Consider the following 144,179-nt stretch of genomic DNA (forward strand, 5'->3'; position numbering starts at 1 on the left):
ATCTTAAATTATAACTAAAGGCAAAACTTTTATTTTAGTTTTGGAAAGAGCGGAGATAGATTAGAACAGTGGTCATCAATCCTATCCTCAGGACCCACTAACAGGCCAGGTTTTAAGTATTACCTTGGGGAGATGCAGACTAGAATACTGCAATCACTGAGCAGAAAATGATATCACCTGTGATGTATTTCAGTTATCTTGCAAACCTGGCCTGTTAGTGGACCCTGAGGACAGGGTTGATGACCACTGGATTAGAACACCTGCCTGTACCCTCATTAGGGAGAGTCATCCTATCTATTTGTCCTGTTTACCGTTATTATTGAAAGTAAAAGTAATTTACAAATTTTGGGTTGCTCACAGGACAGAAATAGAAGGGGAAATCTTCCCTTGGAGACACTAGTTCTGGTGACCTGAGAAGCCCCAATGGGTTTCCTTAATTTGCAGGGATTTCCTCTCCTTTCCTGTTTTGGCTACAGGACAGAAAGTGAAGGTAAATCTCCCACAGATGGCAAAAAAAACTGACAGAGGTTATAAATGTTACTAAAGTGAAAAACAAAGTTTTTGCCTATATCTCTACTTTAAAGTAAACCTATGTTAACTTCCATAGGAGCACATAATTGTCTTCCTTTTGTTCCTTGACTGCTTTGTTCAGCCAGCAGAAGCAAAGAAAATCCTATGCTCTGGGGTCGTAGCTTACCCATGGCTATGGGCTCCCCATGTTGGCAGTGCTTGGTTCAGTGCTGTCACACGGAGTGGGTCACATGCTCCTTTATACCTGGAAGTACAGGCTATTTCCTTTGGCTCCCAGTGGTAATATAAGCTAAGTGTATATTGGGGTATTACATCAAACCTATTCCTTTGCCTTAAATGGGCAAAGGTTTGCTTTAAAGCTGAAGTTTAATGTGATCGTATTTTGCCTTCCCTGTTTACTCCTTTCCCTGCTCATCATCATGCAAATCAAATAAAAAAAATGTTTCTGGTTTTATTACATACTTAAGACCTAGTGACATCATCATTAGGTCTCTGTGCAATGCAGGCAGATCATGGCAAGTGGGAGGTGTTGGCAAGTTGTACATAGCTTCCTGAAAATATCACAGCTCTCTGTCTCAATAGTCAGGCAAATAATCCCAATAGGGACACACAAAGCAATAAAATCTAACTGGATCATTAAAAAATGAAATACAAAGCTTTGGCAGCAGTTAGTTCTTCAGGACAGACTCGGGAAAAATACTGTCACACCTAACTTTACCATAATTTGGATTTCTAGGTCTGCCATGGCAACGTGTATATAGGGAGGATGTAGGGCTTATATGCATAAGAGGCAATGATTACCATCACCTTTCTAAAGTGCACTAAAGCCAAAATAAATTAAAAAAGAAAGCACTTCCAATATGTTATACCCTTCTCATTTACAATTAAATAATGGGTGACCATTAAATATAGAATAAGTAAAAATTATTTTATCAGATGACCACAGAAAACATATCTTGTCTCTTTCGAGTAGGCCCATCATTTTTTTTTTTTTTTATATATATATATAAACTAATTAAAATCACAGACCTGACTTAAAATAGCCATGACCTTTTTGTAAAGTACATTTATAAAACTTAGATCTGTATATTGATCCTACATTAATTAAAGTCGGCACTTAAGCCTTACAACTCAATACTAAGTAGATACCCAAAAACAGTAAAAATTAGAAATGAAAATGTACTAATAGCACAATAAAAGAAGAACTGTGCCAATATAAAAATAACAATAAAATACACAATAAAAAGTGTTGTTCTTTGTAAATGATTGATATATTGTAAGCCATGTTAGTCGGTAAAGTACAAAACAAAATTAAATCATTAAAATAAATAGTTAAAAATTAAAAAAATATCAGTGCTGTTTGGTCTTTGTTTTTAGAAAACAAAAGTAAAATAAAATAATAAAAAAGTGATAAAACACAAAAAACTCTACAGTGTTACAATGCTTAATTCAAGTAATAAGCTACGTGTATGGGTAAACCCACTAATTAAAGTAGCAGTCCCTTTTTCCTTAGTTTCAATGTGATCCTGATAATAACAAGTGGTCCTTAAGTATTTGAGGATATGCAAACTGTAAACTCAACCTAAACTGAACAGCAGGGAAGAAATAAAAAAATAAATACATCAAAAATAAAATTAAAATAACTTAATTTGGTAAAGCTAAAGGTGAGTGTTAGAAAAAGGCATTCTTTGTTATTGTCCTGACCTGTAACGTACATCTTATATTACAAAAGTCTAAAATTACCTATGTTATGTTAAAGCTAAACTCCAGGCAGCTTTTAAAGACACAAGTGAATGTAGCTCTGTATTCATTAATAAATCATTACTTTTTTTTTTTAAATGCAATTAGTATCTATATTTGACCCAGTATCGTCTTCTTGCAGTCTTTGTTCGCCAGAGCTCACAATGGGAGAGGGAGGAACAGTACAAGGAGCCAATCGGTTGTGCTGCAGTGCTCATGTGCTAATAAGGAGCGTGTTGATTGGAGGTGATAGCAGGATGAGCAAGAGATGAGCGCATCAGTCTGCTGCTTCACCTTGTACTGTCCAGTCACAGTTTAAGAGGGAGGGACAAGACCTATAATGTTACTTAAATGCAGCTGCTTCAAAATAGGTCTCCTGTCCTGCCAAAAGAGATGTTCTGTGTGGTAAAGCCATGTAAATCTCAGGACTGGATGGTCAGAAATACAAATCTTTTATCATATAAAACAGCTCCCATATAGGTATTTCATCTGAGTATTTATCTGTTTGTCTGGAGTTCAGCTTTAAGTCATATTAGGTTAACAAATGAATTTTTGATCAGTAGTTTAACATTATTGGTCTTTAAAAAGGGACTGGTGCTTTAAACTGGTTTGTTAGGGAATGATCAGAGGAATAAAAAGTGCGTCCCTGGAAACCCCTGATGCACCAAAATATCAAAATATAAATAAATATCTATGTTTATAAAATTAATAAGCCATTTTACAAAGGCCGAGGGTTATGCGATTTATCAAAGCAGTTACAAAAAACATTAAAGGAAAATAACCTTTGCTTTTCATACGAAGGTATTATAACCCTGTGCTGTAATTGAGCCTTCATTCCTCAATACAAATCTTGAGCACAAATAAGACTCGAGTGTGACCACAAAAGATGCATGGCTCTATAATTAACATAAATGAATTACTATATAACCCCCTGAGAAGGAGATTACAAATGCTATTGTAGCAAACCTCCTTCAGCAATAGCTGAACAAAAGAAATAAATTTCACACCGCAAAAGGTGTATAGTTTTTTTTGTTTCTTATTATCTTCAATATCCACACTGGGATTTTTCCATCAAAATGGCTGCTGCGAGCTGCTGGGCGTCGGTGACGTGCGGATTCCTTTTCATCACCATGCGCACAAGTTCTGCTGGGAAGATGTTACACAAGTTCATAAAGATTTTTTCTCTGGTGTTTGAAAATCTTGGAAGTTCTTGGGGGATGCCACAGTATGGAACCCTCCAAGAAGGGTCTTGGTTCTCCAGTTGGCTCTGGAAAGCAAACTGCTCATAACATGGCTGTGATGGGTTACCTGAAACCGGGTAACCGGGGCGATAACCATAAGGATCCACAGGATAATTTCCCCGGTCGCCGTTTCTTGGGCTTTCTTGGCTAAGGTATATTTTGTGCTGTCGTTGAGGAGGGCTTTCATACAAGCGGGAATCAGAGATGCTCTCCATTCTTGTAGAAACCAGTGATCTACCCATAATTCCACTCTTTGACATAGGTGAATTTGGGGAAACATGGTAATCATTTGGGCAGCTTGAACGTGCAGCAACAGCATGATGCAAGGGTGGTAATGGCATGTACGGTGGTGGAGGCTTATGGTGGTGCTTTGGCTCTGGCTCATGACCATAACTTTGGACCCTCATCAAGGGGTCATGGTAGCCTTGGAATGCTTGAGAATTTGCCCGGCTGTGTGTGTGAATATGCTGACATTTCAGGTTGTCCTCCAGCTGAGGGTCAGGGGAGCTGACATAAGATCGGTCGTTATAACCTGAGTAGGAGTCACTGCTCCCACAACTCAAGCTACCTTCGCTGCTGCAGTCAGAAGCCACAAAACTTATCCGGTAATCTGTATCCAATGAGAAACGACGTTCCGGACTTCGGTTTCCAGAGAAGCTGAGGTTTGAATAAGCATTCATCATTGAATAATATCCAGTATCGATAGGGGATTCACATTTAGGGTATTGGTCACATGGGATTGTCCCATGATTCTTTGCTGCCAATATCATTGGAGAGTACAGTCCAGGTAGTACTTGGTCCTGAGATGGTAAATGCACATTGGCAAGAGCTCCATTTCTAGATGGAGTTGTACTTTGGGGTTTTATGCTTGATATACTAACTAAAGATGGCACAGACCTAGTTTCCAACTTGTTTTTGGTGGGGAGCTTTTCCTCCAAGTCATACGCATGAGTTCTTATACTAGGATCTGACTGCCTCTTTGGAGTTGAGCGTTTTCCGTCTGAGCTGGTGTCAATCTTTGTATTTGAAGGCACGCTGTTGCTCTTCACCAGTCCAATTTCACCAGCGGTTTTGGCTATGTTGTTCCGAGACATGGCACGAAGTTCATCAGCTACGGACCTTTGTGGCTGATTTCCCCTTTCTGGGTGATAATACTTGCATTTATGTCCATAGGTACATTTCTTCCCTAAGGGGGAAAAAGAAACAGAAAATGTGTTTAATCATTACTACTCTTATATATGATTATAGTACTAGAAAAAGTAGGCAAGCAGTTCAATCATGCTACAGTATATTCAAGGAAGGGCAGCAAGAACAAGCTCAGTTACTACAAATATAACAAGAAACTTATCCTCTGACACTAAAATGTAAGTAGTCAAAGAACTTCATTAAAACATTTTCCCTAACATTACTACACCCATAAATCTTAGTCTTTGCCTAAATATTTTTAAACAAACCATCCAACATTTTAATCTAGAAAAAGTCTAATGCTGCGCACACACAAACAAATGTTCAATGTGAGCTTTTTGTCAGAAATTCCGACCGTGTGTAAGCTCCATCTGACATTTGCTGTCGGAATTTCCGACAACAAAAATTTAAGAGCTGTTTCTCAAATTTTCCAACAACAAAAGTTCTTGTCGGAAATTCCCATCGTCTGTATGCAATTCCGACGCACAAAAACCCTACGCATGCTCGGAATCAATTCGACACATGCTCGGAATCATTGAACTTCATTTTTCTCGGCTTGTCGTAGTGTTGTACATGACCACGTTCTTGACGTTCGGAATTTCCGACAACATTTGTGTGACCGTGTGTATGCAACACAAGTTTGAGCCAACATTCTGTCTGAAAAAATCCACGGTTTTGTTGTCGGAATTTCCGATTGCGTGTACGTGGCATAAGCCTACATAACATAACTCTGTTGTAAGTTTGCTACTAAGGGCAGGACTCTCCAGATTTCAGACTTAAACCCCATCCTCAAAGATGAGCCCCCACCACCTGTCACCCATACTTAATGAGAGCACTTTATTATTCAATTGTCCAAGTAGTGGGCACTAGAGCCCTAGCACCTAGAGGAATTCATGAAAGGTCAGGCCAGAATACCAAAGTGAAATCAGAATCTGAAAGATACCTGGACAAGGCTTTTCTGGATAACAAACTTTGCAGAAGCCCTCCATTTACACAGGTTTACTTTAAAGGAGACATATTGCTTATTATTTCAGTGTGATTAAAATAATCTTATTATAATGTGTGTTTTTAAAACCTTGTTTCTAGGTATTTGTAAAAATTATATATGCATATGGGTCATAACCATATTTGTAAATTACATATACAGGCTTTGCTTCCTGCTTTGCACTGGTCCTGCCCCAGTGTTCCTCCCTCTTTTCACGGACGTTGAAAATAATGCACTACCTGTGTGGCTGCTCCCTTAACTCAACTAACAAAAATGAAATTAAATAATTACACTAAGCCACTGAGATCTCCCTCTATAGGCTAAAATGCAAATCACTATATTTAATACAATAGCAAAAGATATGGAAGCTTAAACTTGTAAAAATCTGAACGTCAAATTACATTTTTAAAATGTAAATTCTCCAATAACTCAAAATGTACTTTCACTGAAAATATACTACACAGATAGATAACCAACTAGTATATTTTAAATAAATAATCACTAACGTACCATATGGGCATGGCTGCTTCTTGTATTCTGGAAGAACAGGCTTCTTTCTTAAAAAATTATCCAGGCTTGGTCCATGCCTGCCTAGTGGATCGTCCGGAGGCATAAATCTACAAAAGTAAGGACATCAATAACACTCATTTCATCATACACAAAACACATCATACATCTAAACCCTGATGTCAGCACCGATTTACTAAATAACCTAACAATAGCAGTTAATGTGACATTACCAACGATGAATTGCTGGTGAGTTATTCCCTGTCATTTAAAATCCATGCACCAGAAAGATTCACCTGCAGTGAATCTTTTGTGAATGTTACATTTACTGCTTTATAAATATACCCAAAAATGTCAACATTATTTTTATTACCACTGATGCTGATCAATCCTTAGCTCTTGGAAATAATTTATCAAATAAAAAACACCACCAGAAATATGAAAATATAATTGAGGCTCAACAACGTATGAGTGATAAATACTCATTAAGAAACTGATGGGATTCAGGGTCCAGGAGCTTCAAAACAGAGGTAGCGTTATACCGAAGTATGACGAGCCCAGTATGTTAGGACATCTACTTATTCACTGCTTAGACAACATGTGCTTGAAAAAAATCAACTTGGGTTTCTTAAATTAGAGGGTATTTTTGGGGCATTTCCAGTAGTTTCATATATTTTATCACCTGTTTTTGTTCATATTATTGTGTATTTGATCAGTATTTGTGTTCTGTACTTTAATGTCCTAAAGACCCTTTAAAACAAAGTGCACTTTTTTGCCCCCTTTATTGATTATACCTCCCCCACTTATTAAACCTCGCCCACCTTCCCCCACCTCAAACTGGCATTTGCTGCTCTGAAAGTCTTGTGTGTTATCCTGGCCTGCACATTTGGCTCCCATTGGACTTCCATGAGGTTGTGTCCCGAGACCCTTTTTTTAAAGTACGCTTTTTCTTTATCCATGTACGTATACTGTAAATGTACTGTATATATATTTTTATTATATTATTTGAAGAATGATGTCTTTATAATTACAATGTATGATTTAATTGAGATTGTCGGTGACTCTTTTTGCTTTTTTTTTCATCCAAGTTGATGCGTTAATGTGCAATATAGGTTATATTAAATTAGAAACTCGTCAGGTCACCTCTTTTACTGACAAGTACTGCTACATTTGGAGAGAGAGAAAGCAATGGCATCACCAGAGTTATATTTAGGCAGCAGCTCTCGTACAGACAAGAAGACATTGACAACCTTCAATGTTCTATTCTATTTTCTATTCCTTATAAATGAAACTAGTCATTGGTGCTCATAAAAATGTCATTACTGATTTATAGACGACAATTAATATCATTACAATGTAGCCTTGGAGGTCCGGAGTTTCTTAACTTATTAATGCTCAGTAGGAGCTTAACATTTTCCAAAAGTGGATTATAGAAAGGAAGAAATTCAATTGTTATCTGAGATGAGATTTTATAGAGCTCGGTATTGGAAGACGCACACAGATAGAGTTAATTTTCTGCTCAGCTTGCGTCTGTCACCCTGCGTACACGTCATGCGAATTAATCATATTTCACATAGATCTGAAATAATATGTGAAGCATATAAGCCACATTAGTACGTCAGCACCTAACTAATAATTGTATGTGATGTATATTCGGTCAGTTCACCCACAGCTGTCATTTCAGTGTCTGCTGGATGCCAGCAAGTGGAATTCACATATCCGAGGACTTTATTTCGAGTAAGTTTTCAGGTCTGCCAACCTGCTGTGACCATAACAAGGAGTTCTCCCTGTTAAAGTTCTCAATTATTTTTCTTTGTGCCATAGGCCATAATCAAAACTCTGCCGAAAGAAAATAAGAGTGAGATTCTGTAACTATAAACTTCTCAGGTTATATCTGCCAATGGAGTCCTTTAGACATATGACAAACCAGTGAGTGATTGAGAACACCAGCAAATTCCCATTGCAAGGAAGAAGTCTTCAGTAACTGCAGTGGTCCTAGCTGTAGGCTATTGGTGGCAGACAGGCTGATTTACGAGAGATGGAGCTGCTTTAATAAACAAACTAACAGTAAGACTTTGAGCACCCTAAACGCCTTTATATAATTCTACATTCTATTTATTATTTATTAATTGAATGCATTATTTTTAATTGGGCTTAAGCTATTGCAAAACTGCAACCAACAGTCCTACTGTATTTTTACAACTCATAGAAAGACACAGGAATGTAGTTTTTTTTAAAACTCAGAGAAATTGCACGCTGCTTGTCTTTGCCTTAATACAGGGGCCTCCAAACTGTCTAAACAAAGGCCCATCGTTGGTGCCAGTGGGAGGAATAGTGTCCTGTCATTGGTGTCAGTGGGAGGAATAGTGTCCCGTCATTGATGTCAGTGGGAGGAATAAAACCCCATCATTGGTATCAGTGGGAGGAATAGTGTCCCATCATTGGTGTCAGTGGGAGGAATAGTGTCCCATCATTGGTGCCAGTGGAAGAAATAGTCTCCCATCATTGGTGTCAGTGGGAGGAATAAGACCCCATCATTGGTATCAGTGGGAGGAATAGTGTCCCATCATTGGTGTCAGTGGGAGGAATAGTGTCCCATCATTGGTGCCAGTGGAAGGAATAGTGTCCCATCATTGGTGCCAGTGGAAGGAATAGTGTCCCATCATTGGTGTCAGTGGGAGGAATAGTGTCCAGTGATTGGTGTCAGTGGGAGGAATAGTGTCCCGTCATTGGTGTCGGTGGGAGGAATAGTGTCCCATCATTGGTGTCAGTGGGGGAAATAAGTCCCCATCATTGGTATTAGAGGCACGAGTAGTGCCTCTTTATTGGTGACAATGTGGGAAATAGTACCCTTTTGTTGGTGTCAGTAACAGGAATTATATCACATTGTTGGTGTCTGTGGGAGTAATAGTGTCTTGCATCAGTAGAAGGTAAATTGCGCGAAGAGCTATATAAAGGCAAGCAAAAGGCTGCATTTGGCCCCTGGGCCGCAGTTTGGAGACCTCTGCTTTAATATATCTGTAATTGTTATCATTTTCTATAACACTTACTTGTCGTTGACAAATGAATACATTAGCAACCTCTCGTCAATGAATTTCTTCCATTCAGGCTTCTCGTTGGCCAGATCCCGATAGTTGTCATTAGACACAATAATGCCATCTGATTCAAATGCCAGCTTCAATATGAAGCGATCATCATAGCACACTACCCTTCTTCCCTGGACTCGACGGGATGGAGTAAACACCAAGATCTTGTCCTTCTCTAGCTTGCGCAGGATTTCTTGATCTGATATGAAAAAAAAAAAATTCAGCTTAATGCAGAACTTGTACAGTACAGTAGTCTACAATATAACTCATAAACTCTTGACAAGTTTTAGCCATAGACTGCTTAGCTGGCCCCTTCACAGACACAGCAGGTATGTGTCTACAGAAGCCCTATGGCAACTAGCTGAAGGTAAACAGCCCATCGAGTACAATCGGGGCTAAGTTTCGGCCTAGCCAACAAATACCTTAGCCTAAAGTGGCAAGGATGCCTCGGGCAGCATACAGCCAGCCACATATTATGTTGCTGACTGTCAGTAATATACTCATGTGTAGTTTCCAGGCTTCTGCCATGCTTGCTAATACAAGCCAGCAATGTCCCTGCACACTTTTTCAGTGGGGACGATGGGTTCTTGTTGGTAGAACACTGTACTCTGTACCTACAGCTTACCCACTCTGGGCCCATATACTTATATCTAAATTGGTATTAGAGTAGGACACCATTTTACCTAGTCTATTCTAGGTTTACTGACATATATTGGGAAGGCCCTGCACCTAGACATACTAAGACTAGCTGGTTCACTAAAAAAAGTGGGAATGACAACATAGTTGACGTGGGGGGCATAGTGAATCCAGCCCCTGGTATGACACTACAGACCCCAAAGCATGCAAACAATAATACATTGAATACTATTTATACTAATTTGTTAAAGATTCTATAAAAAGGTATTGGAAGTGAAACTCACCAGTTATGAGCGCATCTGGCCGGGACTGTTCTTTCCTCCAGGCTGGTACAAACACGGTGACATTCTTATGTCCTCTGTCCAAGAACCAGGAGACAGCTAGCTTGATCCCACGGCAAGAAAACACTTCTTTATTACCATGACTATAACAGGGAGAAAACTGCATTAGGGTTGTTCAAACAATTTTAAAGATTTAAACTGTATAGTTCTCTTACCACCCCTTCCAGGAGGAGCCTTGTGCTTCTTATAAAAGGAGGTTTAAGCCAAGGATGCCATAAGTACATGCTTCTGGTAGGAATACATAAACCTACTAATGTATAATACACGGCCTCCTATTAGCCTAATTGGCAATTTCTTGTTTAAAAGTTAAATATACAGAATGCTTTTGTTTCTCTAAAACTAGTACATTTATTATGTTATGTATTCTAAGGAGTACCAGGAGTTTTTGATGTCTGATGAAGCTCTCACAAAGATACAACTGACAGTTAACAATATATAATGTAGAGGTTGAACAACAATTTCAACAGATTAATTGATACACTCCATTCCAACATAAAAAAATGCATGCATAGTAAACCTGGAACTAAACTGGGCAATTTTTATGTAGATATTGAAGTTGATATTGGCCTCCACTGCCTCCCTACTGGTCAGCAAGGCCATCCATTGCATTACAGGGCCAACAGGGAGCTGCTTTGACTAAAAGTGCTGATTCAGAGCCAACCCAGCACAGTAAAACAGGCAAAGGGGTTTATTTACTGCAAAATCTGGTGCAGCTCCTTAGCTTCCAGTTTTTTTTTTATCAGTGCTTAAAGTGTTACTAAACCCACAACAGTAAAATCAGTCTGTATTTGCAGTAAAGCATGCTTGCTATACTCACTGTGGAACCTAAGGGGTTAATCCTCTGGATTGTGTAAAAAGGACATTTAATCCCTTCTTCTCTGATCCTCCCCTTCTTCCACTGTCCCCAAACAATCTCCTGATAGAACAGAGCATTGTGGGCACTCTGAACATGCTCAGTCTGGAGTGTATTGCTAGAGAGTTTTTTTCTAGGAAAAGTGCATGTGGTCGGCATAGGGCCAATCAGCACTATCCAGACAGAGGGTCAGGGGTCCTGCAGCCTCATAGGACAATCAGGGGAGAATGAAAACTCCTCCTACAAGCTTTGACCAGTGCTCTGCTGGACAGAGATAGAAGTCACAAGACTGCTCTAACTGCCGATTAGAAAAAGTATTTAGCAATTTATATTTACTAATATAATTGCATTACCATGTTCTGTGTACTCTGGGAGACCAGATATAGTGAATGCAGGCTCCTGGGTTTAGTAACACTTCAATTGAACAAGCTGAAGTTAGAAGCTGATTGGCTACCATGCACATCTGTGCCAGATTTTGCACTCTCCATTTTTAGTAAATCAACCCCATAGGGTAGCTTAACTATTGCTTGGATAACCAAGGTGACATCAACTAACTCCTGATACTCCTGTGTTTGCTCTGGTTAATACAGGCAGATACAGCTATACAGTACATACTCACCTTTTCTTGCTCATGCACTGCTCTATACAGCCACTAGAGCCAGGGAAAAAAGCCTTGTCTAAGTTTTTGTCAGAGCTCACACAGTGCTATAGACTTTTTTGATGGGCTCACAGGACTAGACTGGGTCAGTCTGGAGGTTCCTAGTGTTGTCATGGGGGGAAAGTGAGTCAAAAATTGAGCCATACCCGGAATGCTAAAAGTGAATTAGGAATCGGGGACAAATGGATAGGCCCCTTTTACCTATATGTTACGTAATATTAGGCTCAGTCCCAATACCGGCATATAAATGTGACCCTCACAAAAATGCATCTTCCAACCCATCTATACCAAAACCCATCTATACCATATCCAAGGAAATATTAGCTTCAAAACTTAAGGTGATCCAGTCATGGGATGTTGATCTTCAGAAAAGGGCCAACCAATAATTGGGCTATGCACCTCTAATAAACTTCACCCCAACACAAATGCTAAGTTTTTTTTTTATGTTGCAGCTAACGTTTTATTTCTAGTATGAATGTGGTCCTAATCTTTAAATGTAATGTATAATTGATTTCTACATGTTTTCCTCTCTGTCAGGAGATTGTATATGAAATATTGCTTATAACATTGTTATGTATTTATATACTGTTAGCCAGCAGGTGGTGCTTTAGCCTCTTCACGTTTCCCTTGGGTGAACAAAATCCTGTTGTATACAGAAGTTACAAATTACAAACAAAAGAAAGACCCATCAGAGTGATTCATTCCTTTTGGGATAATTTGAAGGCTCCCGTTTTCTTTTTTGATGAAAACAAACCTGTCTATTAGACAGAGTGTGCTATAAGCAAACAACTATTCTGTGCTGTCTCTTTAGTTAACCCACAGTGCTTTGGTAATCTTTTATCATGTAATAAATGGTTAGCAGTAAAACAAAGACTGTATACTAAGTTCACTTTTTTTTTTTTTTTCTAAATTCCAGCTCCCATATGTACCACCAATATAGCATTAATGTACTTCTTTTGCAAAAATAAAACATCTTTCCATTTATTCTACACACGCATACCTCACTGTCTTCATGGCTGTTTCAAAACACTTATCCACTACTTCTGCCTGTCTTCCTGGTCAGACTAGTGGTCAAGACACAGGAAGGAGTTTTGACCAGCTGACCTCATTAGCATACACCAGGGATATGCAATTAGCGGACCTCCAGCTGTTGCAAAACTACAAGTCCCATCATGCTTCTCCCTCTGAGTGTTATGCTTGTGGCTGTCGGAGTCTTGCTATGCCTCATGGGATTTGTAGTTCTGCAACATCTGGAGGTCCGCTAATTGCATATCCCCGGCATACACCATGCATCATCTACCCTCAGCTGGTCAACTCCTTCCTGTGTCATGACCTAAAGTCTGTCCAGGAAGTAAGGCAGAAGTAATGGATACGTGTTTTTAAACAGTCATGAAGAGAATAAGGTAAGCGTGTGTAGAATAAACGGAAAACTGTTTTATTTTTGCAAAATAAGTACATTAATGCTATATTGGTACACAGGGAGCTAGAATTTAGAAGAAAAATAAGGCGAACAAAGGTAAACTTAGCCTTTAACGTGGAAAAAACAGTTATAACACATCAGTTTCCAAATTAATAAAGTACCCGTAAACTTAAAAACAAAAACAAAAAAACAATTGATATAAAACTAAGCTTAAACATCATAGATTCTCTTCAATAAGAACCTTTGCCTTATTGTTATCTTGTGATTTTATGAATATTTGCTTAGTTCACAAAATAACTGTGTTCTTTATGCATACAAAAATTAGCACAATGCTGCCTCTTCGTCCTTGTAAATGTCTACCTCATTTCACACACATAAAACAGCATCTGACAAACGAAGCAGAAAACAAAGAACTCTTACTACCTCTTTTCTACATTATGCAGCTATTAGCAGGTTAATTCACAAATGAGGGCTTTTAAATGTATAGAAAGGCAAACTTGGCCAGGTGAGATCATTATCTACAGAAACCAAGTAGAAATAAGGTCCTCCTCATACTAATTCCCCATAACCCCAACCTTCTGAATTGTAAACCTAAAGTGGACCTTCAGTAATTTTTTTCAACTTTCCATCCATTAAATCTTCTGCCCTTGTTGTTTTAACTTTGGATAGTAAAACATTTTTTTTTCTGCCAGTAAATACCATATTTATCGGCGTATACCGCGCACTTTTTTGCACTGAAAATCAGGGCAAAATTGTGGGTGCGCGATATACGCCGATACCCACTTTCCCGCGCCAAGTTTGAATACTGCGCCGGCATATACCGAGCGCAGTACACTCGTGTATAGTCGGCCAGTCTCGGCTACTCCCGCGCTCACGTCCTGGACGTACAGGACGTGAGCGTGACAGTAGCCGAGCCTGCCCGAGTGTACTGCGCTCGGTATATGCCAGCGCAGTATTCAAACTCGGCGCGGGAAACGAGCGAGGAGGACGCCGCAGAAGGATGCCGGACCCGACGAAGAGGACACCCGAAGCCGCAGACGGACGCCGGACCCGACGAGGCCGCCGATGGACGCCGCGCAAGACACCAAAACAGTAAGTACAAAATCCTTTTTTCCACAGGAATTTCTGGCCAACTTTAGGGGTGCGCGATATACGCGGGAGCGCGCTATACCCCAATAAATACGGTACCTTCTACAGTCACTTCCTGTTTCTTGTCTGATAAAAAGCCTAGGCTTATGACATCATGCACAGCTCTCGCTCTCTCACTCTCGTGAGAGTTTGCCAGGAAGGGAGGGTTACCTTACAGCAGTAAGGTAAGGGGACATCTGCACTACTTTTAAGGAAATTGGAACCTTTCCCCGGCAAGCACTATATGTTTGGACACTTGGCACCAGCACTTTATTACATGCGTTCCAGTACCGCTCAGCCTGCTGCTCCTGCATGAACACTTATGTTGTTTTCACTGTATATGTGTTTTCTATCACCTATGTGTATAGTTTTGTAGCCTTCTGGCACTAGCAGCGTTAGCTGTCTTATTCACCTAGCACTTATTACATAGTTACATAGTTAGTCAGGTTGAAAAAAGACACAAGTCCATCCAGTTCAACCACAAAAAAAATAAACAAACAAAATAAAAAACACAGTACAATCCCATACACCCAACTCCATACCCACAGTTGATCCAGAGGAAGGCAAAAAAAAACCCCAGCAGAGCATGATCCAATTTGCTACAGCAGGGGAAAAAAATTCCTTCCTGATCCCCCGAGAGGCAATCGGATTTACCCCGGATTAACTTTACCTACAAATCTTAGTACTCAGTTATATTCTGTACATTTAGGAAAGAATCCAGGCCTTTCTTAAAGCAATCTACTGAGCTGGCCAGAACCACCTCTGGAGGGAGTCTGTTCCACATTTTCACAGCTCTTACTGTGAAAAAACCTTTCCGTATTTGGAGGTGAAATCTCTTTTCCTCTAGACGTAGAGAGTGCCCCCTTGTCCTCAGTGTTGACCGTAAAGTGAATAACTCAACACCAAGTTCACTGTATGGACCTCTTATATATTTGAACATGTTGATCATATCCCCCCTAATTCTCCTTCTCAAGAGTGAATAAATTCAGTTCTTCTAATCTTTCCTCATAGCTGAGCTCCTCCATGCCTCTTATCAGTTTGGTTGCCCTTCTCTGCACTTTCTCCAGTTCTCCAATATCCTTTTTGAGAACTGGGGCCCAAAACTGAACTGCATATTCCAGATGAGGTCTTTATTGTGTTCACCTTGGATTTGTTACTATGCATCACTGAAGTCGTGTACTGTTACACTGTTTAGATGCACTTATCTTTGATCTAGCACTGTATTTATGAGATTTATATCATTATTTCTTATCCCTACAGCGCAGCACTATTTTTTATTCATAGTTAGTGGAATCAAATTGATGTTCGCTTTCATCCTAAGTAAGGAGAGAATCTAAATGAACAGAAGGAAAAGTTTTTCCTTTAATGAGCAAATGTCTAACAGCGAATGTGGCTTTCATTCAGTAAAGTCGATTCATTCCAAAATCCAATGTTAAAAGTAAGAACATTTTTAAGTATTTTAAAGCAACATTTGTCAAGCCGTTGAATGTACTGTACTGAGAATTTTTCATGCATATAGAGTAGTGCCTTGTACATGTCTGGCAGATTTTTTTCTTCTGATATTTTGACCGTGTGCCCCATCGGAAATTCCAATGGACTTAGAAAGAGAACATGTTCTCTTTTTTTCAAATGAAGAAAATTTCTATCGGAAATTACGTTCGTCTGTATGGAACTCTGACGGAGAAAAAAACACACATGCTCTGAATCAAGTCAACGCATGCTCAGAAGCATTGAACTTCATTTCCCCCCTGCTCGTCGTGTTGTTGTACGTCACCGCATTATGGACGGTCGGAATTTGGTGTGACAGTGTGTATGCAAGACAGCTTGAATGGAATGTCGTCAGAAAAATCAGTCATAGTTTATCCCGACGGAAATTCGGATCGTGTGTACGGGGCATAAGGGAGGCATAAGGGAGATAAGGGAGAGTCAATATCCCTGACAGATTTTTTTATTTCCGACATATTTGTCCCATTGCGGAGATTTCCCTTTACTTCCTGGCCCATAGCCAAACAGGAAATGAGAGGAAATCCCTGCAAATTAAGGGAATTCCTTGGAGATTCCCCAGGTCACCAGAACTAGTGTCCCCATTGGAATACTTTCCCTCTATTACTTTTCTGGGGACAGCTCAAAATTTGGAATTTTCTTTCACTTTCACTGATAATGGTAAACAGGACAAATATAAAGAGTGAATCTCCCCAATTGGGACACAGACAGCAATAAAAACTGACAAGCGTTCTATTCCCTCACCACTCTATCCAAAGCTAAAAGAAAAGTTTTGCCTTTAGTTATACTTTAAGACATGGTTTTCCTCAACTTAGATAGATCTCCTTTTACGCCTCCCCTATCCATCGCCGCCACCCCCCCATTCATGCGTCCGATCCCTTTCAGGATGCCGGGCGCATGAATTCCAATGCAGAGTGGGTGGTTCTTGTAAGCACGATTAGAGCCAGGGGTTTTGAAGCCTATTAGAGCCAGAGGCTCTAATAGGCTTCAAAACAGGGTGGGCTTGGGGCGCTGAGAATGCGTGTGTAAGAATAGGGAATGAATATTCCCTATTCTCACACTGAATCAGGCGAATCAGGAAGTGCAAGTTTGAGACCCATTTGCCAATTGGCTGAAAGGAGAAGCATTCTGATTGGCCGCTGAGGAGGAGGTAGGGGACGGAAGCTACCAAGCAGGGGAAGGAGAAGTTGCTTGTGATGCACGTGGAGGCGAGCCGGGGAAGCCGCCAATGATTGCCCGCCATGGATGGGGTAAGTGCACCGACCGACCTGACTTGACCCAACGGAGAGATGGCGCATTGTTTGCTGCCTCCCCCACCAGCCGCCAATGTTTAACCTATTGCTTGCAAACACATCAGGATCCTCTGTGCTAAAGACTGACGATTGCTGCACCAAAAGGTAAAAGCTGTGTATTGTTTCACGCCAGTTTAGCAATAGACAGGATAAAAGGTATAGACCTTGAATGAAGAGGCAACCACATGAATGTGCCGAGACTTGTCCCCAATGTGAGAAGACCAGTGATAGGTCATTTAGAATCCTTCTCTCTTCATGTAAAACTCTCTGTTAGATTAAATTGCTTCTTGTGACTCAAAAGATGGAAGAGACGTTACAAGAGCAACTTCAGTGTAATGATTTCTTGTCTACAGTGGGATCTCTCATATGCAATTACAGCAATGACTACTTATCACATGAATTTCCATTCACAGCACTGACGCCAATCTGCGCAATGGAAAGATCATAATTGAACACTGTATGGGATTTAGTCACACATTCCTGCATATTCCAAGAAAAGAACATTGCAACAAGGTCTAAGGAAGGTTGGCCAACCTTGTATAGGGAGGACAATCCTAGGATACCTGAATTTAAGTAATTAGGTGTATGCAGCAACCCCATACATTTATATGAATCTTCTACTGCAGTCCATCCAATGTTGATATTTTATTTTTTGGTAGATGGGCAGCAGGTTCAATCAACCCCCCCCCCCCCCCCCCAGTTTCTCATATTTCTTTGAGACTATGAAGATCTGGGTTCAAACCTCTAACTGCTAGACGCGTTTAGGCGTGGTTGAGTGTTAATGTATTCCAATGGGCAAAATAAATTAATGCTCAAATGCTTGACACACCTAAACGCATCTAAACGCACGTAAAATACCAAGCTTTAGGCGCATTTTTAAGAAGCTTTTCAAGTTCTGACGTTCAAAGGAGAAAAGCAATGCATAAGGCCTTTGCCTCTGAAAAGTGTGATTTATGTAGATTTATCCAATCCCCCTTAAGGCTACGTTCACACCGGTGTTTAGGGCCAATGCAAATAGCAGTGGCAGGAATCAGAGATTCCTGCTGCGGCTCTCAGCAGGTAGGTGCAACTGCCGACCCTGTTCATTATAATGACAGATCGCAGTCAGCCGCAGCTACTTGCAGCTCTCTGCACAGCCAGCAATTACCTGCGGTGATCAGTGCTGGATGCAGGATCTGCTACTACAATTCGCACCGGCCTTAATCGCCAGTGTGCATGTAGCCTAAACCTACCTGTTGTGACAACTGTTGCTGGATACAGGTGTTCATGCTATCACTTACCATAACTGAGCACCACCCCACATTTTAAATTGCTGCATCATACTGGACGGCAAGGAGCTTGTAGTGACACTAAACTCTGGTTCTCTTTAGGTTTGTATAGGTAAAGGGGTTGTAAAGGTTCATTTTTTCACCTTAATGCATTCTATGCATTAAGGTGAAAAAACATCAGAGGATTAGAGCCCCCCCCCCCCCCCGAGCCCCCGTTTACTTACCTGACCCCTCGACACACTATTTCTAAATAAAACAGATCTGTCTGGATTTGGGCTTTAAAAACTCTAATGCCGGGTACAGACGAGAGGATTTCCCCGGATTTGGATCCGATGGTACTCACCATCGGATCGAAATCCGCGCCGAAATCCCTTTGCGATGACGTGTCACGCCATCGACGTGCGCGACGCTGTCATATAAGGATACCCACGCATGCGTCGAATCATTACGACGCATGCGAGGGAGGGAATCGGACGGATCGATCCGGTGAGTCTGTACAGACCACCGGATCGATCCGCTGAAGCCGATTCCAGCGGATAGATTTCTTAGCATGCTAAGAAATTTTTATCTGCTGGAAATCGGTCGGGCAGAAAAAAATCCGCGGAAAAAGATCCGCTGGGATGTACACACCAGCGGATCTATCCGCTGGAACTGATCCGCAGATCAATTCCAGCGGATAGATCCTCTCGTGTGTACGGGGCCTAACAGATCTGTAACTGCTGGGGGTGAGGATACCCCCAGCAGCTCTCTTGTGCCCATTAGATGCCTGGTGGATGGAGTGTGGGCAGGCTTTCCTTTCAGGATCAAATGTATAGGAAACGTTCCTTTTTTTCTGACAAACTGTAGACCCCAAGCAGACGCCTATAACACCTCACACAGCATATTAATTGCTTAGTATTTTATTTATTATAATGTTCTTTTTATTTCATCTAACTTTTTGTTAGGGGAAAACTAAATCGGTTTAATCAGAGTTTAATAAACATCTCATTAACAACTCATCTTTTCTAATGAGCAGCGTTCACAATGCCTGAACCTCATTAGCACATCAATGGCTTGGATTCAACGCTGGAAATGCAGAAAACTGACGCAAAGCTATTAGGGAAGATTGTGCGAAATATAAAAATACAAAGAAAGAAAACTGAAAAGCAGAATAGTATTTTGTCTATTTTTGCCTGTGACTCTAAACCTGAAAATCATTTTCATCATGAAAAAAAAGGCCTTTGTCTTTCTTATGGGGTCTTTCCGTGGCAATCACAATAGAACCCTCCGACCAGAAACCGCGGTGTCACCCGCCAGGTCACTGGAGTTTGTGGTATATAATATTATCAAAAGGGAAATCAAACAGTGACACTTCTATATAGGAAGGACAATGCTATTCTGCACCAGTGGTGGCAACCTGTGGCTCTCTATCTATTGTCATTCTCCAAACAAGACTTGTCACGTAGAGACTCTTATGGTTTGATGTTTTACAGCTGCCGAGACTCTAAAAGCTGTTTAAAGAGAACCATCCACCAACAGGCAGGCAAGGATTTCAATATCTATACTTAAATCATTATCATTAATAAGGTTTACTTGTGATCTTTTTGTCTTTCAGATCCTATATTTAGCTTTACTTTGTGTACAAAAGACAGAGCAGAGAACCTCCACTGGACTGCATGTGGTGAACTGGTCCTTAAACTCTGTACACAACCCAGAAGCTCTGTAGCAGTATAATGCTGTCAATGTGTCAGGACCTGGATCGCCTGTTGATGGCACTATGATTCCCTGGGTGGAGGGTTGTAGTTTAAGTGTCCACCAGTGGGTGACTCCCAGCAGATCCCAGTATCCAGTCTCTACCTGATGGTGGCTGCTGGGCAGGTATTTATTTCCTCTTATGCTCTCTCCTTAGTGTTTTGCCTGCCAGCCCGATGCATGCTTGCTGTTTAAAGTGGTTGTAAACCCACTTTTTCACTTTTACCTACAGGTAAGCCTATAACAAGGCTTTACCTGTAGGTATAAAGAATATCTCCTAAACCTGTACGGTTTAGGAGTTATTCCCCTTGCAATGCGGGCGGCGCATGCACAGGGGGGAATCCACGGCGAAAGGACAGGCATCCGCCGGACCCTGCCGATTTTAAATCTCCCGTGCACACGCGCGGGAGTGACGTCATCGCCGCTCCAGCCAATCACAGCGCTGGAGCGGCGATAACCGGAAGACACGCCGGAGCAAGATGACATCCTGCTCGGCGTGGACCAGGTAAGTGGTGTTCACCTCGTTCCGAGGTAAGTATTTCATAATCGGCTAGTATGCGGTGCATATTAGCCAATTATGCCTTTTGCCTTGCAGGTTTGAAAAAAAAAAAAAAAAGTTTATGCGGTTTACAACCACTTTAATTGCAAAACAAAAGAACGGATTCTTTTGGATAACCGCACTCCGAATAAAAATTGCCTTTATTGCTTGCTGTTTAATCCTGGGCCTAATTCGCACCTGATCCCGCTCCTGCCTTGCACCTATTGTATACTCCTTGTTCCTGTTCCTAGTCTTGGTTCCACTTTCCTGACTGTTCTTTGCACCTCCAGTTTTTCCTGGATTTTCTGTGTTCCCCATTTTGTATTTATTGTACATAGTTAGCAAAGTTAGTTGTTGGTTAGGCTTTCTGTTACTTAGGTAGCTTGTTAGATATTTTGTCTATGAAGTTTAAAAATGTATGGTTCAGTACACTGGCAGAGGTTGGAGGTGGATGAGTCTCAATCTCAGCACAGCAGATAAGTGCAGCGGGGACTAGAGGAGTGGGGAGGGTGTTGGGAATTCATCCTTATTTTTTAGCAGTAGAATTACCGTACCTTTAAAAAAAGCATTTGCACATTTATAAAACAGAAGTATACTGTATATATATATATATATAACGGTAAAATGGTTTACAAAAGCATTAAAATAATTACACAGTAAATGATTTCTAGTTTCCAGAGCACCATGGTAAACTAAGGAGAAACCACAACATAGTTTGAGACAATTTGTCTGTTTGAAACTGTAGACTAAGTCCTCTGATAATGTACAAGTTATTGAGATGAGTCACTAAGCTTTTTTTAAAAAAAAAAAAAAACAGGCTTCTTTCATCAAAGAAACAATTAAGATACTTTAAAGTGGCCCTGTCATTTCCTAAAAAAATGTAATACTTGTTTCCTGTAATACAAAGTCATTGGCGTTTTATACTTCTGGTAGTGCTGGGTGCTTCTCCAACCCTTACATCACTGAGGCGCTGTTCAGATCTCCTGCAGTGGGAATGAGCACTCCCGCTTGCGTTTTTATAAGCACGATATATATGCGGTCTCGCGTGTCGCGCATAGGCCAGCCCATTCGCTCCAATAGGCTGTCCTATGGGTGTTTGTGAGCCATAAGAAGCTCCTGCTCCTTTTATTGACTACAAGCTTCACGATTTCCGCAGGATTTTGTTGTGCAAAATCGCACCACATTTAGGGGTGCCATTAAAAATGAATAGCACCCAAAATCGCGTTACGCGGTTTACTGCAGTTTAGAATCGCTGGTGGATTCCAAAACCCAAATCACCAGGTGGAAATGGGGCCTGAGCCCTGTAGTGACAAAGCGGTTGATTATTAAACATCAATGTGTGGTGGGGGTCACAGGCTTTTGACATTCCCGGAAGTAAACAACACTAAAAACTTTTTCAGGGGCTTCAGCTCTTTAGCAGTAAGAGACTCATGCTGACGGAGCGGTGAGTATAACCGCTCTTCTATTATGGGGAACAGCTATTTCAGTATTTTTGGGCAACTGACAGGGTCTCTTTAAAATTGTGAACATGTATCTAAAGCTGCAACTGGCTCAAGAGGAGAAGGCATACTGTTAAATTTCATATTTATAAAAAATAAAATAAAAACTTTTTTTTAAACATTTATTTTTATATTAATTGGCCATTATTTATTAGTCCTGGCCACAATAAACAAAAAACATATCTACAAAACCACTATACATGCCCTTACAGAGGAAAACAATTTTCCCCTTTACACATCGCAACCATGCATACATATTGTTTTGCATTTACCTGGTTTTTGGATTATTTACCTAGAGAATGTCTTTGAGGACATCACATCTAATCCGAAAGCACAGCTATCCCCAAACCCCTGAAGGTGGTATCAGGAAAACACTGAAGTCACTTCTTGTTAGTGCATAGAGCTCCTTAAACAAGCTACAACTCTCATCATGCGATGGAAATTGTAGATGGTGATGGGTGTGAATATAGGAGGGATTGTAGATAGGCTTTTGAACAATCCTTAGGTCTAGTAGAGGATGTTCAATTTGCAAAGTGGAAGTGGGGAAGCTGTTCTAACTTTTAATCATTTAATCATGTTTTAGTAAAATTCATTATATATAAAAAAAATCACTCGTGGTCTAAAGCCTCGTACACACGATCGGATTTTCCGACAACAAATGTGTGATGGAAGGGTTTTGTCGTAAAATAAATTATACCTTTTATCGCTGCCTTGAGATTAGCTATAAATGATGTACAAAAATCTTAAGGGTATCTACATACCAGGCAAGATGAATTCCAAATAACCAAATATAATACTTAAAACTCAGAACCTGGGGGGTCCACTGAGTGCATATGAAGCATAAACGCAAAATTTGGTATTGACTTACCTCATGGCAACATTGCTCCCATCAATAACAATGGGCCTTAGGTTATCGCAATCATCTATTACTTCCTGTTGAAAAGGAGATTCTGATCTTTGAGACTCAAAGGACGATGGTTCCCGTACATTTGTACTAACACTTCCATTTTGTTCACATTCACTCTTGCTACCAAGCTTGACAAGCTCCCCCAAAATGTCATTGATTAAAGCATTGGTTCCCAACTTGTTGAGGACAAGAAGAACTTGCTCCTCCGAGTATCCTAGCTTAAGTGCAAAGTCCAGTTTTGTTTGGTAGTCCTTCGACGCGTCAGGTAGGTTCTTGATCTCCTTAGCTCCTATCAGAACATCCTCATTTTTTAGGTCCTGTAGGATCTCATTCCTTTTCAGAATGTATGGCTCAATGCAAGGAGAGCGACAGAGCTGTCTGTGTGGTTTGGTTACCTGACAAGGTTCGGCTACGAGTCTCCCCGACAACTCCAACTCGTTGTCAGAATTTGTGCTTTCTTCTGAGTCACCGCTGGTGCTGCAGGTCTCCTCGGAGGTATCTTTGTCCAAATCATCCTTTCTGGAATTGATTTTATCCATGGTGGGTTTCCGCAGGATAGTCCACGGTACAATTGCACCTAAAGTGGAATTACTGCTCTCTGCGTAAAGATGGCCGAAGCTGTGCCCGAAATCATCCTTTAAGCCCATGAAGCCGGTACATGTGTCCGATTCCACCTTTCTAAAGCCTTGATAGTACGACCTGAACTCCTGAAAAATAGAAAAAAGTCACAATAATGACCATGTTGATACCTGCAAAGTGTAGACAATAATAAAAAGATGTTTCCGTCATCATGATAGAAGGCTTTCTACAAGGCAACTATTTTGGCAACCACAAAGGCCCCAGGTAAAATGTATGTTTGTTTCTCTCCTCCTAGCAGTCTGCCCCCCTGTTCCTTAAAGAGTCATTATCACCTGTCCATTCAGGGCAGAGTAACAAGGACTACCAATAGCCCCTCCAAGAAAGGCATATTCACCCATTTATACTTCCTCACTACAAGTAAGCTCTGGTGTCAGATGGTTTTTAAGATGTACTCAGTGGATGACATCACTACCCCTATGTGATAGAGTTCAGACCTGATGAGTGAATGCTCAGACCTAAGTACCGATGCATGGGGGACGTCACATACTCCTTAATACCCCAAAGCAACACCCTGTTACAGCAACCGATCAAGGGCTGTGCTGGAGCAAAAGGCAGCATGGGAACCTGCATCAGTGAATTTGCTGAGGGTAGGCAACCAAAAAGCATGTTCACTCTGCCCTGAATCGGCAAAGTGATGCCCTGTACACACGATCAGTTTTTCCGTCGGAATAAACTCGGATGGTTTTTCCGACGGAATTCTGCTCAAGCTGTCTTTGTCACACCAAATTCCGACCGTCAAGAAGGCGGTGATGAACAACACTACGACGAGCCGAGAAAAATGAAGTTCAATGCTTCTGAGCATGCGTCGACTTGATTCTGAGCATGCATGGTTTTTAGTGAGTCGAATTCCATACAGAGGAACGGGATTTTTTTCCCGTCGGAAAAATAGAGAACATGTTCTCTAAGTCCGTCGGAATTTCGGACGAAAAAAGTCAGATTGGGCATACACAAGTTCGAAATATCCGATAAAAAGCTCCCATCTGACTTTTTCCATCGGAAATTCCGACCGTGTGTGCAGGGCATAACAGTGTCTATTTAAACAAAACCTACTCTATGAATATGAAGGCCACCATTGCTGACCTCTCCTCTGTTAAATGATAGCTGTCATGCTAAGCCAATGGCTTAAATGCTTGCATGATTTAGAGAAAGCACACATCAGGGGTATACTCTGACTTTCTAATCTGAATGCTTGTTTCAGGTCAGTAGTATTAAAGGATGAGTAGGGCCAGAGATTTTGTGGCCCTACTTCTCAGGAGTGCAGTTCATTCCGCACTCCTGTGACCTGTTTTCAGCCAACAGCGGGCTAAAGTCCTCTGCTGGCTGCTGTCACTCAGCCGGTCCAGGCTCTGGATCTATCCCAACTTTACAATCAGGATTCACCCAGAAGCCTGGACTGGCAGCGGGCTGAATCTCTCGGCGAGTTGCTGGAAGACTGAGCCAGATGCTCCCATACCCTCCACAGCCCAGCGCTCCAGTGAGCACTGGAGGGGCAAAGCAAAGAGCCGGTCACTAACAGTCTTTGCTCTCTGCTCAGAGCTGAGGGGGTGAACTAAGAAATCAGCTGTGTTTGGTGGCTCAGTTCTCAATGTAGAGGAGACAGGGGACAGATGAAGCATCGGATCCATGCTGCATCTACCTAGGTGAGTATGGATGCTTGTTTTTTTGAAACCCGAGCTTCTCTTTTAAAGCCAGATTCTGTCAGGAATTTTCAGGGGGAGGTTAGCAATGGTAGCTGCCATAATTCTTTCCGTACACCTTTAAAGGGTCACCCAAAATTGTTATTTCAGTATTTGGTAGGTGTCAGAAAACTGAACCACCTGTCACTTTCTCATGCTTCATGGGACTTTACTAGAGAAATTTATGTGCTTAAAGAGGAATTTCCTTGCCCCATACTCACCTGCCCATTGGATTGTCCTGCTGGGACGTGCCAGCCCAAGTCCTGGCATTTCTCAGTGATTGTGAGCCAGTTGTTTCTTCAGGTTCATGCAGCCAGCCTATGTTGACGTGCGCTAGCTCCTCCCTATGGCCGCTGTGTGTCATAATCCTGCAACCTCTTGGGATAGAGTATGTGATATCCCAGGAGGCTGTGGGAGCAGGGGCACATTATTCTCACCTAGGCTGGGGTGGGATCAGAGAAAAAAAATGTTGTTTTAGATTGTGGAAGTCAGTGGAAGTGTAGGGAGTTTATATGCCTCACTGGAGTGAAAGTCCGCTTTAAGTTCCTACAGCCATAATATAATTTATTCATGAAATTACTCTTTAAGAATGATGAGTGGAGAGATACATATTTATAACACAAAGATTTTTTTAGACAACACTTGTCTGCTCGGTGACAGGGATCACTGATGTAACAGCTTTCTTGCCCCTTTACCATGACCTATAATTGCCATCTGTCCCCAGTTTTCATGTTGAAAGCCTCAAATTTATGTCCCTGTAAATGCCCCCAGGTTTTCATAGCTAACCATTAATCGTTCTATGACCCAATTTATATGCGCATTTGATTCATTTATTATCATGATCATTTTTTAATCATGAGTAACATCATAAATATCAAAAGCACTTATATTCCAATGTAAAATCTTGGTGAAAACTAATTCAACACTACCTACTATACCAAAGGCATTTGCTGGTCACAAATCAGGACACCGCGGTGCAGTAATTCAAGCAGTAAGTTGGTCTCTTTCGCCTAGCTTGGCACTAGCTGTCTCTACATTTTCCTACTACCCATAGCAGGTCGCAGCTTGTACCCCTCGGCTTGGGGGAAACAGTAGCAAGCTTATTGCATTCTTTTCCTGCGGGGGCAGTGTTCCTTGTTGTAATCTGTCATCTGTGCCGGACAACACCGCTTAGGACATTTGATGTTGACAACATTTTGAACACAGAATTTATAAAATAATTTTCTCTTTGTGATAAAAGAGCAATGACAGAAAAGCAGCTTTGAAATTATTTGTTGACCTTACTGAACTGTTTTGATATATTCTGGAAATAACATTTTATGTAGTTATTCAAAGCAGTAATAAACCCGAAACAAAACATTTATTATATGTGTGTGCAGCACAGTGGCTAAGTGGTTAAAACTTCTTCCTGGCAGCACTAGAGTTGTCGGTTTGAATCCCAACCATGGCACTACCTGCCTGGCATTTGCATGTTCTCCCTGTGCCTGTGTGGGTTTCCTCTAGGTACTCCGGTTTCCTCCTACACTCCAAACACATGCAGTTATGTAATTGGCTCCTGTCTAAATTTGCCCTAGTATGTATATTAAGTGCCTTAGGGCCAGATTCACATAGAATTACGTCACTCCATGGCGGCGTAACGTATCCCATTTACGTTACACCGCCGCAGGTTTACAGCGTAAGTGCCTGATTCTCAAAACTCTTACCTGTAAACTTGCGGCGGTGTAACGTAAATCCGTTCGGCGCAAGGCCGCCTAATTCAAATGGGGCGGGCACCATTTAAATTAGGCACGTTCCCGCGCCGAACGTACTGCGCATGCTCCGTCGGGTAAATTACCCGACGTGCATTGCGCTAAATGACGTCGCACGGATGTCATTTGTTTAGACGTTAACGTAAATGCTGTCCAGCGCCATTCACGGACGACTTACGCAAACAGCGTGATTTTTTAAATTTCGACGCGAGAACGACGGCCATACTTAACATGGCTTAGAACACCTAGGGCTCAGCCCTAATTTTACGCGGCGTAACTCGACGAAAACTACGTAAAGTTAGATCGACGGGCAGCGCGCACGTTCAGGGATCGCCGTAACTAGTTATTTGCATATTCTACGCCGACCGCAATGGCCTCGCCACCTAGCGGCCGGCATAGAATTGCATCCTTAAGATCCGACAGTGTAAGTCAATTACACCTGTTGGATCTTAGGGCTAGCTATGCGTAACTGATTCTATGAATCAGCCGCATAGTTAGGACGGGCGGATCACAGAGATACGACGGCGTATCAGGAGATACACCGTCGTATCTCTTCTGTGAATCTGGCCCTTAGATTGTAAGCTTTTTGAGGGTGAATATACAATATATATATGTACAATGCTGCATAAGTTGACAACACTATATAAGTACCTGTCATAAATAAAAATGATATTGCAGTTTGCCAGTTCATTGATGTGGTGGCTGCATTAGATTTCTTTTTAGGGCTTTGTAATATTGTCACCTTGTGATCCAATCTGTTGTTTTTCAAAAGAACAAGTAGCCCTTTAACAGTTACAAGGTTGAGATAAATCATTTACAGGGGTGCTTACAATGATCAGCTTTTATTTATGTTAAACCGCTATCCCAAATGCAAAAAAACGTTGTAATTGCTTATAATGTGTTAGCTGGGTATCTAAATCTGCTAGTACATCTAATACTCTCTCCCCCCTCAAAATAACAATGTTACTGTTCAAAGGTGCTCCTGTTCTCCTCCATCCAGAGTGGGCACTCTAATACAGGAGGTGTGATGCTGGTCAGATGACCAGGTGAAAACAGAGGGAGAAAAAACTAAAAAAATAAAGAATTGCAACCACCATCTAATTTTTGTTTCCAGGTTTAATACTGCTTTAAAGTGGTAAACGGCATTGTGTAAGAATGTAATAACCCAATACAATCAGAAGACGTGTTTTAATGATCTAAGCCAAAATATGATAGGCTGCTCAATTTCTGAAAATAGTAGATGCCCAACTGTCTCCGGCGTTATTTGTTCTTGAGTTATTGAACAAGTTTGCAGGAAGTAAAGTAAAAGTTCTAATCTGCAGCTCTTAAGCTTCAATATTCATCTTCATTTAGAAGCTGTCTCCCACAGTAGAAGAAAAGAAGGCTGGACTATGCAATTTCTTTATTCAAGTGCTGTATACAAAGGTGAACTACAGGTATCAGCTTACATGTTTCAAGGTCGGGTGCTTACTCATAGCTGATATGTAATATTCATCTTCATTTAGAAGCTGTCTCATACAGTACCTCTTTTTGGCCACAAGATGCCCTCAGTCTTCCGGGTTGAATGACACTTCGGTACCCAACAAGGAAGACTAGAGAAAGACTGTGAGTGCAGGTCGTCATAGCCCCACCCCCTGAGCCCAGTGCCCTGCACTCACGGTATATTTATAGAAGAAGACAGAGGATCCATAAAATCATGTGTCAAAAAACATCAGAAAATGGTAAGTAAAAGAAAAGGCATTAAATACCCCTGTATGACATGAGGCCACAGCGTGGTCATCCAGTTCTGGGAGGGATCCATAGACATCCTCCCAGAACCCCGCGTCCTGCCAGCCTCCTGCGGTGTGCATCGTGAGCGCTCTGTGACCGATGTGTCCTTTGGAGACAGCCGATCCCAGATCGAGGTAAAGGGCCACAGCTGATCACATGTAAACAGACTTGCCCGATATCGGCAGTCCTGTTCTCCCACACTGTGTCTGTAGGAGGAAAGGAGACCCGGTAACCGGCAAGCTTGTCAGCACATAGTTTACACTGATAAAGTGGTCTGTGATTATCAGTGCCCAGATTATCAGTGCAGCCTATCAGTGTCTATTCGTGCCACCTATTAGTGTCTCCTCATCAGTGCTGCCTATCAGTACCCATCAGTGCCACCTATTAGTGTCTCCTCATCAGTGCTGCCTATCAGTGCTGTTGATCAGTGCCACCTAATCAGTGCCTATCAGTACAGCCTATCAGTGCCTATCAGTGCTGCCTCATCAGCACACCAAAAGAAATCCCTATCTCAAAAAATGATAACAATTTAATTTGGGTACAGTGTTGCATGACCATGCAATAGTCATTCAAAGTGTGACAGTGCTGAAAGCTGAACTTCTAGGCAGGAAGGAGTGAAAGAGCCCGGTATTGAAGCGGTTAAAGTGTCTGTTTTCCTTTTTCTTTAAAAAAAACAGAAAATAGTTAATACATACCTGCTCTGCTACCGGGACCACCAACCATCGCTCTCTTGGACCGCTGGGCTTGCTAAAGGATTATCCGCAGCTGATACTTCTGAGAGTGTTCTTTGCCTGCTTACCCTCTGCGTGTTTTTATTCCATTCCACAGCCCCTCCATCCTTACAGGAGGCAATAGTGACATAGGGACTGGTGGAAGGTACCATAGGGGGGGGGGGGGCATCCAAAAGTATATAATTTTTTTACAAAGCACCCCTCCAATGGATCAGTGAGACAACCAGGCATTCAGAAAGATAGTTTGGCATTGATAGCCATATCCCCTTAGAATAGTTTCCTTTTAGTTCTAGAGATATTTGCTACTTTTTATACAATATTGTTTTTTCAATGAGGTCCTCCAATGTGCCTTTGGACCCTGAGGATCTCCAATAGATCTCTGACAGCCCTATTGTCTACAAACTGGCAAGAGCAGATGTCTCTGCCTGCCCCCCTTTCAGAGGTCCTTGTAGACTATGTAGTCTTTTCACCAACCCCCAACTACACAGGAACAGCACTGCTACATTTTCATTCTTCAAGGCTTCCCATTTATAAAGCACAGAAACGACCCGCCAAAATAACAACTGAAAAACCTGTTCAATAAAGCAGAATAAAAATTCCAGGAAGCCATAAAATATACAAAAATGATATATAAAGACCACAGTAAAGACTGTTGTATGATTGTAAGCACAGCTTTGAATAAAACAAGCATCTAAGTGTAATAGGCTAAGGACATTTTCTAATCAAATTTAAATGTATCAATATATCTGTGTATTCATGAATCTAGATAAGGGATGTGGATGGAATGCACGGGCTGTGATATATCACAACATGCTTAATATACTTCACTTCACCACCCCTAACTTTTCTGACCTCAATAACTGATTTTAATAAGATTTAATGATCGGCATACAATCAGATTTTACAATTCAGCCTATAATTTGGTTCCTTGGATAAGGATCTTTGCATTAATAACATGATATACAAGTAGGAACTATGCTCAAGTCAACCAGGAGGATTTGCAAAGCAAGATACTGACACATTCAGGTGCCTATCCACTTCAATTCCAGGCAATCGATTGATTTTTGGCTTTATTTCTTACATTTTTTTGCTTTATTTCTTTTTTTTTTTTGCTTTATTTCTGGATGCAGCACCTATTCCTGCAATTCTGGGCAGTTGACTAAAAGGGTTTTTCCTCTATTTGCATCAGATTCATCAAAGTTCTTCAAGCTATAAATCGCCCTCATAAAATGTATGAGCGTTATTGTTTTATTTTACTCTTTTATTTCAGTCTCACAATCAGGCACTTACTACCTTCTGATAACTTTAAGTGACCATCAATCACTTGAAAAACTCTATACAGTAATGTGACCAGATTTTTAAAATGGGACATCTTTTTTTTTTTACTAGTAATGGCAGCAATCAGTAACTCTCTGTCCGCCTCCGCCGCCGGACTTGGGCCGGGGACAGTGTCCTCAATCCGGGGACTGTTCATGGAAACCGAGGAGGTCTGGTCACCCTACTATACAGAGGTTCTTGCAAAAGAAGAGCTAATATACCTACCTTTCTCCAGCGGCCTGTGTATTCCACCATGAATCTATTCTAGTGCTACAGCCTTCATCAAGCTTTTCTTTATATAACACTTTTTCAGAGTGTGTGCCACCTTTCACATGCACATTTTTATGTGCCTTCCATACCAAAAACACAATGGGGGTTATTTACGAAAGGCAAATCCACTTTGCACTACAAGTGCAAACTACAAGTGCAAAATGCATTTGAAATTGCACTGAAAGTGCACTTGGAAGTGCAGTCGCTGTAGATCCGAGGGGGACATGCAAGAAAAAATACAAAACAGCATTTTAGCTTGCACATGATTGGATGATAAAATCAGCCGAGCTTCCCCTCATTTCAGATCTACCAAATCAGATTTACAGCGACTGCACTACCAGTGCAATTTCAAGTGGATTTGCCTTTTCGTAAATAACCCCCAATATCTCATTGTTTCTTAGATTACCTATTATATCCTCCTTACTATGGACCACTAACAAACTGGCCTTGCTGTAATTCATCCCGTCGATTTGATCCACGTCTTTTTCTAGATCCTCAATAGCTATTCCCATGTACATTCACCGGCCACTTTATTAGGTACACCTGTTCAATTGCTTGGTAACACAAATTGTTAACCAGCCAATCATATGGCAGCAGCTCAATGCATTTAGGCATCTAGACGTAGGGAAGACTTGTTGAAGTTTAAACCGTGTATCAAGAATGGGGAAGAAAGTGAATTTAAGTGACTTTGAACATGGCATTGTTCTTGGTGCCAGACGAGCTGGTCTGAGTATTTAAAAAACTGCTGATTTACTGGGATTTTCACGCACAACCATCTCTAGGGCTTACATAGAATGGTCCAGAAAATATCCAGTGAGCGGAAGTTGTGTGGAGGAAAATGCCTTGTTGATGTCGGAGGAGAATGGGCAGACTGGTTCAAGAAGATAGAAAGGCAATAGTAACTCAAATAAGCACTCGTTACAACCAAGGTATGCAGAATACCATCTCTGAATGCACAACACATCGATCCTTGAAACAGATGGGCCACAGCAGCAGAGGATCACACTGGGTGCCACTCCTGTCAGCTAAAACAAGAAAATTAGGCTACAATTCGCACAAGCTCACCAAAACTGGACAATAGAAGACTGGAAAAACTCTGCCTGGTCTGATGAGTCTCAATTTCAACTGCAACATTCACACGGTAGGGTCAGAATTTGTCGTAAACAACATAAAAACATGGATCCATCCTTCCTTGTATGAATAGTTCTGGCTAGTGGTGGTGGTGTAATAGTGTGGGGGATATTTTCTTGGCACACTTTGGGCCCCTTAGTACCAATTGAACATCATTTAAACGTCATGTCTTACCTGAGTATTGTTGCTGACATGTCCATTCCTTTATGACTACAGTGTACCCATCTTCTGATGGCTCCTCCCAGCAGGATAATGCATCATATCACAAAGCTCAAATAATCTTACCACTGGTTTCTTAAACATGACAATGAGGTCACTGTACTCCAATGGCTTCCACAGTCACCAGATCTCAATCCAATGTAGCACCTTTGGGATGTGGTGGATTTGCATCATGGATGTGCCGCCGACAAATCTGCAGCAACTGCGTGATGCTATCATGTCAATATGGACCAAAATCTCTGAGGAACGTTTCCAACACCTTGTTGAATCTATGTCACTAAGAATTAAGGCAATTCTGAAGGCAAAAGGGGATCCAACCCGGTACTAGCAAGGTATACCTAATAAAGTTGCTGGTAAGTGTATATTCCTCAGTATCATCCAGTTTAACAGAGAATTTCTGGTTAAAACCAGCATTTAGTTAATTTCCATATACCATCCCAAGCACCTGCTCTCCTGCATTCTAGACACATTTCATACTGTGACATTTAGCCTCTCTCCCTGTCTGGAAATCATTCCATATGCCATTTAGCAATCTCCAAACTAAGAAATCTTTTAACAGCACCCTTAATAGTCCTCTAATTCACATAGTATCCTCTTCTGTCACTGATCCAGCTCGGCCCCCATTGCCACTGTCACCTTATATCCAGCTTACTCATTCCCCCACATCTAGCTCTTTATCTCTCTAGATTGTAAAGGACTCCCTCCTGCTGTATCCTAATACTATAAGTTATAAATATATCATTTTTTTTACTGTACATAGAAATATCGAATAGTAATGCTAGAAAGCTGATTATTTGAATCATAAAATCTTCCCCATTTATTTTTTTTTATATATGTTTTGTATTTTCTTCTCAGCATAGATCTAAATTTGTCTGTAGAATGTTTGAATGCACTTACAGTTGACTGAATCACTACCCCTACTGGAAGGCTGTTCCAAGAATCAACTTTTTTGGTATATAAATAATTTCTAAAATGAGTTTTGAACTTTCTCTTGCTAGTTTGGGGTCATGTTCCCATATTCTTGATTTTAGCTTTGTATTGTATCTAAGATCATGACTGTGCAATTGTCAGTTAAAATATTTTGTTTATTTTTATTATATGTATTACTAACCCTGGCAATGTGCAAGTATAGTATTATAAATTTAAATCTTTAAATACATAATAATAATAGTAGTAATATTAATCATAAGAATATATATTACATATACACATACAAAATCCTAAATCATTTCAGGGATACACCTTTACCTAATCCTGAAGGGGCAGATCCTCAAAGAAATTACGCCGGCGTATCTGTTGATACGCCGCGTAATTTCAAATTTTGCGCGTCGTATCTTTGTTTTGGTATCCACCAAACAACATACGATGGCATCTGTGTTAGATCCGACAGGCGTACGCCTTAGTACGCCGTCAGATCTAAGATGCAATTTTCCGGCGGCCGCTGGGTGGCGTTCACGTCGTAATCCGAGTCGAGTATACAAATTAGCTTTTTCTGACGATCCACGAACGTACGAGCGGCCGTCGCATTATTTTACGTCGTTTCCGTTCGGCTTTTTCCGGCGTATAGTTAAAGCTGCTATCTGGTGGCGTACTCAATGTTAAGTATGGCCGTCGTTCCCGCGTATAATTTAGAAAATTTGACGTCGTTTGCGTAAGTCGTCCGTGAATGGGGCTGGACGCCATTTACGTTCACAACGAAAACAAGGACGTCCTTGCGACGTCATTTGGAGCAATGCACCCTGGGAGTTTTGACGGACGGGGCAGGCACAGTTCGTTCGGCGCGGGGACGCGCTTCATTTAAATGAAACACGCCCCCTACTCGCCGCATTTGAATTCCGCGCCCTTACGCAGCGAGAGATACACTACGCCGCCGTAACTTACGGCACAAATTCTTTCAGGATTCAAAGATTTGCAAAGTAAGTTACAGCGGTGTAGAGTATCTCACATACGCTGCGCCCAGGCAAATGTATGTGGATCTGCCCCGAAAACTTTGAACTACTACTATTACTAATGACTGTGCATTTATAGTTTTACTATGACCCCACTGAGCACACCATGCCGTAGCTACTGACAAAGGTCACTTGGGAACTAAATCTAGATCAGGTCAGGCTGGGGACTGTGAAAACTAATTGCTTTAAATAACATTTTATAATTCTAATTATCAGACAGGCTTTTTCAATTATGGGGACCCTGAGAGGCAGCAGATTGTGAACACTTCCTTCGCTCAGGGTGGCAGTAGGAAGGCTGCAGATGGTAAGGATCCTGCACTTGTCATGATGACATTGGAATAGCAGACAGTAAGACCCCATTCACACCTAAGCGACAAAACGCCCGACGCGGGACGCTTCTGTCGCTAGAGGTGAGAATTCCCATTGCCGTCTATGGAGATGGTTCACATCTCATAGACGCGCAACGCCTGTCGCCTGAAAAAAAGTCCCGGACCCTTTTTTTCACGCGACAGGCGCGTTTTCCCATAGACAGCAATGGGAATACTTTAGAAAAAAAAAAAAAAAAAAAGAAACATTTGTAATCGCGGCAAATCTGCCGCTACACGCGTACGCGGCTGTCGCTTAGGTGTGAATGCAGCCTTACCCAGCTCTGCCTTTGTGTCTGACAAGCCTCTGATAACATGCAATCACTAGACAGCCACATTTCAGCGTCCACCTCCCTGTCTGTCTATGCAGCTGGGAGCATCCAGTTTTTTCTAAAGCTGGGCAATTTCCCATACATCAATTTATTCTTATAAAGAAAATGTACTGAAATAACTCTTGAATTTTATTTTTTTTATGAAATTTTCTCCTGAAAGCTTTAAAAAAAAAACAAAAAAAAACACACACACACTAAATGCATTCAATTTACATACAGTCTGTCCATCTGTCAGTTCAGCCATTCTGAATCTAGTCAAGAAAAGGTCATATATTATAAAACCCATCAGAAGGGGTTGGAGGCATTTCAGTGTTTATCGGAGGAAAAGGACTAAGAGAGTAATGCCCTGTACACACGAGCGGAATTTCTGTCTGAAAAAAGTTGGATGTTTTTTCCAATGGAATTCCGCTCAAGCTTGGCTTGCATACACACGGTCACACAAAAGTTCTCTAACCTTTCGAGCGTTAAGAACGCAGTGACGTACAACACTACAATGAGGTGAGAAAAAAAAGTTCAATACTTCCGAGCATGCGTCGAATTGTTTCCGAGCATACATGTTTTTTTTTCCATACAGAGAACCTGCTCTTAAACTTTTGCTGGCGGAAATTCCAACAGCAAAAGTCTGATGGAGCCTACACATGGTCGGAATTTCCGATGAAAAGCTCACATCAGACTTTTGCTGGCGGAAACTCTGCTCGTGTCTACGGGACATAAGAGTTTGTGTAAGATCTGTTTGAATTTTTACTTGCTGATAATGGGTCCAGATTTTTCTCGTTCCCACTTGCTCCAGATACAGGTTTCCACTATAGGCACCAAGTGTGCACCAGTTTATGTTTATTCTGAGTGACTGGGAATGGTAATGGTACATTTTTTTTAAGATGATGAACTTGGTTAATAACTGTGCCAGGTGCCCACCGAGCATAGATATATTGATGATTAGGAGACTTTTTTTGGACAGGAACAAATAAGAAATTTATGGATTTAATTAAGATTGTCAATGCTAATAATAAGAATTTAAATATAATATAGTTTTTTTATATTTTATTAATAAGTATTATTGAAGGGAAGGTTGTACCTTTATAATGTTACATGTATTTATCTATTTGTTTTTTTAATAATAATGGAATAATTGGTGTGCTTTTTTATATATCAATTTGAGTTTTTACTGCATCCTCCCCTATATGTGTACATTGGCCGGGATTGTGGGTTTGTGCTGTCTATGTCTGAGGCCCTGTACACACGATCAGTCTAAACCGATGAGAACGGACTGAAGTTCAGTTTCATCGGTCCAAACCGACCGTGTGTGGGCCCCATCAGTCAGTTATCCTTCGGTCCAAAAATGTAGAACTTGCTTTAAAATTGAACTGATGGACGCCTAACCGATAGGTCAAAACCGATGGGTAGTACGTAAAAGCATCAGTTCAAAACCCGCGCATGCTCAGAATCAAGTCGACGCATGCTTGGAAGCATTGAACTTTCAGCACGTCGTTGTGTTTTATGTCACCGCGTTGGACTCGATCGTTTTTTTAACTGATGGTGTGTAGGCACATCAGACCATCAGTCAGCTTCATCAGTTAAAAGATGAGAATGGTCCTTCAGTCCGTTCTCATCGGTTTAGACTGATCGTGTGTACATGGCCTCAGTGCCTCCAGATACGTATATATACCTATGTTTTCCTAACTTTTTACTATATGCATGGTAGGATTCTATCTGAAACAATGAAGTTAGTCACTGCCGGATGGGATGATACTGTCTAAGTAAATGTAGTTGCTTGGACTTGGAGACATTTTCTCACCAGATCAGTTTCTTTATATGATTACAGCTACACATAATAGCACTGGCAGGTTTCCTTCTAAGGAAAAGGACAGTGGCTGCCATATGGGACTGTACAGTTTGTCATGTCATGTGATGTTACCTTGTAACTGCCCTACAGTCTATGATATGGAGGATTCCAAGGTTTGTGTATATTTCACATTAGCATGTGTTCATTGCAAAGATACCACACAGGGAGATGGTTAAAAAACTCATTTGAAGCTGCCTGTAAGGGGATTGTTTAACTTTATATCAATGAAAAAGTCACAATTATATCCAATGTCTAGAGTGTAATCAGCAAACTTTTTGCATCTACACTATATTACAAAAAGTATTGAGACACCTGCCTTTACACACACATGAACTTTAATGGCATCCCAGTCTTAGTCTGTAGGGCTCAATATTGAGTTGACCCACCCTTTGCAGCTATAGCAGCTTCAACACTCATGGGAAGGCTGTCAACATATACAAATATAAATATTAACAATTATAAATTATAAAAGATAGCTAAAAAGATTAATGGTGTCTGTAGGAACTTATCTGAGAGGTAGGAGTTTGTTCATTGCTCAAGGAACCCCTGGAGGAACCCTAGGGTTCTATGGAATCCTGGTTGAGGAACTCTGCTTTAGATACTTTACTGTAATGAACTGGGTTTGTAACTCTGCGTAGTAATAATACTATTTACTTTAGGTGCAAGGTCCACTTTAAAGTGAATCTGTTGGTTTTTCCTGCCAAGGCAAAGCACAGGTATGTTTTACTTCTGTCAGCTAGATTAAAAAAAAAGAAAACAATCACCACATTCCCAATAACCACAAACAATGTTGTTCTTCCTTTGCAAAGTGCAGAACAGTTAAAAGCATGTTGAGGTAAACTGTACAACCTGTAGGAGAATCTAGTGGTTTCTGGTAAAAGAGCAGTAACGCATTAACAAAAATTTGAATGATCCCATCTTTCTACAGTTCACCATATTTCTTTGATACAAGGATTATAACACTAAAACCCTAAACTGTCCGCAGCTTTTCTTACCAATCACTTGCCCCCCTCTTTGATACACGGAGTGATTTGCAGGACGGAGGCATTTATTTCCTCCAGAGAGAATGCATAGCCTGCAGGCACTGCCTGACTGTACTCATACATTAAGTCCATATCTGTGCTCAAGGCTCCCGCTGCCTACCGCCAGCAACAGCTGTGATAAATAATGCATATGGGAGCATGCACGGGCAATTAAATGATGTGTAATCAGTGGAACGCACACAAAATCCATGACATAAAGAAGGGCGATGAAAACACAGCCACACACACGGCTTTACAAATTGAGCTGCTAATAAGGATGTGTTAATGTTATTAAAACATAAATACCAGCATTACATAACCGATATTCTAAATTAAAGTGACACTATAGGTTGCTTTTTTTTTTTTTTCAAATAACAAACATGTCATACTTACCTCAACTGTGCAGCTCGTTTTGCACAGTGTGGCCCCGAACACGGTTTTCTGGGGTCCCTCGGTGGCTCGCGCGACTCCTTCCCGCATCAGATAACCCCTCTGGGAAGCTCTCTCCCAAGGGAGTTACCTTGCGGCCGCGCTCCCGAGTCCTGCATTCGGCGTCCATAGCTGCTGAATGCAGTACTCGGCCCCACCCCCTTGCGCCCACGTCATTATATTTGATTGACAGCAGCGTGAGCCAATTTCTGCGCTGCTATCAATTTATCCAATGAAGAGCTGAGAACCCCTGGGCAAAGATCCAGCACGGTCTCGACGCAGGACTTTCCAGGGCTCAGGTAAGTAAAATGGGGGGTTGGGGGGCCGGTAATAGTCAGATGCATAGGACGCATTAAAGCGGTTCTCCACCCTAAAGTGATGATCGGAACTCTCCCCCCCTCCGGTGTCACATTTGACACCTTTCAGGGGGGAGGGGGGCAGGTATTTGCACCCACTTCCGGCCCGGCATTCACGGGCAAAAGACGGGCATTGCGTCACATCCTGTCGCCCCCCCGTTGTGTGCTGGGAACACTCGGCTCCCAGCACACAGCGGGAGCCAATCGGCGGGAGCGGCGCGACTCGCGCATGCGCCGTAGGGAACCGGGCAGTGAAGCCGCAGCGCTTCACTTCCTGGTTCCCTCAGCGTGGATGGAGGGGGGAGCAGCAGGGTGACGAGCGATCGCTCGTCATCTGCTGCGGACGGCGCTGGACTCCAGGACAGGTAAGTGTCCTAATATTAAAAGTCAGCAGCTGCAGTATTTGTAGCTGCTGGCTTTTAATATTTTTTTTTGGTGGAACATCCGCTTTAAGGTGAAAAAACAGGAGGATTTACAACACGTGTGAAGGTAAATATATATAAAGAATGAACCTGTTGCCGGGACTGAATGCTTTTGGTGGGCTCATGTGACAATATACCATTTATAGAAATGAAATGATTGCAGCAAATGACTAATAAGTTACATTGTGTCATCTGACACATTGAAATACATTTCACTCAATTTTGATTTCTGTCGGGCTGCTCTTTGGGGGTTGTGTTAATTTTTTTACTGACTGGCGCATAAGGATATTGGGTGAAAAATCAAACATGATTGCTTAGGTATATATCAACAGAAGCAATACATGGGCAGTTTTTATCCACCCAGAAATTTTTCATCATTTTCTGCTGGATGGTGGAATTTTTTGGGCATTAATAGATTTTTGAAGCTCTTTAGCTTATGATGAGGATACTGTATTTCTTTTGGATTTTCCTCAGGAATAAACCAATCTAAGGCCCCTTTCACACTTATACGACTTGTCCCATGATTTGTGATGGCAAAGTAGCATGACAAGTCGTTTCCCATGAATTCCAATGACAACCATTCGTATTAGTACGACTTCAAGTCCTTCCGACTTCAAAGTAGTCCCTGCACTACTTTGGTCCGATTTTGATGCCACTTACACAAACATTCCTTGAAATCGTAGCAAAACCGCGTCCGCGAAATCGCAGAAAAATCGTGCGACTTTGAAGTCGCAGTAGTGTGAAAGGGGCCTTTCTGTGGGCAGGATGATATGAAGGGGGGCACAGGACACTACAGGGGAGTTAATATGAAGAGGATAGAGGACACTACTGTGACACACTTTGGGTTTTATTTACTAAAACTGGAGTGCAAAATCTCGTGCAGTTCTGCATAGAAACCAATCGGTTTCCTTGTTTTTTTTGTCAAAGCTTAATTGAACAAGCGGAAGGTAACATTGGGAGCTTGGTCTTTTTTTTTTTTTAAAGGGTGCCGCCCCTCCCAGGCATCTCTGATCTTATCTACCCCTAATCTAGGGAGAGCATAGTATTAGATGTACTAGCAGATTTACATGGACTTGACTGACAAATTAACCACAGTTATCCTGACTGGGTGACATATGACATCCAGCAGGATGAGCCGCTCGTGCATGTCCCCGAGGGCGTGCAGTGTAGCGATCAGTAGTGTCGGTTATGATGTCGGCTGTTTACCATGTGATCAGCTGTATCCAATCGCAGTTGTTCACATCATAACCAGGAAGTGCCATTTACCAGCTTTTCCTCTATGCATGCTGAAAAGGCGTGGGTAGGAGAGCCGATCAGTGGCTCTCCCTACGGGGGGGCTTTGGGTTTGCACTGATAATCAGCACATAAATTATTAGTGCAGACCCATCAAGGATGCCCACCAGAGATGCCATTAGGGATGCCAATCAGTGCCATCTATCAGTGCCACTGATCAGTGCCGTCTATTAGTGCCCATCAGCGCCACCTATCAGTGCCCATCAGTCCTGCCTATCAGTGGAAATCAGTGCCGCATATCAGTGCCACCTATCAGTGCCTCATCGTCAGTGCCACCTCATCAATGCCTGTCAGTGCAGCCTCATCAGTGCCTGTCAGTGAAGGAGAAAACATACTTATTTACCAAATTTTATAACAGAAACAAAGAAAAACGTTATTTCTTTTTCTTCTTTCTTTTTTTATTTGTTTAGCAAAAAAATAAAAAACCCAGTGGTGATCAAATACTACCAAAAGAAAGCTCTATTTGTGGGAACAAATTATAAAAGTTTCATATGGGTAAAGTATTCCATGGTCGCGTAATCAAAATGCGTCATTCAAAATGCGACAGTGCTGAAAGCTGAAAATTGGCCTTAGTAGGAAGGGCATAAAAGTGCCCTGTATTGAAGTGGTTAAAGACGAGCTCCAGCCAACACTTTATAAGCAGCTATATAAAACAGTTCTTTCCTTTTGGGATATAAGTTTTAAAAAAGTAAATAAAAACTGGCCATTGCAATCACCCCAGTCATAAAGTGATAAAAGGTTTGTCTCAATGCTCTAACTGACACTTTGGACAGCTTTAAAAAAAAATTACTGGCGGGATCACAAGGTGAAAAATAAAAATCAATCTAATGCAGCTATCCCATCTAATGATTGGTAAGCTGCAATATAATACATTTTGTTTTTGGGTTTAATATTGCTTCAAGCTTCCTAGATAGCAATGCTAACTTGCCACAAATTTATAGCAGTGTTGAATTGTAAGTCTTGTTAACTTGCTGCACATTATCACTGACAAGTTGTACACTTGCAGAGTACTTGAAGCACAAGGTCTAGTTGACACTTTTCCAATTTGTAGCAAATTTGCGTTGCAAGTCTCTAGCAAGAGCAAAGTTGCAGTGGTGAGTCTACAGCAAGAGCTCTGCAAGTCTTCAGCAACAGTGACCCCTGTGGTGGGATGACTATATTGCACAACATAACTGAACCAGAACTTGCAGAATGTTTGCAAAGAAAGTTGATCTGGAGTCATGCAATGCGGACTTGCTGCAATTGTGCAACAAACTTGTGAAGCCTGGCAAGTCTAGCAATAGCTTAGCAGGTCAAGCTTGCAGCACAATTGCTTGTTATCTGGGTTATTAGCTGGCAAAGTTACACAAGTACGTTCAAAATATTTGTGTAGCTTCATTGCTCCCTGCGTACCACAGAACAAATTAAGATCTGACCTTGATCTGAAAGTTTTTGTGAACTCTCAAACATATTAATAAGTTTGGTTACCAGCCTTATTAATCCAGCATCCCGTCCTTTATACAAAAATCAGAGCGGAATATTCAATGCTGAATAAACTATTCATCACAGACTCTGTCAACTTATTCCCGGGACCCCTAACCAATTATGATAGCTTTTTAAGTTGGAGTGTGCTATGTTTTTTTTTAATAAAAATGCAGTTTTCATGTAAAAAAAAAGTATCTTAACAAGGAAATCCTGAAAGAACTGCGTTGCTAGGCAACCTGCTTGCAGTTGCTAGGATGCGACTCTTTTAACATGCCATCATGAATGCTATCACAGAGAAAGATTAACTTGGTATGAAGAAAAGCCTATGAAAGAAGCCGGGACACAAGTGCGTCTGGTTTACGCTCCCGGAACAATGGAGCTGCCAAACCAATCTGAAAGCAGCGACATCATTGTGCTGTAAGCCAGCCAATGTGCTTTGCCTTGAGGAAGTACGTTTAATAGGGGGGCAGTTTTTTTTTTTTTTTTTTTTTTTTTTATCTGCGCTGTAAAGTTAGGAACAACTTTTTATTTAGCCACGGTGCACAGCTCTGTAATAAAAGAGCAGCAGGCTAGTCATTCTGTAGAATAATCCACGTTTAAGCGTGATACCGGGTAATCTCATTACAAATCAGGAGAACGGGTGTCTGCAGAATGTAGCCTTGGAGAATGGAAAGGAAAGATGTCCGCGGGCCCATGTGCACCATTTATCAGCCACCTAAGAGGAAGACATTGCAAGTTTTTCTAAGCACATTTTCTGTTTATATTGCGTTGTGTATCAGCTGAAAGTTACAAATTAGGCTTTAGTGGAACTATAAGCTGGTCTAGTTCCATGGAAGGTCATATGAAGAGTTTTTTTTAATTTATTTTTTAAAAACTTTTTTTTTAATCTATTCAAGTATGTATTACTAAAGTGAATGTAAAGACAATTTTTTTTTCATTTAAAATAAAAAGAAGGGATCCTCACTCCTTGATTCCTCCTTATAACCCCTTCCTAGTATTAATAATAAAAAGAAAACACATTGGTGGTTATTTATGAAAGGCAAATCCACTTTGCACTACAAGTGCAGTCGCTGTAGATCTGAGGGGTTGATCTGAAATGAGGGGAAGCTCTGCTGATTTTATCATCCAATCATGTGCAAGCTAAAATGCTGTTATTTATTTTCCTTGCATGTCCCCCTCAGATCTACAGCGACTGCACTTGCCAAGTGGATTTGCCTTTCGTAAATAGAAAAGGGACAAAAACCCCACTGGGGAAAATACCCTTGATATGCCTTTTGTAAATAACCCCCATTGTGCGATATGTTGACATAGCTGTTTCTTCTTCATAAAAACCAAGACCTATAGCTAGATTCAGGTAGATGGGCGCATCTTTGAGGCGGCGTAGCGTATCGTATTTACGCTACGCCGCCGTAAGTCAGAGAGGCAAGTGCTGTATTCACAAAGCACTTGCCTCCTAAGTTACGGCGGCGTAAATGGGCCGGCCTAAGCGCGCCTAATTCAAATGAGGATGAGGGGGGCGTGTTTTATGTAAATTACTCGTGACTTGACGAGATTGACGTTTTTTACTAACGTCGAATGCGCCGTCCGTGGACATATCCCAGTGTGCATTGCTCCAAAGTACGCCGCAAGGACGTATTGGTTTCGACGTCAGCGTAAATTACGTCCAGCCCCATTCACGGACGACTTACGCAAACGACGTACGTTTTTAAAATTTACCCCGGGAATCGCCGTATCTTTACTGCGACGGGCAAGCGTACGTTCGTGAATCGGCGTATCTCGCTGATTTACGCATTCTAGGCGTAAATCAGCGTGCACGCCCTTAGACAGCTAAGATACGACAGCGCATGCCGTCGTATCTTAGCTAGGTTTAAGTGTATCTCAGTTTGAGCATACACTTAAACATACGACTGCTTAGATTCCGAGTTACGACGGTGTATCTACTGATACGCCGGCGTAACTCTTTGTGAATCTAGCCACTAGTCCACAATACTAGTGTACAGGTGCCACATGTGGTTTTAGACAGGCGGTGATATACACTCACCAGCCACTTTATTAGGTACGCCTTCCTAGTACCGGGTTGGACCCCGTTTTGCCTTCAGAACTGCCTTAATTCTTAATGGCATAGATTCAACAAGGTGTCGCAAATATTCCTCTGAGATTTTGGTCCATATTGACATGATAGCACCACACAGTTTTGTCGGCTGCATGATGCAAACCTCCCATTCCACCACACCCCATCCCATTGGATTGAGATCTGGTGACTGTGGAGGCCATTGGAGTACAGTGAATGTTCAAGAAACCAGTGGTGAGATGATTTGAGCTTTGTTACATGGTGCAATATCCTGCTGGAATTAGCCCATCAGCCCATCAGAAGATGGGTACACTGCAGTCATAAAGGGATGGACATGGTCAGCAGCGATACTCGTGGTGTTTAAAATAGAAAAAAACAAAAAAAGAGACGATTTGGGACTTTATAGGAAGCCAAGATACATGATATGGTAAAAAAGTAAAAATGTGATTACCTATTTATTAAGGTGCAAAAAAAAAAAGTAATTGCAATAAATAAATGCACAGACGTTGATTAATAAATATATTGCACCAGTAGCAAAAAATATACTGCAATCCATATATATATATATATATACACACAATGGGCTAGATTCAGGTAGAATCGTGCATTGTTACGTATTTACATATACATATCGTATTTACGCTACGCCGCCGTAAGTAAGTGAGGCAAGTGCTGTTTTACCTCCTAAGTTGCGGCGGCGTAGCGTAAATGTGGCCGGCGTAAGCGCGCCTAATTCAAATGAGGATGAGGGGGGCATGTTTTATGTAAATGGGTGGTGACCCGACGTGATTGATGTTTTTTTACGAACCGTCCGTGTACATATCCCAGTGTGCATTGCTCCAAAGTACGCCGCAAGGACGTATTGGTTTCGACGTGAACGTAAATTACGTCCAGCCCTGTTCACGGACGACTTACGCAAACGACGTAAAAATTTCAAAATTCGACGCAGGAACGACGTCCATACTTAACATTGCGTACGCCTCATAATAGCAGGAGCAACCTTACGCCGAAAAAGCCCAACGTAAACGACGTAACAAAATAGCGCCAGGCGTACGTACGTTTGTGAATCGGCGTATCTACCTAATTAACATATTCCTCACGTAAATCGACGGAAGCGCCCCTAGTGGCCAGCGTAAAATTGCACACAATTATACGCCGGCGTATTCAAGCTACGTCGGCGGAGGAAGCCTATTTTTTCAACGTATCTGCCTTTGAGAATCGGCGTAAAGATACGACGGCGCAGATTTGAAATTACGGCGGCGTATCTGGAGATACGCCGCCGTATGTTGTTGCTGAATCTAGCCCAATAGGTGTTAGGTGATATTATGAGCTTAATTTGTACTCCATGACATAATTGTTAGTATAGCAAAAACCATCATAGTAAGACAGATAGAAAGATATGTAAAAAAACAAAATTTGTAACATCACTGCATCCGACACGTGTCGTGGATTTGCTCCACTTCCTCAGGAGGGGATATATGACATGTATAAAAAAGCTCCAGGTTCAAACATGTGGTACTAGAGGGTAAGGGCCGCTGGTGGTGTCTGACCCGGGAGCTGTGAGATTACAGACCCGCGGAAACATGGGTGCACATAGACAAGTCCCCATGAGGATAAGAGTCTCCATGTAAAAATCTGGATTGGTGCAAGGTAGTATCTTCCAAGAAATTCTCCAAAGTGATTGCCTTATGTTGCCAGAAACAGCCATAATCCATGTGCGAGATACAAAAAATTCTGACAGGCCGTGGCATTTAAATGATGCTCAATTGTTACTAAGGGGCTCAAAGTGTGCCAATAATATATCCCTCATATCACTACACCACCACCAGCTTTAACTGTTCATACAAGGCAGGATGGATCCATGCTTTCATGTTGTTTATGCCAAATTCTGACTCTTCCATCTGAATGCCACAGTTGTAATCAAGACTCATCAGGCCATGCAAACTTTTTTTCGATCTTCTATTGTCTGATTTTGGTGAGCCTGTGCGAATTGTAGCCTCAGTTTCCTGTTCTTAGCTGATAGGAGTGGCACCCGGTGTGGTCTTCTGCTGCTGTAGCCCATCTGTTTCAAGGTTCGATGTGTTGTGCATTCAGAGATGGTATTCTGCATACTTTGGTTGTAACGAGTGGTCATTTGAGTTACTGTTGCCTTTCAATCATCTCTAACCAGTTTGCCCATTCTCCTCTGGCCTCTGACATCAACACGGCATTTTCCTCCACACAACTGGATATTTTCTCTTCTTTGGACCATTCTCTGTAAACCCGAATTGTTCCCAGCTATCTGTGTAGCCTATAGTAACCCTCCTCCCCATGTTATGGAAAAGAGAATAGGGGTCGGTTCTCTGTAGTCCTGTCCTAGGGTGACAACCCTGCTCTTCCTTACAGTGTGTGAGCGTTGTCACTCTAGGCCAGTGATGGCGAACCTTGGCACCCCAGATGTTTTAGAACTACATTTCCCATGATGCTCATGCACTCTGTAGTGTAACTGAGCATCATGGGAAATGTAGTTCCAAAACACCTGGGGTGCCAAGGTTCGCCATCACTGCTCTAGGCCATGGGTCTCCACACTTTCTAAACAAATTGCCTTTTACTGTCCTTCAGACTTTAGGGAGGCCGAACTGTGGCCATTGGAAGTAGAAATTGTTTTGGCGTCAGTGGGAGTAAACCATTCACCTTTGGTATTATAGAGAGGATTAGTGCCCTGTCGTTGGTGTCAGTGGGAGGAATAATGCCCCATCCTTGGCTGGTATCAGTTAAGGAATTAGTGTCCCATCATTGGTATCCGTGGGAGGAATAATGCCCCCATCATTGGTATCAGTGGGAGGAATAGTGCTCCATCATTGGTATCAGTGGGAGGAATAATGCCCCCATCATTGGTATCAGTGGGAGGAATAGTGCTCCATCATTGGTATCAGTGGGAGGAATAGTGCTCCATCATTGGTATCAGTGGGAGGAACAGTGCGCCATCATTGGTGTCAGTGGGCGGAATAGTGCCCCATCATTGGTATCAGTGGAAGGAATAGTGCTTCACCATTGGTATCAGTGGGAGGAATAGTGCTACATTGTTGGTGTCAGTGGGAGAAAAAGTACCCCATCATTGGTATCAGTGGGAGGAATAGTGCTACATTGTTGATGTCAGTGGGAGAAATAGTACCCCATCATTGGTATCAGTGGGAGAAATAGTACCCCATTGTTGATGTCAGTGGGCAAAATAGATCCCCATCGCTGGTGTCAGGATGATGAGTATTGCCCCATTGTTGATGTCAATGTGAGAAATAGTTCCCTCGATGATGATGTCACCGCCAAGACTTATGCTCCTTTGTTGGTGTCAGTGGAAGGAATAGTGGGCCAGATTCTCATAGAATGGCGTATCTTAGCGGCGGCGTAACGTATCCGATTTACGTTACGCCGCCGCAACTTACACGGGCAAGTGCTGTATTCTCAAAGCACTCGCTCTATAAGTCGCGGCGGCGTAGCGTAAATCGGCCAGCGTAAGCCCGCCTAATTCCAATGTGAGGGTGGGGCGTGTTTTATGTTAAACTACTGTGACCCGACGTGATTGACGTTTTTCACGAACAGCGCATGCGCCGTCCGTGGAAATCTCCCAGTGTGCATTGCTCCTAATACGCCGCAAGGACGTATTGGTTTTGACGTGGACGTAAATTACATCCAGCCCCATTCACGGACGAGTTACGCAAACGACGTAACTTTTTTAAATTTCGACGCGGGAACGACGGCCATACTTAACATTGGCTGCGCCTCATAGACCCAGGGGCAACTTTACGCCGGGAAAAGACTAACGTAAACGTCGTAACTTTACTGCGTCGGACGCGCGTACGTTCGGGAATTCGCGTATCTAGCTAATTTGCATAATCAACGCGGATTTCAACGGAAGCGCCACCTAGCGGGCCAAAAAAAAAATGCAGTTAAGATCCGACGGCGTAAGAGACTTCCGCCTGTCAGATCTAATGGAGATCTATGCGTAACTGATTCTAGGAATCAGGCGCATAGATACGACGGCTCAACTCAGAGATACGACGGCGTATGTCCTTTGTGAATCTGGGCCAGTGTCTTGTACCAGTGGGAGGATAAAGGCAAGGAAATGGCTGCATCCGGCCCCTGGGCCGCAGTTTGGAGACCACTACTCTGAGAGGCCATGAAGTTTGTTACAGGCAGGATTACCAAATCATTTTTTTTTTTTTAAAAAGCCCAAAAAAAAATAAAAAATTTAAAACAACCACCACATCTAATAATAACATTAGTCTTGAGGTTAGGAACGCTTTAAAAACATATCAATAAACAAAAACATACCACAGGGGGAAAAAAGCCTATGAAATGTATGAATTTCCTAAGGGCATTGGTGCGAATGGGCCACCCGGGGGGGGAGGGGGGGAGCGAGGCTGATGTACAGAAAGCAGATGTAGGAATCAGATTGCATTGTCGCTGCATTTTAACAGCTTGCTGCCTGAATGAAGTGCTCCAGCACACGCCTGTCTATCGGAGGTCAGGAAATTTCAATATGAAAGGTGCTGAAATCTGAAACCTTATCATTAAGTCTGGGCCAAACGCTTTTCAGATGCCAGGCCTGTGGTCATCATGTAAATGCGATGGGCTTGAATATATTAACTAGCATCTGTGTCCTCCTGTTTATTCCCGCCGGGATTGAAAGCAAAGGACTTATCTGCAGCTGTCCTTTATGTTTACTCTTCTCCTTAGCTCATCAAGTGCGTCAAACCACAGAAACCTTTGTGTCGCGGAGAAATGCTGACCGCCAGCTACTTTTAAAAATTTAAAGAACTCCGTTCTAATTAAAACGAGATATATTGTTTTAAAACAAGGAGCTGTAAGAACCGCTAAGAAGCACCAATTAACACTTTTTAGCGACTTTCCTTGCAATAGCTCAGCAGTCCTCCTGTACCCACCAAGCGCATAAACCTCCAGCGCACAGCCCAGCTCATTCACAGCACAGCAGGCAACTCCCACTGCATCTTGGGGGATTCGTTTTTGTCTTTTTTCTGATTCGTGCCCACTCATCTATGGCATGCTGAGGAAGAGCCGTGCGGAAAACTAAACTCTAATTATAGCATGGGTATCTAAAATTTAGAGGTACGAACTCAAAATGTAAATTAGAGAATTAATAAATGTTACTTCATCTTCAACTAGTTTAAAATCATTTGTTAACCCCCCAAAAAAATAAATCCTGCTCCTTTAAAGCATGTTATATGACACAGTGCTCATCCTGTGTCATTTAGCCCCCTGTAACACCTAAAAAACCTCTCTGATCCTGCCAGTTTCTCCCCACCCCTCTGTAAACTGACCGTGCTGAGCCCTGACACCTTGGTCAGTTTACATGCCTCAGTCATCAGCAGCCTGCTATCTGCTCTCCTCTCTGCTCCTGTGCCATACTCCCCCTCCCCTCTCTGTCTGTGTGTGAGCCCCCCCCCCCCTCCCCCAACTGCTCTCATAACACTAACCTGTATGCACCATCAGAACTGCCTCTTATTGCAGTGTCCCCCTCTGTGAATGATTTATAAATATAAATGCTGTAAATACCTCACTTAAGAGCTGAGATTGCGATCACATGACCAGCCAGCTCTCTCCTCCTCCCGTCGAGACTGACATCAGCAGAGTAATCTCAGCCCCGCCCAGTGCATCAGAGGAGGGAAGGAGAAAGCTAGCCGGTCATGTGATCGCAATCTCAGCAGTGAAATGAGGTATTTTCAGCATTTATTTTTATAAATCACACACAGAGGGGGATACTACAATAGGAGGCATTGCTGATGGTGTATAAAGGTTAGAGTGGCTTAACAACCACTTTAACATCATTCAATTATAATTTTTTTAATGCAAGCCGTAGTTCCAAATACCTTAAAGTACGTTAAAAATAAAAAATGTGCAAACAGGCAGAATTTTTAACACAGAAGAGACATGCTATATATCTCTTCTGCATTAAAGTTACTTTACCTGCCTGTCCGCCCTTGTGGAGTGCCACGCACACGCAGCTCATTGTACAAATTTGGCATGCACAGAAATGATGTTATCTGGACCCAGCCAATGAAAACAGCTGCTGATCAATACTCGAAAGCTGTCCACCTAAAGACGTCTGGGAAAAGTGTGTGGGCCGCTCAGGCTTGATAAGGAGGGGGTATTAGACAGTGCATCCGCAGCTGTTGCTAGAGTGCTGACAGGGGATGGAGCCCGTCCTGGCTCCTGTAAAGGTTCAAGGAAGGAAGAGTGACCCCTGGAAGTCGCACATTTATGGATAGAGTGGCAACCTCAGCCTGCACTCCGACCAGGCCACGCCCAATGCATTTCACTCCGCCCCCCGGAGCATAGTCATGGGGACTAAGTCCTGACAGTCGCCCCTGTTGAAGTCTACTTCGATGGAATGTGTCTGGCTTGGCTTATTGCTCTCCATATTGCTCCTTTTTACTTTTTTGATCACAAATTTTTATTACTACGCATGCCAATCGTTTTTTTATTCAATAAAACCTATCCTTTTTGATCTATACCATGTGGAGCCCTTCTTTTTTTCAATGAGAGTTTTTTTGGCCCTACCATCCGGCTGTTTCAACTTGGTTTCTCAGCCTTACGGTCACCTACAAGACCCCTGGAAGCTGCTCCTGGAAACACCTGGGTTCCCATGATCGTTGTGGAAGACTGCCTATCTTGGCTCTCTCTGCTCGATTGACTCGTTGTCATCGACATTCAAGTCCGTCCACCATCTCTGGTGGAGTACATACCCCATTATTTTGATTGAAGATACAACACCTCAATGTTTCCATGTGTTCACTATATAACTGTGCTTCACTTCTGAGCAACAATTGTTTTATACTGGACTTTATGTGTTCACTACACAGATTGGTTCATTCATTTGGAAATGTTCCATAATCTTCCATGTATGAGTTATATTTATATATATTGGGCCAGATTCAGAGACATTTGCGGCGGGGTAACGTATCGCATTTACTTTACACCGCCGCAAGTTTTACGGGCAAGTGCTTGATTCACAAGCCTGAAGCGCGACGCGACGCCGATTTTACATCGCCCTCTATGGAGATGGTTCACATCTCCTATGCCGAACGCCGTACGCCTGCCGCCTGAAAAAAAACAAGTCCCGGACCTTTTTTTCAGGCGGCTTTCGGCGTTCGGCATAGGAGATGTGGACCTGGGGGTAAGCTGCATTCACAATCGCTGCGTTTTGTCGCCGCAAATCGCGGTACAAAATGCCGCAATTTGTCGCCGCAATTCGCGGGACAAAACGCCGCTATTAGGTACGCCAAGGTGTGAATGCAGCAGTCATCTTATCCACTTTCAAGCTCAATAATTTAGAGAATCCAATATCTCGTAAAATATGAAGAGATCTAAACACGTATTAGTTCACGTATATCCAGACATGTATTTGGTTCACATATCTGAAAGGGGTATGGGTATTCCCAGTTAAGAACCCCTGCTGTAGGCTTAAATCAAAAAAGTTACTATTGCATGGGTTAGCTGCACAAACTGAACAACTCTACAGGGGTTCATTAAAGTGACCATCCCCTGCATGTTCAACATTTAGGAAGACCCCTAGGACATTTCGAGTCAGCCTTCCTTTGTAAAGATAAGAGTGGTCAAGGGAAAAGTTGCCTACTCTGACAATCCACTTACCCAAAGTTCCTCTGTCCTTGTTCTCCCCCTTTGTTTCGGACATTGTTTTCAACAAATCCACTGGTTTTATTTTGTTTCTACATATTAACTGGTAAAAGAAGAAGCAACACAGAGGGAGGAACTTAAAGCGGAACTTCAATAATTTTTTCATCTTTCCATCTATTAAATCTCCTGCCCTTGTTTGTTATAACTTTGGATACTAAACCATTTTTTTCTGCCAGTAAATATCTTATACAGCCCACTTCCTTTTTCCTGTCTGGTCATTAGTCTAGGCTTATGACATCATGCGTTATCCTTATTCATCATAAATAATCCCTACATGTCCACTACTTAATGGTTTTGTAATCAATTTTTCATGTAATAGTTTTTTACTGTGTTTTCCTGCCTCCTTGTAATATCATCTGAGTTCTTAAACCCTTCCTTTTCCCCTCACTTGTGTTTGGAATGAGCAGTGCACATTAGTTGCAGTCATATTCCATAGTCAATAGCCCATAGTCCATAGCATAGCCCATAGTCCATAGTCCATAGCCCATAGTCCATTGCCCATAGCATAGCCCATATCCCATAGCATAGCCCATAGTCCATAGTCTATAGTTCTTAGTCCATAACCCATAACCCATAGCCCATAGTCAATAGCCCACAGTCCATAACCCATAGTCCATAGCCCATAACACATAGTCTATAGTTCATAGTCCATAACCCATAGTCAATAGTCAATAGCCCATAGTCCATAACCCATAGCCCATAACCCATAGTCCATAGTCCATAACGCATAGCCCATAGTCTATAGTTCATAGTCCATAACCCATAGTCCATAGTCAATAGCCCATAACCCATAGCCCATAGTCCATAACCCATAGTCTATAGTTCATAGTCCATAACCCATAGTCAATAACCCATAGTCCATAGCCCATAACCCATAGCCCATAGTCTATAGTTCATAGTCCATAACTCATAGCCCATAGTCCATAGTCAATAGCCCATAAGCCATCTTGGGAGCGAGCAATAGAGGGTGGCTATGTTCATGGGGAATGAAAGTAGTCACGTCTAACAGGAAGTTGGACCATGACAGCAAAAAAAGGAATTTGGAGATTTGGAGGAGGCTGAGAGCAATAGAAGGGACTTTTTTGAGATGTGAATACATACTTGAATAGAATTTTTTTTTTTAACTTTGACATCTTTCCTTACTGCCTCATTTCCTTTGCAGCCTGTCTTAAAATAATAATAATAATAAAAAAAAGCCAAAGTGGTTTCACGCAGCGCATTCTGTAAAAAATAAGTAAATAATGTCACCTTGAATTTCTGTTTAATATTTTATATAATAAATTCTATCATGAAATACAGCCTTTATGGTGCATAAACAAAAAATCTTGTAGCGAGAGTAATGAGAAAGGAGTAAAGCATTTCACCCGTACCTTCTTTTAATGTGTTGTATAATAAATCCTATCATGTAATACAGCTTTTATGGTGAAGAAATAAATCATCTAGCGGTAAGAGTGAGAACCCCTTCTGAATGCTGTGGGGGAGGGGGTTTGTGGAGCTAGGAGATCATGATGATAGAAGTCCTAAGTAAAATAAGAAGCCAATAGGTAATTTAATATTCCAGCACAGCTTTTAAATTGGTTGTAAACCTCAGACATAAAATATGAACAAAGCATATCCCTCTATAGTGTGTACTTGTCTCAATTAAGAACACTTCTGTCTGCAGCTTTGTTACATTTACATTTTTGGTTTTGGGTTTCATACTGCTTTAAGCATTTACACCAATCAGCCATGACCACCCACCTAATATTGGGTAGGTCTCCCTTTTGCTTCACTACCTGTTTTCTTAGTAAGGATAGAGACGGAGTTAGAAAGAGAACATGCAACTGACAGTCGCCTGCAACTGACATTGCGGGCGATTAGGACAGGTAAGTGTCCTTATTAAAAGTCAGCAGCTACACTGTTAGAAGCTGCTGACTTTAGGGGAAAAAAATGCCGGGTGGAATCCCGCTTTAAGTTCTGTAAGTTGTGAGGTGGGGCCTCCATGGGTTGGACTTGGTTTTCCCAGCACTTCCCACAGATGCTCCATTGGATTAAGATGTGGAGAAATTTAGGGCCAGATTCACGTAGCTCAGCGGATCTATAGATCCGCTCGATCTACGTGAATTAAGATCCGCTCCCGCAAGTTTAGGAGGCAAGTGGCTAATTCACAAACCACTTACCTCCAAACTTGCGACGGCGGATCCTAAATCCCCCAGCGGAATTCAAATTCCGCGGCTAGGGGAGTGTCATATTTAAATCAGGCGCGTTCCCGTGCCGATTTAAATACACATGCGTCGTCCGGGGAATTTCCCGGCGTGCATTGCTCCCACTGACGTCAATAGGACGTCAGTGGTTGCGACATGAGCGGGACTTGCGACGCGCGTGTTCGTGAATCGGCGTACGCAAACGACGTAGGAAATTTCAAATTCGACGCGGGAACGCCGGCTATACTTAACATTGGCTGCGCCTGATAAAAGAAAGGGTAAGTATACGACGGAAAACCGCTACGGAAACGACGGAAAAACAATGCGACGGGTCCGCGTACGTTTGTGAATTTGCGTATCTCGCTGATTTACATATTATTTATCGTAAATCAGCGGGAACGCCCCCGGCGCCATTTTTAAATTTAAAAAAAGATCCGACAGTGTAACACAGTGTAACACTGTCGGATCTAGCCCTATCTATGCGTAACTGATTCTATGAATCAGGCGCATAGATAGGACCAGTTTACGTCAGAGATACGATGGTGTATCTGTAGATACACCGTCGTATCTCTTTGTGAATCTGGCCCTTAGAGGCCAATTCAAAACCTCAAACTCGTTGTTTTCTCCCTGAAACCACTCTTGAACCATTTTTGCCGCGTGGCAGGGCGCATTATCCTGCTGGAAGAGGCCACTGCCATCAGTGAATACGGTTTCCATGAAGAGGTGTACTTAGTCAGCAACAATGTTTAGGTAGGTGGCATGTGTCAAGTAACATCCATGATGTACATTTATGCCCTGTACACACAAGCGGAATTTCCGTCTGAAAAAAGTCGGATGGTTTTTCCGACGGAATTGCGCTTAAGCTTGGCTTGCATACACACAAAGGTTCTCTGAACGTACAACACTACTACAAACAGAGAAAAAGAAGTTCAAAGCTTCAGAGCATGTGTCCAATTGTTTCCAAGCATGAGTGTTTTTTTTCCATACGGATTTTCCATCTGAAAAATTGATACCTGCTCTCAAACTTTTGCTGGTGGAAATTCCACCAGCAAAAGTCTGACGGAGCATACACACGGTCGGAATTTCCGGTGAAAAGCTCACATCAGACTTTTGCTGGCGGAATTTCCCCTTGTGTGTACAGAGCATAACTGATATTCATTGTACCTACAGGTAAGCCTTATATACAGCTTAGCTGTAGGTACAAGTAAAGAGAGGGGCTTTACTACCCCTCTAACATACCAGTGGTCATCAAATTAGGACTGCTCGTTGTGTGTATGAGCATTGGTTGGACTTATGCCGCGTACACACGATTGGTCAAACCGATGAGAACGGTCTGATGGACCGTTTTCATCGGTTAACCGATGAAGCTGATTGATGGTCCGTCACGCCTACACACCATCGGTTAAAAAAACGATCGTGTCAGAACACGGTGACGTAAAACACAACGACGTGCTGAAAAAAATGAAGCTCAATGCTTCCAAGCATGCGTCGACTTGATTCTGAGCATGCGTGGATTTTTAACCAATGGACGTGCCTACAACGATCGTTTTTCTATCGGTTAGGTATCCATCGATTAAATTTAAAACAAGATTGCTTTTTTTTAACCTATGGATAAATAACCGATGGCGCCTACACACGATCGGTTTGGTCCGATGAAAACAGTCCAGCAGACCGTTCTTATCGGTTTGACCGATCGCGTTAGACTAATGCCTTGTACACACGATCGGAATTTCCGATGAAAAAAGTCAGACGGAATTTTTTCCTTGGATATTCTGACCGTGTGTGGGGCCCATCGGACTTTTTTCCATTGGAGTTTAGAAATAGAACATGTTTTACCTTTTTCGGAAATTCCGATCGTCTGTGTGGAACTCAGACGGAGGAAAAAAAACATGCATGCTCAGAATCAAGTCGACGCATGCTCGGAAGCATTGAACTTAATTTTTCTTGGCTCATCGTAGTGTTTTACGCCACCGCGTTTTGGACGGTCGGAATTTGATCTGACAGTGTGTATGCAAGACAGCTTGAACGGAATTCTGACAGAAAATATCTCATCGCAAAATATCCCATCGGAAATTCCGATCGTGTGTACAGGGCATCAGTGCCAACTGTCCCCCGTTTTCTTTTTCTCTACAAACAAGCAGGCATGAACACCTTCTGTAAACGTATAAATCAAAGCATTATAGCACATCTTCAGTATTCCACAAGATGGAAGGTAGCCTGGCAGAAACATAGAGAAGGGCAGGGCTGTGGTGTCAATCAGCGTGGAGCTTCAGCCAATCTTTAATTTGAAAGAAATGCAGAGCTATGCTAAACACTGAGCTGTACTGGGCCATTCAACTCTATGCCATACTCTCTGTGCTCAGGAATTCAGCACACGTTCCTAAGGCCTCCTGATCCCTCCCAGACACCCAGGGTGTAAAGACTGGATTGAATTGAAGGACTTGAATGATCTGTGCATCCTTAATGGCCTTCCCTATATTCAGCCCCCTCCGTGACAAATTTCTAAATGGAACCCCATACTAGAGATCTGCAGAATGCCATGTTTACAGTGCCCATCCTGCCCCCAGCCAGCACAGTGATCCTCTGCTCCAGTGCTTCGTCTGCTTTAAAATTAGGTAGGTGCCCTAAGCCTGGTGAAGAGAGTTATGCCTCGTACACACGATGGGAATTTCCGATGGAAAAAGTCGGACGGAATTTTTTCATCGGATATACCGACCGTGTGTGTGCCCCATCGGACTTTTTCCGTCTGAATTTCCGTCTGAATTTCCGACGGAGTTAGAAAGAGAACATGTTCTCTTTTTTTCGACGTTCGTCTGTATGGAACTCCGACGGAGAAAAAAACACGCATGCTCGGAAGCATCGAACTTAATTTTTCTCGGCTCATCGTAGTGTTGTACCTCACCGCGTTTTTGACGGTTGGAATTTGGTGTGTCCGTGTGTATGCAAGACAGCTTGAACGGAATTCTGTCGGAAAACCCCGTCATGCCGCGTACACACGATAATTTTTCGGCATGAAAGAAAGCTTTGTTTTTCAGCATGTCCAAAAAACGAAATTTTTCCAACTTCATCATTAAAAACGACGTTGCCCACACACCATCGTTTTAAAAAAATGATGAACAAAGCGCGGTGACGTACAACACGTACGACGGCACTCTAAAGGGGAAGTTCTATTCGCCTTTGGGCTGCTTTAGCTGATTCTTTGTTAGTAAAAGACGATTCGCGCTTTCTGTCTGTTATGCCGCGTACAGACGGTCGTTTTATGCGATGTTAAAAAACGACGTTTTTAAAAACGTCAATTTAATTGACCGTGTGTGGGAGAAAACGTCGTTTTATGTCTTCTGAAAAACGACCAAAAAAAATTGAAGCATGCTTCAATTTTATGTGTCGTTTTTCAAAACGTCGTTTTTTACTTCACAGAAATTGACCGTGTGTAGCAAAAAACGACGTTTCAAACGACGTTTTTACACCCGCGCATGCCCAGAAGCTACTTATGAAGCGAGCTTCAATGGAAAAACGTGGTGACGTAACGTGTGTAGGCAACATCGTTTTTGAAAATTGAAGTTTCAAAAACGTCGTTTTTTTACATCGCATAAAACGACCGTCTGTACGCGGCATTACAGCGTGATGAATGTGCTTACTTCATTATGAATGGTAGTTTTACCAGAACGAGCGCTCTCATCTCATAACTTGCTTCTGGGCATGCACAGGTTTAAAACGTTGTTTTAGCCCACACACGATCATTTTTTACAACCCGAAAAGCGAAATTTTTTAAAACGACGTTAACCTCTTCCATACAGGGCAGTTATACACACTTCCATACAGGGCAGTTATACACACTTCCATACCGGGCCTATTCTGGCACTTCTCTCCTACATGTACAAATCATAATTTTTTTGCTAGAAAATTACGCAGAACCCCCAAACATTATATATGTTTTTTTAGCACACACCCTAGGGAATAAAACGACTGTCATTGAAACCTTTTATCTTGCACGGTATTTGCGCAATATTTTTTCAAACACCTTTTTTTTGGAAAAAAATTGTTTCATGAATTAAAAAAATTAAAAAACAGTAAAGTTAGCCCAATTTTTTTGTAAAATAGGAAAGATGATGTTACACCGAGTAAATAGATACCTAACATGTCATGCTTTAAAATTGCGCACACTCATGGAATGGCGCCAAACTTCGGTACTTAAAAATCTTCATAGGCAACGATTTGAAAATGTTTACAGGTTACCAGTTTAGATTTACAGAGGAGATCTAGTGCTAGAATTGTTGCTGGCACTCTAACGCACGCGGCGATACCTCACATATGTGGTTTAAACGGCGTTTACATATGTCGGTGGGACTTGCGTGTGCGTTCGCTTCTGCGCGCAAGCTACCGGGGACAGGGGCGTTAAAAAAATAAATTGTATTTCTTTTTTTTTATATATATATTTATTTCTTTTTTTACACTTTTTTTTTAAATTTTTTTTTTTTTGATCACTTTTATTCCTATTACAAGGAATGTAAACATCCCTTGTAATAGGAATGTGTGTGACAGGTACTCTTTATGGAGAGATGCGGGGTCAATAAGACCCCACATCTCTCCTCCAGGCTGGAAAGCATGAAATCGGTGAAAAAAAATTCCCCGATCTCATGCTTGCTGTTGCTTAGCAGCCACAATCGCGGCTTTGTTTACTTACGGGACCCGGGCGTGACATCATCACATCGCGCCCGGGTCCTCCGACGGTCATAGAGATGACTGGTGACCATCTGGTCACCAGTCATCTCTATGCTTCCTGCGAGCGCCGGACGATTCGTTCTCCGGGCCCCCGATGGCACGGGAGAGCCCGGAGAAGCACCGGATGGCGGCGGGAGGGGGGGGGGGTGTCCCCTCCGGCCGCCTGTAAGAACGATCTAGCGGCGGAACCGCCGCTATGATCGTTCTTACGTTGTGCAGAATTCGCCGGCACAAGAGAAGGATATCTGAATGATGCCTCTAGCTGCAGGCATCATTCAGATATCCCCCCGCAAAGCCCAGGACGTCATATGACGTCCACTCTGAACGGCAGAGGTTATTTGTGGACGTCATTTTACTATGGGCCGGTAGGGAAGTGGTTAAAAAATGCAGCATGTTTGAATTTTTTTTTGCTCGTTTTTCAGAAACTGAAAAACTAATTGCAGCCCACACACGATCATTTTAAATGACGTTTTTAAAAACAGCGTTTTCTTTCATGCCGAAAAATGATCGTGTGTACGCGGTATTAGAGTTTATTCTGACGGAAACTGCGATCGTGTGTACAGGGCATAAAAGGCATGTGCGGAGGTAAATGGGGGGCATAGTATTACTTAACGTGGCCTAGGACAGCAGTTGTGGAGAGGCCGGGACGGATAAACTTGGCTCTCAGACATCAGGTAGGTAGACATTTTCTGCAGAGAAGGAGCTGCATTTGGGAAATTGTATTAAAGGCTCATCTATCCTTCAATGCACACAATAGCTTGGGAAAGCATTGGCTTCACCTTTCATCGGCATGTCAATATGAAGACAGAATGAAGCATCTGGCTGTGTGATGCTGCAATCCCGCTCGTCTCTATTGCTCCTCCAGATGGGAGCCCCTCCCCCACTAGAGAACCAACCAGTGTGTCCGGTGAGGGGATTTTAGCACAGCTACCAGATGCTCTTTTGAAATATTCAACATTGTATTTATATTTGGTATGAAAGTGAGTACAAGAAATAATGATTGTGTAAAATTACAGATTACAGGTATGTATGCCACCATTTATGAAAAACAAAAGCGCTGCCCTTTTAGTATTGACATTTTTGTCTTGTTCAATGTTAATCTAATTATAATGCAGGATATTGATTTAAAATGTGGAGCAAACAGCTAATACGGAAACACAATACCCGGCGCGCTCATAAATTCTGGCTCCGCTCCGCTATATCACACTGGCTGGTAATACTCTGAACTGCCATTTAGTCCAAGAATGTATTTACTGACACATTTTCTGGACAGATTTTTTCAATTATGCATCGTCTAATTGCCTTGTATTAATATGCAGCTAAAATATCATATTAAACTGCAGTCTGCTCACATAATTTGCAATAAAAACATCGTTGCCATTCTGAAGCTTCCCTCCAACCACTTTGCATATTATTTTATATATACTGTGATTCTGTACTTGCCAAATATGCTACAGAAATCTCCCTCCACTAAGTCTGGCTGTAGCCATTTTAACTGTGGGCAGCTGAAGCTGCTGCCTGTTCACTTCTTGGATTTACACAGAGGCATACCTCCAGCTCTGCAGCTCTCATTGGCATAAGCCTAGGTTAATTTACTGGCAGAAAAAAAATGTTTTACTATCCAAAGTTTAAACAGAAGATTTAAATTGATAGCATAAAGCCCATTCACACAGGTCCGACTTTGGATCCAAATTCAGGTCGCCCCTAGTCGCTTCAAGTCGCGCTGCATGAAGAAATCAATGTAAGTGAATGGAGCCGTCAATGACTAAGCCCACTCTGCTCTATGGGTCTGATAGTCTTCCTATAGAACAGATGCATAGCATGATATGGGGTGTTCCTGGTGTAGGCGCTTCTGGGAAGCTCCAGAGATGTTCTACTGCTGACGTAATCGGGTGGACACAGATTGCAGATGGACAAGTGATTAGGGACCCAACACTGCTGGCCCATATACAGTATGTACCCTGCAACAAGGAAGATATCAGTGACAAATCCTGGTGAGGTTTATTCATATCACCTGGGCCACCAATAATCCAGTGATGGAAGATCTGCTGTCCCAGCCCATAATGCAGAAGTCTGATGGCAAGCCCAATACTTGGTTATTGTATTATTATGATGGCCCCTGCATACCTCACAACTTTTTGAGATGGGAATGAGGGACACCTATCAGTAAAAGTATGCAGACATAGGACACGCCCCCTTGAAGGATAATTGTACAAAAAAACAAGATTGGTTAAACCCACAAGCAGGGATGGACTGGCCATTGGGACCACCGGGAGTTTCCCGGTGGGCCGATGGCTCAGTGGGCCGGCTTCAGTGACAGCGGACCGCCGCGCATCTGTCTCTCCCTGCCCGCAGCGATCACCTCCTCTCTCTCCCTGCAGCACTTACCTGGGGGGGAACAGAGAAGCAGGGACGACGACAGAGGAGCATGGGGGGGGGCCAGAAGGAGCATGGGGGAGGGGACAGACAGCTGACTCAACAGCTATGGCCTGGGAGTTTCTCACTTCTGCCTAATCTTGTCCCATTAGGTGGGGCACCAAACTGATTCTTTGCCCTGGGTGAAATAATGTCTAGCTTCCTTTATATTGGCTTTTGGAAAAAATACTGGTTGTACCTTCAAAGTTAACTACAGGCCATCAAATTTGAGTAAAATCTATTGTGCGCATAGTAATATCGCTTCTCTCCAGCAGTGGTTGTACGCTGCACTGTAACAATCGTATCCTTCTTCATCCTGCGTGATGTCATTCTGATCTCCACAACCCCACAAATGCTCTAGTTCCTCATAGGTTTTGCTCACAGGCTAAATTAAATGTTGAGTAATAATATTAGGCCTTTTTTTCCCTCAGTGAATTGGTGCAGGAACTCCCCTCTTCTGAGTCACTCCTTGTCTCCGCCCCCTAACCACCTTCCAGTACCATCCCTTGTTTCCACCCCTTACCCACCTTCCAGTACCACCCCTTGTTTCCACCCCTTACCCACCTTCCAGTACCATCCCTTGTTTCCACCCCTTACCCACCTCCCAGTACCATCCCTTGTTTCCACCCCTTACCCACCTCCCAGTACCATCCCTTGTTTCCACCCCTTACCCACCTCCCAGTACCATCCCTTGTTTCCACCCCTTACCCACCTTGAAGTACCACCCCTTTTAGAGAATACAGAGCCAAGTATAATTTTGTGGTAAGTAATTTGTATGGAATTTGGTAATAACAACAAGAAAAGCAGTAAAGTAGATCCACCGCAGCCAGCAACAAGAGACCCTTCCCAGCAACAACAGATTCCCCCAGCAACAATGGATCCCAACAACAATAGACCCCTGAAGCAAACAACATACTCTCCAGCAGCCAGAAACAAGAGACCCCTGCCTCAACAGTAGATCCCTTTCAGCTACAATTGACCCCCCAGCAAAGTAAGCCCAACCAGCAACAATAGATCCCCCACTATCAACAATAGACCCCCCAGCAAAAAAAGATTCCCACAGCAGCCAGCAACAATAGACCCTTTTCTCAACAGTAGATCTCTTACAGCAACAATTGACCCCCCCAGCAACATAAGCCCCCTCCCCCCAGCAACAATAGAACAGATCCCCTACAGCAACAATAATAGACCTCCCCAGCAATAATAGACTGCCATGCAACAATAGATGGTTTTCAAGAACAATAGATCCCCCAGCAGCCATGGACAGCACACCCCAAGATCCCCTGGCCATTGCTTTCAATGATCTGTGATTTTTAAAACTTGACAACTCAGAAGATCATGCTTGGTGTAATATATGTACACGTGTGTTTGTGTATACAAGATAATATTACTTTTGCTGTAAAATAAAAGGATATTGGAGTTTACAAATAACATGTATACTTGCAACTGAAAAGTGAAATAACAATATTTCTATAAGAACTAACTCCAACTATCAGTCTATGCTCTACTCATCCAATGCTCCATCAGTCGGGGGGACGTGACAGACTGACCGACGGACCTAACCACGGACCCCCCTGTCCCTCTAGCCTTCACCACAAACCCCCCGCCCCCCCCCCCCCCCCGTTTGCCAGCTCACTCATCCTGTGCTACCCCTGGACTGACATGTGGAGAAGGCGATGGCTTCCCCCCTCAGTCTCCTCTGTGTCCAGGCTCCTTCGGTCAGGCTTCCCATGCGCATCCTTGGTATCATGGCGCCAACGTCTCCTCCCTCCTTGTAGGCCAATAGGATGGCTTCTCCTTTCGGACAATCGGGAAACACTTCCTGATTGACCAGGAGGAGGATCAGTCTGATAATAGCGAATATATATTCGATTTTGTCATACAACTGGATGGGCTCAGGGTGCAGTCAGCAGTCCAGCTGATCCCTGGCACTTCCATCTTCTCCCAGTCTTTCTTCCAGGTTTGCTCTGTTTGGCCGCTGGAATGGCCGGGTTGCAATGATGTCACTTCTGCACCGGACCATGCTAGGGTGCCCACGTGTCCCGGATTGCCCGGGACTGTCCCGCAATCGACATGTATGTCCCGGGTACTTTCATTCCGAGAACATATAATGTCCCGAAATGAAATAGAGGACACAGCCACCCCCTACTAACTAATAACTACATTTACGGAACTGGTTGATAGGGCCGGCGCTGCCTGGCATCTTGCAACCAGTGATAATTTACTCTCAGACAGTAAGACCAGGAGCGAGGCCTGCGCCTAGTGCAGCACTGCTGTCCCCACCCACCTCGGCACGTCCTCATTTTCTGGCACCCAGTGGCAAGCAGCAGGGACTGGTGTGATCTTCACTCTCCAGATAGTGACACCACTCCTTTCCTTTTACGCACGTGGCTCATGCAGAGGGAGTGACAGCAGCACTGCATCTGGTGGCAGGCTATGGGTGGCAAGAGGCACTGCATCTGGTGGCAAGTGGCACATTCACCTGACAAATAACCCGTCGCCAAATTCCCCATCAACCCAGAGACTACATTTCCCCCCCCCTTATCTTTTTTTGGGGAAGGTGAGAGAGGGTGTGTGTACCTGAATGGCAGTTTGGAAATGTGGTCACCCTAGACCATGCGCGGGAGTAACTTCATCATGCCACAGGGCAGTGAGGCTCTGTGTACATTAAAGCTGACAGGCAGGAAAAAACATTTATGACAGAAGAGACCATTAAAGTGGATGTAAACCCATGTAGAGAATAATGTCACAATGTAGAGAATAAGATTTCCTATCATCTGTGCCCAGTCTTGCCACACAGAGTTAATCCAGCGCTGAGCAATCCTCTTTTTATTGTTCAGTGAAATAAAACAGACTTCCAGATAAAGACCAAAGTCCTTGCTTGAGTGACAGGTTATTTACATATCTCGTGCACTAGCTTGCAGACACGCACAGCTTCTGTAAAGTGCACAGTTCACATCCCCCTCCCCTCTCCTCTCCCGTCCACCTCTCCCAGGATTGGCTGTCTTTCCTGTGTTTTGATTAAATGTTTTCAAAATATGGGGTGATCCACAGTTCAGTGTAAACAGCCATCAGAATATACATAGACAAGAAGCTGTGCATGTCTGCAGCTAGTGCACGAGATATGTAAATAACCTGTCACTCAAGCAAGGACTTTGGTCTTTATCTGGAAGTCTGTTTTATTTCCCTGAACAATAAAAAGAGGATTGCTCAGCGCTGGATTAACTCTGTGTGGCAAGACTTGGCACAGATGATAGGAAATCGTATTCTCTACATTGTGACATCACAAAGGTGTCTTCTATAAAAAAAAAAACACACCTGTTTTAAAAAAAAAAATCTGCTTTAAACATGAATGTGCCCATTGCCCACCACGCTTATTCACTCATGTGCACTTGTGCCAAGGCACTATGGTTGCTGGGATATGTAGTCTGTGCTGAAAGGGCATGTAAAAGATTTTAAATGTGCACCCCTGACTCAAGCGTAGGTGCATACAAATGGAAGTAAAACCTAGAACATGGTAAGGATTTTTTTTTTTGGACTTTGCAAAGACAGTAGGATTTAAATGTAATATTTGTACATGATTTACTGATCGCATTATTAGGCTATTCCAATATAGGGATGGTTTAGTTCTATTTTATTTGTTTTTAAACATTCTCTTTTAAACTTCTTTTACAAAGTCCATTTGCCTGGAATTTGCCTGGATTTTCTAGAAGTGACAGGGTGGCTTTGTGTCTTATTATAAAAAAAAAATTACAAAATTGTTACTTGTTCAACATCGTTGCTGGATAAATAGGAAGCACATGACCTCTATCTCATTGTGTCTTGTTCATAGAAAGTTTGAACTATCTGCAATTTTTTAGGCTGCGTTTACACTATAGAATTAAAAAAAAATGCAATTTATTAAATACACAACAAAAAGTAGGGTTAAAAAATGTGCAAAGCTTGGTGCTTAAAAAAGTGTATGAGTTACTTTGTTGCATTTGTAAGTCCATAATAAGGAATGCTACAAACCACAAAAAAAGGACACACATAACTCAATTTTATTTAAATAGATAAATACGTGACAAGTGAATACTCACAAATGCATGTCAAGTATAGGCACATCTATAATATCTAATGAGATTGCCTCCAAATCCACCATGATCCGCTGATGGTATGGGAAGACCTTATAACGTGCAGGAACATCTGACACGTTTCAAGGGTCAAGCCCTCTTCTTCAGAGCCAAGCCCATACCATCAGCGGATCATGACGAATTTGGAGATCTCACCAGAGGGCAGAAGGATGGTTGTGTGTCTAGCAAAGGTGTGCGCAGGGGGTGTGCCATTTGTGGACAAACCCTAATCACTATGTGTGGTGCGGATTCCCCTACTGCCCAGGCTTCCCATGTTTTGACCCCCCGGCCCCGCAGTGCTGCTGGCTGTCCTCCTCTCTTCTCCCCCTCGGCTGCTGCAGGGGATCATTCAGGATAGAGAATGGGGGGAAGAGGCTAGTAAATATGTCATTTACTAGCACCTTCCTTTTCTAAATGAACACAGTGAACTCATTGTGTCGAGTCATAACTGAAGCATAATAAAGTGTGTCTACTATGCTTCAGTTTGTAAATGAACAGGAAGCCGCTCAGCACAGAGCTCTTCCCACTCATTTACTGTCCAGTGCAGCTGAGGCTGCAGAGAAAGGCATGTGTGTTTGAGATTTGGGGTGCACACCCTAATGCTATAGGCTGCGCACAACTATGGCGTCTACAAGATTAGCTAGAAGGAGAGTTTGGCGTCATCTTCAAGCGCAGGAGTTTACTGTTTTAATTCATTGAAAGGAATGGGCTGCAAATACGCGCATATGCATGGTGTCACGTGTCAGAATGTGAATAGGGCCTTAGATTGTTGGAAACACATGTAAACACATGTTGGACAGACAACTCTGATCTGACCATTGCAATGCAACAGAATGCAGCTGGGTACAGACACCCGAGGATGGCCGGATCGTGCCTTCATGCCCAGAGATGTCCTCAGCCCCACTTCTCACAGAGAGAAAAATAAATAAATAGTAGGCTCTGGAAGGGCGATAAGGGAGGTGTATACAGATACATCTCCGGCACTTACGGAGGTGACCTAAGTCACCCCCATGCATCAGCTAATGTGCACATTTTTGCACACACCAAAATGCACGATGCGTTTTGGTGCAATGAGATTTTGCAAAAGGGTCTGCAACATCTTTTGAGTCTTTCTCATGAGCAGGGCAGCCTGTTGAAATGAATCCGCTGTCCTACACAATATGCTTGAACATGCAAAAACACACACACACGCTCCATGGCACCTGCATGGTGTGAACACAGCCTTAAAGCGGGGGTTCACCCAAAAAGAAAAATTTAACATTACATTCAGCCGAGTTGTCATAATGACAATCGGCAGTTTTTGTTTATTTTATCCCCATACATACCGTATTTTCACCGCTCCTTCCGGGTATGTCTTCTGCGGGACTGGGCGTTCCTAATTGATTGACAGGCTTCTGACCGTCGCATACAGCGCGTCACGAGTTGCCGAAAGAAGCCGGACTGCGAGTCGGCTCTATACGGTGCCTGTGCACTGACGTTCGGCTTCTTTCGGCAACTCGTGACACGCAGTATGCGACGGTCGGAAGCCTGTCAATCAATTAGGAACGCCCAGTCCCGCAGAAGACATACCCGGAAGCGGCGGTGAAAATACGGTATGTACGGGGATAAGATAAAAAAAAACTCGGCTGAATGTAATGTTAAAAGATTTTTTTTTGGGTGAACCCCCCGCTTTAAAGTGTATATCCAGCCAAAACAAATTAAGAGTAAGGTTAGAACTCCTGCCAAGATTTACATCCAGGACTCCATTAGAGAGAGTTCTTCTTACTTTCTGTTTTACCAAACAGGATGAATCACCACGGGAAACCCTTCCAGATTTATATTGCTGCCTGGGCCTCTAATGGGATCTAATGCGCGTCTCCCCGCAGGGATGTAGTCCCAAGGGAGGGGGCGAGCACGCTGACTAACCCCCAGCCAGAACGGCTCGGATGATGGGGGCAAGCTTACTGAGGAGGAACAGGAAGTGAGAAATTCAGACAAAGAAAAAAAACATTTAGACGAGAAATCGAATGAAAAGGTAAGTGAACCAACAATGCACTAGCTTAAAGGAACATATTTAGAAAATAAAAAACAAACCTTTACAACCCCTTTAAGTGAAACATACATATGTGAATATCTTTGCCGGCCAAAGTCAGTTTGTAATTCTGCTCAGCCAAAGAGGACAGTCAGTTCCTGGACCTCTTGGCATATTACACTGCAGGAGTCCTTTTCCTATTTGGTCTTCTGCCAACAATGGGTAGTCCTGGATGAAGCCCTCTTTGGTCTTCTCCCAGAAATAGTTGGTCTAGGATAAAGACCTCTTTGGTCTTCTCCCAGCAATAGGTAGTCCTGGATAAAGCCCTTTTTAGTCTTCTCCCAGCAATAGATAGTCCTGGATAAAGCCCTCTTTGGTCTTCTCCCAGCAATAGGTAGTCCTGGATAAAGCCCTCTTTGGTCTTCTCCCAGAAATAGGTAGTCCTGGATAAAGCCCTCTTTGGTCTTCTCCCAGCAATAGGTAGTCCTGGATGAAGCCCTTTTTTGTCTTCTCCCAGCAATAGATAGTCCTGGATAAAGCCCTTTTTGGTCTTCTCCCAGCAATAGGAAATCCTGGATAAAGCCCTTTTTGGTCTTCTCCCAGCAATAGGAAATCCTGGATAAAGCCCTCTTTGTTCTTCTGCCAGCAATAGGTAGCCCTGGATGAAGCCCTCTTTGGTCTTCTCCCAGAAATGGGTAGCCCTGGATAAATCCCTCTTTGGTCTTCTCCCAGCAATAGGTAGTCCTGGATAAAGCCCTCTTTGATCTTCTCCCAGCAATGGGTAGCCCTGGAAAAATCCCTCTTTGGACTTCTCCCAGCAATGGGTAGTCCTGGTTAATGCCATATTTGGTCTTCTTCCAGAAATGGGTAATCCTTGATAATGTCCTATTTGGTCTTCTGCCAGCAATGGGTAGGTAGTCTTGGATTAAGCCCTCTTTGGGTATTCTCCTAGCAATGGGTAGTCCTGGACAGTTAACCTCAAAAACTGGCGACATTGATTTTTTTTTTTTACAAATCACATTTTTTCTAATCACATTGTGTATCATAAACAAATGTCATGATTTTTTTTTAATCATTAAATGCAGTTTTCTCCCTTTTTTCACTCTCTGATGTCTTACTGCTGCTGATCTCCTCCTGTAATTTTCAACTTCATGTACTCACTCCAGAATTTCCTGCAAATGATTGATCTGTGCTGGCTTCCTGACTTTGACAAAGGTGGATCATGCCTGCACAATATGTGGATCATGCCTGCACAATTGATGGATCATGCCTGCACAATATGTGGATCATGCCTGCACAATTGGTGGATCATGCCTGCACAATATGTGGATCATGCCTGCACAATATGTGGATCATGCCTGCACATTTGGTGGATCATGCCTGCACAATATGTGGATCATGCCTGCACAATATGTGGATCATGCCTGCACAATTGGTGGATCATGCCTGCACAATATGTGGATCACACCTGCACAATATGTGGATCACGCCTGCACAATATGTGGATCATGCCTGCACAATTGGTGGATCATGCCTGCATAATTGGTGGATCATGCCTGCACTATTGGTGGATCATGCCTGCACAATTGGTGGATCATGCCTGCACAATTGGTGGATCATGCCTGCACAATATGTGGATCATGCCTGTACAATTGGTGGATCATGCCTGCACAATTGGTGAATCATGCCTGCACTATTGGTGGATCATGCCTGCACAATATGTAGATCATGCCTGCACAATTGGTGGATCATGCCTGCACTATTGGTGGATCATGCCTGCACAATATGTAGATCATGCCTGCACAATTGGTGGATCATGCCTGCACAATTGGTGGATCATGCCTGCACAATATGTGGATCATGCCTACACAATATGTGGATCATGCCTGCACAATTGGTGGATCATGCCTGCACAATTGATGGATCATGCCTGTACAATTGGTGGATCATGCCTGCACAATTGATGGATCATGCCTGCACAATTGGTGAATCATGCCTGCACTATTGGTGGATCATGCCTGCACAATATGTAGATCATGCCTGCACAATTGGTGGATCATGCCTGCACAATTGGTGGATCATGCCAGCACAATATGTGGATCATGCCAGCACAATATGTGGATCATGCCTGCACAATTGGTGGATCATGCCTGCACAATTGGTGGATCATGCCTGCACAATTGATGGATCATGCCTGCACAATTGGTGGATCATGCCTGCACAATTGATGGATCATGCCTGCACAATATGTGGATCATGCCTGCACAATATGTGGTCATGTGTGACAGATGACAATACAGTATAGACATACTGTATAGTTGGGAGACAGTTGTCATCCCATAGCGGGAAGTGACTGAACAAGCTCCTTCATGGTAAGATCATGAGAACTTTTTTTTTTTAAAAGAAAGCTGCAGATTTAAAATAATTGACAACAATATTTTTGAAACTACATTAACAGATTAAGGCAGGGATTGACAAATTTTCTTTGAATCTAGAAGCCAGACAAAAAAGTTAGGAGCCCGTTTTTGTGCGGCGATATGTAATATGTGTATCGCAATGACGTTCTCATGTGTAGGCGCCACACGTTTATGTGGGGGAGGAGAGCCTCAACATTTGTTTTGGGAAAGGTGATTTTATATGCTTGGGTATAACTTATATATATTTTTTTAAATTATGTGATTTTAAATGCGATTTTTTTCATCACATGTGATGATTTTTTTGGTGACAGGTTCTCTTTAATAGGACATGCAGGGTCTAAAAGGCACCTCTACCTTGCGGCACCTGCTATACATAGCAGGGGGCATGCGCGGTGGGGGCACTTTACCCACGTGTGGGGAAGCAATCAAGCGGCAGGGGAGCCGCCTGAATGCTTCCACTTGACAAGTGAGCCCTGCTGCTTGCCTGCAGAAGGGCTTCATGTGAAAAAAAGACTTGCCCAGCGCTCGGAACTGCATGTCCCAGGCGTCAGGCGATACAAATGAAACATCTCTGCAACAGTGAATGGGCTGAGAAAAGCCTGGGCACCAAGATACAATTTATAGTTGCCACGGCGACCTGGCGCCTGGGATTTGTCAAGCCTGCATTAAGGCATCTATGATATGCATTGATTGGGTTTAGATCTACTTTAATTGTATGTTCTTTATTTCCCTCATTTACAGCTTCGATTATTTGAAAGTTTTGTATGAGATATGAAGGGGCCCTGTTAAATTTTGCACCAGGCCTGTGTGGCTTTTAGTTAGGGCCGATGGGTAACTACACAGACGCTAGTGATAAGCAGTCCTGTTTTGCAGCACTAGGGTCTTCACGTCAAATCCCAAGCAGGACACTTTCTGCATGGAGTTTGCATGTTCTCCCTGTGCTGTATAAGGTATTTACTGGCAGAACAAAAAAAGTTTTACTATCCAAAGTTAAAACAACAAAGGCAGAAGATTTAATAGATGGAAAGATGGAAAAATTACCGAAGGACTTTAAAGTGTTTGTATTTTTATTTACCATGTAGGGAAAATTCAATAATATTGTATTCGTACATATATGCGCGTTTGAGCATTTGCGCACACAATATATTCCTAGGGAGCATTCAATAATATTGTATTCGCGCGTATATGCGCGTTCAAGCATTTGCGCGCACAATACACTGATAGGGAAAATTCAATAATATTGTATTCGCGCGTATATGCGCGTTCAAGCATTTGCGCGCACAATACACCGATAGGAAAAATTCAATAATATTGTATATGTGCGTTCGAGCATTTGCGTGCACAATACATTCCTAGGGAAAATTCACTGGCCCAGATTCAAGAAGCAATTGCGTCTGTGTAACCATAGGTTACACAGCGCAATTGCTTACTTGCTCCGGCGTTACGAATGCTCCTGATTCAGGAACATCGTAACGCCGACTGCAGCCTAAAATCTGCGTGGCATAAGGCTCTTATGCCACGCATATTTTAGGCTGCATTCTTGCGATGACCGCTAGGGGGCGCTCCCATTGTGCTCAGTGTATAGTATGCAAATTGCATACTAACACCGATTCACAATGTTGCGCGAGCCCTGCGTACGCAAGTTACGTCGTTTCCGTACGGCGTGTTTAGCGTAAGGCTGCCCCTTCTAATAGTAGGGGCAGCCAATGCTAAAGTATACCCGTCGTTCCCGCGTCGCGAAATTTGAATTTCACGTTGTTTGCGTAAGTGATTTGTGAATGGCGCTGGACGCCATTCACGTTCACTTGGAAGCAAATGACGTCCTTGCGACGTCATTTGCCGCAATGCACGTCGGGAAAGTTTCCCGACGGAGCATGCGCTCTACGCTCGGCGCTGGAGCGCGCCTAATTTAAATGATTCCCGCCCCCTACGGGATCATTTAAATTGCGTGCTCTAGCGCCGGGCAATTTTGCCGGCGCGCCCGCGCAATTCACGGAGCTTCTGCTCCGTGAATCAAGGGCAGCAGAGCAAATTTGCGGAGGCGCAGGGCAAAATCGTTGCCCTGCGCCTCCGCAAAAAAAGCGCAAATCTCTTTGAATCCGGGCCATTGTTATTTATGCTCATATGCTTATTTGCACGTTCCGGCGCAATATACTGACCGGGAAAGCAAATATTTCTGTTTTTTTTTTCCTTTTTACTCAAGAATACGCAGCAATTGTTTACGCGCCGGTGTGTACAGGCACATTGCAAACAATGGGTTGCATTTTAGATCAGTATAAAAAAAAACACACTGTAGCTTTTTCAAGAGGCCTAAAAAAAAAAAAGTCCAAAGAAAATGAGCAGGCCGATACCATTCTGTCGTTTCTATTACTGTGAATACATTTAGGACGTTAGCATGACGGTGCTTCCTAAAAATAAAATGCATTAGTCCAATGTTCAGAGACAATGCTGGAAAAAAGAATGAATATGTAATAAAAAGCTGTGGGCCTGCTTTCTATGTATTTAATTCCCATTGTGTTTGAGCCAGTGCTGTTGTTTGCTCACCTCCCTCTTACAAAGAAAAGATGTCCCATTGAACAGATTGGTTAATACTCTCTGGGGCAACAGATGTCTACTGGAGCTGCAGGAGACCGGCAACTGGTGGCCTGCCCATCTCCTGAAAACTTTCAATAGCCTAATGCATATGTTCAAATAATAGGGCATGTGGCACGGGTGATGCCTTTACGTTAACCCTTTCCTGCACCTGCCCCCTACAGCCAGGCCGTACAAAGACCCTCTTGAGTTAGGCGTGCTGCCATTAGCAAGCCTGAGTGCAGAATAGAGAGCAAGTCTTTACAATGGATATCACACAGACCCCCCTGCCCCCCACAACCGCCTCCTACTCATACAACCTCCACACTATACATGGCTACCTACAGACTCTGCCACGCACAGCTGGACGCAGAGCGCAGGTCAGCGACTTCAGTCCAGCATCCACATTTCCTTTAAAGTGAGCCGTGTGGACTTTATGCCCATTGCTTTATTATTTTTATTTTTTAACAAAAACAATGTCAGTACATAAATACACATGGGTTTATATATAAAAAAAAGAACAATTCCGATGCCACATAACATAAAAGATACATAACAAGTACATTTTCTACAATAACAGGGAAAGATTTGTGGAGACAAAGTTGATCTGTTTTCTAAACAAGCTTGTTACAATTTCTTGGAGAAGGAAAGATAAAGCTTGATGTGCGGAACAAATCTCATACTAAAGAAGAAACATTATCTATCAAGAGTTCACATAACAGAGGAGCTGATTTGCAAAAAGTAAAGTGGAGCTGTTTCCCATAGCAACCAAGATCCTTGTTACAAATGAATGAGAGGTCACATTAGAATGGTTGCTGGGGGGAAAAGATCTTCATATAGTGTTTCACAGCAGAAAGCACATTGTTTACACTGCCCAAAGAGCTGACAATCAAAGCATGGTCCTACAGACTCCTATGCACCTTTAGATTCACTATCTGGATCATTTGGGATCACTTTCTGTATCTGTTACCAGCATGCCATATCTGTATAATAAAGCCACCCTCCCACCTTGTACAGTGTAACCCAACCAATCTCAACCAGGGTTCCTCCATAGGTTACCAGGTTCCCTGAGCAATGAGCATTTTCTGACTCCCAGATAAGTAACCAATGACAGCAATGATCGTTTTATCCTCTGTATCCTAAAGGGGGCATTCTTCCCGATGAACAAGATTGTAAAAGAGCTGTAGGGGGGTATTCCTCCCTATGACCATCAATGTAAGGGGGTATTCCTCCCTATGACCATCATTGTAGGGGGGTATTCCTCCCTATGACCATCAATGTAAGGGGGTATTCCTCCCTATGACCATCAATGTAAGGGGGTATTCCTACCTATGACCATCAATGTAAGGGGGTATTCCTCCCTATGACCATCAATGTAAGGGGGTATTCCTCCCTATGACCATCATTGTAGGGGGGGTATTCCTCCCTATGACCATCAATGTAAAGGGGTATTCCTCCCTATGACCATCATTGTAGGGGGGTATTCCTCCCTATGACCATCAATGTAAGGGGGTATTCCTCCCTATGACCATCAATGTAAGGGGGTATTCCTCCCTATGACCATCAATGTAAAGGGGTATTCCTCCCTATGACCATCATTGTAAGGGGGTATTCCTACCTATGACCATCAATGTAAGGGGGTATTCCTCCCTATGACCATCAATGTAAGGGGGTATTCCTCCCTATGACCATCAGTGTAAGGGGGTATTCCTCCCTATGACAACCAATATGAGGGTCTTTGTGATGTAGGAGCGCGGAACCTTATGTGGATGCATTTTAAATGGATAGTTGGTTTGCGGTCCTAGAGGCTGCTCACCAACAACTGCAGGGTCTTGCTGGACCGCCAGATGAGTTTGTTGAAGTTTTGAAAGGATGGGAGTGGCACACCAGTTTGTACAGACTTTTTAAAATATTTTTTTGTAACCCAACGCGTTTCTGGGGCTCAGCACTCCCCCTTCATCAGGGCTAAAAACAGGATGATGCAGGCATTTGGATTGGAAAGGAACCAATATGAGGAGGCCTCTTCCTGATGACCACCAATGTAAGCGTGCATTCCTTTCGATAACCACCAATTTAGAGAGGCATTCTTCTCAATGACTACAACTGTAAGGGGCCATTCCTCCTGATGACCACCAATGTAAAGGGGGCATTCCTCCTTAAGACCATAACCATATTCTTCCTAATTATAACTGTAAAGCCCTGTACACACAATCAGTCCATCCGATGAGAAAGGACTGAAGGACCGTTTCATCGGTTAACCGATGAAGCTGACTGATGGTCTGATGTGCCTACACACCATCAGTTAAAAAACCGATCGAGTCCAACGCGGTGACGTAAAACACAACGACATGCTGAGAAAAATGAAGTTCAATGCTTCCAAGCATGCGTCGACTTGATTCTGAGCATGCGCGGGTTTTTAAACAATGCTTTTGCATACTAACCGTCGGTTTTGACCGATCGGTTAGGCGTCCAACGGTTGAATTTTAAAGCAAGTTCTAAATTTTTAGACCGAAGGATAACTGACCGATGGGGCCTACACACCATCGGTTTGGACTGATGAAACGGACCTTCAGTCCGTTTCCATCGGTTTTGATTGACCGTGTGTACAAGGCCTAAGGGGGCATTCCTCCCGATAACCACCAATGTAAGGGGACATTCCTAATGGTGACCTCAACTGTAAGGGAGCATTCCTCCTGATTACCACCAATGTAAGGGGACATTCCTCTTTAAGACCATAACCGTAATGGGGCATTCCTCCTGGTGGCCACCCGTGTAAGAGGACATTCCTCCCGATGACCATTAATTTAAAGAAGCATTCTTCCTAAGGACTACAACTCTAAGGGGGCATTCCTTCCAATGACCACCAATGTAAGAGGGCATTCCTAATGGAGACCCCAACTGTACGGGGGCATGCCTCCTGATGATCACCAATGTAAGAGGGCATTCTTTCTGGCGACCACAACTGTAAGGAGGCATTTCTCCTGGTGACCACCAATGTAAGGGGGCATTCCTCCCGACAACAACCAATGTAATTTTATATGGGCATTTCCCCCTATGATCATCAATGTCAGGGGGCATTCTTTGTGATGGCTACAACTGTAAGCAGGCATTCCTTCTGGTAAACACAACTGTAAGGGGGCATTACTCCTGGTAAACCCAATTGTAAGGGGGCATTACTCCTGGTAAACTCAACTGTAAGGGGGCATTACTCCTGGTAAACACAATTGTAAGGGGGCATTCCTCCTGGTAAACACAATTGTAGGGGGGCATTCCTCCTGATAATCACTAATGTAAGTGGACATTTTCCTGATGACTACAACTGTAAGGGGGGAATTCTTCCCCATGACCAACAACATATTGGGCATTTCACCCAATGATCGTCAATGTTAGGGCGCATGCTTCAGGATGGCTACAACTGTAAGGCCTCGTACACACCACCGAGTTTCTCGGCAAAAACCAGCAAGAAACTTGCTGGGAGATATTTTTGTGCCGAGGAAACCGGTCGTGTGTACATTTTCGTCGAGGAAACTGTCGAGAAACTCGACGAGCCAAAAAGAGAGCATGTTCTCTATTTCCTTGACGGGAATGGAGAAAATTGGCTTGTCAAGTTCCTCCACAGCCTAACAAGGAACTCGACGAGCAAAACGATGTGTTTCGCCCGTCGAGTTCCTCGGCCGTGTGTACGAGGCTTCAGGCGGCATTCCTCCCGGTGAACACAACTGTAGGTGGGCATTCCTCCTGATAAACACCAATGTAAAGGGGCATTTTTCCTGATGACTACAGCTATAAGGGGGCATTCCTCCCCATGACCAACAATATATTGGGCATTTCACCCAAAGATCATCCATGTGAGGGGGGCATTCTTCCAGATGGCTACAAATATAAGGGGGCATTCCTCCTGGAAAACACCAATGTAAAGGGGTCCTGGTGACTACAGCTGTAAGGGGGCATTCCTCCCCATGACCAACAATATATTGGGCATTTCACCCAAAGATCATCAATGTGAGGGGGGCATTCTTCCAGATGGCTACAAATATAAGGGGCATTCCTCCTGGAAAACACAACTGTAAGTGGGATTCTTTCTGATGACCACAACTGGTAAGGAGCATTCTTCCTGAAGACGCAACTGTAAGGAGCATTCTTCCCAACAACCAAAACTCTAAAGCTGGCCATACGCTTTGCAATCTGATTGTACAATCTCCTTTAGATCTACTATAAACTACATAGCGAAGGGGCCTGCCTGACTTGATTGTTCAATTTTTGTCCTCCTATTACACAATTATGTAGAATCCAAAAGGAAATTGTATAATTCGATTAAGAAGCATTCTTCCCAGTGACCATCGCTCTAGCTGTAGATCTAGTAATTATTAGCATCGGTTCCATGAGGCCAGAAAGTTCTGGTAAAAAGGTTGAGGTACCACTAATACAAAAATAGAAGCAGAAAGTCGTTGCAATAGGCAGGAGCAATGTCACTGTGGGGGATTGAGCCAGAGCAAACCCCTGTACAGCACATACAGCAAGCACCTGCTCTACATCTAATGACTGGGTACAGCTTCCATACAGCACAATGCAAGGCAACAGAAAACACACAATGGAAGGAAGCATGTTGCAAGTTGAATGTAATGCACACAGCACAGACATATAGGAGCAATCACAGCCATAGGAAGCTGTACTTACTTTAGCTGGGGAACACACAGACATTGGCTTCTTTGGAGCAGTCCTTAACCCAGTGCTGGCTGCAGGCAGGCTGAACAATAAAGAGTGGGACAGATGGGAGAGCAGTGTCTGTGCTGAACCTATTAGGCAGCAGTAGAGGCAGCCAATGGCAGAGCAGCCTGCTGACAATGACTGGGGCCAGGCAGATGCAAAGCTCCCCCAGCCAGCCAGCCAGGCAGCCCCTAGTGTCAGCTCTAGAGGCTCCTCCAGTTCAATGTGTTCCCAGGCTCTGCCCCCGGGCAGCCTGTGCATTAACGAGGGGCGTGCTGCAACAATGGAGCATACAAAGGAGGCAGCAAGGCAGCTGCTGGGTGAGAGCCCCGAGTCATTAGCAAGCGAGCTGCCAACAAAAAGCACCTGGCTCTGTACTGAGCTCGCGTTCTGCCATTGTCTCTGCATCCCCAGCAACAAAGGCGGCACATGATGGGGGGCAAAAGTTTTATTGCTGCCCTGATGATGGAGGGGGGCATGTAGGCATGGGGCAGCCTTCCAGGGACACTGTGCTGATCTAGGCTGGGGAACTCCTGCCCTGATGACTTGTGTATTTACACATTAAAGCATGTTTGTCAATATGGAAGGATGGATAGTCAATAGAAGGATTTCATGGCACAGGACACTTTTATTCCCAAGAGTAGGGATTTCTAGGGACAGATCTCACATGTCATGATTGCTGGCTATGATGTCACTGCTATTTCATCACTGGCCATGTCCACCAATGTAAGAGGGCATACACTATGCAATCTGATTGTACAATTTCCTTCAGATCTACCATAAACTACATAGCCAAAGGCAGGGCCGCCATCAGGAATTATGGGGCCCCTTACACAGCTTCAGGCATGGGCCCCCTGGAGCAGAGGGGAGGGGGGGGGGTTAGGGTGCTGCTGCCTGAAATCGAGAAGGGGGGGGGGGGGCGGCTGCCGCAAAAAAAGAAGAAATAAAGAAAAAAATATATAAAAAAAGGGGGGTAGCCATCCGGGGCCCTGGGGACCTCTGGGCCCTTTAATAATAAAAATATATATATAAAAAAAGGGGGTTTGCCACACATGGGGCTCTGGGGACCTCTGAGCCCTTTAATAAAAAAAAATAAAAAAAAAAAAATATATATATGTAAATATATATAAAGACAAAAAAAATATATATATAAAAAAAATATATTTTTTTTATAAAAAAAAGGGGGGTTGCCATCCGGGGCCCTGGGGACCTCTGGGCCCTTTAATAATAATAATAATAATAATAATAATAATAATGATATTATATATATATATATGGGGACCTCCGGACCTCTTAAAAAAAAAAGAAGAAATAAAGAAGAAAATATATAAAAAAAGGGGGGTAGCCATTCGGGGCCCTGGGGACCTCTGGGCCCTTTAATAATAAAAATATATATATAAAAAAAGGGGGTTTGCCACACATGGGGCTCTGGGGACCTCTGAGCCCTTTAATAAAAAAAAAATATATATAAAAATGGCCCTTTATTAAAAAATAAAATAAAAATATATATATTTTTTTTATTTTTATAAAAAATTAATAAAAAAAGGGGGGGTTGCCATCCGGGGCCCTGGGGGCCTCCGGGCCCATGAGGACCTCCGGACCTCTAAAAAAAAAAAAATTGTCCCTTTAATAAAAAATAAAATAAAAAAATATATAAAAAAAATATATATATTTTTTATTAAAGGGGGTTGCCATCCGGGCCCCTGGGGACCTCCGTGCCCCTTACAGGTGTAATGCCTTTACCCCCCTGATGGTGGCCCTGGCCAAAGGCATATGCGTGCGCACAGGGTGTGCCTGGGCACACCCTAATCACCCCATGTGCCACACATTCCCCCTATTTTGGAAAAATGGTCAAAAAAAATTTAACAAATAAAATTGTAAAAAAATAATATAAAATAATACAAATAAAAATTACTGACACCATCCACTACCCTACTGACACCAATTTCTACCCTACTGACACCGTCCACTGCTCTAATGACACCGTCAGTATATATACACATACACACGAATATGTGTTTGAGCTTTGGGGTGCACACCCTAATGCAATGGGCTGCGCACACCAATGGCCAAAGGGTCTGCCTGACTTAAAGCGGAGGTTCAGACAATTTTTTTTTTAAAAGCCAGCAGCTACAAATACGGCAGCTGCTGACTTTTAAAAAATGGACACTTACCTGTCCAGCATGCCCGTGATGTCAGCAGCCGAGGCTGAGCAATCGCTCGGTCCTCGACTGCTTCCGCCGCCATCCTCGGTGAGGGAATCAGGAAGTGAAGCCTTGCGGCTTGCGGCTTCACTGCCCGATTCCCTACAGCGCATGTGCGAGGATCGCTGCGCGCCGTCACTGGTCCCCGCTCTCTCCTGGGAACAGTGTTTCCCAGAAGACAGCTGGGGGAATGACGTGCCAGGCTGGATTCCCCGCGGGGATCCGAACCCGGAAGTGGTGCAAATACCTGTCTCAGACAGGTATCTGCACCCCCCTCCCCCTGAAAGGTGTCAAATGTGACACCGGAGGGGGGATCCAAAAAGCGGAGGTTCACTTTTTGTATGATCCTCCGCTTTAATACAAATTAAACAGATCGTTCAATTTTTTCCTCCTATTACACAATTATGTAGAATCCAAAGGAAATTACCCAGAGACTGTATACATTTTTTATCTCTACCCCAAAATCTTTTAAAACCGTAATAAATGTAGAACCAAAAAAATGTACAGATTGCAGCTTTCCAATCATCCAACGTGGTGTCTGCATTACTTTTCTTTTTTTAACAACTTCATCTCCAGAAGATTTACCCCCCTTCATGACCAGGGATACGGCGCTGTGTTACTTGAACTGACAATTGCACGGGCGTGCGACGCTGTACGCAAATACAATTTTACCCACAAATAGAGCTTTCTTTTGGTGGTATTTGATCACCTCTGTGGTTTTTATTTTTTGTGCTATAAACAAAAAAAGGCCGACAATTAAAAATATATATATATATATATATATATGTATATATATATATATTTTTTCATAAAACAATATTTTTTACTTTTGCTTTAAAACATTCACAATTAAAAAAAAATAATTAAAAATTGAATTTCTGAATTTAGGCCAATATGTATTCTGCTACATAGTCTTGATTACAAAAAAAATCACAATAAGTCTATATTGATTGGTTTGCACAAAAGTTATAGCGTCTGCAAACTATGGGATATTTTTATTACATTTTTTTACAAGTAATGGTGACGATCAGCAACTTATAGCGGGACTGTGATATTGCAGTGGACAAATCGGACACCTAACTGGCGCTTTTTGGTGACCAGTGACACAAATACAGTGATCAGTAATAAAAAAATATGCACTGTCACTGTACTAATAACACTGGCAGGGAAGAGGTTAACATCAGGGGCGATCAAAGGGTTAAATGTGTAACCTGGGAGTGCCTTCTAACTGTGGGAGGGAGGGGGGGTGCTTTGACTGGGGGAAGGTAAAGATCCGTGTTCATGGTTAGCAGGAACACAGGTTTAGCACATTCCCCTCTCAAATAACGGCGGTATGCCTTGTTTACATAGGCAGAATGGCGTTCTACCTTTCCCCTGAACGATCGGCGGGTCCAGGCAGACATCGCATCCGCCAGACCCCTTGATTGGCTCCCCCTGATTGGCTCCCAGCACGCATGCGTATCCCAGACCTGGCAGTGTCAGATCATGTACCAGGTATGTGATCTGGTGCAGAGCGCCCACCCTGCGCAGTATATCTACGGTGGGCGGTCGCTAAGCGGTTAAAATAGAACTACAAGCAAAACCTTTTTTTTCTTCATTTTGGATAGAACAAAGAAGGGTTATAACCCCTTTTCGCCATCTGTGTCCCATGGCCAAACAGGAAGTGAGCGAAAATCCCAGCAAATTAAAGTGGAGCTCCACCCAAAAAAAAAGCCTCTTCGCACCACTGCCACATTTGGCACTTTTTGGGGGGACATGTATCTGGTTTTGACAGGTCCCCACTCCCACTTCTGGGTAAGCTTGATACACAATGATCTTTGTAATGTCCGGCCCCTCCTCCTTGCCCCCGCGGCCTTCTGGGACCTGTGTTTTTTCCAGAAGACAATGGGGCCATTCAGAAAGCGCAGCACAATTTGTGCATGCACAGTAGGAAACAGCCTGTGAAGGTGAAGGCTTCACTGCCGATTTCCCTTACTTGCAATGCTGGCGTCTGCACCTCAAAGCTGATGGACGAATCGGCTTGGGGTGCCAACATCACAGGATCCTTGGGCAGGTAAGTGTCCTTGTATTAAAAGTTAGTATTTGTAGCTGCTCCACTTTAAAGCGGGGGTTCACCCTAAAAAAAAATTCTAACATTACATTGAGCTGACTTCTGACACTGACAGTATGCTGATCTTTTTTTTTTTTTTTTACGTACATACCGTTTTATCGCTATTTTCCACCACGGCTTCTGGGTAGTGAATCCCGCGGGAGTGGGCGTTCCTATTCACAGGCTAAGTGATTGACGTGATAAGAAAAGCTTCCCACCAGCGCATACGGCCGCGTCACGAGTTGCCGAAAGAAGCCGGACTGCGAGTCGGCTCTATACGGCGCTATACGGCGCTTCCGCACCGACGTTCGGCTTCTTTCGGCAACTCGTGACGCGGCCGTATGCGCCGGTGGGAAGATTTTCTCATCACGTCAATCACTTAGCCTGTGAATAGGAACGCCCACTCCCGTGGGATTCACTACCCGGAAGCCGGGGTGGAAAATAGCGATAAAACGGTATGTACGAAAAAAAAAAAAGATCAGCATACTGTCAGTGTCAGAAGTCAGCTCAATGTAATGTTAGAATTTTTTTTTAGGGTGAACCCCCGCTTTAACCACTTCAGCCCTGGACCATTTTGCTGGTCAATGACCGGGCCACTTTTTGCGATTCGGCACTGCGTTGCTTTAACTGACAATTGCGCGGCCTTGCGATGTGGCTACCAAACAAAATTGGTATCCTTTTTTTCCCACAAATAGAGCTTTCTTTTGGTGGTATTTGATCACCTCTGTTTTTATTTTTTGCGCTATAAACAAAAATAGAGCGACAATTTTGAAAAAAAAATGAATATTTTTTACTTTTTGCTATAATAAATATCCCCAAAAATATATAAAAACAAATATTTTTCTCCTCAGTTTAGGCCGATGCGTATTCTTCTACATATTTTTCGTAAAAAAAACGCAATAATCGTTTATTGATTGGTTTGCGCAAAAGTTATAGCGTCTACAAAATAGGGGGTAGTTTTATGGCATTTTTTATAAAAACAATTTTTTTACTAGTAATGGCGGTCATCTGCGATTTTTATCGGTACTACAACCTTATAGCGGACACTTTTGGCAAATTTTTTGGACTATTGGCATTTTTATAGCGATCAGCACTATAAAAATGCATTGATTACTGTAAAAATGTCACTGGCAGGGAAGGGGTTAACACTAAGGGCGAGGAAGGGGTTAATTATGTTCCCTGGGTGTGTTCTAACTGAAGGGGGGGGTGGGACTGAGTAGGGGAAATGACAGAGCGCTCATTTCTCCCCCTGACAGGACACACAGACAGCTCCCGGTTCTCACTCTGTAACAAGCGATCGCAGGTGCCTGGCGGTGATCGCGCCCGGCGGGCACGTGCGTTGGCACCAGGGGCGAGCAGGGGGCGTGCGCGCCCCTAGTGGCTGAAATGCGTAATATTACGTGATTTCGCGCAGCCGAGCTGACCTGCCGCCGTAAAACTGTGGCGGCTGGTTGGCTAGTGGTTAAGGGAAATTCCATGGGGACCCCCAGGTCACCAGAACTAGTGTTCCCATTGGAAGATTTCCCCTCTATTACTTTTCTGGGGACAACCCAAAATTTGGGATTTTCTTTTACTTTCACTATCAATGATAATGGTAAACAGGACAAATATAGAGGGTCAATCTCCCTACCGGGGGCACAGACAGCAATAAAAATTGACAGGCATTCTAATCCCTCTCCATTCTATCCAAAATGGAAAAAAAAAATTGCATTTAGTTTAACTTTAACTGACAATGCAACACTGTACATAAATAATATTTACTGTATGTCCTTTTTTCCCACAAATAGAGCTTTGTTTTGGTGGTATTTGATCACCTCTGCATTTTTTTTGCACTATAAACAAAAAAAGACGACAATTTAAAAAAAATATATATATATTTTTACTTTCTGCTATAAAACATATCCAATAAAAAAAAAATTAAAACCAAATTTCTTCATCAATTTAGACCAATATGTATTCTGCTACATATTTTTGGTAAAAAAAAATCCAATACATGTGTATTCATTGGTTTGTGCAAAAGTTATAGCGTTTACAAACTATGGAATATTTTTATGGGATATTTTTTTATACTAGTAATGGTGGCGATCAGTGACTTATAGCAGGACTGCGATATTGCGGTGGACAATCGGACACTAACTGACACTTTTTGGGAACCAGTGACACTAATACAGTGATCAGTGTTTCTCTGCTATCAGCATGAATCACTTCTGAAAAGTTTTCCTGACACCAAGAGAAAAATGGTGACAGGGAGGGACCTCCAGCTGATTGACAGTCTCAGCTCTGTTCCAGTGTGCTGTGAAGGGGGTGTATCTCTTCCCACAAACCAGCTCTCAGAACTGTCCTCACTGAGCTCTGCATGGTGTAACTTTTTTTCTGAACTCTCAAACAAGCTTTACATATTCAGAACTGTGAATGGATGTAGAGAAAAGAAGACAGTGGATAGACAGGTACAACTTATGTAGGAGTATGTGTTTCACCTCTGTATATCACCTGAGGCCAGTAATTTCACTGGGTATATGTAAGGGTTTACACTTGAAGCCAACAATACATGGATCAAAATACACCCGGTTCATCGTTGATCAATTTCCATCCATGTATGTGCACCCTGGTTGTGGAGAAGCTGATCTATTGATTCATTTCTGTACAACCACCCTGACGAGTTTTTTCTGAATGATCAGTGCCTCCGGCAACATAGATCATTGTGTTCTCACACTGGGGAGGGCTCCCCATCATGAGAACACATTGGCATAGCGGAGGTGATTCCCCCATCCACCTTGAATGGATGGGGGAATCATTAAAGCGGGGGTTCACCCTTAGAGGGCACTTTTTCCCCTTAGATTCATGCTCGTTTTCTCTAGGGGAATCGGCTATTTGTTTTAAAATATGTGCAGTACTTACCCGTTTACGAGATGCATCCTCTCCGTCGCTTCCGGGTATGGGCTGTGGGAATGGGCGTTCCTTCTTGATTGACAGTCTTCCGAGAGGCTTCCGACGGTCGCATCCATCGCGTCACGATTTTCCGAAAGAAGCCGAACGTCGGTGCGCAGGCGCAGTATAGAGCCGCACCGACGTTCGGCTTCTTTCGGCTACGAGTGACGCGATGGATGCGACCGTCGGAAGCCTCTCGGAAGACTGTCAATCAAGAAGGAACGCCCGCTCCCGAAGACCCATACCCGGAAGCGACGGAAGAAGATGCAGCTCGAAAACGGGTAAGTACTGCTCATATTTTAATACAAATAGCCGATTCCCCTAGACACAACGAGCAGGAATCTAAGGGGAGAAAAAAAAAAATTTAATACATGGGTGAACTCCCGCTTTAAATTTTTTTGCATTTAACCCGCTGGTTGAAAAAAAAAAATGAAGGTACTCGCATTCTGCCCGCACTCTGGATGAAGGAGCACAGGGACACCTTTGGACAGCAAAATTATCAGTCTGGGGGGAGGGGAGTGCTTGATATACCAGCAGATTTAGATACACTAACGAATTGATACCAAACACCTGCTAATATTTTATAAGCAGTTACAGCAACAGTTTATTTTTCCTTTTGGGATAAAGGTTAGTGCACTTTTAACGCAGTATATTTCAGTGCCTTTCTGCAAGTTTAATGATGTATATTTCAGTGTGTTACGTTCCATTTAACGCAGTATATTTCAGTGCGTTACTGCAAGCTTAACACCCTATATTTCAGTGTGTTACCTTCCTTTTAACGCAGTATAGTTCAGTGCATTACTGCAGGTTTAATGCAGTATATTTCAGTGCGTTACGTACCATCTAACACAGTATATTTCTGTGCGTTAGTGCAGGTTTAATGCAGTATATTTCAGTGTGTTTCTGCAAGTTTAACACTGTATATTTCAGTGCGTTACGTGCCATTTATTTCTGTGCATTAGTGCACGTTTAACGCAGTATATTTCAGTGCATACAGCAAGTTTAATGTAACACCATATATTTCAGTGTGTTACATGCCATTTAACACACTTTGGGCCAGATTCTCAAAGGCGTTACGACGGTGCAACACCATTAGCGCCGTCGTAACACCTCATCTGGCCCCGGGTATCTATGCGACTGATTCTCAGAATCAGTTGCGCATAGGTACCCATTAGATCTGACAAGCGTAAGGCTGTTACGCGCTGTCAGATCTTAAAAGTAATTTTTTTTCCCGCCGCTAGGTGTCGCATCGTCGCTTTTCCCCGTCGTCTATGCAAATTAGGTAAGTACGGCGATTCACGAACATACGCGAGGTCGACGCAGCGAATTAACGTCGTTTGCGTAGCGTACCCGACGCGTAAGGTTGCCCCTGCTAATTAGCAGGCGCAACCAATGTTAACGATGGCCGTCGTTCCCGCGTCGAATTAAAAAAAAAATACGTCGTTTGCGTAAGACGTCCGTGAATGGCGCTGGACGCCATTTACGTATACATCTAGGCAAATGACGTCGGGGCGACGTCATTTAGCGCAATGCACGTCGGGTAATTTACCCGACGGAGCATGCGCAGTACGCTCGGCGCGGGAGCGCGCCTAATTTAAATGGTGCCCTCCCCATTTGAATTGGGCGGGCTTGCGACGAGCAATCTAACGCTACACCGCCGCAAGTTTACAGGTAAGTGTTCTGAGAATCAGGATGTAAACCTGTAGACCTGCGGCGGTGTAACGTAGAGCTCATACATTACGCTGCCCAGGAGCAACGCTAATGTATGAGAATCTGGCCCTTTATTTCTGTGCATTAGTGCATGTTTAACGCAGTATATTTCAGTACGCTACGTGCCATTTAACGCAGTATATTTCTGTGCGTTAGTGCACATTTAACGCAGTATATTTCAGTGCGTTACATGCCATTTAACTATATATTTCAGTGCGTTATTGCACGTTTGACGCAGTATATTGCAGTGCGTCAGTGCAGTTTTACTGCAGTGTATCAGTGGAGTGTGTCTGTGTAGTGAGTACGCAAGTTAAAGTGCACCAACCGCCACTTTCCATTGAATAAAGTGCATCCACCTACACATTTCGACATCTTTATTACATTTTGTTAATAAGCTCCCTCCCATCATGTCTGGGAGGACAACAAGGAGAGGCAGATGTTCCCATGGCACTGTGAGCGGGCCAGCAGCATATGTGTCCACAGGCAAAGGTGGACATGGTCAGTCCTCAGGCAGAGCATAATTTCCTCTGTTTAGTGATGTTGCCCGTGTTATCCAGCCACAGCATGCAGAGGAGGTGGTGGCCTGGCTTACTAAACCATCCTCATCCTCATCATCATCCTCCATCACCCAAGCAGAGACTAGTGTGCAGTCCACTGCAGCTGCCAGAGTGGCTTAATCCCATTGGCCCGAACGACCCTGACGTCACTTCCGGTTTACGAAGCGCTCCACGCTGAGGCGCACTTCCTGTTCTGGTCTCGGCTATCCGGAGGTTGCTGCAATTGCACGGCTTACATGTCTGCCAGCTGAAGGATTCCCTGCAGACATTCTACTGTTTCTGTGTCATCTGGTACAAGCCATCCATCTTACGGACCATCCAGTGACTCCAGGACCTTGTACAATTACATGCCTATTCATGCCATTGTTTTGTAAGTAGCCATTTGGCTGTTTATGTTGCTATAATAATGCTGCACTTAGTTTGGCGCTCCTTGCTTTTCTTCATTATATCTTCCAGAGTTGTGTTTCAGCTTTCATGGTAGCTGCTGCTAGTGTACATTCTTAGAGACTGTGCCATCTGCCCTGCATATAGTATTGGACTTTCTTGTAGAGACTATACCTGAGTGATCTTTGCACCATCTCACCCCCTTTTTTTCTGCCTCCTTGTTTACAGCTATTCCTGCCATAGCCCCAGCATCAGGCATGGAGGAGTCAGCAGAGTTATTTAAACACAGCATCAGCCACTTTCGCCTTGACGATGCACAGCCATTACTTGATTCAGATGTTGGTTCTGGGGTTGAGGAAGGCAGGAACATGAGATTACAGAGAGGAAGAACACTGGTACACAAATTGGCAGTCATGTTCCCCCAGCCACAGTGTATTGCCAAGTTGTCTCTAGTGGTGATGAGGATGGAGGAGATGATGATGATGAGGTCACTGACGTGACCTGAGTACCGGATAGAGCAGAGGAGGAAAGTGAGGGTGAGGGTAAGGCACAACCCCAATGAGGCAGCCAGCATGGAAGAGTAGAGAACAGCCACCCTATTCCCTCACATTGTGGAGCTGTTATCTCCTGGCCCACTTCCCACAGCTCAGCTGTCTGGGCCTTTTTTAGCGCATACTGTTAGACAGGTAATTTGGTTGTCTGCGAGCTGGTTGGTAAGTAGGCTTGGTTCTTTCCTGGGCATTCCCCAGGCCTTTGTTGATATCTGTTTCAGCCTTCCAATGTTGCTTACTGAGATGGCCAGCTATAGATGAGTCTGTTTCACCTGTGGTGTTTGTATTGGTCCAGCAGCGCACCAGCACCTTTGCAGCCATTGTACTACATGCTGGGTGTTTGGTGTGCTCCTGTACCTTTAAGAAGGGATGGGCTGCCCTTCAGTCCACCTGTCCTCATCTATCCATCAGAATGCATGTGCCTCCACTGTGGGGACACTCATTGTTTAGTGTTAGGACCACAGACTCCAGGGTGCCGTGACGTGGCTCTGTGACTCACGCATGTGTTTGCAAATGCGTGCGGACAAAACCCCTGTTTTTAACGCATACTGTTAGACAGGTTATTTGGTTGTCTGCGAGCTGGTCGGTAAGTAGGCTTGGTTCTTTCCTGGGCATTCGCCAGGCCTTTGTTGATACTTTTTGATACTTTTTTAGCACATGTGCAGCTGATTGCAATTTGCAAACTGTCTCAAGCACATCAAGTGTGGCAAAAACACCAACCACTTGGGTACTACATGCTTGACAAGGCATTTAACCTCCCAGAGGTTAAGAGCACCTGAAAGCCACACAAAACAAGCGCAAATCTGTTCCTCCTTTTTACTCACCTCAATCTTCCCCCACTATATCTCATGATGACCTCTCATAAGCCTCCACTGACAGGGATTATGGTTTAGAGCAGGGTGTCCCAGGTCTTTGCAGCACATCTGGCAGTAGCACACCACCAGCTGTAGACTATAGCCGGCGAGTTTCTCTGCCCCATCTGCTGCAGCAGAAAAAAAATATAGCCACCCACATGCCCAGTTTCTAAATGCAAGCTTATCAACAACTTCTGCCTTTCTATCTGGTGGATTCTGCCCCCTTCTGTGAATTTGAAGAATGTGCTGTTCCACAATGGCAGGTTCCCAGTCGCTATTTCTTTTCACGTAAGGCCATTCCAGCTCTGTACCATCACCTGGAAGGCAATGTTGACACATGGTCCAGCAAGCATGGTCAGGGATGATATATTTCATTCACAGCACACTGGGTAACTCTGCTTGCAACTCGGAAGGATGCAGGACAGGTCTCAGTGCTTGTTGTGCCCCCACGTCTCTATACAGCTAGTGGTGATGATGCAAGCTTTGTGAGCTCTACCCCCTCCTTCTCCTCTTCCTCCTCAATGCCCTCCGCTGCTGAATTGTCCTATGAACCACAAGTACCCCCTAAGCATTCAAGGGGCTACTCAATGAGTCAGGCTAAAAGGTGCCATGCAGTTCTTCAGTTGGTATGTCTAGGGAACAGGAACCACACCGGAGCAGAGATTCTTGCAGCTCTGCAGGGGCAGGCCCAAAGGTGTTTCATGCCACACCAGCTGGAGCCAGTAATGGTGGTGTCCGATAAATACTCAAACCTCCTGTCCGCCCAGGGAAAGTTGATGCATGTGCCCTGCCTGACATATGTCCTTAATTTGGAGGTGCAACGTTTCCTAAATAGGTGCCCATGTTTGGAAGATCTGTTGAAGCAGGCCAGAAGAGTCTGTAGCTATTTCAGGCAGCCATACACAGCCAGTGCTTGGTTGGCTGAAATTCAGTGGGAATTCCACCTGCCCGTAAACCGTTTGATTTGTGACATACTCACCAGGTGGAACTCGACTTTGGCAATCCCTGTTGTGTTCCTGCTGAAGCAGACTCTGCGTGGCATTACGGATAGGGGACTTCAAGCAGAGCAGCAGGAGGACTTCTTTTCCTCTCATGGCCCACTTTATGCAGACACCATTGTTCCTGCACCACAGAACACACAAGAGGAGAGGGAGGAGGAGGAGGCAGTTTTGGAGGCATTGAAGCCCAGGAAGACATACATCAAACAGTAAGGCCCCGTACACACAAGAGGATCCATCCGCTGAAAAATCTCAGCGGATCGGTTTCAGCGGATAGATCCCCTGGTGTGTACGTTCCAGCGGATATTTATCCGCGGATATTTCCGAATTCCAGCAGATAAAAATTTGTAGACATGTCTACAAATCTATCCGCTGGAATCGGAACCAGCGGATCGATCCGGTGGTCTGTACAGACTCACCGGATCGATCCGTCCGAACCCATCCCTCGCATGCGTCGTAATGATTCGACGCATGCGTGGATATCCTTATATGACAGCGTCGCGCACGTCGCCGCGTCATTATCGCGGCGACGGCGCGACACGTCACCGCGATGGGATATGGCGCGGATTTCAATCCGATCGTGTGTACACTCCATCGGATTAAAATCCTCAGAGGATTTATCCGCGGATACGGTCCGGCGGACCGTATCCGCGGGTAAATCCAATCGTGTGTACCAGGCCTAAGAGGTGTATTTCCATCCCCAGAACCCTTGGGAGTATTACGTATTACGTGGGAGGAGGCAGTTCCAGATACTATAATCCTCAGTGACCCCGAGGAGTCTGCTTCTCATGCCTAAGCAAATTTGCAGTGCATGGGCTCCCTCATGCGTCAAAGCTCAAGAATATGTGGCATAAAGGATAAGGATCACTATTGGTTGGCAACCCTCCTTGACCACCATTACAAGGGGAAAGTCTCAGAACTCATCCCATCCCCACAGAGAGTGCAGAAGATGAAATCTGTTGAGTACACCTTAAAGAGGAGTTTATCTAAAGTTTTTCCTGACTCTGGTAGGTTACAGTGTCGTGGAAAACGTCATATTGATGCTTCTGTGTGTCAAGAGAGGAGCAGGTGGAGTAGGCGGCCACCTAAGTGATGCATTTCACAATTTTTTTTAGTCCTCGCCGCCCAGGACTGTCAACTTCCACATCCCTTTGGCAGCGTCTGCATCACATGTGCAAAAACAAGAAGGATATGGACAGCCGCACTCCAGTAACTTGAAAAAAGACGTGCCCTTTATTGGGTACAGGAAAAAATGCACTACAGATATCAGCACACAGTGGGATAAACAGCTGACGCGTTTCGCATTGAGTGTCAATGCTTAATCATAGCTATAGATGAAATAAAAAATAACAGGTATACATATACACACAGAAATCTATGCTTAATTGGACCCACCCAGCATGTGATTGACTACAGCAATTAGCCAGTATCCAACACACATGCTTATAATACATTTTCATTAATCATCAACTCACTTTCTTTATTCACATTTATATTTACACCACATCCCTGTCATACCTCAGCTTTTAATATGTCTTTGATTACTATTTATATTTTTACATTATTATGTGTTGCCTTTTTGGTCACATTTATTATTGTCCACACTTGTATTTACAGATTTGTTTCACTTTGCAAGCCAGTTTGTTTCATGTGTGCTTTTTTTCACCTATGCCTTTTCTCCCCACCCCCCCGCATGTGTGTTGGATACTGGCTAATTGCTGTAGTCAATCACATGCTGGGTGGGTCCAATTAAGCATAGATTTCTGTGTGTATATGTATACCTGTTATTTTTTATTTCATCTATAGCTATGATTAAGCATTGACACTCAATGCGAAACGCGTCAGCTGTTTATCCCACTGTGTGCTGATATCTGTAGTGCATTTTTTCCTGTACCCAATAAAGGGCACGTCTTTTTTCAAGTTACTGGAGTGCGGCTGTCCATATCCTTCTTGTTTTTGCACATCCTGTGCATTGCCAGCACCCATCTGCTTCTGAGTGGACATCAATTACCCTAGTGAGCTCACCTGGAGCGGCAGCTTTCTTACCTGTTTGTCGTCTGCATCACATGGTTGACAATTATCTAGGGGCGAAAAAACAAAGATGGAGAGCTTTCCAGTCGATGATCCACTGGCTTAGTGGGTCATGAGAATAGACCACTAGCCAGAACTTTCCCAGTATGCAATTGCAATTGCAACTTGCCCAGTATGCAATCCGAACCTGCATTCAGTGCTGCTATACTTTTTTTTACTGATAATAGAACGCGTCTGCCCACAGACTCCGTGGATCGTCTGACATTTATCAAAATGAATCAGTCCTGGATTACCAGCAGCTATGAAGCCCCTGATGCTGATGTTGCGAATTAAGTGTTTTTGGGATGTGGAATCTCTGCAGGACTTCTAGGCTGCCCAGCGTTGTGGGTGTTGATTTCATCTGGAAGATTTTTTTTGGTGCAGGTTTCATGGGCACAATTAACACCCAAAGACCAGTTTTTGACAGAAAGGCCAATTCTTGCTTTCATCAAGATTACCTCAATGGGGATACAGTGTGAAGGCACCACCGACACCCAAAGACTAATTTTTCTGCATTTGTTTGACAGGTGCATATCATTGCAGTTGTTGACAGAAAGGCCAATTCTTGCTTTCATCAATAGTACCTCAATAGGGTTATGGTGTGAAGGCACCACCCAAAAAACATTTTTTTTTACCTGTTACTCCTATTCAAAGTCTGTTGAAGAGACCAGACTTGATCCAAAAATCTCTAATCTTGTTCCCAGTGCACTACATTGTGGCCTCATAATACAGACTGGCTCCCCAAGCCGTTGCTCACAAAATAAAGAACGCTTTACAGGTAGACTAAGGGGACCCCCCAGGCACTATATTAAATTACATTTTTCACTGGCATTTCAAAATGAATTTTTTTACAAACTTTTTTTCATTGATGCATGACCCCTATGGCAGTACCCGGACCCCCATAACCATTGTATGCTAAATCACTTGCATATAAGCCTTTAAAATGGGCACTTTTGAATTTTTGCAATGTTCGAGAGTTCTGGTGCAAACCGAAGCGGCCCATCCCTAAACACAACACATATGCATTCATAGGCTTCCAGCACATCTCTCAGTCTCTAGAAATGATCGGGAGCCAGGGAGAGCAGTTCCCAATCATGTGACCACTATGGCTGACAATCATTCCCCCATCAACACATTCCTGCGGGGTCATTGTGTTCTCCCACTGGGGGAGTGGGGGAAGTCGTCCTCACTGGGAGATGACAGTAAATATTGCTAGTGGCTTTAGAAGCTGCTAGCAATAATTGCATGTAAAATCTAACAGGCTGGTTGTACCCAAGTTGATCAATCGATCAATTTGGGTACATTCAGCTTGCCCATACATGATTTGAATCTCAGCCAGCCCCTGCTGAACCAGCCAAAATTCAAACCGTCTATAGCTGGCTTTACTGTGTTTTTCTTACTTCTTGTATATTCCTAAATATAATGGGACCATGGAGAATGAATATAACCACCCTCTAACAGGAAGTCAATAAAGTGGATGTAAACTCTCACATATACCCAGTGAAATGAACCGCCTCAGATGATACACAGAGATGAAAAAAATCTCCCTACATAAGTTTTACATGTATATCTGCTGTCTTCAGTTTTATATATTCTTTAGAAAGTTCAGATTGCGTTAGGAGATTTTCTCTTCCTGTTCAGCACTGCAGTGAAACCTGGGCAAACAGCTGATTTGTGTGAAAGGCACGCACCCCCTCTCCTCATAGGTAGAGACTTTCAGAGCTGTTCGTTGAATAGTTCAGGGCTCTGCAAATCTATTTATAGCATTTCCCCCTAACACAAAACTCTGGCTGCTTTCATCTCATTTGACAGAGAACTTTTTCAGGATTTATCAGGCTAATAACAGAAGAAAGGGTCAGGAGACAGCTATTATGGTACATAGGGCTTTGAAGAGAGATAACAAAACATTGCAGAAATTTGTGCCCAACCTTCTGCCTTTACAACTTTTTTAAGGTAAAAAATCTTCTGCATTTATGACCACTTAAAGGGATCCACTTAAAGCAGTGTTTCTCAATTCCAGTCCTCAGGCCCCCCCAACAGGTCAGGTTTTCAGGATTTCCATTATTTTGCACAGGTGATTTGATCAGTTTCACTGCCTTAGTAATCACCACAGCCTTTTCATCTGAGGGAAATCCTAAAAACCTGACCTGTTGGGGGGGCCTGAGGACTGGAATTGAGAAACACTGACTTAAAGGAACACTAAAGGCAAACTTTTTTTTTTAAATAACAAACATGTTATACTTACCTCCACTGTGCAGCTCGTTTTGCACAGAGTGTCCCCCTAACTCTGTCTTCTGGGGTCCCTCGGCGGCTGTCTCGCCTCCTCCTCGCAAAAGCTTTCCACCTTCATGCAAGCGAGCTCGCATGGTGGAAAGCTTATGCGAGCGCGCTCCCGTGATACAGCGGCGGGCATAGCCACCGACTGTATAACTCGGCCCCGCCCCCCGGCACGCCGCGTCATCCGCTGTGATTGACAGCAGTGCCAGCCAATGGCTGCGCTGCTATCAATCCGTCCAGCCTAGCCAATCAACAGCCAGGCTGGGAACCGAAGAGGATCACATGGACGCGCGCGGGACTTTCGAGGGGTCAGGTAAGTAAAATGGGGGTTCGGGGGGGCCGGTACCGTCGGATGTTTTTTCACCTTAATGCATAGGATGCATTAAGGTGAAAAAACATTTACCTTTACAACCCCTTTAAAGATGATCTTTAGTCCTAACAAAAAACTTCAGTTACAAGCTGCACATACTGTAGATGCTGACTTTTAAAAAATTGAGTGCCGGCCCAACCTGGTCCAGTTTTTTGCCGGTCTTCAGGCTCCCTGGTGCCAGAACGTTTACTAGGGGAAGCCGGCTGTGAAGGGGAGGGCAAACTTCCAAGGCAATTGGAGTGGAAGTGGGAGTGGGTACTTGCTAAAACTCCGTTACCCCCCTCCCGCCAAAAAAACTTCAAAAGTGGGTGAGGAAGGGGGAAGAAGGTGTTAAACGAAAATTTCCCTCTTTATAGTGAAGTTCCGCTTTAAGAATGCATATCTCAATTGATTTTTCAGAGTTTAGGGTCAAGTCAAAGTAGAGATGCACTAAAAGATATTGTCCAAAAATGGTGTTATCCTCATTTTGTCGATAAGAGAAAAAAAAGCCGAAAACGCACACAATTTTGCAGCAAATTTGTGGTGATTTTCCACGAGTTTGCGCTGATTTTACTGCAATTTTACAGCGCATTAGCCCCGCTTTTGCGTCAAATTTACCAATATTTTACTGTGCTTATAGTTTGTTTTTCATAGGTCATGTGTCATCAAATACGCAAGCTTTTCTTGCGCAAAGGTGCCAATCAGGCTGGGTTCACACTGGCGTTAACACAGACATCATATGTGATTCACACCGCATTGCTGTGCAGATCAGATACGATGTCTGTGCGATGGAAATTCAGTTTGTAGGGCTGAATTTGCATCACATTCGGACCAAAATAGTACAGGACCCTTTTTTTTGCTGCACTGGAATCGGATTGCATGCGATCCAATTCCTGTACCATTTCACAGTTCGCACTGCGATCCGATTTGGGGTTGGATTTGGGATTGGCATTAACTTTACATTGACACCCACTGCTGTCCGCAGATGTTAGTGTGAACCGTCTGCGATTCAGGTGCAATGCGGGAACCCGCACAGGATTCACAGGGTTTCCCACCACACCAGTGTGAACCCAGCCTAATGGCCAACAATAAATTCATATTCATTTAAATTAAAGATGTTAATTAAAAAGTCGAACATAATACAATTATATATAAAAATATAAAAAAAAATTAAATGTAATCATTCATTCTTAAAGTGGTTGTAAAGGCAAAAGTTTTTTTTTTATCTTAATGTATTCTATACACTCCTACTTTCCCCTCTCTCCTCTCACATAGCCCCTTCTCTAGCACTTTCACAGTCCCCTTTCTTCACTCTTACAATGCTAACTTAACTGTATCACAGTTACCTCACTCCTCTCTCACAGTCCTTTCTCTGGCACTCTCATAATCCCCTCACTGTTCACTCTCTAACATTCCTCTCTCTCTGCACAGTCCCCTCTACTCTCTCACAGTTGCCTGTCTTGCATGCTTACAGTCCTGTCTCCCCACTCACAATCCCCTCCCTCCTCTCTCTCAGTACACTTGTCACAATCCCCTCCCTCCTCTCTCTCAGTACCTTTGTCACAGTCCCCTCGCTCATCTTTCACAGTCCCTTCTTTCACAGTCCTTTTTCTAGCACTCACATTCCTCTCCCTCCACTCTCACATTCCTCTCTCTCCACTCTCACGGTCCTCTCCCTCCACTCTCACTGTCTCCTCTCTCCTCTTTCACACTCCCTTCTCTCCACAATCACCAACTCCTCTCTTTTTTCAAAATCACCTCTTTTCTCTCTCACACTCCCATCTCTCACACACTCTCAGACCTTTCTCTTGCACTCTCACAGTCCCTCTCTCCTTTCTCACAGTACTTTCACTCCTCTCTCACAGTTTCTTTCTCCTGCATTATTACAGTCCCCTGTATTTACTCTTACAGTCCCCTCTCCTCTCCCACAGCCCCCTCTCTCCTCCTTCACAGTCCCTGCTCCCATGCTCTCACAGTCCCCTCTTTCTTCTCTACAGTACCCTCTCAAAATGTCAAAGACCACTCTATTACACCCTCACAGTCCTTTTTTATTACTCTACATGTTTCCTCTCTCATACTCTCACAATCCTTTCTCTAGCACTCATACACTCCCCTCTCTCGCAGTCCTTTCTTTAGCACTCTCACATTGCCCCTCTCTCGCAGGCCTTTCTCTAGCACTCTCACAGTTACCTTTCTCCTCCCTTTATAGTCTCGGTTCCCACACTGTCACAGTTCCCTCTCTTTTACGCTCAAAGTCCCCTGTCTCACACCCTTGCAGTCCTTTCTGTAGTACTCTAACAGTCTCCTCTCTCATCTCTCACAGTCCCCCCTACCTACAATTTGTTCTCTAGCACTCTCTCAATCCCATTACTCTCAGACTCAACTCTCTCCTCTTTCACAGTCCCCTCTCTCTCTGTTCTATCACATCCCCATCTCTATTCTCTCAGTCTCCTCGTCCTTCTATCACAATTCCCTCTCTCAACTTTCTCTGTCTCCTCTCTTCCAGTCCCCTCCCCACTCTCACAGTCCCATCTCTCCTCTCTCTTAGACCCCTCTTTCCACTCTCCCAGTCCTCTTTCTTGTACTCTCACAGTCCCCTCTCTCACACCCTCAAAGTTCCTTCTCAATGTCTAGTACTCTCAAAGTCCCCTCTCTTATGGTCCCTTTTCTAACAATCTCAGACACCCCTCTATCTCCTCACAGTCCTTTCTGTAGCACTCTCAAAGCCCTCTCTCTTTCTCTAGCACTCAAACAGTCCCCTTGCACTTTTCTCATAGTCCCCTTTCTCCACTCTCTCTGAGTCAATCAGAACCCCCTCTCAGTTCTTTCACAGTCCCCTCTTTCCTCTATTCACAGTCCCCCTTCTTTTCTCACAGCCCTTTCTGTAGCACTTTTACAGCCCCCTCATAATTCTCTCACACTCACCTCTCTCCATTTTGTCTGCCCCTCTCTCTTCTCTTACAATCCCTTCTCTCCACTCTCAAACACTCCCCTCACTCTCTTCTCTCAGTCTCTTCTAACACACTTCCACAGTCCCCTCTCTCCTTAAACACTCCCCTTGCTCTTCTCTCACAGTCCCCTCTATCACACTCCCACAGTCCCCTCTCTCCTCTCTCAAACAGTCTCCTCGCTCTTCTCATACAGTCCCCTCTAGCACACTCCCACAGTCCCCTCTCTCCTCTCTCAAACACTCCCCTCACTCTTCTCTCACAGTCCCCTCTATCACACTCCCACAGTCCCCTCTCTCCTCTCTCAAACACTCCCCTCACTCTTCTCTCACATTCCCCTCTATCACACTCCCACATTCCCCTCTCTCAAACACACCCTTCACTCTTCTCTCACAGTCCCCTCTAACACACTCCCACAATCCCCTCTCTCCTCTCTCAAACACTCCCTTCTCTCTTCTCTCACAGTCTCCTCTAACACACTCCCACAGTCCCCTCTCTCCTCTCTCAAACACTCCCTTCTCTCTTCTCTCACAGTCCCCTCTAACACACTCCCACAGTCCCCTCTCTCCTCTCTCAAACACTCCCCTCGCACTTCTCTCACAGTCCCCTCTATCACACTCCCACATTCTCCTCTCTCAAACACACCCTTCACTCTTCTCTCACAGTCCCCTCTAACACACTCCCACAGCCCCCTCTCTCCTCTCTCAAACACTCCCTTCTCTCTTCTCTCACAGTCCCCTCTAACACACTCCCACAGCCCCCTCTCTCCTCTCTCAAACACTCCCTTCTCTCTTCTCTCACAGTCCCCTCTAACACACTCCCACAGTCCCCTCTCTCCTCTCTCAAACACTCCCCTCGCACTTCTCTCACAGTTCCCTCTATCACACTCACACAGTCCCCTCTCTCCTCTCTCAAACAGTCCCCTCACTCTTCTCTCACAGTCCCCCTCTAGCCCACTTCCACAGTCCCCCTCTCATCTCTCAAACACTCCCCTCGTTCTCTCACAATCCCCTCTATCACACTCCCACAGTCCCCTTTCTCCTCTCTCTTAAACACTCCCTTCGCTTTTCTCTCACAGTCCCCTCTATCACACTCCCACAGTCCCCTCTCTCCTCTCTCAAACAGTCTCCTCACCTCTTCTTTCACAGTCCCCTCTTTCACACTTTCACAGTCCCCTCTGTCCTCTCTCAAACACTCCCCTCGCTCTTCTCTCACAGTCCCCTCTATCACACTCCCACAGTCCCCTCTCTCCTCTCTCAAACACTACCTTTGCTCTTCTCTCACAGTCCTCTCTAGCACACTTCCACAGTCCCCGTCTCATCTCTCAAACACTCCCCTCGCTCTTCTCCACAGTCCCCTCTAGCACACTCCCACAGTCCCCTCTCTCCTCTCTCAAACAGTCTCCTCGCTCTTCTTTCACAGTCCCCTCTTTCACACTTTCACAGTCCCCTCTGTTCTCTCAAACACTCCCCTCGCTCTTCTCTCACAGTTCCCTCTAACACACTCCCACAGTCCCTCTCTCCTCTCTCAAACAGTCTCCTCGCTTTTCTCTCACAGTCCCCTCTAGCACACTCCCACAGTCCCCTCTCTCCTCTCTCAAACAGTCTCCCCGCTCTTCTCTCACAGTCCCCTCTAGCACACTCCCACAGTCCCCTCTCTCAAAGAGTCTCCTTGCTCTTCTTTCACAGTCCCCTCTTTTACACTCCCACAGTCCCCTCTCTCCTCTCTCAAACAGTCTCCTCGCTCTTCTCATACAGTCCCCTCTAGCACACTCCCACAGTCCCCTCTCTCCTCTCTCAATCAGTCTCCTCGCTCTTCTCTCACAGTCCCCTCTAACACACTCCCACAGTCCCCTCTCTTCTCTCTCAAACACTCGCCTTGCTCTTCTCTCACGGTCCCCTCTATCACACTACCACAGTCCCCTCTCTCCTCTCTCAAACAGTCCCCTCTCTCCTCTCTCAAACAGTCCCCTCGCTCTTCTCTCACAGTCCCCTCTAACACACTCCCACAGTCCCCTCTCTCCTCTTCCACGCATGTGCAAAGTCATTTTGAGCATGCGCGGGTTTCCATGGCGAACAGGTAAGTATACACACTCTCGAGTTTCTCTTCGGGAAACAGGCCGACAAGAATCTCGACGAGAAAAAAGAGAGCAGGTTCTCTTTTTTTCTCGTCGAGATTCTGGCCAGATTTCCAGACGAGAAACCAGAATGCCTAGTACACACGAATGGGAATCTCGGCAAGAAGCAGTTTTCTTGCTGGTTTTTGCAGAGAAACCCGGTCGTGTGTACGAGGCCTCACAGTCCCTCTCTCCTCTCTCCTTCTTTACACTCTCACAGTCCCTCTCTCCTCTCTTACACTCTCACAGTCCCTCTCTCCTCTCTTACACTCTCACAGTCCCTCTCTCCTCTCTTACACTCTCACAGTCCCTCTCTCCTCTCTTACACTCTCACAGTCCCTCTCTCCTCTCTTACACTCTCACAGTCACTCTCTCCTCTCTTACACTCTCACAGTCCCTCTCTCCTCTCTTACACTCTCACAGTCCCACTCTCCTCTCGCCATCTCCTTGTTCTCTGACAGTGTCCTCTCTCTATCTCGTATTCTTTTCTACACTGTATCTCTGGTTCCTCCTCTCTTCTCTGCTTCCCTCACACTATGCATTTTTACATCTTTGCAAAAAATACGTTAAATACATTAAATCTATAACCTGATATATTTCTATGACAGTTAGTAGGTATAAGTGCAGAGGATTTAGCACACCGTGTCCTATAGTCTTACAGCATTCATCAGACTATTTGTGTTGAGCAGTAAAGCAGAAGCCGATTCAGGAGGATGGCTGAACTCTGCCTAAAATAGCAACATTGTAAATTATTCAGAACCATCCCCAGCTAAATAAACCTATATGTTAAATCATTTGAAACTGGGTAAGTAACATCAGTCCAAACAAGAAAAACCTCTTTTATAATTACTCATAATTATAATTTTTTGAAACCAAAAATTGTTGCAGTCTGTATCTGATTCCTGGTAATGGGGGTTATTTACGAAAGGCAAATCGCACATGAAATTGCACTGAATTGCATTGTAAATCTGAGGGGTAGATCTGATAGGAGGGGAAGCTCTGCTGATTTGATTATCCAATCATGTGCAAGCTAAAGTGCTGTTTTTTTATTTTCCGTGCATGTCCCCCTTGGATCTACAGTGACTGCACTTCCAAGTGAACTTTCAGTGCAATTTCAAGTGCACTTTGCACTTGTATAGCTAGATTCAGAGAGACTTAGGCTGGCGTATCAGTAGATACGCCAGCCTAAGTCAGAATTTGCGTCAGCGCTAATTTAAGCATATTCTGGTAACCAGATACGCTAAAATTAGGCTCAGATACGAGCAGCGTAAGTGTCTTACACCCTCGTATCCTAAAGTGTAATTTTTAGGCTGCCCGCTAGGTGGCGCTTCCATTGCGGTCGGCGTAGAATATGTAAATCAGTAGATACGCCTATTCACTAACGTACGCCCGGCCGACGCAGTACAGATACACCGTTTACGTAACGCATTATCAGGCCTAAAGTTATTCCATCAAATAGCTGGAATAGTGATGTTAAGTATGGCCGCCGTTCCCGCGTCGAAATTCGAAAATTTTAAGTCGTTTGCTTAAGTCGTCCGTGAATAGGGATTTACGTCATTTACGTCCACGTCGAAATAAATAGGCCCGTGCGGCATACGTTGCCCTAATGCACACTGGGAAATGTAGACGGACGGCGCATGCGCCGTTCCAAAAAAACGTCAATCACGTCAGGTCAAGCCCCATTACCATAAAACACGCCCCCTCAGCTAACTTTGAATTAAGCGCCATTACGCCCGCCCGATTTACGCTACGCCGCCGTAACTTAACAGGCAAGTACTTTGAGAATCATGTACTTTCCTCGCTAACTTACGGCGGCGTAGTGTAAACAAGCTATGCTACGCCGCCGCAAAGTTACGGCAAGCTATGTGAATCTAGCTAGTAGTTTGCACTTGTAGTGCAAAGTGAATTTTCTTTTAGTAAATGACCCCCACAGTCTGCATATTGGTTTTCTGTCCTTCACTCTTGTTCTCCAGGCGCTTCTCTATTCACAAATTAATAACTGCATTTACCAGCCTGATCTAAAATTTCTGCTTCATACAATGATGGTATATGATTAAATATTACGGGTTCTTGCACACGAACCGTCTGAACCCATCTAGCATAACTGCAGTCGTGTTTCCTCCACTCAAGCAGCCCAGGTGCAGCCTACAGCCTGTCATTAACATGAATGTGCATCGCTGTACTTGTGTATACGACAGTGCTATTGTAAACACAAGTACAGGGTATGAGCAAAAAAAGGAAAATATTTTACAGAGGTACACAGCCATTCATGTTCATGACAGGCTGCACGCTGCACCTGGGCTTCCTGGGTGGAGGAAATATGGCTGCAGTTGAGCTGATTGGGCTCAGGCGATCTGTGTGCAAGTACCCTAAAAGTGATGCGACATATACACCGACCAGCCATAACATTATGACCACTGATAGGTAAAGGGATTATTTTAATGAGGATGAGATATATTAGGCAGCAAGTGAACATGTTGTCCCTGAAACTGATGTTTTGAAAGTGGAAAAAACGGGCAAGTATAAGGATTTCAGCAACTTTGGCAAGGGCCAAATTATAATGGCTAGATGACTTAGGCAGGCCATACATGGGTCGAATTTCGAAATCATTTTCTTTAGAAAATCTTATCTAAAAAATTTTCGTTGTATTTCGCACCATTAGTGGGTTGCAGCAACAGCCGATTTTCGTGTGGCCATCGAATTTCAGTAATCGGATATGTTGGAAATTTTTTAGAAAAATTTACGATTTTCTAATCAATGATGCGAGAAATGTAATCGAAAAAGAAATGCGCATGTGCAAAAAAAAATCCAATTGAGCATATGTGGAATGTACTGGAAAAACATGTCTGATCCATGGAGGACCCACCTCGCAACTTACAGGAAAAAAAAGATCTGATGCTGATGGCTTGGTGCCAGGTACCACGGCATAACTTCAGAGGTGGCGTCCATGCCTCAACAGTTCAGGGCTGTTTTGGTAGCAAAAGGGTGACCCCCTCAGATTAGGTGAGTGGTCATAATGTTATGGCTGATTGGCGTAAATATTTCATACATCAATCTACCAGATTAAAAAAAAGGAAGTTCTAATCGCATAACCAGTGGCGGCTGGTGCTCAACATTTTTTTGGGGGGGGGGGGGGTGTGCAAGGAAGTTCCAAACTGAAAAGAAAAAACATCAATTGCAGCCACTGTGCCCATCAAACGCAACCACAGTGCCCAAACGCAACCACTGTACCCATAAATTGCTGCCACTGTGCCATCAAGCACAGCTACTGTACCCATCAATTGCTTCCAGTGTGCCTCATCAATTGCCGCTACTGTGCCCCATCAAATGCTGCCAGTGTTCCCCCCCCCTGCCCGGCACTTACCTGTCTCAGCGCTGTCCTCCACGCTCTGAGTCCTCCATGTCTTCTCCCGTCCTCTCTGCTATGATTGGATGCCTGATAGGGGACCTCTGATGGGGACTGTTGATGTAAGGGGGGACTCTGATGGGGACTCTGATGGGGACAATTGATGTAAGGCGGACTTTGATGGGAACTATTGATATAAGGAGGGACTCTGATGGGGACAATTGTTGTAACAGGGGACTCTGATGGGGACCGTTGATATAAGGAGGGATTCTGATGGGGACAATTGATGTAAGGGGTGACTCTGATGGGGACAATTGATGTAAGGGTGACTCTGATGGGGAAAATTGATGTAAGGGTGACTCTGATGGGGAAAATTGATGTAAGGGTGACTCTGATGGGGACAATTGATATAAGGGGTGACTCTGATGGGGACAATTTATGTAAGGGGGGACTCTGATGGGGACAATTGATGTAAGGGTGACTCTGATGGGGACAATTGGTGTAACAGGGGAAGCTGATGGGGACTACGATGAGTGACAGTCATTGCGTTGACATTATGCCCCCTTGATTTTTTTGACTGCACCCCAGATCAGGTAGACTCGATCTCTCAGGCTCCCCTCTTACACTGAAATAGCTTACTCTAATTTTACTACACACTGAAAGCTGCATTAGGAGCTACAGCAAGTCAGACGAAGTCCACCTCATTTCTTGGCTAGAGGTTGTCCAGCATCATGTAACCCTTCCCTCCCCAGCCTTACTACCCCTGGCTCATCCTTACACTCATTTGATTTCAGTTCTTTCAATCATGGAGCCTCAGCATTACATATGAGTAAGGACGCACTCAGGCGTGTTTGCATGTGTTACCAAGGGCAGTCTGCAAGCAAATGTAGCCTGCCCAAGAAGGTCTAATCCTCTAGGCTGACATCAACCCATATAGCCACTTTGATATTCACAATTCTCCTTCAAGCACCATCTCACTGCTTGTATCAGGGCTGAGTGCTCGTGAAGGGTGTACTGAGGCAATGTACAGCACACTTCTGACCCCTCCCACCAGCCATGATCTGCCTGTACAGTGGAACCTCAGATTGCGAGTAACACGGTTAACAAGCATTTTCGCAATACGAGCACTGTATTTAAAAAAATAGTGATTCAGGCCAAAGTGGTGTGCAGTACCGCTTTTGGCCTGAGGTGGGGGGCGCTGGAGCCGAACGTTGCCGGAAATGCACAAAAAGGCCAGAGGACAGCACGACTGACCTCGGCAAATCTCGGGTAGGAAGTCTCTCTGAGGTTTGCCAAGGTCAGCCGAAGTGTCCTCGGGCCTTTTCGGCCGTTTCCGAGGCTCTCCGGTGCTCCCCACCTCTGGTCGCATGCGGTATTGCATCTCATTGAAGTCAATGCGGAACCAATTATTTTCGTTTCCATTGACTTCAATGGGGAAACTCGCTTTGATATGTGAGTACTTTGGATTACGAGCATTCTCCTGGAATGGATTATGCTCGTAATCCAAGGTTCCACTGTATTGCATAGAGAGGCAAGAGACCCATTTATGATGCCGCTGGGTCTAAAATAACGTATGTAATGAAAATAGAAAAGGTTATATTTAAGTTCACTAGCATGTTGATTAGACCATAGCCGCAGAGTGTATCACTCAGCTCCGCCCCCGGCGCGCCGCGTCATTGATTTGATTAACAGCAGCGGGATCCAATGGCTGTGCTGTTATCAGTCATCCAATGAAGAGCCAGTGGCCCAGATTCAAAGAGATTTGCTCTTTTTTTGCGGAGGCACAGGGCAACGATTTTGCCCTGCCCCCCCGCAAATTTGCGCCGCTGCCCTCGATTCACAGAGCAGTAGCTCCGTAAATTGCGAGGACGCGCTGGCAAAATTGCCCGGCGTAAGCGCGCGCAATGTAAATGATCCCGCCGGGGGCGGGAATCATTTAAATTAGGCATGCTCCCGCGCCGAGCGTAGAGCGCATGCTCCGTCGGGAAACTTTCCTGACGTGCATTGCGGCAAATGACGTCGCAAGGACGTCATTTGCTTCAAAGTGAACGTGAATGGCGTCCAGCGCCATTCACGAATCACTTACGCAAACAACGTAAAATTTGAACGTCGCGACGCGGGAAGGGCGGGTATACTTTAGCATTGGCTGCCCCTACTATTAGAAGGAGCAGCCTTACGCTAAAGACGCCATACGGAAACTCTGTACCTTGCGTACGCAGGGCCCGCGCAACTTTGTGAATCGGTGTTAGTATGCAATTTGCATACTATACGCTGATCACAATGGGAGCGCCCCCTAGCGGTCAACGCAAGAATGCAGCCTAAAATCTGCGAGGCATAAGAGCCTTATGCCACGCAGATTTTAGGCTGCAGTCGGCGTTACGATGTTCCTGAATCAGGAGCATTCGTAACGCCGGAGCAAGTAAGCAATTGCGCTGCGTAACCTATGGTTACGCAGGCGCAATTGCTTACTGAATCTGGGCCAGTGTGTTCACAACGCGGGACTTTCGAGGGCTCAGGTAAGGAAACGGGGGGGAGGGGGGGGGGGGACTGGGGGGCCTGTAAGCATCGGATGGGATTTCACATAGGATGCATTAAGGTGAAAAAACATGAAGCTTTACAACCCCTTTAACTTCAGCATTAAAATGATTCTTTACCAAATACCGGGACAATATTGTTCCTTTTTGTTGAGCTTTCAGCTCCTGCTGAGAAGGCCACTAATGGCGGCGTCATTATTTTCTACATAGTCATTTTTCATGTTCTGGATTCATCAGCTAGTGCCAAGAATGAACACACTGCTGTAACTAGCTGGCCTGTCTACTTATTTATAATTACCTTCTTTTATTATCTTTTTTCAGACAGATGAAAGAATGAATTCTAAAGAAGCTTCTGTAGTGGGTCTTCAGGTCATCAGTGCATATTATTCAAAGCCAAACTTCAGTCATTTTTTTCATCTTTCCATCTATTAAATCTTCCGCCCTTCTTTTAAAAATTTTTTTCATCCAGTAAATACCTTCTACAGCCCACTTCCCTTTTCTTGTCTGGTAAATAGCCTAGGCTTGTGATATGATGCACAGCCCCCTCTCTCACTCTCATGAGTGTTTACCAGGAAGGGGGGGAGTCATAAGAGGGCCAATGAGAGCTGCAGAGCTGGAGGTGTGCCTCTGTGTAAATCCAGGAAGTGAACAGACAGCAGCTTCAGTTGCCCACAGTTAAAATGATTGCATCCAGACTCAGTGGAGGGGACTTGCTGTAACACAACATTTTGTTCCTGTGTCCAAAATGTGCTTCTATATTGTCACATGGGCTTCCATTGAAGACTACAAGCACCCTGAGGAATGAATGAATGAATGAATGAATGAAAAACTTATAAAGCGCGGCGCATGCGAACTGAATCGCTTCTGGGCGCTAGTTGTTCGTGTCTCATGACATCAAAAGAGCAGAGTTTTGATCTGTCTTCTGAAAGTCAGGTGGTTTTCCTCCAGCCGAATGCTGGTTGGTAAAGCGTTCCATAGTCTAGGACCCTGAAAAGCAAACCTTCTTTCTCCTTTGGACTTGTATTTGGTTTTTGGTACCCTGACCAGATTTTGGTCGGTGGATCGCAGAACGCGATTCGAATTGTGAGGTTCTATCTTGTCGCAAAGATATTGCGGAGCCTTCCCATGGATGCACTTATGTGTCAGGCAGAGTGCTTTAAATGCAATTCTGTCTTTTACTGGCAGCCAGTGAAGGGTTCTCAACGAAGGTGAGATTGATTCCCATTTTTTTTTCCCAGTCACCAGTCTGGCGGCCGTATTCTGAACGACTTGCAGACGGGAGATTTGGTACTTTGGGAGTCCGAGGTACAGGGCGTTAGCATAGTCCAGTCTGGAATTCACGATTGTTCCCACCACGACTGCTACGTCTTCTTTGGGGATAAATGGAATAAGTCTGCGTAGTAGGCGCAACAGATGGTGCGCTCCGCTGACTACTGACCCTATTTGTGCGTCCATTGTCATGAAGGTGTCGAAGATGACCCCGAGACTTTTGACTTTGGAGCTAGGGGTGATGATTTGGCCCAGAATGGGCGGGGGTGTCCAGGTTGTTGCCAGTTGACTCTTTCGGCTGGCGTGAAATATAAGAAGTTCTGTTTTTGAACTGTTGAGTTTAAGATAACTCTTAGTCATCCAGTTTTCTATCAAAGAGAGACATTTCTCTAAACTGAGATGATGATCCTTTTTGTTGCAGATGCGAAAATACAGTTGCGTATCGTCTGCATAAGAGTGATAGAGTAGGAATGACATGTAGAAGTTGCTAGACTACATGCATGTAGATGGGAAGTCGCTGCAAAGAGGTTGCAGAGTTTGTTTACAACAAAGGATGAAAAAAGTGTTAAAAAATGTTTTATTTAAACATAATGGAAATTGTTACGATACACAGTCCTTTAGCAAGCTACATGTCATTTAGTTAGGGCAGTGGTCTCCAAACTGCCCCCCCCCCCCAGGGGCCAGATGTGTTCCTTTGCTTGCCTTTATCTGGTCCTTTTCTTCCCACTGATACAAAATACTATTCCTTCCACTGACACCAACAATGGGGTATACTTCTCACTACTGACACCAGCGATGGGGCATTCTTCTTCAAACAATAATGGGGAGGTTTTTTCGCCCACTGATTCCAATGATGGGGCACTATTCCCCCCACTGACACAAATGATGGGGGACTATTCCTTCCACTGATACCAATGATGGGGCACTATTCATCCGACTGATACCAATGATGGGGCACTATTTTTCCCACTGATACCAATGATGGGGCACTATTCCTGCCACTGATACCAAAGATGCATTGCTTTCTCCCACTGCCGTCAGGACAATTTCTACTCCCAATGGCCACAGTCTGGCCCACCTAAAGTCTGAAGGACAGTACACTGGCCCTTTGTTTAGAAAGTTTGAAGACCCCTGAGTTAGGGTTGAGGCAGGTGTCAAAACTTATTTTTATATTGATTAACCACTTGCCCACCGCAGTACGAGAATTAACGTCCTCCCCTTTGTGCAGTGATATCTGAATGATGGGTGCAGCTACAGGCATTATTCAGATATCACCGTCTTCAGCCGGCGATTCTGTGCACAATAAGAATGATCAAAGCGGCAGTTCCGCCGCTTGATCGTTTTTATAGGCAGCGGGAGGGGACGCCCCCCCCCCTCCCGCCGCCATCCGGTGCTTCTCTGGGCTCTCCCGTGCCATCAGGGGCCCGGAGAGCGAATCGGCCGGCGCTCGCTGAAGAACCATAGAGATGACTGGTGACCAGACGGTCACAGTCATCTCTATGACCGTCGGAGGTCCGGGCGCGACGTTATGACGTCACGCCCGGTACCTGAAAGTAAACAAAGCCGCAATCGCGGCTGTCGGTGTGAGATCGGTGAATGTTTTTTCACCGATTTCATGCTTGTAAGCCTGGAGGAGAGATGTGGGGTCTTATTGACCCCACATCTCTCCATAAAGAGGACCTGTCACAGTGATTCCTATTACAAGGGATGTTTACATTCCTTGTAATAGGAATAAAAGTGAAAAAAAAATAAAAAAAATAAAAGTGTAAAAAAAAAAAATGAAGTAAAATAAAAATAAAATGAAAAAAATTTTTTTTAAACGCCCCTGTCCCCGGTACCTCGCGCGCAGAAGCGAACACGCACGCAAGTCCCGCCCACATATGTAAACGCCGTTCAAACCCCACATATGAGGTATCGTCGCGTGCGTTAGAGCGTGTGCAACAATTATAGCACTAGACCTCCTCTGTAACTTGAAAATATTAACCTGTAAAGAAATTTAAAGCGTCGTCTATGGAGATTTTGAAGTACCGAAGTTTGGCACCATTCCATGAGTGTGCGCAATTTTAAAGCGTGACATGTTAGGTATCTATTTACTCGGCGTAACATCATCTTTCACATTATACAAAAAATTTGGGCTAACTTTACGGTTTTGTTATTTTTTAATTCGTGAAACCGTTTTTTTCCTCAAAAAAAGGTGTTTGAAAAATTATTGCGCAAATACCGTGCGAGAAAAAATGTTGCAATGACTGTCATTTTATTCCCTAGGATGTCTGCTAAAAAAAATATATAATGTTTGGGGGTTCTGATTAATTTCCTAGCAAAAAAAATTTGATTTTTACATGAAGGAGAGAAGTGCCAAAATAGGCCCGGTTGTCAAGTGGTTAAAGAATTAATGTTTGTTGAATAAAGGGTTATTATGTGGTGGTGTGTCTGCCATTGTAGTGGGCATTGATGCTTCTCATAGCACAGGGCATTTAAGCAGGAAGTAGTAGCCAAGTAACTGGTCATGGGAGTGAGAAGGACCATACATGAACAGATGGAGAGTTGCACCTTTTACCCTTCACAGGACCCTGAAGTGGGATCTTTAGCCAGTCATGTTACCATCGGTTGGCAACTATTACAAGCTAAAGGCACAAGCAAAAAACAAAGAATACAGCGCACAGAGGTTCAGTTAATGTCACTTTATAGTCTTTAAAATGTAGAAGAACGAGAAAACATATGCATGAACTGATAAAATAGAGCAAAAATAGCAAAAATGAAGAATAAAATCTGATGAGCAATCCACAATGCAGGTATCGTATCATCTTCCTATACCACAGTTTGCTCACTTTCTTGGAAGTACTTTCTACCATCTTCCCACAGTGATTTTTGGTTTCCCCCTTACCATACCACTTCAGTGCATGCATTGTGGACTGCTCATCAGATTTTATTTCTTCATTTTTCCTTGGGCAGTGCGTAAGTGCACAGTTGCCAACATTTAAAAAATATTTTCAGGGACACTTTTTTATATAAGTGCCATATTTAGAGTAGCTGAGATCCCCTATATTCCTCTATACATCATAGTAGTAATCACAAAATTAAATGAGTACTAATAATGGGGCAGAACAAATATGAGAACTGAGATTTCCTTTAGTTGAACTAACAAAAGTGTGTCCATTCTAGAGCTGGTAACATTGAGGATATTCAGTATAATTTTAAAGAACTGTTTTTGTGGGTAAGCGACATAGGGGAGGAGTATGGACAGTATATAAGTGGGAAGTATGTGCAGGTGAGGGAGAGGAATGTGGAGGGTCTAACAGTGGGCATTATGTACAGGAGAGGAGTGCAAAGGGTACGGCAAACGGCACTATGTACAGGAGAGTGTGGGGGTATGACAGAGGGTAGTACGTACCATAGAGAAAAACGAGCACGACCGAGTTAGGATTTTTTTAAATACAGTGCTCGTATTGCGAAACGCTTGTTAACCACGTTACTCGCAATCCACTGTGTATCAAAGAGAACCTTATAGAGTATGGATGCAGATCTGTCCTCATGGGCGTCCGCTGAAATTTTTTCAGGGGGGGGGGGCGCTTCGGCAGCGGCGATACACAGTCGCATTTAACCTTTTCTTCAAACGCTAGCAGGGGTTAAAAGTGCCCCGCTAGCGGCTGAATAGCGCAGCTAAAACAATGGTAAAGCACCGCTTTTTAGTGGCGCTTTACCGATAACGTGGCCAGCTGACAGTGCGAAATAGCTCTTGAGATAATTCAGCTTCGCTCCATGCCCATATACAGTTGTATTCAAAATTATTCAACCCCCACTGAAATTGATTGTTTTGCCCAGTTTGACATTGATTTTGATCATCCTGTCATCCTGCTTACAATTAAATCAAAGAGGCACATGTAGTTCAGACAAATATAACATAACATTTATAATGAAATAACCACAAATGTCTTTTCTGTGCTCACATCATTATCAGTTTTATTCAACCCCCAATTGACATTCAATCTTAGTACTTAGTACAACATCCTTTTACAGTTATAACAGCTTTTAAACTTGAAGCATAGCTTGACACAAGTGTCTTGCAGCGATCTACGGGTATCTTCGCCCATTCGTCATGGGCAAAAGCCTCCAGTTCAGTCACATTCTTAGGCTTGTGCACTGCAACTGCTTTCTTTAAGTCCCACCAGAGGTTCTCAATCGGATTTAAGTCTGGTGACTGCGATGGCCACTCCAAAATGTTCCAGCCTTTAATCTGCAACCATGCTCTACTGGAGTTGGAGGTATGCTTGGGATCATTGTCCTGTTGAAAGGTCCAACGTCTCCCAAGCCTCAGGTTTGTGACGGACTGCATCACATTGTTATCCACTATCTCCTGGTGCTGAAGAGAATTCATGGTACCTTGCACACGCTGAAGCTTCCCTGTACCTGCAGAAGCAAAACAGCCCCAAAGCATGATTGACCCCCCGCCATGCTTCACAGTAGGCAAGGTGTTCTTTTCATCATAGGCCTTGTTCTTCCTCCTCCAAACATAGCGTTGATCCATGGGCCCAAACACTTCTAATTTTGTTTCATCAGTCTACAGAACACAATCCCAAAACTTCTGTGGTTTGTCCACATGATTTTTGCATACTGCAGTCGACTCTTCTTATTCTTTGGAGACAGCAAGGGGGTGCGCCTGGGAGTTCTGGCATGGAGGCCTTCATTACGCAGTGTGCGCCGTATTGTATGAGCAGAAACTTCAGTACCCACATCTGACAAATCTTTTCTCAGTTCCTCAGCAGTCACACAGGGACTTTTCTCCACTCTACGCTTCAGGTAGCGCACAGCAGTCAAAGTCAGCATCTTCTTTCTGCCACGACCAGGTAGCGTTTCAACAGTGCCCTTTGCCTTGAATTTGCGAATGATGCTTCCTATGGTGTCTCTTGGTATGTTTAACATCTTTGCAATCTTCTTATAGCCATTGCCCTTCCTGTGAAGAGTATTCACCTCTTCTCTTGTCTTCCCGGACCATTCTCTTGACTTCACCATGTTTGTAACCACACCAGTAAATGTCTAGAAGGAGCTGAGTATCACAGTCATTTTAAAGCTGCCTGATTGGTGCTTATTAGGCTTTATTGCTGCTCCCTGACATCCACAGGTGTTTTCAATACCTGATTGAAAACACTTCAATGAACCTCTGTTCTTCAGAGTGGTAGTCTTTAAGGGGTTGAATAATTGTGTAAATGAAGAATTCACAAAATAAACATTTAATACTGTATAATAAAACCAATTGATGTCATTTTAGTTGCATATGGTTCTTTAAGAAGTCCTTGTAGGATTTCATTCTGAATACAATTACAAATGTACACTAAATTCCCTAAAACCCTTTACAGCATTGGGGGGTTGAATAATTTTGAACACAACTGTAAATATAGCATAGAGAATGTACAGAACCCCCTTCAGCACAGATGAACCCCCCCATTCCGCACAGACCCCCCTTCAGCACAGACCCCCCCCTTCAGCACAGATGGACCCCTTTAAGCACAGACCTCCACTTCAGCACAGATGGACCCCCCCTTCAGTACAGACCCCCCCTTCAGCGCAGATGGACCCCCCATTCAGCACAAAACCCTTCAGCACAGACAGAACTCCCCTCCCCCATCTTATCCACTACATCAGATCAGCGCGGCACAGCAGGTTCCCTCCCCCTGTGTACAAATAAACACTGGAGGGGGAGGCAGCTTCACTCTGCTTGCTGTGCCTGTGTGACATCCGGCACGGGACCACTCAGACACCCCACGGCCGTGAGAGAAGGGGATGGTTGGTCAGGTGCAGTGGTGTCACCCCGCACCAGACCACTCCCCGCCCCCCTGGCAACGCCACGGCCAGCAGCTCGCCTCTCTCTCCCTTTTCTAACCTGCCTGTCACCTCGGCAATGTCACTGCTTTAGTTGTGGAGGGGTGTCTTCACTCCTCAACACCTTCTTGATTCGAGGGGGGGGGGGCAATTTCCCCCCTTGCCCTATGGAGCGGACGCCCATGTCTGTGCTGTATAGAATCCCTTCAAAGATTTTGTCTTCTATTGCCATTGTCTCTCTATGTCTCATTTGTCATTGGCTTGCCATAATTGAGAAAAGGCAAGACAACTGGTTTATTGAAATCCACATGAACCTATCAACATGTCATAAATATAAATTTCCTAAACATGCTGTCAGTATATTCTAAATTAATTATGGGAAAATAATTAAAGGCTATAATTATATTTCTAGAGATCAACATCAGTCTGCATTAAAAGGATCCTCACGTTCACGAATATGTCGGAAATTGTGTTCCCTGTTTCACGGGCTCCGTAAAGGCAAAGTCCAAAGCATTCATTCTTCTCTATACACATTTCACACTCAGAATTGCCCCCATTTAGCAGAAGAAGACAGAAATCTAGAGGTTGTCTGCGATCAGAGAGGCTGTAGGGAGCCAGCGGCAGGAACACCAGGCGGTCTGATCTGTAGCACCGGATTAGGCGTCTTTGCACACAGAAAATAAAAGGCCGCGATCCTAAAAAGCTAATCAGTGCCCGCTGTGACATTCAGCTCAGATTAGTCACTCGCATCAGATAATGGTAAGCGCATTAAAACATCTGTAAGAGAGATACAGAGCATGGCAGGATCACTCCGTCACATCCAGTGACCTCTTCAGGGTGAAAATGCAAGTGCTAGATGAGATGAGAACATTTACTTATGGTCTCTGCTGTGATACTTACAGTCTCATAACCACCAAATACACAAAATGTGAACCATTCCTTAGAATTCACAGTTATTGACATCTGTGTCCCCACTGGGGAGAGTCACTACTCTATTTACCCCTTATGACCAGTGTGATGTAGACACAAAGTGATGGGAAATACTACATTTTACAGTTGTAAGCTGAGCAAGAAGTGAGGGAGCGTTCCTATAAAATTATTATTATTAGTATACAGAATTTATATAGCGCCAATAGTGCTTTACAATATAAGGTAAAAGGTAAAGTTACAATGCAATTCAATACAAGAGGGATAGAAAGGCCCTGCTCTCGTAAGATTATAGATTTTGTTCCCTTTAGAAAGATTTCATTTTGTTTAAGGACAGAAAGTGACCGGAAAACCCTTTCAGGGAACGCATGCAGCAAAAAAAGAAAAAAAAAAAAGCTTCTGATAGGGGGTTTCAACCTTTCCCTGCTCTATATAATACTAAAACATGTTTTGGCTTTACACACACTTTAACATAGGCCTCGTACACACGACCGGTTTCCTCGGCAGAATCCATCAAGAAACTTTGTGGGAGAGCTTTTTTGCAGAGGAAAACGGTCGTGTGTACGCTTTTCATCGAGGAAACTGTTGAGGTACTCGATGCGCAAAAAAGAGAGCAAGTTCTCTTTTTCCTCGACGGGAGTCTGAATTTCCTCGTTGTGTTCCTCGTCAGGCTGGTTTTCGACGAGAAACTTGAGCGTGTGTATGCTAAGAAACCCGTGCATGCTCAGAATAAAGTATGAGACGTGAGTAAAAGTAGCATTTGTAATGGAGATAACACATTTTTCAAGCTGTAACAGACTGAAAAGTGCAAATCCTCTCTTAACAAACTTTTACTTAACTCGCAAACACATGAGATTAGCAAAACCAGCCCCAAGAGTTGTGCCAGTGGAATCGAACTTCCCCTGCCATTGTATGTGTTGTACGTCACCGCGTTTGAGAACAAGGAGATTTTGTCTTGACAGTGTGTACACAAAGCAAGCTTGTCGAGTTTCTCGACAAGCCTAACAAGGAACTCGTCGAGGAAAACGATGTGTCTTTTCCAACGAGTTCCTCGGTCGTGTGTACGAGGCCATACACTATATTTTATCAAAAGTTGGGACACCTGCCTTTACACGCACATGAACTTTAATGGCATCCCAGTCTTAGTCCGTAGGGTTCAATATTGAGTTGACCCACCTTTCACACTGAGGCGATGCGCTGGTGGGACCGCTTTAAAAAGTCCTGCCAGCAGCATCTTTGGAGCGGTGTGTTAACTGTTCCTTCCCATTAAAAACAATGGGACACCGCGGCTATACTGCCGGCCATGCGCCTCTGCAGAGGCGAATTGGCGGCAGTATTAACCCTTTTTCAGCTGCTAGCGGGGGTTAAAAGCGCACCGCTAGAGGCTGAATACCGCCGCAATTCTGCGGCAAATATCGGCGCTATACCGCCACCGCACCTCCCACCCCGGTGTGAAAGGGGCCTTGTACTGCCAGGCAATGCTTACCCAGAGTTGCTCGACGAGTTCCTTGTTAAGCTTGTCGAGGAACAAGACAAGCTTGCTTTGCGTACACACTGTCAAGACAAAATCTCCTCGTTCTCAAACGCGGTGACGTACAACACATACAATGGCAGGGGAAGTTCGATTCCACTTGCACAACTCTTGGGGCTGGTTTTGCTAATCTCATGTGTTTGCGTGTTAAGTAAAAATTTGTTAAGAGACGATTTGCACTTTTCAGTCTGTTACAGCTTGAAAAATGTGTTATTTCCATTACAAATGCTACTTTTACTCCCGTCTCATACTTTATTCTGAGCAAGCGCGGGTTTCTTAGCATACACAGGCTCGAGTTTCTCGTCGAAAACCAGCCTGACGAGGGACACGACGAGCAAATTCAGACTCCCGTTGAGGAAAAAGAGAACTTGCTCTCTTTTTTGCTCGTCGAGTTCCTCAACAGTTTCCTCGATGAAAAACATACACACGACCAGTTTCATTGGCAAAAAATCTCTCCCACCAAGTTTCTTGATGGATTCTGCCGAGGAAACCAGTCGTGTGTACGAGGCCTCAGTCATCTTGGCTGAGTCTAATTTAATCCTGGAGAATGGTGATTGGCTGATGCAACAAAGCAAGATGAGGAGGTTGACAGTGGCGAGAGAGCAGTGGTGTGTGGCCAGAGTTTTGCTGGAGTGTTGATCAGAGACTACTGCTACCATCATACTCTGTGCAATGTGCAATGTGAGGAGACCTGGCTACTGAGAGCCTGCACTGGTGATCAGTGTTTCACTTGCTGGATGAGGCGAGTGACTGTAGCCATCAGAAGACCCCTGATTATCAGGTAAGGACCACTGGCTACTACTGTGGGGGGGGGGGGCCCTTTCGCAAACCTAAGTGGAAAGTCCAGAAAGTGCCTACTATCGTGAGAGGCCTCTTGGCAACTGACTTTTCTTGTTTCCTAGTTCTGTTAAATACTTCTTATCCAGTTAGGTTGCATTAATGCCCCTTTATTTGGGAACAATCTAGTGCCCCTTTGGATTACAAAGACTGTACTAGACAGCACACCTACTGCTTGTAAGGAAGGAAATGGGGGATTGCCTCAGCAGGATTGGAAAGGAGAGATCACAGCAACTTCTATCACTGTCTGACTTGAACATTACTTTTACTGAATCACAGCATGTGTCCGGAGACCAGGAAAAGAGTGCCCTGGGTTTGATAAGAAATTAACATTATTATTTCAGGTACTTATATAGTGCCATGAATTTACTCAGCGCTTTACATATACATTGTACATTCACATCAGTACCCACCCTCAAGGAGTTTACAATCTAAGGATCCTAACTCACATTCATATACTAGGGCCAGTTTAGACAGGGTCCAATTAACCTACCTGCATGTCTTTGGAGTGTGGGAGGAAACCCACACAGGCACCGGCAGAGCATGCAAACTCACTCCAGGCAGGTAGTGCTATGGTTGGGATTCGAACCAGTGACCCTTTTGCTGCTAGGCAAAAGTGCCAACCACTATACCACTGTGCTACCCATGAAAGTTATTCTGTTGTCTGCTGAGAAATGTATAGCAAGTTAGGACTGTCTTAGTATACTGTTGCTAGGTAAATTCAGTTCTGAAGTCTTACTGTTACTTACTTACTGTTAGTCAGATTACTGCAGGCGTCCAACCATATCTCTCAGACTAACGGTTTTGTCTTATTGATTGTTTGCATACGTGCACTTGGTAATCCTCTCTTGTTTTAAGCTATGCTTGGCCTACTAAATTCTTGAAATACCCCAAGGGGTGTTGGTAAATTCTGAGTGAGTGAGGTGTGTTATCTTCAGGTGTGCAAAGAAATCACAAAACAATTCAGCTACTGCTATGGGGGTAACACTAAATATAGTTGTGTTAATTCTATAGGAGATTGTACATAGATATACAATGAGATTGTAATTTGAAGTAAGTTTATAGCGAGGAACATAAGAAGCGGTGACTTGAGATTTTGCATGCTTTTTTCAGGGCTACTCAAATGATACGACTACTGACAACTCTAAAGGTAGCTCATAGGAATACTTCATGCGGACTCAATTCAATGTTCCCCCCAAAATGCCTCCAATGTCTTTTCATAATCTCTGTAAGTAATCTTTGCTATGACACTAGAGCTTCACTTTCATTTTCCCTGGCCTGGTCCTCTTCTGCCTCTCGGGGAAGCACCATTTTCCATCTTCCCTCATTGTATAAATTTAAAGTTCCTCAGGGGAGGAGCATTCTCCTCAGAAGACTAACATAACTGACTCTTGCTAGTTTCTAATTGGCTTTCATTTCTCACGTAATGTCCCCTCTCTTCCTGACATTTTATCTAGAGCTCTCACAATGATGAGTTCTTTAATGGTGACATGAATAAACCAAGGGCCATGAATCGACACTGCTACTGAACACAATTTGGAGCAAAGAAGGCTGAATTTCAGTACATTCTGTTATCCTAAGTAGTGTTCTTTCATCACAAAATGCTCAGTAGAGTTATCTCTACTACACGGAAGCACCTTTAACCCATATATCCTGCCTTCAAACTCCTGTATGGTTAGGAGAAGTTTCTGGCATACATGCACCCCCAGAGACATCAATCAATCAATAACATGTTATAGAACGTCTCCAGAACCTTCCGTTCTTGCAGAGTTAAAAAAAAAAGTTAAAGTATAACAAAAGCAAACGCTATTTTTTGTTTTGGATAGAGTGGCCCTGGTTGAGGAGATTCTCTTATTTTGTCCTATTTACTGTTATCACTGAGAGTGAAAGTAAAGGAAAATTCCAAATTTTGGTTGACCCCAGTAACAACCAGGGAACCACTTTGGATGGATTTCTTCTCACTTCCTGTTTTGGCTTTGAAACAGGAAGTGAAGGGAAATCTCCCAAATGGACACAGTAACAAATAATTGTTACTTCTCCAAGTGGGCTACTCTTGTCTACAAAAAGAATTACCTGGGTACACATCCAGCTTGTCACTGAATCATATAGACCATACAAATACCAGGTCAACAACGGACGGCACTTCAAGTTCTCAATACCATAATCTTTATTCCATAAAGACCAGGGTAGTAAGCAGATGGATACTTAAAGAGGACCAGACAGTATAACTAAAGCCAATTTATTAATACGATACAAAATATAACAAAAAACTCTAGAAAATATCTCCCACAGTGGTGGAGATATTTTCTAGAGTTTTTGTTATATTTTGAATTCATAAATTCTATTAGTTATACTGCCTAGTCCTCCTTAAGTAATCACATTTTGAGACTTTTTTTATGCCGCGTACACACGGTCGGACTTTTGACCGGGCAAAATTTAGTCCGAATTACCGACGGAAAAATAGAGAACCTGCTCTCTATCTAAAGTCTGTCGGACATTCAGACGGAAAAAGTCAGATGGGGCATACACACGGTCGGTCGGAATATCAAATGGAAAGCTCCCATTGGACCTAAGTCTTTCTGAATCCACCTATATAAGTTATACCATTTAAGTGGAACTCAGCTCATTTTGTTTGTAGTTATTGATAATGTGGGGAAGGTTTTATATTTTCCAGCTGTCATTAGAAAAGGAAATAAGGGTAATCTCCCAACGGGGACACCTGCTCCTGTGACAACTGTAAAAGGTGGGATTGTTCTTTAGTTTGATGTGATTTCTTCACACTTCCTGTTGTGCCTCTGGTACAGGAAGTTGGCACACATCTCTCCAAGGAGGTGACAGACTGCAATAGAAACAAGACAAAGATTCCAACCCTTCCCTGCTCCATCCAAAGCTAAAACTTTACCATTATGAACTTTACCATTTCTATATACATTCCAGTAGTCTGCCACTGATTAAGTGAGACAAAGGAAATATTCAGTTTATCAAAGGTGCTATTCATCTTACTGTGCAGAACTAAATCTGTGCATTGTCTGGAATACAGAAAGTACTTACTGCCTTTTCTCCCTTACTCTGAGTCATTATTCAAGATTCTATATATATTCTGATGCTCCCTTTGTATGTCAACGTAGCTATTTGCCCAATACGACGTGTATAAAGTGCACATTTATTTGTTTTCTAAACAAGATGTTCTTACCGTATCTGAAAATAGCGAGACATGAAAATCACCACTTTTCCATGTGATGTACAAAGTTCTACATGGTGACAGGCAAGACTTTGTTTATAACATGTAAACAGCAATGGTGTGCTGCAAGCAACCAATCCCTTTCACTCTCATCATACAACAGAATGATTAAAAGTCATTGGTTGCTACGCTTAGGTTCCGTTCATATCTCAGCATTCGATTTTGGCACCCGTGTGCTCCCTGTCACCTCCAATGGCACTGTTAGGATTAAGTTCACCTGCTGGTGGCACTATCCCGCTCTAGGCCATTTGCTGCAGATCCAGTGCCCACCAGCAGGTGTCTCCCAGGAGCAAGCAGGCTGGTGTAATCTTGTTAATTAATGTTCAGCTGCCTGGGGCTATTTAAGGCTTCTCCTCCCTTCCCCTGGTGCGTCACGATTTTGGTCCCTGCCTTGCTGCTTATCCTGATCTAGTCTGCACCCCTGTGCCTTGCTCCTCCTCCCTCTGTTCTGTCCCCAGCCGAGATCCCCCATCCTTGCAACCCTTGTACCCTTGTCCCTAGCTTGGTCTGTGTATATATATATTTAATTGCTCAGGTTCAACAGTTCTTGTTAGTGGGGTTTTTGGTTCTGTTTGGGGTAGTTTATGTTTACTGTGTGCTGTGTTTGCTGTGTTAGTTGTTTGCTATTTCTCACTGTAAATATCACTTTAATATATATATCCTTTGTTTGGTCTCAGTTCCCTTGTGTAGCTATGTGTCTGGTCACCTTAGACGCTGATCCTGGTGCAATTTTACCACGACTCATTGGGCAACAATCGTGGTAAAATGGTGCAAACAGAATGGCAGGACGCCTGTCGCTCAAAAGAAGCTCTTGATCCCCCTCATTAGTGACGGGATCGCACGGGTGTGTGGAACCGCGCCGATTCCGGCCATGATTCAGAACGCCAAGATGTGAACTAGGCCTTAGAGTAAAAAAAAAGTGTATTACTTACACGATCCTCCACTTCTGCAGGCTCCCGTCACGCCTCTTTTCCCTGCAGTTGAAAGTCCTCTGACATCATCAAATCCTCTGTCCATAGTCTTGCATTGGATTTGAGAAAGCGGCAACTGCCAGAGCACAGAGGGGGCGGGGGTATGAGAGAGCGCCAGCTGGCATAAGGAGTGGAGGCAAGCAAAACTTTTTTTTCCCAGTACCTTAGACCTAAGTGAGCATTTAGCCATTACAGTGCGAGGAGGGCAGACTTACTACAAGGAGTGATTTTTCCTTTTCTCGGATAGTAATCATGCCGCTGACAATTTGTCAAAATCAACAACAGGAAGAATTGCTAAGAGGCCACCTGTTTGTCCCTAAGAATATAAATGAGGCAGAAAGAAGCTGCTCTCATCGCTATAAGCTGTGACTGAGGCAGCAACAGAACACCTTGCTGCATGTGGCTAGAGAAAGAATAATTTCATAGGGAAACAAAAAAAACCAGCCTTATTAGTGATCCCGTTATTGGCAATTTCTCACTACCGGTACAATCACCCTTGTCAGCCTTAGCACTGTGGCTGGGCTTTGCTCATTTAACTATTAACCAATTTATAACAAACCATACAAATGCTTTAGGACCTCACTGACCTTAGTAGCTGTAGGCAGCATGGTGTAATTCACCTCTAAAGCGGAAGTACTCTGCATCTCCCCCGTCTATCTATCTAAGGCAGCACAGTGGTGTAGTGGGTAGCACTTTCGCCTAGCAGTAAAAAGAGTCGCTGGTTCAAATCCCAACCACGGCACTACCTGCCTGGAGTTTGCATGTTCTCCCTGTGCCTGTGTGGGTTATCTCCAGGTACTCCAGTTCTATAATCTAAAGACATGCTGGTAGGTTAATTAGCTTCTGTCTAAAATTGGCCCTAGTATATGAATATGAGTTAGGGACCTTAGATTGTAAGGGCCAAATCCTCAAAAAACGGGCTTAACTTAACTTTTCCGAGTTAAGTTACACTGCCGCAAATCTCCCAAGTTAGGTGCCGATCCTCAAAGCACTTACCTGGAAATTTTCGGCAGTGCAACTTAACTAATACAAATGGGCGATTCCCATTTAAATTAGGCGCGCTCCCGCGCCGGACGTACTGCGCATGCCCGTGACGTCATTTTTCCCGACGTGCATCGCGTGTTTTTACGATACGCCGAGTTTTAAGGATCGAGCCGGGTTAAAAAGTTGCGACGGGTTAAAAAAAAGATACGGCGAAAAAAAAAAATCAAATTTAAAAAAAAATCGCGGCGATCGAAAAAAAAGGTCTGTTTTTACAAGGTGTAAACAGTTTACACCTTGTAAAAGCAGCCCTAATTTTACGCATGCAAACGTAAACTTACGGAGAAAAAACAAAGCTGAAAAGCTTTGTGGATCTCCGTAAGTCCTCATTTACATACGCGAAGCGGCATTTCAATGCGAAATGCCCCCAGTGGCGGATGCGGTACTGCATCCTAAGATCCGACAGTGTAAGTCTCTTACAGATGTCGGATCTTCTGCCTATCTTTGGAAAACTGCTTCTGAGGATCAGTTCCAAAGATAGGCACAGGGATACGCAGGCGGAACAGCAGATCCGCCTGCGTATCCCTTTTGAGGATTTGGCCCTAAGTTCCTTGAGGGGTAGGGACTGATGTGACTGTACAGTTTATATATAAAGCACTGCGTAGATTGGCGGCGCTATATAAGTGCCTGAAATAATAATATCCATATCGCCATGCTTTATTTTGCTGAGAAACCAAGTTGAACCCCTTCATGTAGCATTTACTTGCTGGGGTTCATCTGCCCTCAGCTCAGGCATGCAGGTGTCAGATTAAGCAACCTGTCACATTTAGGTGACATTCTGTTATGACCTTCTTGGTACACCCACAGTAAGGATACAGTAAGAAGCTGGCAAGCGGACATCTTTTTACACCCACTGGAGTCTGGCCTTTCACACTTATTTTTGCCAGTAAACTGAGCTTATATAGTGAAATACAGTATTTTGAAATCCGTCTGACTCTTTTGATGTTGAATTTTAAAATCAGTGGCAAGCCTGATGATCTCACAGGTTTGCTCATCTGACAGAACACCACTGATTTTAAAATTAAACATCAAAAGAGTCAGACGGATTTCAAAATACTGTATTTCACTATTTAAGCTCAGTTTACTGGTAAAAATAAGTGTGAAATGGCAGACTCTGCCTTAATAAAAAATATGTCCGCTTGCCAGCTACTCACTGTATCCTTGCTGTGGGTGACTGCGGGGTGGATCAAGATGGCCGTGACAAATCGTCACTTCCGTTACAAAATTTGACGGGTCACCTAATCTGACAGTACAAAACATATTACAGCACACACATACAAAAATTACATATATCCTGCATGGCTATTTAAAAACACCTGAACATATTTAAAAAAATATGGGGGTTTGGTCACACTATATGGTCAAATAGTGCTAAGCCCACTTACTGCTTCAAAGTACCCCAAAATTAGTGGGTCCTACCCTAGTAATAGAATGAATGGTCTTGTGGTCTTTAATCAGGACCATCTTGAATGTAAACCCTTTTTAGGGTGTGCCCCCCAAGTATGATTTTGTATGCCTAATCTGACAGAACACAGGCACGAGGGTGTGCTTACCTGAGAAAATCCTTCCTCCCCTCTGGAAGACTCCTGGGATGTAAGACATCATTTGTCTAGGCCTGGAAGCCAGGAAATAACTGAAGAAATTTATCTATTCACAAATGAAAGCAGCATAAGAGCCGGTTCACACAGGGGCAGCACGACTTGCCGAGCGACTCGGCAAGGCGATCTGCCCACGACTTCAGAGGCGACTTGCAAAATGACTTCTGTATTGTCAATGCAAGTCGCCCTGAAGTTGTCCCAAAGTAGTGCAGGAACCTTTTTCTAAGTCGGAGCGACTTGAGTCGCTCCTATTAGAACAGTTCCTATGTACAGAATGGATCGCGACTTGTCAGACGGCTAAGTCACCTGACGATTCGCGCCTGTGTGAACCGGCTCTTAGGATTAAAAATAGTCAATGTTGATTGAGAAAGTGAAGTTCCATTTTAAAGTTTTGAGAAAAAAATTCTCTCTGTATTGAGATCTGATGTTATTGGATCGCTTGTGAACTCTGAGAATAAATTGTTCCACAGTGCCTGTAGCTACAGAGATCAATGAAGGCTTGTTTTAAAGCTTATTTACATTTGTGTAGTTTAACCACTTCAGCCCCAGAAGGATTTGCCCCCTTTAATGACCAGGCCTTTTTTTGCTATACGGCACTGCGTCGTTTAACTGGCAATTGCACAGTCGTGCGACGTTGTACCCAAACAAAATTTACATATTTTTTTCCCACAAATACAGCTTTCTTTTGGTGGTATTTGATCATCTTTGCGGTTTTTATTTTTTGCGCTATAAGCAAAAAAAGAAAGACAATTTTGAAAAAAAAATTTTTTTTTACTTTTTTGCTATAATACATATCCTCCAAAAAAATATAAAAAAAAAATGTATTCATCAGTTTAGGCTGATATATATTCTTCTACATATTTTTGGTACAAAAAAATGCAATAGGCGTATATTGATTGGTTTGCGCAAAAGTTATAGCGTCTACAAAATAGGGGATAGATTTATGGCATTATTATTATTATTTTTTACTAGTAATGGAGGCGATCTGCGATTTTTAGCAGGACTGCGACATTGCGGCAGACAGATCGGACACTTTTGACACTTTTTTGGGACCATTGACATTTATACAGCAATCAGTGCTATAAATAGCCACTGTGATGAAAAGTGATCAGCGCATATAATTAATTAAATAAATCAATGATAAAATAAATATTCCAAAATAATCAATAACTAATGGTAAAATACCAAAAATAATGTGCAATGTGCAATAAACAAGTATGATGAATAATGAGCAATAAAAGTCCCAAAACTGATGATGAATATCCTTGTGTAAACGAGTGTCAAACAAGTGTATCTTCCAAAATCTTCTTGCGTAGCTCTTCTAAGTGATGTGCTCACAGAGCGCTTACCTTATAGCAGGTGTATAAAGGCTTGTATGGGTATAATGCTGTTCCAAATGTGTCCAGGAATGGTTCCACCGCATTGGTCTTCAACTGCTGTCTATCACTGTGGGTCTCTGATGAAGCCACGTGATGTGGCGTAACTAGTAAGGGCCTGATGCACCAGGAAATGCTAGAAGACCGAACGCTGTATCGTTGTTTTGCACCGTTTCTTGCACTTTTTCATGTAAGTTTCTAATGCTTTTACCCAATAAACTTCAATGATATACTTCATCATGGGATGTTTTTCTGCTTTACACTTTGAGTAACATCGAGGGGAGACCCTGAGAAACCACCTATACCCACAGTGATAGACAGCAGTTGGAGACCAATGTAGAGGATCCATTCCTGGACACCTTTGGAACAGCATTATACCCATACAAGCCTTTATACACCTGCTATAAGGTAAGCGCTCTGTGAGCACATCACTTAGAAGAACTACGCAAGAAGATTTTGGAAGATACACTTGTTTGACACTTGTTTACACAAGGATATTCATCATCAGAATAGATGTGCGCACAGGGTGTGCCAGGTTTGCCTGGGCACACCCTAATCACCCTGTGCTGCGCAGATTCCCCCTGCTGCTTGGCTGCAGAGAAAGAGACTGGGGAATCTCTGTCCTCAGTCCCTTTCTCAAAAGTGAGACATCAGGGGTCTGGGTTTAGACCCCTGATATTTCGCTAAAGCCCCCCAAGGGGGCTCCTAAAAAAAATTGTAAAACATTTTTTAAAAAATATTGAAAAGGAGCAAAAATACAAATAAATAATAAAATAAACTACTGACACCAATCTCTGCCTTACTGACATCGTCCACTGCTCTATTGGCACCGTCCATTATATATATATATATACACACACACACACACACACACGCATATGTGTTTGAGCTTTGGGGTGCACACCCTAATGCAATAGGCTGCGCACACCTATGATCATCAGTTTTGGGACTTTTTTTGCTCATTATTCATCATACTTGTTTATTGCACATTGCTTTTGCACATTGCACATTATTTTTGGTATTTTACCATTAGTTATTGATTATTTTGGAATATTTATTTTATCATTGATTTATTTAATTATATACGCTGATCACTTTTCATCACATCCACTTTAGGTATATATCTATTTACCTATTTAGATTAAGCAGCATTTACATAATTGTTTTTCCTTATCTTATACTTTTTGATGGCGCGGAAGCACTCTTCACTTTATAAATAACCACTGATTACTGTGTAAATGTCACTGGCAGGGAAGGGTTAAACACTAGTGGGGTGATCAAGGGGTTAAATGTGTTCCCTAGGTGTGTTCTAACTGTAGGGGTGGTGGACTTGCTGTAACATGACAGAGATTACTGTCATGTCACCTGTCAGAACGGGGATTCGCCTTGTTTACAAAAACAAAATATTGCCATGGAGTTCACCCTAATTATTCATACCAAACAGACAGTGCCTGTTACCTCGGGGATCAAAGTCGGATCCCTGGTCATTGAAGTCAGACTTCAAGTCGCAGGACAAAGTATGATCCACAGTATGAAGCCCTGTACACACGATCGGATATCTGATGGAATCTAATTCGATGGATTTTTTCATCAGATATCCGATGAAGCTGACTTTCATCAGTCTTGCCTACACACCATCGGTTAAAAATCCGATCGTGTCCAACGCGGTGACGTAAAACACAACGACGTGCTGAGAAAAATGAAGTTCAATGCTTCCGAGCATGCGTCGACTTGATTCTGAGCATGCGTGGATTTTTGACCGATGGACTTCCCCACAGACCATCGTTTTTTTCTATCGTTTTTTTAACCATAGGAAAAATTTAAAACAGGTTCTATTTTTTTTCACCAATGGAAAAAAAAAACCGATGGGGCCCACACACGATTGGTTCGTCCGATGAAAACGGTCCATCAGTCCGTTTTCATCAGACAAACCGATCGTGTGTACAGGGCTTGACTGTTTTGAACTGTAGATCCCCAGAGAGACTTACGCCGGTCGGATCTAATAGAAATCTATGCGTAACTGATTCTATGAATCAGGCGCATAGATACGACCGGCCGGACTCAGAGATACGACGGCGTATCTGGAGATACGCCGTCGTATCTTGTCTGTGAATCTACCCCATAGTTCCCAGAAGGCAGCGTGCCCCATTCCCCAGCAGACATTGCGGAGAGGACAAGGAAGAAGACCTGCCGCGGACTAGGAAGAGGCAGATTAGGAAGATCTGCATAGCAACCGCAATTTCTGGTAAGTAAAGAAAAAAAAAAATTTAGGGTGAACCTCTACTTTAAGATTATATTGTGCAAGTGCCATGTATAAAAAATATTAAAACAAGCCTTGTTCTTGTTTCTATATTAGATATTGCTTTGGGTTAAAGGACACTCCTAGTGAAACTGCAAGGGCAGCAACTGAGTCAACTGCTCCTTCTTGGCAAGGTGCTGCAGACCTAACAGGACTTAGCAGTGCTATTTCAAGACTTCAGATTGTTTTGATGTATGTCAACCCAATATATATGGTTTTCACAGTAAAGTATTCATCCATTCAAAACTATGGGAACAACAGATGTTAATGATACAAAGAAATGGACTTTGTAGGCACCAATTCTAAACTTTGTTCACGGAGTGCCTTACCCGGACTCTCTTATCACTTACTCTGTTGTTGGTATTACACCATTGTCACAACCCTACAGTAACCTACTTTGAAAGGCTCTAATTTAGGTGCATTTCACTGGTTTAAACGTTATATGGGTTAAAAAGTACTTTACTCTATTTTGGCTCAGCTGCCACTCATTGCCACTCTGTGGTGACAGATAGAATCATCCTTTTCCATTATTAAAGCGGTGGTTCCCCCTTAAAACAAATGTCTAACAATACATTCGGAAGACTGCTTACACTGCGGGTAGGCTGGCTTTTTTTTTTTTTTTTTTTCGTACATACCTCGATATCGCCGTTTCATCCCTCGACTTCCGGGTATGAGTCTTGTGGCGGTGGGCGTTCCTAGTTGATTGACATTCCTCCGACCGACGCATACTTGACGTCACGACTTTCCGAAAGAAGCCGAACGTCGCTGCGCAGGCGCCGTATAGAGCCGACTCTATACGGCGAATGCGCAATGACGTTCGGCTTCTGTCGGAAAGTCGTGACGCGCAGTATGCGCCGGTCGGAGGAACGTCAATCAACTAGGTCCAGCAAGACTCATACCCGGAAGCCGAGGGATGAAACGGCGATATGGGATATGATCGAGGTATGTACGAAAAAAAAAAAAAAAAAGCCAGCCTACCCGCAGTGTAAGCAGTCTTCCGAATGTATTGTTAGAATTTTTTTTTAGGGGGAACCACCCCTTTAATGAGGATATTTTTTGGTTATATGATAACCTATCACCTCCTTTAACTACCTTTTTAAACAACAAATTTTCAAGCACATCCTGTTACTTTATACGAGATACTACTAGCTCCCGAAAAAGCGGTCTCCGCGAAACATGTCGAGCTAACATTCATCTTACTATGTACTACAGTCATACACGTCCCTTGTGAGATGTGTTGACTCTTTTTGTACCCTTATTGGATCAATATATGGTCACTGCAGTTGCTACTGTAGTTCTCTTTTTGATATTTTATTTTAAGTACTGTATGTCTTTCTTTTTTAATTATAATGTTAATACATTTATTTGTATTTTTATAATTGGTGCCTACAAAGTCCATTTCTTTGTATCTTGAACATCTGTTGTTCCAATATATTCAGGACGTGGCACTGCGCTACTATAGACACCCACAGTCCATCCTGTGGCTGGTGATCTACCAACAATTCATTCATTCAAAACTATTATCTCATTTATGGATCAATGCCATTGAGCTAAATCACCCACTTTTACAATCTGCCACAGACTACAATGGGCAATATCTGAACATATGAGTTTCCACCCCTGCCAACAGAAGATCAGAGAAAATGGAACCCCATTAAATGGCTGTGATGGATAGTCAGGCCTAATGCCGCGTACAAGCGATCATTTTTCGTCATTAAAAAAACTTAGTTTTTCAGCATGTCCAAAAAATGACGTTTTTCCAACTTCATCATTTAAAACGATTTTGCCCACACACCATCGTTTTTAAAAAATTATGAACAAATCGCGGTGACGTACAACACGTACGACGGCACTCTAAAGGGGAAGTTCCATTCGCCTTTGGGCTGCTTTAGCTGATTCCATGTTGGTAAAAGACGATTTGCGCTTTTCTGTCTGTTACAGCGTGATGAATGTGCTTACTCCATTATGAACAGTAGTTTTACCAGAACGAGCGCTCCCGTCTCATAACTTGCTTCTGAGCATGCGCGTGTTTAAAACGTTGTTTTAGCCCACACACGATCATTTTTTACAACCCGAAAAACTTTTTTTTTTTTGTCGTTTTTCAGAAGCCGAAAAATGATGTGTAGCCCACACACGATCATTTTAAATGACGTTTTTAAAAACTTCCTTTTTTTTCATGACGAAAAATGATCATGTGTACGCGGCATCAGAGTCTCTGGGAAATATAATGAACTGGAGGCTAATTCTATCTCCCAGCAGCTACCCAAAACTGAAATATCATTTTAAGTTGGACAGACCCTTTGGGGGTGGGCGTAGAAATGGTATAATTTGCAAAAAGTGTAACCCTGCATTGTAAACACCATGAAACGACATAGAAGCATACAAAGAGAAATAGCAGAAAATTACATATCTCTCCATGCAGAAAGAAAATGTGCAATTACAGACATTTTCTACATGAGTGCAGCCACAAAGCTGTCACTGCTGTGAATCGGCTGATCAGCGCACGCTATAAAAGAATCTGCCCTCATGATATTTACTGCTAAAGCAGTGTGTAATGTGGCCCGCTGACCTACATAATGACTTTCTCCAGCTACCCTACAATCACTGTTTACTGAATTAGCTTTGCCCTAAATCTATTTTAGCTTCAGCACGGGTAAACGGTCTGAATTTTTTTGTGTCTGCTAAAAAAAAGTTCCCAACGTATTATAATTAGACGAATAGAATCACGGTGGGGGCATGTCTGTTTTCACTCTCAATTGTCATAATTTTCATGAAACGTCCGTAAATGATTGGCCTGCTTTTATTTAAAGCCCTGCCTAAAATAGCTCTGTGCTTGCTGTGGTTCAGTCCTTAATCAATACTAGAATCTCGGTCACTAGGCTTGTAGGTTTGAGAAAACTGAAGTGGATAGAATGAGTCCAGTTTTTCTTTGTTACTGGATTATGTAGCATGCATTGCTTTTTCAGGTCATTTTTATTTGGGAAAAGTTGATACTGTACATGAATTGGATCTAAAGCTGAACTCCAGGCAGGTATAAAAACACACAACGCTATGCATCTCTTCAATAATTAATGCATGACTAAAGCAGTAGTAAACTGCAATTGACTGCGTTCGCGTTTTCCCCTGATTATTCCTGGTTAAAGGACAGATTTGACGAAAGAAAACAGCCTTTGTCGCTTCGAACAAGGTTTTTTCTTTTCCCTGCTGCGCCCCCTGTTCCTTTATCAGGTGTTTCTGCGGGTCTTCTATAATGTTTCAGCGCATTAGCCACTTGTTGTCCTGGATCCATTTTAAATTAAAGAAAAAAAAATGCAATTGAAACAAAGAAAAATCGCGGCACGTCCGGAAATAAAATACATTTTTTTATTGAAAGTCCATAAAATCAACATGACATGCATCAATCCAATAAGGTGGTCAGTGGACACGTTTCACACAAACTACAGCTGGTGAAAAAATTCCCTGCAAGGCAATGTCATAATGTGCTAGTATGCATCGAATACTAGCAAACTATGAAAAACTTACCTTAGAATGAAGCCCTCCAGCGCCACGCTGTCAGTGCTGAGAAGGCTTTCAACTTCCGCCGGTCTTCCTTCATGGTTCGGGGCCAACGGCTACATGAGTGACCGGGAGCGCAATGATGTCACTTGCGAGTATCCACTAAATGCGCTCCGCCTCTGGACACAGACAAGGAGGAGGGAGGGGAGCACTTTGGAGCTACGGCGTCCCCACCTCTGAGGCGCCTGTGTGCGGAGCACCCTGTGCACCCTGCCTAGGATCGGCCCTGCATGAATGGCCAGCTTTACAGAAAGATTAACTAATCTTCTTTTACCTTCACTTTCCAGGCACAGGGTGGAGAGGAGACCTGTAAATGTTAACCACTTAACGACCGCCGCATGTATATGTACGTCCACAGAATGGCACGTACAGGCATATGGGCGTACATGTACGTCCCTGCCTTTCCGCGGGTTGGGGGTCCGATCGGGACCCCCCCGGTACATGCGGCGGTCGATTCTTCCGTGGGAGCGATCCGGGATGAGGGGGCGGCTATTCGTTTCTAGCCGCCCCTTGTGATCGCTCCCCGGAGCTGAAGAACGTGGAGAGCCGCGTGTAAACACGGCTTCCCGTGCTTCACTGCATCGATCGTGTCATCCCTTTTATAGGGAGACACAATCGATGACGTCAGAACTACAGCCACACCCCCCTACAGTTGTAAACACACACTAGGTGAAACATAACTCCTTTACCCTGTGGTTAACTCCCAAACTGCAACTGTCATTTTCACAATAAACAATGCAATTTAAATGCATTTTTTGCTGTGAAAATGACAATGGTCCCAAAAATGTGTCAAAATTGTCCGAAGTGTCCGCCATAATGTCGCAGTCACGAAAAAAATCGCTGATCACCATCATTAGTAGTAAAAAAAAAAAATGCAATAAAACTATCCCCTATTTTGTAAACGCTATACATTTTGTGCAAACCAACCGATAAACGCTTATTGCAATTTTTTTTACCAAAAATATGTAGAAGAATACGTATCGGCCTAAACTGAGGAAAAAATTTTTTTTTAATATATTTTTGGGGGACATTTATTATAGAAAAAAGTAAAAAATATTGCATTTTTTTCGAAACTGTCGCTCTATTTTTGTTTATAGCGCAAAAAATTAAAACCGCAGAGGTGATCAAATACCACCAAAAGAAAGCTCTATTTGTGGGGAAAAAAGGATGCCAATTTTGTTTGGGAGCCACATCGCACGACCACGCAATTGTCTGTTAAAGCGACGCAGTGCCGAATCGCAAAACCTGGCCTGGGCCTTTAGCTGCCTAAAGGTCCGGGGCTTAAGTGGTTAATGAACCGCAGCACAGAAAAATGAAGTCCCCTACCCTGCCAGATAGGGCTGTTCTGTGTGGCAGAGCTGTGAAACTCTCATGCCGCATACACATGACCGTTTTTCGGGTTCTAAAAAAATTATGTTTTTTTTAATGTCATTAAAAACGATCGTGTGTGGGCTTCAGAGCATTTTCCACGATCTAAAAAATGGGTAAAAAAAAATTCGAACATGCTCGACGTTGTCGTTTATAAGGTTGTAAAAAATGGTCATGTGTGGGCTTTAACGACGTGAAAAAATGGAACTTCCCCTTTATAGTGCTGTACGTCACCGCGCTTTGCTAGAGCATGTGTAGGCAAGACCGTTTTAATGATCGGGTTGAAAAAAACGTTTTTTTCTAGACCCTTAAAAATGTCATTTTTTACAACCCGAAAAACGGTCGTGTGTACGTGGCATTAGAACTGAATAATCAGAAATACAAACCACCTGGCAGGTAAGTAGCTCCCTCTTGTATATATGTAATCTGTATATTTAGCCGTTTGCCTGGAGTTCTGTTTTACACTACACCTGTACTCAGACTAAACAAAACTGAACTTTGGCCACAAAAACTTTCATTTAAACATATTCCTTAAAGTGGAGGTTCCATCCAAAAAAATGTTGCTTTAAACTGTAGCTTACGACTAAAAAAAGAAAAAAAAACATTATTTTTTTTTACTCATCTGGAAATGCCTGTTGCTATGCGGTCCCACGAAATCTGCCTTTGAAACCACCTAGGATTCTGACATCATCTCCCTCTAATGCTCCTGGGAAATGTGTGTCATCATTTCCCAGGATGCAGTGCGCTGTCCAATTATCACTCCCCATCCAAGACTTCCAGGAAGTAAGTGCCTGTAGGCTTCACAATGCCCACAAGCAAAATGACAACGGTGTAGATATAGTTTTATAAACGATATTTTTTGAATATCTATGAGGATCGGCGGCGGATCGTAAAATAGTAAGTGACCGGATTTATATTTTAAAAACGCAGGATGAAAGGACATACATTTAAAAAATGCTAATTGTGGTTGGAACTCTGCTTTAACAGCCTTTAAAAGATTTTTAATCCACCCAATGCCTTGGCAAACCCAAATGTTACCTTTTAAAAGTAACAATTACATCTTTACTGTGCTGCACATAACCTTAATTTTTTATTTTCAGATTTGTAATGCTTTGTAGCAGAATCATACATTTTGTGCCATTTTAAAACAGGAAAAAAATTGAGAATAACAGTTATAATTTGTATCTACAGTAAATTTTTTTAAAGACTAACACGGATTAAAGTAAAATCTTTTATCACATGTTTTTGTTCTACGTCTTGCATACAAAAATAATTTTTTCAAGATGCAAATAAAATAATTTTTGCACATTATCCATTGCCAAAGACACCAAACCTGGAAGAAGATCGAGCCAGGATGCTAATGTGCATTGGATTACTGGATTAAGGCTCTTTGGCAGTTCAGTCTGCCATAATGTGCTGTTCATAGTTGCAGATCATGGAAAAAGCCCTGGGTGCTGGCAGTGGAGTTTAGTCTGACTTTAATGGCAATGATTTGTTATTATTGTACATATTTTCTTAATTTAAAGAAACGATTGTGTTTCTTTTTTTTTAATCAGGTAAATCTGAAATATTGTATGTGATTTTTATGTAGTGCTTAAAGCTGAACTCCTGGATAAGCAAATATTGTTTAAACCAGGGTTTGACAAATTTGCTTGGAATCTAGGAGCCAGCTACAAAAGTTAGGAGCCAGAAAACGTGCCCCGTCCCGACGAGCTTGCGCGCAGAAGCGAACACATACGTGAGCAGCGCCCACATATGTAAACGGTGTTCAAACCACACATGTGATAATTCTAGCCCTAGACCTCCTCTGTAACTCAAAACATGCAACCTGTAGATTTTTTTAAACGATTTTTTTAAACGTCGCCTATGAAGATTTTAAAGGGTAAAAGTTTGTCGGCATTCCACGAGCGGACGCAATTTTGAAGCGTGACATGTTGGGTATGAATTTACTAGGCGTAACATTATCTTTCATAATATTAAAAAAAATGGGGATAACTTTACTGTTGTCTTATTTTTTAATTAAAAAAGGTGTAATTTGGTCCCAAAAAAGTGTGCTTGTAAGACCGCTGCGCAAATACGGTGTGACAGAAAGTATTGCAATGATCGCCATTTTATTCTCTAGGGTGTTATGATAAAAAATATATATAATGTTTGGGGGTTCTAATTAGAGGGAAGAAGATGGCAGTGAAAATAGTGAAAAATGACATTAGAATTGCTGTTTAACTTGTAATGCTTAAAGCGGAGTTCCAACCACAATTTCACTTTGTAAATATAAATACTCCTGTAATACACAAGCTTAATGTATTCTAGTAAAGTTAGTCTGTAAACTAAGGTCCGTTTTGTTAGGTTGTTACAGCATTTAGACACTTTATAAAATAGAAATTGACTGGGGCCATCTTAAGTGTGGGCATCATGAAGCCAGACTGTATGACTTCCTGGATTTCAGCCTTGCAGATCTCGCACATGCTCAGTGCTGCACAAGCAGTGTAATAGGTTTCAGATCAGGTTTCAGCACCTGTACTGTCAAAGTCACATGATTCTTCGAGACTGGGGAGTGCACAGACTCCTGGAAAGTTACACCCACTACATTCCCAGGAGTCTGTGCGGTGTAGGTTAGGAAGCTTAAGCACCTAGGTGCAGGAAGAGGGAAGATTAACTATTCTGCCTAGCAACAACACTTTGAAGGCATCTAAAAAAAAAAAATAATTCTTAAAGGACTAATGACATTTTTTTTAAAACTACTGATGTAATGTTATATTTATGGGTGGAACTCCACTTTAACTTGTAATACCAACGGCCACCACCAGATGGCGCCAGCTTACACATCTGGTGGTAATAACTTGTAATACCAACGGCTCACCACCAGATAGCGCCCCCTTCCAAGCCAAGTCGCCAGGACCCCATGTCTAGTCGCCATGGCGACCTGGCGACCGGGATTTGTCGAGCCCTGGTTTAAACACTTCAGCTCCGGAATGACCAGGCCATTTTTTGCATTATGGCACTGCATTATTTAACTGACAATTGCGCAGTCATGCAACGTTTTTCCCACAAATAGAGCTTTCTTTTGTTGTTATCAGATTACCTCTGCGATTTTTATGTTTATACAAAAAAATACTGAAATTCTGCTATAAAACATTCCCAATAAAAAATTAAAAAAAATCTAATTTCTTCATCAATTTAGGCCAATATGTATTCTACTACATATGTTTGAAAAAAAAAAAATTCCAATACGTGTATATTGATTGGTTTGCGCAAAACGTTATCGTGGCAATAAACTATGGTATATTTGTATTCATTTTATTTTTATTTTTGCGATATTGCGGCGGACAAATCAGACACGTAACTGAAACTTTTTGGGTACCAGTGACACTAATACAGCGATCAGTGCTAAAAAAATATTGCACTGTTACTGTACTAATGCCACTGGCTAGGAAGCGTTTAACATCAGGGGCGATCAAAGGGTTAAATGTGTTTCCTGGATGTGCCTACTAAGGGTGGGGCGGAGGGGGGGGGGTGGTTTGAATGGGGGAATGTAAGGATCCATGTCCCTGCTCAGGAACACAGGATCAGCACATTCTCCTCTCACAGAACGGCTCCCTCCCTTGTTTACATAGGAAGACCGCTGTTCTGCCTTTCTCCTAAAGGTACGTGATCTGGCACAGAGCAGGTTCCCCACCACAGTAAATGTACATGGGGCAGCCACTAAGTGGTTAAATACAAGAGGTATTTTATCATGAATCTTGGTGGGCTTTGTGTATTTCTTCCAAATTTGTGCAGTAATACAGTGTAAAAATTTGCCTGTGCGTGGGAGCTTCTTGCAATAAGGACCAGTCACTGTTAATCTCTCTCCTTGTGCAGGGTGACTGGTCTTGTCACCACCCCTCCTGTAGTTTTTTTATAGGCAGCCTGTGGTGGGAGGAGCCTGCTGGGTCCCTCCCCACAACTCTGCTCTCTGCAAGATCTATGTACAGCACTGTGATGATGACACCACTGTTTTTCAAGGTGATGCAAAGGCAACTAAACTGGTGCACATAAAGTGGGTTTATCACCTTTGTGGCTATTAGGGAATATATTTAAATAAAAGCTTTTGTACCCAGAGTTCAGCTCCAGTAGCAGATGGAGCTCTAAGCACTTTTGCTACTGCTTTCTCTACCTAACTCAAAAAAAGCATGTTGTTTATAAAGATCAGTAGATTTCGGTGAAATGTACATACAGAACTGGATGGATAATGCTTAGCCATCTGCTCAGTATAAGGTTGGAAGCTGCATTTACACCTCGGCATTTTGTATCGCAGATAGATTTGCAGCAATTCAACCTGTGATTTCAAAGCACCGAGGTGTGAATGGCAAATCACAAAACGCACATTTGAGATGCCATTCATTTGAATGGCACCTACAATCACAGTGTAGTTCTGCCACTACTGTTGTGTGATCGCGCTGCAATCGCGGCAACCCACATGAAGCATGTCGACCAAAAGTAGCTCCTGAACTTTTTTGGGTGACAAGGTTTACACGGTGCAGCTTGCCGCAATTGCACCACGATTTCTTGTGCGACAATTGCGGCAGAACCACACCGTGATTTTACATGCTATTCAAATGAATGGCATCTCAAATGTGTGTTCTGTGATTTACACCTCAGTGCTTTGAAATTGTGGGTAGAATCGTGGCAAATTTTCAAAACGGTGAAGTATGAATGCAGCCTAAATGAGACCGTTTGAATGTGAGCTACGTGGAGATTGGAGGATAAAAAGCACCATTCCACTTGTGGAAGTCCAGAATAAGTTTTAATTTATTAAACAAGGTGAGACAAATGTTACAGGGCTGGAAAAGTCCCTTCGTTAGGGACATGAGTAGTGCTTTAAAACACAGAAAATAAATTCTTCTGCGCACGAGAGGATAATCCAAAGGACCCCCAGATGACGTGTGATTACACGAAACGCGTTGGGAAGACTCCATTGCCGCCACATCTTTATTTACTACATGCGCTGTACCTTCATTGTTCATGTAAGTGCATTTGCCTATTAAATTTCAATGGTTTTTACGGTATCACACTATGTTGCCTCTTCTCTTCCTCCCTACATCCTTTTTTTGAATATATACCCAAGTGCCAAACTTACGTTACATAAGTCAGTGCCTACCTACTACACGGGCGAGTACATCTTTGTTGCAAGAGTCATCGGTGGATTCCTTGTTCTTAATGAGATCCCTTTGGAGTTTACATTGATCGTTAAGCCTTTTTGACTCATGAAATATATGTTTCTTTGAGTCCATGGTTTCTGGTAAGCCTACATCTTTATCGGTGGAGGGTTATTTCACTACACTTAAGAAGTCACTTCTCAGCAGACTCCTGTTTCATCACTTCAATGTTTGAATCATCACTTATTTGTGATACACTGTGGATGTTTTGTCACTTATAGTCATATATGGACATTTAACTACACGGTGCAATTTTGGACATTAGTTCTTATTTTGTGCGATTTCACTGGATACCATTCACGTTTTGTTTTATTATCACAGCATATTTATATTGTTCATTTATGTTAAATTTCCATACTGGTATTTTATTATACATAGGGCCTGATCCTCAAAAGGGATACGCCGGCGTATCTACTGATACGCCGTCGTATCCCTGTTTCTATCTATGGAACTGATCCACAGAATCAGTTTCACATAGATAGGCATAAGATCCGACATGTGTAAGGGACTTACACTGTCGGATCTTAGGATGCAGTACCGCAGCCGCCGCTGGGGGCATTTCTTGTCGAAATGCCGCTTCGAGTATGCAAATTAGCACTTACGGAGATCCACAAAGCTTTTACGCTTCGTTTTTTCTCTGTAAGTATTAGTTTGCTGTCGCAAAATTAGGGCTACTTTTACAAGGCTTAAACTGTTTACACCTTGTAAAAGTAGACCCTTCTATCCCGCGTCGCTGTCATTTTTTTTTTTAAATATTTTTTTTCCCCGCCACAACTCGTTTTTTTTTTTTTACGCCCGTTGCGATTCTCAAAACCCGGTGCATTGTAAAACCGCGCAAAGCACGTCGGGAAAATGACGTCGGGAGCATGCGCAGTACGTCCGGCGCGGGAGCGTGCCTAATTTAAATGGGACTCGCCCCATTAAATTAGGAACGCCTTGCGCCGGACGGATTTAAGTTACACCGCTCAAAATTTCTAGGTAAGTGCTTTGTGGATCAGCCACTTAGGTAGAGATTTTGCGGCGGTGTAACTTAAATAGGAAAAAATACGTTGCGTCGGGTTTTTGTGGATTAGGCCCATAGTATCTATAAGCGCTGTACTTCCACCTATATGATAATCCAAACGTCAATTGCCCATAAGGATGATACCAACAACTGTGCCACTGGCCTTGCTGCCCTTCATGGATGGGGATATCCTAGTGACAAACAAGAAAAAATAAAACAAAGGCGCACCAGCCTAGTGTATTACCGTACATGAGTAGTGCTGAATTTGGTTTTCTGCTGATCCACCCTCATTGCAGGAGAGCAGAGAGTTGAATACAAATAAAGCTTTGTCTGCACATCTTCCAGTAAAGTAGCATTTTTAGCCTGGAATCTTCATTTACAATTTCACAAGGACTGCCCAAAAGGGTCCTCGGGACTAAAGAGCTGCTTACTATTCTCTATGTACTCTAACATCACCAATTACAACTCAACAAGAAGTCCTGGGCTCCTCCCCATCCCCATTATATAAGAAAGAAAAACTGGCAGACATTTCAACTTTTCCCCACTTAATGCATGTATGAAACCTTCCTCCCACTTGAATGCATCCTTGTTCTGTGTTTAATCGTTAATGATTTCACATGTTCAACAATCTACTTAATGTTAAGAATAAAAAAAATGTGTTAAGAACACAATTTACATTTTATTTATGGAGGAAAGAGGGTAATTGCTGAGGATAAATTACTTTGGCAAATGAGTACAGTGATAAAAGGAGATAAGAAAGTGATACCATAGGTCATGTTGCCATTTTCTAATTATAATATATGTTGAGGTTTACTGGCTGAGCTAAAACTATAAGATCTTATTGGGGAAGGTAACCTAAATTGGAATTGTCTGTTTGTTTTGGATAGGGTGGTGCTGGGGGGGGTAAAACTTATTTGGGGTTTTTATTCCTTCTGTCGACCTTGTGTGGAGGATTTTTTTTCCCTCATTTCCTGTTGTGTCACCAGGACAAAAATTAGAGGGAATCTCCCCACAGGGGGCACTGCAATAAAACCTGGGATTCCATTTTAAAGTTTTTACAGTAGAATTGTACTTTAAGCTAACCCCTGTCAGTTGGAATCAGAAGGTTTTAGTTAGATTTGTGACTAAGAGCAACACAGAGGCTTCTTCTTTAAAAAAAACCTATACCAAAACCCTTTTTTTACATAATTTAAAATGTGGCATTAAATTGGTTCTCCAGGCCACATATCTCCGTTTAGGCCTACCCTTACAAAGTTTGAACGCGTGTGGTTAGCCGAAGAACCTCTACCGCATATGATCTCAGCTCTTTATAAATGACATGGTTCAGCTGCCCCTAACCCTAAACCATTATTCTCGGATGTGGGTATGCTGCAGAGCAATTGCACCACTTGTACCATCTCACACACTCAAGCTCAGTGGACTCTAAAACACAAGAAAATAATTATAAGTTGCTGTCCCAGTGGTACCGAGTGCCCACTTCCCTTGCTAGAATCTACCCATTAGTCTCTGATTTGTGTTGGAGGGGATGTGGGCAGAGGGGAACACTCCTCCATATTTGGTGGGACTGTCCTCTGATATCACACTTTTGGTCTGCTGTCCGCAGACGCATAATGGATAGTCTAGGTATCGATGTACCTTTTTCCCCAAAGCACTTTTGGCTTAACACCCCCACCCCCCCTCTCTCACTATAAATGCAGTGCTCTCCCTCACCTCCTCAAAGCCGTGAAGCGCCTTATACGAAGGGCCCTCGAGTTCTGAGTGAGCTGGACTGGCTTGGGAAGGTGACGGAGATCCTGAAAGCAGAGGAATGGGTGGCTACATGCAACGGAACTTGTGAGCACTTCGACCCAATCTGGGCCTCATGGCAGAGTCATACCTCTAGACAGGCCCCAGTCTCCTCTAGTCTAAATAGTGCTTTGTTAACTTTGGCCTTTTGGCGAATCAGGTTCAGAACCAAATACAGAATTAGCATTGGTGTTTCTAGTATTGATATATCCCATCAGCCATTGAACCAGGTGTGCTTGCCAATTTATAAAGGCCTTAGTGGTACTTGAGTATATTTTTCTTTTGTATATTTTTTCATGTCTTATATGTTCCTACTTTACTTTATGTGAGCCTAAGATGCTGTAAGGTTTCTGCTTTGATTTATTGTGCGAGTCCTCTCTCCTTTCCCTAGAATTTGAGGGGAATGTCCACTTAGTTCGAAAACATAGGACAGGGATGGGCTCGTACTAGTAATAGTTAAAGTCATGGTGTAATCACTTATGGCACTACCAATATCAGTATTTGTTCTAGAGGTGCATTTTCCTTCCCTTTGCCCTTACCCTTTTGTCTGTCCACTGTTGTTTTGTATGGCTTAAAATGTAAAATAAAATAAAGATTATATAAAAATAAAAAAATTGGTTCTCCAGTGAAGTATTACCAAGTACCACACTGGCATTGAACTATTCATAGTCACACTTTGAAATGTTTTTAGGAAGCACACAGCCTGAAATCGGTATAAAAAACATAACAACTATTCAAACCACAACAGCAAAAGTCTGGCACATGGAACTGTAGTAACAAAACCATCAACAGCGCACACACATCAACTATATACATTCAGTCTTCTCCCATTGTGAACCATGTAGGCTGTTTGACCAGGAGGCACAGCAGAACTGCTCTAACAGCCGCAGATATTGAAATAACTGAAGGCTGTCCTAGGAAAGGAGAGTGGGGTTACCTTTCTACAGTAATCATACTAGTAGGCCTAGGGCTAGAATTATTGCTCTCGCTCTAACGATCGCGGCGATACCTCACTTGTGTGGTTTGAACACCGTTTTCATATGCGGGCGCTACTCGCGTATGCGTTCGCTTCTGCGCGCAAGCTCGTCGGGACGGGGCGCTTTAAAAATTTTTTTTTGGGGGTTTTCGTATTTATTTTTATTTATTTTACAATTTTTAACACTGAAATAAAAAAAATAAAAAAATTATCACTTTTATTCCTATTACAAGGAATGTAAACATCCCTTGTAATAGAAAAAAGCATGACAGGTCCTCTTAAATATGAGATCTGGGGTCAAAAAGACCTCAGATCTCATATTTAGGCTTAAATGCAAACAAAACAAAAAAAAATTGAAACTGTCATTTTTTTAAATGACAAAAAAAAAATGTGCCTTTAAGACGCTGGGCGGGACTGACGTTTTGACGTCACTTCCGCCCAGCAGAGCTATGGGGACAGGTGAAGGAGATTTTTCCTTCACTCGCAACCCCACACAGCTGCCGAACAGTCCCGATCGCCTCCGCCGCTACCGACGGCTACGGTAAGCGGCAGAGGGCGCGGGAGAGCGGCGGGAGGGGCCCTCTCCCGCCACCGATAACGGCGATCTTGCGGCAAATCCGCCGCGGAGACCGCCGTTATCGCTGACAGGACCGCCCACTGAAGAGATGAATATCTCGGTTGTGGCAGCAGCTGCTGCCGTTACCGAGATATCCATCTTCAAAGTGATGACGTACAACGACGGTGGGCGGTCGGTAACTAGTTAAAGAGCCTTAAAGCCGACCCGGCAAACTTAAGGACAACTTGAGTTGTGGATCCCTCCTTAATAAGGTCACCAGGCCTATCCCGAGACATAAGCCTTCTGCCTGGTCTCCTCCAGGGCAGGTCCTCCCCTGGTTTCCTTTATTAGGTGTAGCTTCCTTCACTTAGATGGACAGCTTAGGATCCCTCTTGATCCGTAGGCCCCAGCCAGCATAACTGGGCCTACTAGTAGAGATGCAGCCTTGGGCCAACGTGGTCCCGGGGCTGGAAATCACACAACACATACCTCGTGCCAGGAGGGCCACGAGGTGAAGGACCTCAAAATATGGCGTCTGCCCTTTAAGTATCCCTTTCCGGCATGCACAGCAGGGCACCACTCCCACTGGGCTGCTCCCGAGGAAAGACACTCACCGCTTGCCCTTGTTCCAACACTGGCCTGTGGGGGTATTGCCACCTACAGGCAACAGTGGGAAAATGCTATCAGGCACAGCCACTGCCAGGGCAGAGGCTAATTTAGAATAAATCATACAGTCTGAGCCACATTATCGGCTTGAGACAAAACAGACAAAATTTAACATTGCGCCCAGTCATTAGGGAGCAGGGCGCTACACCTCAAATGTAGATATTCTGCATTTGGTCTTTATGTTCCTGAATGCATACAGCTCTAAGCAGGAGTAACACTAAGAACAGCGTCATCCTTCCCCCCTCCCTCCACGTATTTCAGCCTGTCATTCTTTTTGACAGACGGCTGGCTGTACGCTGCACCTGTGCCCCCAAACCACTCATGTGTACGAGTCCTTAAAACAAAAACAAAAAGCGATCCCTGTGTTGTTTTAGTCTGCTCTTGATCACACGCTTTTCTGTAAGGTGAAATAAAACAATACAACTGTCAGTTTTGAAGTAACGTATTATTTGCATTCATCGAATAATAAAATATCTTATGTAACACATTTGACTCTATGCACAGGTTGAGCTCCTACTGCGACCCAGCACAGCACATCATTGTAATGAGGAGAATAGATACAGCAGCAAGCCAATCAGCTCCAAAGCTCTGACAACTGATAGCGGTAGGGAGCGTTCAAAGGGAGCAGGAGGAAAGTTAATTTGAGCCAAGCTGAACTGCGTGAGGCGCAGAGGGCAGATGAGAACACAGCAAAGAGCCGAGTGGCAGATTGGTTGGCAGGAGAAGGCAGGTTCAAGTACTTCACCCTGCAGCAAGGCTGGTATGCTGCCAGAACAGGCATATTAAGCCGTTCCCCTTGAAATAACAATATTTGTACAGTCTTCCAGCACTCTGAATGGATTTATGCAAATAATCATGAGAACAACATGCATAGAGCATAATACAATCACTAAATTTGTTGTCAATACTACATATCAGTCAGGGATTTTGACTTTTGCAGCGAGATTAAAGCCGTTGTATACCACTGGATGTCCCCCCCCCCCCCGCAAGGTAAAGTCATAATCTGCTAGTATGCATCACATACTAGCACATTAAGTGAAACTTACCTTAAAACGAAGCTGTTCCAGCGCCGCAATGTCTGCTCTGCAGCGGCTCCCATCTTCACAGGCTCTGGCTCTGTGACTGGCCGGAACCACGATGACGTCATGATTCCATCATGGCACCGTCATGATGCGATGATGCCGTTCACAGCACAGGGTTCTGAAGGGACAGCACCGGTGGCCATTCCTTCAGAGCGCATGTGCCAGTGATGTCACTGGCTGCATGCAATGTAAATATCTCTCTCGGTGCACATTTAGGAGATATTTACACTACCTATAAGTAAGCCTTATTATAGGTTTAGCTATAGGTAAAAGTTTACTTCCTCTTTAAGGCTAGGTTCACATCTCTGCGGCTGGGAAATGTGGGCAAAATTGCAAGTGTTCCCGAAGCACTGCCCTTTAGCAGATGCGTTGCATGCACCAATACGCAGGTTGCTGCAGAAAAATGCGGTTCGGTGTGGTGCAAATTAAAAAAAGGGGTCAGGGACTTTGCCCCCCACATTTTGGAGGATAAGGCAGCCCATTGAAATAAATGAACTGACCTACATGCAAAAGGCAGCAGTACAGGTGTGAACCGAGCCTTAGATAAAACCTACTATACAGTATGTAGTGTATTAACCTCTTGGTGCCAACCCTTGAAGAGGTTTAGGGTGCCCTGAGGTGAGGCAGGGTTTATGATCATGTGACTGCCATAATTGGCTCCCGATCGCAAGTAACTTTCTGTAAGCTGACGGTAACTATGCCAGGAGCGCGCAGGACGCGCACTGTTGGCACAGCTTTATTTACACAAATTCACGCAAATAGGCAGATGCGAGCTTCTGAACCAAGAGGTGACAACCATCTCCCAATTATGTTGAAGAAAAAGGGTGAGACCCAGGCAGTAGCAATGGAGAAGAGTAATGCAGAACGAAAACGCTGGATTTGCAGATGAGAATGTGAAATAAGGACAACCCAGCATTAGGCAAGAGGTGACATTTTTTTTTAATGGGAGGGAGGTTGAAGTTCCTCCTCAAGGAGGAGGTTGGGGAGTTAGGTTTACCCTAATTAGCTCTGTCTGTACTGTGCTGGCCTCACTCAGTATCAGTTATAAACTACTTTGCCTTTAGTTCTACTTCTTCCTAGGTAGAGCACTTTTCAGAGGGTGGTATAGCAGCGGTTGGCAGACGTTAAGGAGGTGATCCTGCCACCTGCTGAATGTCTGCTTTTTTTTCCAATCTCAAGAGGGATTTTGAAGATAACAAAATGCACTGCAATTGAGCCGAGTGCTTGGGTTAGGTTTCAGTGCACTCCCATTAAATTCAATAATGCAGATTTGACATGTCATGGACCTTGGAATGCAGAAGTGTTCCTCCTTGAAATCTGTTACACAGTGGGGGGTCTTCTGCCCTGTCTTAAGGCTCCAGACGGCTCCATTGTTCTGTGTCTGGCTATTGTGTACATTGATTGCCCCCTGGGGCTTCTGTCTCATTACATATAACAGTCCCTCTATTCAAGCTATCGGACCAAATCCCTGCTGAACCCATATTCAAGTCCTCATTTGCATGGCTAGGAGGACCTGAAGGAGAACTACATGTACTTTACAATTGACCAATTGTTGGGGGCGGGATGTTCCAAATTCTGTATAAAAGTGTGTTGTGTGCTTCCAATAAAAGTCTTCCTGTTTGAACTTACATACAGCCTGCCTGGTGTTTGTTCTAATGGATTCCCGAACGGCACATAGCTGTGGTTCGGATCCCGGAGCCTTGGATGACCGAACCATCAGACGTTGCGATCTGCAAGCTGACTCAATAGCAGAGGAGTGTCGGGAGAGCGTAAGCGAGCGAGCAAGGGTCTTGTTACATGACAGTTGGTGTCTCCTGTCAAACTCTGCAGACTGAGTTAAAAATACAGGGGCCGTGCAGCAAAGCATCGCTACTGCAGCATGTGTACAGCTCTCTCAGGCTGTAATGTTGGCATCTGGGTGGATGAACAGGGAGTGGTTAAACCACAGCTCAGCTGCCTGTTTTTATCACCCCACCCTGGCATGTGAAAGAGCCATAAGGAAAATTCAATGTAGGCATACTATAGGTATGCACATCTCTGTGATTACTAGATGATCATGTGGATATAAAATCTGCGAGGATACTCTCTTTTGGTCACCCATGGATGCTTCAGTATAGATACATTTTCCTTAGTAAATTCACCAAGTGTGAAAAGCAGCCATGCATAAATATATATTCCAAGAGAATTATTGCTTCCAATTATTTTATACCTGGAGTTCTGTTCTCTTCTAATCCATACTAAC

General features: G+C 43.4%; 1 protein-coding gene across 1 annotated transcript; it reads right to left on the minus strand.

The window, feature by feature from the left end:
* Positions 1-569: 569 nt before the first annotated feature.
* On the minus strand, positions 570-77,094 carry ZC3H12C (zinc finger CCCH-type containing 12C). Its single transcript, XM_040340565.1, has 6 exons — positions 76,900-77,094; positions 23,011-23,756; positions 10,196-10,335; positions 9,240-9,474; positions 6,193-6,299; positions 570-4,698 (listed from the first exon to the last, which is right to left on the minus strand). The coding sequence occupies exons 1-6, from the start codon at positions 76,921-76,923 to the stop codon at positions 3,317-3,319; spliced, it is 2,634 nt and encodes an 877-aa protein (XP_040196499.1). The 5' UTR covers positions 76,924-77,094; the 3' UTR covers positions 570-3,316.
* Between the last annotated feature and the right edge of the window lie 67,085 nt (positions 77,095-144,179).

This window comes from Rana temporaria, chromosome 2 (genome assembly GCF_905171775.1).
Source record: "Rana temporaria chromosome 2, aRanTem1.1, whole genome shotgun sequence".
In the NCBI taxonomy this organism is placed as follows: domain Eukaryota; kingdom Metazoa; phylum Chordata; class Amphibia; order Anura; family Ranidae; genus Rana; species Rana temporaria.

Coding starts and splice junctions, on each gene's coding strand:
- ZC3H12C (XM_040340565.1), bottom strand. CDS start 76,923: ATGTCTGTGTGTTCCCCAGCTAAA. Junction 23,757..76,899: donor CTGTGTGTTCCCCAGCTAAA/GTAAGTACAGCT, acceptor TCTATTTTTCAG/GAGTTCAGGTCGTACTATCA. Junction 6,300..9,239: donor TATTCATTTGTCAACGACAA/GTAAGTGTTATA, acceptor TTACTTTTGTAG/ATTTATGCCTCCGGACGATC.